This window comes from Sphaerodactylus townsendi, linkage group LG08 (assembly GCF_021028975.2).
Source record: "Sphaerodactylus townsendi isolate TG3544 linkage group LG08, MPM_Stown_v2.3, whole genome shotgun sequence".
Taxonomy (NCBI): domain Eukaryota; kingdom Metazoa; phylum Chordata; class Lepidosauria; order Squamata; family Sphaerodactylidae; genus Sphaerodactylus; species Sphaerodactylus townsendi.
In genome coordinates this window covers 16,008,461-16,152,639 of record NC_059432.1, presented here as the reverse complement: position 1 = coordinate 16,152,639, position 144,179 = coordinate 16,008,461, and the positions used below count along the sequence as shown (strand labels likewise).

Genomic DNA, 144,179 nt, shown 5'->3' with positions numbered 1-144,179 from the left:
TATAAATCTGCTTATTCCTCAATATATGGTCACCGATTTGATATGAACTCCTCTATTCAGCCAAGCTTTTCAAATGGTGACCCGTTTGATCTTAATAAGGATACTGCCCCTGTCTGTGATTGCTATCTGTCCTTATTACATCAAAAACAATAGTTTGAATTCCAAAAGACTATATAAACAAAACAGAAACTGGCAGCTTCAAAGCCCTGGCACAGAATTTATTTCAGGCTACTTACGACAACAGACTGTTTTTAAAAGCACCTATTATTTTGCGTCAGACGCGGTCATGCTTCTCCACAGTCGTTATGAAAAAGAAAAGCTTTTCATCCCCTCCTTAATTACCGCAAAGACGTTGGAGGCAATATTTCCTCTGATCTTCTAATTTAAACCTCATCCATGGAAATGAGCAACAATGGGCTGGAGGAAATTATATTTAACAATTGAAATCAACAAGTTAAGTGACTGAGACGGGATGCCAGCTTCTCCTCGGTCCGCTAGCGACCGTCAAAGGGACTCGATCAATCGTGAGGTCATTAAAGGACAAGAGCAAACACAATGGATATTGATGTCCAAGAAAACAACTCTAATTGGCTGCACTGCCATTGTAACGGAACAGCGGGTCAAGTGGGAAGTGGCCCATCGCCTGCCCTCTTGGACACAGAGGTCAGCTGATACATGAGCCTACAGGCCCGATTAACTACTCGCTTGCCCGGTAGGTTTCAAAAGATTAGCAATTCATAATTGATCCCAGTGGGACCAATGGGCTCTCTGAACCCCAAACAGACATTTCAGAGTTTCATTATGGTGTCCGGTTGTCACCTATGCATTGACAGAACGTTGGGCATGCAGCATTGAACAAGATTTCAGTACAAGGCAAAGAGACTGAAGATAGAAAGAGCAAAAGGCCCCTTCTTAAATACGTTCAAGTTATATAAAGGAAATGGCCAGAATCCGAAGTCCAACTTTAGGTGCCTCCTAAAGGTCTGGACACACGCACACCGAAAATTCCCTTTTACTTGCGAATGACAGACTTCTGTGCCATACTGCAAGTGAGCTTTGAAGTTTCAAAAGAAGTTTGCTACATGGTGTGGGGACTTTCTGTTCCACAAACACTTTCCAGGACTCCCTTGGGCATACAGAAATAGTCACATAGTTCTTGGGTCCCTGCCAGTCTATCTGAAGAACTATTTTTTCCATACCTTTTAATACCAGTTATCTTTTTATAGCAATGCTACATCTTCATGTCAACTACATCTTCTTTTTTCCTTTTTCTTTTTTCAGAAAATTGATTTGTGACGTCCAGACCTGCTATACAGATCTGTTTACAGAAATAGTCACTTCATATCTCCTGTAATGTTTCAAGAGAAAAGAATCTTAAATGTTTAATTAGACATGATCCCCTATTATCACTCTACAGATGAGCACCAATCCCAATACTACGCTGTTAAATGCACCTATCTCCAATCTGTGAGAAGTTCAGAGACAGCACAGTGGAGTTAACTTTCCGTGAGATGAGAGAGCACCGGACAATCATTTGCCTTGTTTACAAATTCAAGCAGAGCTTTGGGAAACTAACAGAGTCATACAGCAGGTAGTAAGACCATTCATACACCCTCAGCATCGCTCACTGCATCAAGAAATTACAAAGGCCTTCCAGGTTATAGTACATTACAGCTGACCAGCAATAAAAATATAGTTTGGCTGTTAGTACCAATTTCTGTTTCCCAAGTCCAAATTATTCATGTACAATAGTTTCCACAAGCAGGGTCTAGGCCTGCTCACATGATCCCACCTACTCCTGAGGAGAATTTTCTACTGCAAACAGAGAAGGTAACTCCCAAATAGGATGCATTTATTTACATTCCAATTTTCTTCCCACAGTAGGACTTGTGGATCATGTTTAATGAATATATTAAGGTTTTAGCTTCTGTACCTTTTGCTCGCTAAGGAATTCGTAAGTGCTAAGTGAGATAGTCATGTCTGCAGACATGTGGGGTAAAAGACTGCAAAACTTGCAAGAAGACCTGTTCCTATGTTAAGTTCCAGTACAACTGGAGCGTGTGAGCTAAGGAATTTAGGGTAAGGCAACATGTCACCAGATTCGGAATAGCCCGATTCTTGTTTGTCAAAAACGTATAAAAGACTTGCTTTTGGCAGAGTTCCGCAGAAAAGTGCCTACTGGGCCCGAATCCTGTTTCTCTCACCAGCAAACAAAGCCTTATTTCTGGAACTTGTTATGGTTCACAATTTTTGCTTAACAGGCTCTATGACATTGTTCTCCCCTCCTCCGTTTTCTCATAACAACAAACCTGTAAGGTAGGTCAGGCTGAGAGTTTGTGATGGGCCCAAGCTCATCCAGCAAGCTTCCATGGTCTAAGTGGGGGGTTGAGCCAGGATCCCAGTCCGCCACTGTACCCACTACACCTCACTGGCTTTCAAATAATAGAAATCTCACTCTGCTTTTTTTGCCCAGCATTCTCACTTACGGACATTAAAGTGGAAAGAAACAGACAAAAAAGAAGCAAAGGGCTCAGGTAGAAAATGTTATCAGAAAGAGCGGGGAAGACTACATTTGCTCACTGAAGCAGCAAACATGGGGAAATACCCCTCCCCATGCTGTTCTGGCATGGGAAAATGACAGGGGGGGAGGGGGGAGAATTCTGATGGCATTCCAAATGGAAGGGTGGCTATAGGGGAACCTGGACTCAGCTCTTTAAAAACCCCACACATCTACTTTTGTCCTTGAAGGGTTTGAGCAGGCTTGATGAGGAATTGCCAAAAAGCTGTCCTGGATGAAAATACATAAACACAGTGGACTGGAGAAAGACTCACTACATACAAAGGCAGTTTGCCAAATGTCTTTGGACCAACAAGGCCTCGATATCAGGTCTTGAGCTGGTGACTGACTGGCCTGGGGCCTGAAACATAGAAATATAAAGCATAAGAACAAGGACTCATTTAGAATACTTGTTTAAATTTCATTCAGATTGTAAGGTGCTGCTTGCGTCAAAGACAAGATTTTATTGTATAAGAATAATAGTTTATACTCTGTTTGGATTGAAATTGAGACTGTACGGCTCGGCTTGTGTCTAGAATAAGTTTTGTTGACTTGGCTCAGTAATTGTTCAGAACTTTTGCACTGCCAGCCATTGGGTGCAATGTGGTGGTTTCTAGGACCCTCCGGTGGTGGCTGGAGATCTCCTGGGATTACAACTGATCACCAGGCACCAGAGATCAGTTCCCCTGCAGAAAAGTGGAACGCATAGCAGAAGCAGCAGTGGCATAACGGTTAAGAGCAGGTGTACTCTAATCTGGAGGAAACAGGTTTGATTCCCCGCTCTGCCGCCAGAGCTGTGGAGGCTTATCTGGGGAATTCAGATTAACCTGTGCACTCCAACATACACCAGCTGGGTGACCATGGGCTAGTCACAGTTCTTCTCTCAGCACCACCTACCTCACAGGGTGTTTGTTGTGAGGGGAGAAGGGAAACCCCTTTGCATCTCCTACAGGAGAGAAAGGGGATATAAATCTAATTTCATCATCTTCATCTTCATTATATCCCTCCCTTCCCCAATCTGCAAAATCTCCAGGAATTTCCCAACCTAGAGCTGCCAATGCTACACACAAACGGCATCTCGCATGTTTCAAGAGTGTGTATTGATACACAAAATAGGCAACTTCCCTTAGTTTACCATTTTCATTTTGAGACACCCAAAGCAGGAGCTGAAACCTGTAGATGGAAGTTCTAATCGTTCATTTTAACAGATCTAAAATAGTCACCTCCAAATTCTCAACACAGAGTAAAAATAAGGAGAGAGGGGGATCAGAACCCATCACCTGTAAACCAAGCAGTGAGCTGGGCAAAAATATAAACCTTTTTGAGGAATAAGCACATTTCTTAGGGAAGTTGGGAGGGTGATGCCGTCCCTTAAGGAGGCCCTAACTATGCTGCAAAACATTTCACAATCCTTCTCACAACAACAGAAATACATACAAAACGGTAGGACATACAACAAATCAAGGCTTTTTCAAATAACAGCAATTGAGAGTTAATTTTAGATGCTTGAAATGGTTGTCATTACAGCCACAAAGAGGCCTATTTATCGATCCCACTTTCAACTGGAATGGAAAAAGAATACCAAAAAAAAAAAAAGGAAATGCATCTCAAATCATTTCATTACAAAAAAAAAAAAAAGAACAGACCTAGAACAGTTTGTCTACTTTGGCCAAATTGATGACGCAGAAAACGGGGGCAAAACAAAATGTAAACTAGAGTCGGGGATCCATTTGTTCTGAAAATCTCTCTCTTGAACATCTCTTTCCCTCGGCCGCCGTTACAGGCTGAGAAAAGATGGAGGCTGTGAAACACAATTTACTGGTTAATTTATCAGGTCATGTTCGCATTAAGGCAAAAAGGTCCGTCAGCGGAGCTGCCATCTGACATGGGATTCTTAATACCCTGCAGCTCATAGCTAAATTGTGTCTCTGGTGCAGTTCGTAATGTCAAAGAATAGAGGTCTGAACGGAGATAAAAAGATTTCTTTGTGGTGGACTTTCCAATTTAGGGAAGCTTCGCTGTCTTTTTGTTAGGTGCTTCACTGACTGCAGAAATAAAGTTAAAAGGACAGCCTGCCAGAATCGTTTACACTGGGCAAGGCTTTCCAGCCTGTTGAGGCTGTGTGAGGACTTCCAAAAACCTAGTGGGTGTCGCCACAAAATAGTGGCCACTGAGGAGCAGCCAATCACAAAATATTAGAAGGTGCCAAGCCCCGCTGTTTCTAAATGACATTCAAATTGCAGATCCAACAAGGGGTTCACACCAGAGGTGGGATCCAGCAGGTTCTCACAGGTTCCCGAGAGTGGGTTACTAATTATTTGTGTGTGCCGAGAGGAGGTTACTAATGGGTGATTTTGCCACGTGATTTTTGCCTTAGTTACGCCCCTCCTCTCAGCAGTAGCGCGCAGAACTTGAAGCAGTCTAGCAGGAGGTGCACAGGCGTGCGTGGCAGCCTGCGCCTGCGTGCATTTGTTTCCCACCCAAGGACCGGTGCAGTGGCTGTGTCCTTGCCACAGCCCCGCCCAGGAATGCCACGCCACGCCCCCGGAATGCCCCACCCAGCCCCATTAGCGCTACGCCACAGTTTAAATCCCACCACCATGGGAACCTGTTACTAAATTTTTTGGATCCCACCACTGGTTCACACCATGCCATGTCAGCCTATCCCCATCCTGCCTACCAGTCTTCAGAGAACTCGACATACACAAGTCCAAACTATGGCTTGGATCCACAGCAGATGGAAGGATTTCCACAGGTGACCGCAGCAGGAGGGGAGAAGGCAAGACAGTCATGCACCTGTGGCTGCCAAACGACCTGGAGGAAAATGCCCTCTGCTCTTTAAAAGAGATGTAATGATATTTTTCCCAGGCTATATTATTTACTTCCACACCAGCTTCCCATTCCAGCACATTAAGTCTCTATTAAAGGAACAGAATACTTTCCTCCAGCACAGCTGGTAACCCTACAAGCTTGATGGGTGCAAATCCTTCTGTATGCAGAAATACCATGGCAGATCCAAGCCACTGTCACCTGTATATCACTCCGCAAAGCTGCTGCATGCATGCTTGGGGTTATGCACATTGCTCAGTAAGTGTATGAGATCTTGTGCAAGCATGGGAGCCAGTGCAGTGTACTGGCTCAAGGGTCAGGGTCTGGCAGACCTGGGTTCAAATCCATACTCTGGCATGGTAGCTTGGGACAGTCACACACCCTCAGATTAATTTGGCTCACAGAGCAGTTCTGAATATGAGAAAAGGGGAGAATGTTGTAAGCTACTTTAGGGTTGCCATTCCCCCAGGTAGCAGCTGGAGAGCACAAACTATTACAATTGTATCTCCAAGCAACAGAGATCAGCTCACCTGAAAAAATGGCTACTCTGGAGAACAGGTCCCATAGCATCATATACCTTGCGGAAGTCCTTCCTTTCCCGAAACCCTACCTTCCTCAGGTTCCATCCCCCAAACCTCCAGGTAACCTCCAGGTATTTCCTAACCCAGAGCTAGACCCCGAAGCTGCTTTGAATCCCCAACTGGGACAAAGGCACATGAATTGATTAAAAATGATATGCCATGCTCTGAAATGAGCAGGAAGCATGCACCATAGAAGTGGGGCAGGCTGGGGCAAACCCAAAACCTAGGCTGTGCATTCCAAATATCAGCTTAGGACTATTTTTCACACTTCAGAGAAAGATTGCTAAAAGGGGGGGGGGGAGAGAGAGAGAACAACCCAATGATGAATTAATGGCAGGGAAGAGGATAATGCTTCCGATATGGAGTAGTCTAAGGATTGAATGTGACCGGGAAATAAATAGCAATAGACTAGCTCACATTTTCCCTGGCCACACTCCACATGACAATACATCTTGCTTGAAAGAGAAATTGCATCTAGTCATTTTCCCCCAAAGAAGGACGGGTCACTGAAGGTGATTCAAGGTCAGTGTCAATTTATCTACATAACTGTCTGGCACCGGAATGACACATTTTATCTGCCTGCTCTCTTAATTATGGGGCATGATGGATCGGCCTATTTCCCCTTGTACTTTGGCTTTTTATTTTCTCTGTGTAGCAAGAAGTAGATTCAGATGTGGGGTGTGTTGTTTTTTTCCTTTTAAAAGCCAAGCCCACACACAGCAGTGGTGTTTACAGAAACTGAAAAGCAGGGACAGAAGGCTTTTATTGCCTACAGAGAAAAAATTTAGGAGGGGGGGTGGGAATTTCTTTGTGAAAGAAAACAAAGTCCAAGCAGACAGTTTTCAGTTTGTTTCTGGAAATAGGTTTGTGTTATCCGAACAGAAAACAAAATGGAAGAAATAGATCGTTCGCTCTCTGTCTCTCTCTGAGGGTTTGAGGGTTCTAAGCAGAGAAGCAGAAATGTTTTCATTTCCCATCGGAGGCTCCAAGGAAGCACTGCAGAGCCCTAGAGGGCTGTTGGATTGGACTAGAGGAAGAGAGGGCCTCCGGGCTGACATTTTTCCACATGAGTGGCAGGCTCTTATCTGGTGAACCAGATTTCTTTCCCCGCTCTTCCACATGAAGCTTGCTGGGTGACCTCAGGCCAGTCACAGTTCTCTCAGAAATCCCTCAGGCCCACCTACCTCACAAAGCGTCTGTTGCGGATAGAGAGAGGGAAAGAAGTTTGTAGGCCCCTTTGAGTCTCTTTACAGGAAAGAAAGGGGAGGGGGTAAAAACCCAAACTCCTCTTCTTCTCTTCACGTGAAAGTCCTAGACATTTCGGGGTGGAACCTGGGGGCAGCAGTGTACAATGCCACAGAGACCCTCCCCCCCCCAAAAAAGAAGCCACTTTCTTAAGGTGACCAGATTGTCACCTTTGTAAACCGGGACCCGGCCAGCCGGCCATGCGCTGTGACAGGGCGGGAAACGGGTGTGCCCCAGAAGGCAGTGCGCTCCTGCGGCCGCGTGCAAAAATCAGGATGGTTCAAAAAACCTGTGGGACGCGGGACAAATTGTTTTAAGGCGGGACTGTCCCGCCAAAAGCGGGACGTCTGGTCACCATACACTTTCTCCACGGGACTGTTATCTGAAGATCAGCTGTAATTCCAGGAGATCTCCAAGATCCACCCAGGCAATGGCAACCCTAAATGGGCCTTTCAGGAGAATTGACAGTAGTGGAGACCAGTGACACTTTTGAGCACTAGCTGGATGACAAAGAGGCTTAAAATATGAGTTTAAGCATAGTTTGTATAATGCAAATAGAAAGACAGCTCCCCCATAGGCCAGCTGTCTGTTAAACAAGCATCGACTGATGGGAATTTTCTGTTCTCTTTCCTTATGGTTCATCCTCTTTAACTCACCCAAAACCACTTAGTTAGCCTGAACAGACCTTCTTACAACTGCAGATAACTCCAGGCGTCCTGTGACTGCTCAGGAATCGAGACTCTGCGCCCACCTTGTCTATAGGTCCCCTCCGCTATGCTCCACGAGCTGTGTTCCCACTGTGAAGCTTCACCAGGAACTAAACTCTGTCCATCTTGAAAGAAGCAGCCACAGCTCAGCTCCTCGAGTGACAAGCAGTCACTCAAACTTTGACAGAAAGTTTCTTCAGTAAAAAACTATCAAGCAGACAAAAACACTTTAATTTTACTGAAGAAAGGCAGAATTTGAGAAACCTCAAAAAAGATACATGTCCTCTGAAAAAGGAGAACATCTGGCCAACCTAGACTTGAAGCTGAAGGTTTCTCCTTGAAGACATTTCCAGCAAAGCAGTAAAATGGCCATTGGTGACCACAGAATTTCCATTGAATGCTAGAGTGGGTTTTCTTTTGATACAGCCCAAAATTGTACTTGCCTTTTTAGCTACGGCATCACGCTGTTGATTCATGTTCAGTGTATGGTCTTTTTGCATATACTAGTGCCAAGACAAGTCTCCCCCATCCTATAATTATGCGTTTGATTTTTCCTACCTAAATGCAGAACTTTACATTTTTCTCCACTGAAATTCATTTTATTAGTGTTAGCCCAATTTTCCAGCCTGTAAAGTTAATCCTGTATCCTGACTCTAAACATTTCAGTATCCTCCACTCAAGAGGGATACAAACTCCATTAAAAAAAAAAAGTAAACTGAAAAACTGAGCTGAGATCCCAGATTCTGATACATTCCCAGATTCATTTTAATAATTCCAGGGAGACCTCGATTAAAAAAAAAACCATGTGCAAAGAATTCTCACCCAAAAAAAGCCAGCAAATTATTTGCAAATGATCTGCATAAACAATGGAAACTCAGGAGCGAGAACCCCGGATTTATTTATAAAACTGTGCTATCAAATCAAATTCATATGTATCCATTGGTCAGCATTACTTAAGCTACAAATGTGTACTGACAAAATGTGTGCTGACAAAATGAATAACTAATTTCATGGACTTGCAGACCCTGCTGCATACTTCTTAGGTTTCATATGAATTGAATATATTTTCCCCTTTTAAGTGCTGGAGTGTGCCAAATAGTCTACTTCCCTTGTTCCTCTAGAGGGCACTAGTAAACATCTATGATCTCCCACATTTTAAGCAGTCTATTATAGCTACCCAGCACAATACTAATTTCTGCTAAAAGGAAGAAAAGTATTGACATCTAGTAGAGGTTCATCTTATTATTCCCATTGAATGCAGGAACAGAACTTTTAGTTTCCAACAATCAGACTGGAATAAAGCATCGCTACAGATTCAACAACAGAGATTGGAGTACACGGGCCACTCCCCACTCACCATAAGCAGCCGCTGGGTCACCTCTTTAAAAGACACGAGGAGGATGGACGTTCCCCACGTCACCAGCGCCCACTGCGCAGCTGCCCTTAATTTGCCGCTCTCCCACCTCCTTGTCGCCCGGCAAATTAGGTCCTCTGAAAAGAGCAACATTTTCAAAAACCCCGCAGGTGCCGCAGGGGGGTGGGGAACTTCGGCTGTTTACGCGCGGCTGATTCGCTCTGACACGCAGCTTCCGGCCAATCAGGAAACAGGAACCGCCATTTTGTTTAGGGAGGGTATTCCCGTCAGAAAGTGCTCGGAAATTGAGACGTGTGCACAACAAGACGTGCCAACATTGCTCTTTTTTGCTCTTTTTTGCTCGAGCTCCACTGTTTTGCAGCTTGGCAAAGTGCTGCTGAGCACAGGGTTGTCCGGGCCCGGTGTAAAGCCCGAAACCGGATATTTACTTTCATTTTTCTGCTCCAAGCAATTGGTGCAATCAGGTAGTGATCGCCAGCATGTGCAGACGTCTTAAAACAATGTATTCAGCTTATCCAAACGAACTTTTCGGGTCAGCCAATCAAAATGGAGCCCCGCCTTCGGCTGGCTGCAACTCCCACATGTAAATGATGCACACGCGTGCCAGCCAATCAGAACGCTCGATTGCCTCTTTGACTCTTGATGTGGAACCCCGCGCTATTTCCTGAATGGAAAATGAGTGGGGAACAAATGTCTCCGTTGTCAAAAGCCACGGAGGCTTTTCTACGAGGGGTCGCTGCGGGGTTGCACTCAGACGAGGTAAGTGGGGAGTGGCCCCACAATTCAAATCAAAATGTGAAACTCTGCCTACTTGAACCTCCTGACCTTGCGTGTCTGCCAAGCACAAAAGCGTCTTAGCTTGTCTGCTCATTTTCCAGGCAGCTTTCTCCCTGGGCTTGCTTTTTCAGCCCCAGCTCTATGACTCCAACATCCTTTTCCATCACACATTATTCTATCCGACCCTACTATCAGTGCTGTCCTCTTATAACCACGTGCAAAGATTGCCCTGAAATCTTTTCTCCCTTGGATCCTCTGCCTCCTTGTTCCTATTCTTGCTCAGCTTCCCTTTTCACTGTAGCAGCCCTTCCCCTATTCCTCAGCACACTGTTAGGATTATTCCTTGCCTCAGGGACATACCCATGTCCCTGGGTGCACGCAGCTTCGTCATGTGTGGGGGCGCAGGGCGCTGGCCGGGTCCCCCCACGTGATGAACGGGGTGTACCCGGGGACATGGGATACCGGGGCTAGGAATAATCCTGCCGCTGCAGTGCCCATCTGAGCCACACACACCCAAACTGCGCCCTCGAGCCCCGGCCTCCCTGCTGGCTGCCATAAGTGGGGTACAGGGGGGCAGGAGGAGCCAGGCCAGGGGGCAGGCAGGTCATGCCCCAGGAACCATTTAGGCCTGGTACGCCTCTGCCTAGCCTACATGATCCTTCACTTCCACCACAGAAACATCATTTCATAATTTAAAAACCTTTGTGGTAAATTAGAATGTTTGTGTACATTCCACAGCATCACAACTGTAAGCAGGGCAGTGAAAACAGACAGACTTAACTCGACTTCTTTTTTTTTAAGATTTGATGAAAATTTTCTTACTGTGCACTCCAGCCACAGAACACACGTGCCTCTTTTACCAATTCCACCTGAAGTCCAACTAACATTTTTATGTCTTATTTGGAGTTTCCACAAAACAGCCCTGAAAACCCTGTCTTCAAAAACAGTATTTTTCAAATGCTCATTGAAGCTGGAAGATGTTGTTGACATTCAGGGAAACAACACTGCAGCAGAGACACTGCAACAGACTTTTGAAATATTCTTCAGAATGAACACAGTGAGAGACATCTCAATCAAAAACATCACCTTTACTATTTCCATTTGACCTGTGGACTATACCACAAACATGCATAAGGCTAGAAGGAGCTAGAAAAGATTTTTGAGCGCAAGGATGTGTCACTGGTGACCGAGATCAAGATAATTCATGCCATAGCATTTCCCATTACTATGTATGGGTGTGAAAGTTGGACAAAGAAGAAAGCAAACAGTAAGAAAGTAGATTCCTTTGAGATGTAGTGCTGGAGAAAAGTTTCATGAATACCATGAACTGCCAAAAAAGAAAAGTTCCAGATCAAGTCAAGCCCAAACTCTTCCTGGAAGCTAAAATGACTAAACTAAGGCTATCATACTTTGGTCACGTAATGAGAACAGAAGAGTGAGTGGAAAAGACCATGCTAGAAAAAGTTGAAGCAACAAAAAAAGAAGAAGACCAACATGAGATGCATTCACTGAACACAATTTCCCACTTCGCTTTCTGTTCCTGCAAAACTCTTGCTACCAGCAACCAAAAGCTATTAGTACACATTTAAACAAGCATCTTCTCACTGTCCCATATCAAATGGTTCAATAACAAAATATTGGTGTTGAAACAAATTCTATCAAGTATCACACACTGAAACAGCTGATGGTCAAATCAAACATCTTAAGATGTTCTTTACTGCCATTCAATCTAAGCATGCTCGAAATCAAAATGTGCAGAGAAGAACTTTGAAAATCTGGAGGGTGGGTACAGTTGTATTATAAACTTGCACCTATTGTCTTTTCCCCACATTATCACTGCCCCCACCCCAAAGTAACTTGTCTGCGTAATTTAAAAATTCAGAATTAAAGATGGAGCCCTTTAGATAGTAATGTATTTACAGCCCAATCAAAAACTCGAAGTAACCAGGGACGGTGCCGCTGCTGCATCACCCCGCTGCCTCCAGAGTGTTTTCTGGTGACGTGGGGAGGCAGGAAAAATAAAAACAGCAACAAAAACCCTGCTTCTGGAAAGCCCTTCGTAGGGCTAAATGGCGTTTGGGTGGCATAACTCTGAGTCCTGAGCTTCAGCATACCCGGCTGCAAAGTTTGGGTGGAAGATGACTAACATCGGCTCCAATCCAGGGAACACTCCAGCCCACCACCCCAAAACAGCATCCAATTGGATGTCAGCTCTGATTTCCACGTTTCACCACTGCGGAGTTGAGCAGCAACTGGCCACCAGCACCTTTGCCTCCTCTACTGGAGGGTGAGCCCCTCGCGCTGGCAAACAAAGTGGCACAGCCCTGCACCACTAGTCAATTTGCCCCACCCATAGGATTGTGTTCTTTGTTATTTATTTATTTGAAACAGTTATTAATTGGCTTCTTTCTTAAGGAGCTGGTCCAGGTGGCTCACAAACGTCGACAGAAGAACATATATTAAAAACATACAACCAAACTTTAAAATCACTACTCAGGGCAGCTACTAACCCTAACCAAACGCAGTCCTAAATAACTGCTCTCTCCAACAGCCTGCTAAAGATCAAAAGGGAGGGGGCCAGGAATACCTCTCAGCGGAGGTTGTTCCATAATTGTGGGGCTGCCCTCTCTCGTATACCTGCCAAAAAACCTTCTTTGATTGACGGGACAGCCAGGAGGGCCTCTCCCTGTTGTCAAGCGCACAAGCCAAGGTCAGGTCAGGAGGCAGCAAGCAGAAGCTGGAGCACAAGTCAGGATGGGGGGGGGGGGGGCAGCAAGCAAGCAGGGGCTGGAACATATTGAAAGTCATACAGGCATGTAGGAGAGACATTGCTACCACACAGCAGCTCATCTCTTGGCCCCCTTTAAGCCAGATGCTCATCTGGCAACCAGAGATGCTGTACACCTGACTCATGCATCAGCCCAGCTCCTGCAGACACTCTCCATCATAGCTGAGGCCTGGCCGATGCTGAGCAGCCAAATCAGCATCTTCTCTCAAGTCACTGCACAGCTTTCTCCAGCATTGCTCACAGGGCTCAGGAGAAGGGAGGGGAGGGAGGGGAGGGGAGGGGAGGGGAGGGGACGCCAGTCTGGGGTCTTCTGCATCTGGTTTGGAGCTGGGAGGCTTGGTGGCTGGAACTTGGCTGAGGGTCTTCTGTGCTTGTACCTGGCTGAAGTCGTGAGTCTGGTCCTGCATGAACAGTCTCATCTTCCTCTGGTGCCTCTGCTGATGGCTGAGGAAAGGGTGTGATGCCAGTACCTAATTCCTCATCTGAAGAGTTTCTGAAGAGCCTTGGGAGTTAACCTGTGATCTGGATTTCCTGGATTTCAACCCTGAAGTCTAGCTCCAATGATGATACTGCCTCAAGCATGTACTGTTCCTACTCATGACTGGGAGCAACACTTCCCAAGCACAATATTTCCCAACTGTGGCATCCCTCGCTAAAGAAATTAAATATTGCTTGGCCCAAAACCATTCTATGAGAGTCCAGATTATATAACCAGAGTGTACATCCATTAATAGCAATGTAATCCATTAATTGACACCACAGCCAATTACATATGGTGAAGTTCCCATGAATTCAAAGGGAACTGGCTACAGAGTCTTTGTTTCGTCAGCATTATTACCTACCACCAGTGGTGGGATTCAAATAATTAACATCCGGTTCCAGTGGTTCAAATCGGCTGAATCCCACCACTGCCTACCCCCACCATCTATCCACCTGCCTACCTTCCTATCTACCATCTATCTATCCATCTACCTACTTCCACCCACCCTCCATTTACCTACCTATCTTCACCCACCATCTATCCATCTATCTATCCCCATCCAACATCCATCTATCTACCTACCTCCACCCACCTTCTAACTACCTCCACCCACCAGGCAGAAGGCGAGGGCAGAAGATGGTGAGAGGAGCCATCCCCGAGGCCAGTTGGCCCAGCAGGGGAGCAAGGGGGAAGGTAGGGCCAACGTGAACACAACAATCACACATCCCATACTTTGTGGTGCCACAGTGGTGCAAAAACCTGCTTGAAAACATGGATCCTCATGGATCCTCATGATTTTTCCACCTGGTCACCCTCAAATCACCTGAACATCATAGCTCATACCTCTACATGTCTGAACACAACAATCCTGCATCCCATGTTCTGTGGCACCACAGTGGCACAAAAACCTGCTTGGAAAACATGGATCCTCATAATTTTTGAACTAAGTCACCCCAAAATCACAGCACAACACTGCTATTTCCCAGCCCCTAGCAATGCAGAAACAAACACCAGCCATGTGGAAATTTACTCTGCATATGCTCAGTGGTGCTTGTTCCTTGCTTTCTCAGCCCTTCCTTGCCTGTTAATCATGCTTCCCTGGGAGCAGATGATGGGCGAATGAGAAGAAGTCTCATTTGCTTGCAGGCTCTGAGGATGCTGGGGGACAGTTTGGAGGGAAAATGTTTTGGGAGGGATAGAGAGGGATGAAGGGAGGGGCAAATTATGAAATAGTGATTTGCATAGATGCTCTGAGGATGCTGGGAAACTGTGTGGAATAAAATTGAGACTCACCATAACTTGAAAGGTTTGCTGATTATGGAGACATAAATGCTAAGTTGAGTTCTGTTTACACTAACAAAGTCCTGACAATGCTGAGTCTGTCAGTGAAGCCACCTTAATAGGCAGGGCTTTCCCAGCCCGGCCACCGGATGGATGCCCCAGCAAGATCTGCTGGCCCAGGAAGATTCGGGGATGTCCCTATGGGCCCTACAGATGGGGAGGAGCAAATCGGCCGCAGCCCAGCGAGCTTGGCTGAGGCAGTGGGACGAAATGAAATACGTCCATACAAGAAATCTTGCCACAGTGGACATTCACCTCCCCCACATGTTAAACACCTTGTGAAAACTGGCCCACAAGGCTTTGCATGAACTAGGAATCAATAGTTCATGTACCACATCTGTTGTCCCTCAAAGACCTTCCATGAAGGTTTGGAACCACTGTAAGCCTGTTGTTCCCTTTCATGTGATCATAAAACACCACAACAATATGAAGTGATTTGGCTACAGGCCATCACTACTTCAATGCCTGCTATGTGTGTAGGTTGCAAGAAAAGCCAAATGTGTGTCCCTTTCCTTTCTACAAAGTACCTCCTTGTGACCTTAAACCCTCTTCCTTTCATACCTCCTTCCACTCAGTGAAATAGCCTGCAGGCACTTTCTTCAGCTCAAGCGCTGACCACCAGGGAACCCACTAAACTCCGACATGGAAGGAGAGGATATAAGTGTACCAATAAATAATAATAATCTGAGTAATAGCATCTTTTGGCGGTGGGGGCAGGAGGTGCTCCTAAGTCTTGAGGGAGAGATGGGTCTAAATCAGCACCTTTTTGCCTGCTTTACAAAACATACTAACAACAACAAAGAAATCCCTCTGGCTTGTCATATAGTGCTGTGTTAGTGTACAATTTTTATTACCCCCCCCAAAGATGGCATTGAGCTCATTGTCAAAAAAAGTTACATATATTGTACAGTGCCTTCCTGAAAAAAATACCTTGCATCCTAGGGATGTTTAATTCGCCTACTTTGGGAATATTTGGAGAGGAAACCCATACGTAGATGGCATAGCAGGCGGGGTAACTCAGCTGTATTAAAAGAGCCATCCCCCTTCTCCCCCAGTAGTAAAGAAGCTTGTTCAATACTCTTCAGGGGTCTGCGGACCCAAAGACAGCTCCATTTTTTTGATCTCTTTTCTTCCCTGCACACTAATAAGGTGGCTACTCTGCATGACCACTTGCATAGTCTCCCCTCCCGCTAGGATGCTGTCTTCACAAAGCTCGAGAACCAGGCCCAGAAATGCATGCCGCATGCGCTCAATTCTCACTGAAGCACACGGAACCATGAAGCCGGAACATCTTGGCAAAGGGCTCTCCTCGGATCCATCAAAGTAGACTGCCGGCCACCTCCTGTTGACTTGCTACACGGTGCCTAACAGGATTAATTTGAAAGCTATGGATGTGCGCTGCCATTTCTTCTTTGGCAAGAGGCACGGGGAGACTCGCAAGCCGGCCAGTTCTGCTTCACGCATCTCCAGTAATTAGTCTCTGTTCCAGGTCCCACCCCCAGACAGACAGGTTGCCTAGCACCTATGAGGCTTAGCTGCACCCTATGGCAGCCCAGCTCTTTTATTAGAATGTGCATCTCACAGACTCCTGGAGAACGAAGGAGAATTAAAGTGCCAATGGCGATTGCAGAACTGCACCCTCTTGCGCGCTTCTTCTCTGAAACCACTTGTCTTCAACAGCTTCCCCCTCAGCGATGGTTAATTCTGTCTTGAGGAACAATCTGTCTTGAGTAACAAATTGCTCCCCTTCTGGACTTTTCTGTTCAGACAATGTGGAATGTTTGTGACTGCGCCACAAAACTATGATTCCCGGGGACGGATTTGGCCCAAATCTGACAGTCTAGTTGCTGGGGTTACCAGCTCTGAGTAAAGAAAGACCTGGAGATTTTGGGGGTGGGGGTTGAGGGGAATTTGGAGAAGAGAGGGACTTCAGTGGGGTATAGCACCATGAAGTCCACCTTCCAAAGGGGTTAGCGTAGTTTCTCCAGACAAACTGATCTCTGTTCCCCAGATCTTTGGGCATTTCCCCACTCACCAGGATCCCCCCTATGCCGCGCGCTGTTCTCAGCGTGCGGCAGCCCTGGTGCGCGTCAGGGCATCCCCATGAAGTCATCAAAAGGCGCAGTTTTCTCCAGCGCCAGGGATGCCGCACGCTGAGGGGCACGACAGTGGCAGCATCGGGGCGGATGCGCTGTCGCCGCCCCCATTGTGGGGAGTGCCAGGGGACCCTGAGCTACTTGAGGAGAGTAGCGCGGGGCTTAAGGTAAGTGGGGAAAGGTCCTCTGTTTCCCAGAGATCAGTTGTAATCCTAGGAGATCTCCAGCTACCACCTGGAAGTTGGCAGTTTATACTGGTTCTCTGTTTTATAGGGATTCAACACAGTATGACTTGCTTCTGTTGCTCTGGTATCTAATTTGAGTCCAAAATCCTCTTCAGATGACCCCAGTTTTCTGTCAAGAATCTGCTGCCTGGGGTCAGAGTGCATGGCAGGTGCGCTGGCAAAAACTGGCACTGCCTCCGATAAGGAAAGGAGAAGGGCTCCCTCACACCCTGGTCCCTCTTTCTCCAGCCCAAGGGCATAGCCTATCTCCTCTTGGGGGCAAGCTGACCTTGGACTCTCCCAATGCCTTCTCTTGAGGTGCAGGCCCACAGTGAATGAAGGGAATCTGAGCCTTCCTGTCATCTGCCCCACTGATCTGCTGGCCTGCACAGGCCCTAGGAAGCCCTAACCACTGCCAGCCTCCTCCTCTGGCCAGCCTACTGGCTGAGCCCTTCCTCTCTTGAGGCTGCTGACGGCACATTTCTGGACAGGGCCTCACTCTTTTTTCCTTTCTCCACAGCACCTAATCAGGCGGCCTGACTCAGCAGTGCCCAGACAGGGCTGCCCACTGCCCAATTCTGCCCAGTCTGAAGGTACCTCAGAGCAGGTACATGTGGGGGTGGAGCCGCCACTCCTGGACTGTTTCCATATACGTTTATTTGGGCTGCCTTCCTCAGTTAAGAAGGGCAATATTCCCCTCAAGATAGCAAAAAGAATTTGGGTTGTTCTAGGTTTCTCATTTCATTTTGGGAAACAGGTGAAAGGCAATGGAATTTCATCGAAGTTCTGCAAAAATTGAGCACCCCTTATAAACATAACCAGGGTTGTGTTGTTGTTTTTTGTGACAATACTCAATGGTACCTTTTTTCAGGGTTAGGGTTAGTCTTCTCAAGTCTTCAGGGGAATTGGTGAAATCAGAACAACCTGATATATGCACACTGGCACCACCTTGTCTGCAAAAAGAAGAAAAGAAAAGACATAACCGAGAATCCTCCACCACACGAATCCTCCACCACACAGAACAGCCATCTTGGTGCAAAAGAAGAAGAGTTTGGATTTATACCCCACCTTTCTCTACTTTTAAAGAATCTCAAAACTACTTACAAATTCCTTTGCCTTCCTCTCCACACAAAAGACACCTTGTGAGAAGGGTGGGGCTGACAGAGTTCAGAGAGAACTGTGACTAGCCCAAGGCGTCAGGTGTAGGAATGGGGAAATAAATCCAGTTTGACAGATAAGCGTTCACCGCTCATGTGGAGGAGTGGGGAATCAAACCCGGTTCTCCAGATTACAGTCCACTGCACTTAACAAGACACCACACTAGCTCTCAAGAGTTCCTTGAAGGTTTAGATAAATAGTTTGATCAGGGGTCTGCAACCTGCAGCTCTCCAGATGTTCATGGACTACCAATTGGCCATGCTGGCAGGGGCTGATGGGACTTGTAGTCCATGAACATCTGGAGAGCCGCAGGTTGCAGACCCCTGGATTAGATATACATATAAACCACTGTACTAAAGTAGCAAGGCAGCAGAGCAAGGAAGCTGGAATATTTTCTAAATGGGAGTTCCATTGTGCCTTTTCTATTAGTGGAACAACTGCATCCCTATAATTCTTCCCATTAAGAGCACTGTGGCCACAAAAGAGCAATAGCAGTCCTTCACCCAAAGTACGATGCTGAGAAGCATCAGGAAGAGCAGCATTCAAAATCAGCTGAAACCTAAACCCTGCACATAGAGATGCCATAGTTTGAGCTCTGGCACAGAGAGGACTGACATGACGAGGAGCACTGATTGGCTATAAGAGCAACCCACTTAGATAAGACCAAAAGTCCATCTAGACAAGCATCCTGTGTCCAAGAGTGGACAGCCGGATTACTGGAGAAATTCACAAGTAGCACCCTGATGCAACCTCTTGTCTGTCCTCAACATCTGATATGAATACCCACCCTACCTCTGAGCTTGGAAACTCCATTCAGCTGTCCACATAACCCCTCCCCCCTCAAAAAAAAGTCCCCTCTTGCAATAAGAGAGAAACAAGTGTTTTAGGAGCTGGTTGGGAGATTGTTGATTCCCAACATAGGTTTGAAACACAACTAACCATGTAGCCTAACACAGAAGTGCTATCATGAAGCACTTTCAGGATTCCTTCCCATACATGAACTATCTCTTAATATTCCCACCCAGTCTGACATCAGGGTGATAAACATGACCATCCTAAGTAGAGCTGCAATCTTGTAAATCCACTGGTCAGTGGGTTTAGACGGGTGCAACTCTTCTTAGGTTTTAACTCTTAAGTGTGGGGAAAGGAAGGACAGATTTCCCCATCACATTCATCTTTTCCCTGCATGCTGATGAGCACGAGATTCTGACCCATATTCTTGCCAATGAGTACCAATCTAACACAATAGTCACTTTTGTCTTACGTAAATAAGCATAAACAATCTGAGACGAGTCTGAAAACCCAAACCAAGCTGAACACAATGGCTGTATAGGACAAGTAATCCCATTTAACAAATGATGACCCAGCAATTTCAGAATCTCCATATTCCTCTCAATGAGGGAAGGCAATATGACATAGCCCAATCTTAAAAGCTACAGAAGGTCAGTACTTGGAAGAGAGACCACCAAAGAAGACTCTGCAGAGAAAGACAGTGGCAAACCATCTCTGCTTCTCATTTGCTGTCATAAGCCAGCCCCTGGGTACTTACCAGGACACAGAGGACTCTGAGGCAGAACCTGACAACACAGTGCAGCCAGAGGCGGCTGTTCCTGAGGAAGACCAGGCAGCAGAGCCAACTCCCAGCCCTTCCCTGTTTGATAACATACAGGTGGAGGAGCCTGCAGATCCTCCTAAGGAACCCAGTAATGAGCCAGCTGTGCATAGGAGGCAGAAGTAGAGGCAGTTGCTGCAGAAGCAAAGGAGAAGTGCTGGTCTGGCAGCAAGATATGGGAGATAGAAGTCTCTGCATCTGATGATGATTAGTTCCTTGCAGAATCCCAGCCCCTTGAACAAGACTCTCTATATAAGCCTTGCTGTGAGCTTGCATCTGCCTGGGTGCAACAAGTGTGCTTCTTGCTGCCTCTGTGTGCCTGGTCTACTGCTGATTCCCAGCCTGTTTATCTCCTGTGCCGTGACCTGTTGAACTGTCCCGTGACTACGCTCACGCCTGCCGCCTCCTTTGACCCATTGGACTGTCTTCTGTCTATGCTCTTGTCTGCCACCTGTTCTGTCCTGCGAGACTGGACCTGACTATGCCTTCACACGCCCTGCCTGCCTGCAACACACTTGCCTTGAAAGCCACTTGCTGGGGTCACTGTAAGTCACCTGCAGCTTGACAGCAGTTGTTTATTATTATTATTATTATTATTATTATTATTAATTATTATATTTATAAACCGCCCTCCCCCGAAGGGCTCAGGGCGGCGAACAAACAAATAGATAGAGCACAAATAAAATCAAAATTTTTAAATAGTTATTAAGTATGGCTCTATAAGTTAAAATCGACCCCCATTAAAATGCAGCATCTATCAAAATTACCGATGGCGTCCTACTCGTAGTCCCCTAAGAAAAGAGGGGGGGAGGAAAGAAGAGGGAGGGGGAACGGCAGGGTCCACAGATTTTAGAAAGTGGGGGGGGAGGCATCAGCGGCCGGGCTCCCCAAAGGCCCGGTGGAACAGCTCCGTCTTGCAGGCCCTGCGAAATTCATTAAGATTACAAACACATACATATTCCTCTCAATGGAATATATAAGAATTTCAACTTCCTTTACTTGTTGACTGTTCACTATTGTTTGGATGGCACAATGACTGGATGATAATCTTCCAGTCTCTCACTGAGGGGCTTTGGTGCAACGGCTCAGCATCAGCTTTGCATCCGAAAGGTCCCAGGTTCAATCCCCAACATCTCTAATTTAAAATATGAAGCTGCAGGTAACTTGAAAGGCCTCTACCAATCTGAGTGACAATACCAACCTTGATAGTCAGAAATAGCTTCATGTACTTATTGACATCTTGTCAGTTTGAGTCCTGTCTAGACCAGCCCATCAACATATCTGAAATCTTAAGTGACAAAACTGCTTTTAACTTCAGTCCTTGTTCAGATAGACCAGTAAAGACCAGACTTCATGGCCAACTTCCATTCCAGCTCCTTCTCCCACAAAAAGGACTCCCAAATGGGACTACACTGATTGGTTCCCAAACAATGGTCAATAACAGCTGGTCCCAAGCTCAAAATGAGAGTCATTTAGAGTCCTATCCCTCAATTCCACATTAACAGGAGCAGAGCCAAACTCTCTTAGCTTTCATTTCCCCTCTGGTTGTCTTCTTTACTTCCGTGGCCACTACCTGGCTACTCTAGTGCAACTCTGTGACCCTAACCTATCCTCCCTCTTCACAGTTTCTCCACTCACCCAACTGTTGCTTTCCTCAGAAGATGAAACCCTTCCAGACTAAGAACACAGCAGCCTCATGGGAGCTGGCTGCCACTTCAAGGGGTACGCGGCTCCATTGTACCCCAGAAACATTTCTTTCTTTCCAGTTTCTCCCCCCTCACCCATCAACTGCCACACTTTTCCACTCCAACATTCCAGTTCCACGGCAACTGTTGCCTGGAGCTATTTACGCTCTCCAGACCTCTCCCTGGACACCCATATGCACATTCAACAGTATCTCAACTGCTCTTTTCCTTCACCCAGGTGAACCTTCTTGGATGCTTCATACACAAAAAGGGCCTTACGCATGTACTCTCCATCTGCAAAAGGTTAGCAACACCAAGGGGATGTGTGTGTGAAAGATAAATAGATAGGCATGATGTTCTGAGAACTATAATTTCAATTTCAAGCTGTAAAACCCTTGGGACTGCTTGGAAACATATCACCAATGTGTTGTGGGGGAGGGTTCAGCTGGACTTCCAGTGGACAGAGAAAGAGAGCTTTAATGCTTCTTAAACTTTGTATGACCAGTGTGCCACAAAAACAGGGCCTCCAAGTGAATCAATACATGTTTTTGGGCATATCACAGGTGCAAAGCATCAAGGGCTTTGTAGTATTAAGGCTTCATAAACAGTCTCAACTGTCTGTCAAAGCAGGTTACTTCTTAAATCATAGGATTCAGCAGTGTTATGGTCTGGCAAGAAAGGACTACAATAACACAAGGTTGTGACTGTGCAAAAATATTAAAATATGAGAATGCATGTATCGCAAGACAGGGAAATGCTTGTCAATGTAAACATTTGAACACTAAAATCCTTTCCGATCTAGGATGCACAAGTGCCAGAATTATCCACATCATGGTGGATTTTGGTGTAGGTAGAGAAATTTTCAGAACTGGATTCTGAGATGAAGTTGAATCGCAATGTTCCACTAAATGGAGTTATTTTGGAAGCAAGTCAAAGGGGACACAATATAAGCATTTAGACATAAAAAATAGTCTTCCAGCTAAACTCTGTGATAAGTGCATGAAATTCAGGAAAAAACAGAGTTAATGTTTTTCTCGCTGCCATTGTGCCGAAGTATTACAACAAAATGGAGCACAATATTGCAACAGCTTGTAATCCTTAGAAAACAACTCTTCAAAAGCTCTCTCCTGAAAAGCGACGAAGTGTCACAACGCTTCAGCGGCAGAGATGGCACTGAAAGGCAGTTCTGTAAAAAATCCTTGGCACGCACATGGATATTAATATTGTCCCAAGGTCCTGCTGAATTCCTTTGCCTGCTGTGTTTTATTTCAGGCTCTGTGGCTCTCTTTCAGAATTTGTCTGGATCATCTCTGTAGCACACTCCATGACACAAAAGAAACAGCAAGGCTGTCTTGAGGAAGCATTTCGCACCACAACGGAGAACTCAACTGTGCTTTGATGCCTGCCGTAGTGTTGGCACTACCCTTGAGACTGCCTTGTGTCAGAAAATTTGAGGGGGGGGGGGGCGGGGAGAGACTGTTGAAGGTTAAAAGTGCACAAAGGATATTTTTATGCCCATTTACAGATCAGTGGCACATGAATCTTAAGCAGTGGAGCTTAGTCTATTTGTATTTGCAGTCCTTCCGTCTAGAACAGTGGTTCTCAACCTTCCTAATGCCGCGGCCCTTTAATACAGTTCCTCATGTTGTGGTGACCCCCAACCCTAGCATTTATCCATTTTACAGATGGAGAACACTGATGCAGAGAGTCTTAGGCGACCCCTGTGAAAGGGTCGTTTGACCCCCAAAGGGGTCCCGACCCCCAGATTGAGAACCACTGGTCTAGAACTCCTGCAATGCCTTCCTGCAGGAACTAACCGCCCGCCTCCCTAGTTTGCATCCCAATTCAAAATGAAACCTAAACATACTCAGGTCCAGGGCTGTGTAGTGGTTAAGAGTGTCAGACTAGCATCAGTCATACTTTCTCAGCCTAACCTACCTCACAGGGTTGTTGTGAGGATAAAGAAAGGAGGGAAGAATTATACCCTCATTGAAGAAAAAGAGTTTGGATCCCCCCCCGCCCCTTCCTCTCCTGTAAGGAGACTCAAAGGGGCTTACAATCTCCTTTCCCTTCCCCCACAACAAACACCCAGTGAGGTGGGTGGGGCTGAGAGAGCTCAGAAGAACTGTGACTAGCCCAAGGTCACCCAGCTGGTGTGTGTTGGAGTGCAAAGGCTAGTCTGAATTCCCCAGATAAGCCTCCACAGCTCAAGCGATAAGAGCAGGGAATCAAAACCAGCTCTCCAGATTAGAGCACACCTGCTTTTAACCACTACGCCACACTGTAGGGCACAAATGAATTAAATAAAGTTGTCCCTGCTCACATTCACTGCCTGTTACCTCTACCTCCTAATGCTGCCACGCACAAATGAACCCTCTACAGAACAGAGAATGTACTGGGAATGATAGGTCAATGTAAAGCATTCTGATTAAATCAGAGAAGTATATGTCAAGGACACCTTTCCCACACAGCTGGATTGAAGTCACACATTCTCTTGGGCCCAAAATAAGCAATCAACATGCCAAGGTTGGCAAGGAATTGTGGGAGGGGGCTGGCTTGCCCTATCAAGACCTGCAGCGCAGTATGCAAGTCTAGCTGAAGGATGGGATGTTTTTTTTTTTTTGCATTCATGGAGCTCCACGTATCCCCACACACACACACACGCATCACAGAAGATGCTGCGTCGCATCCAGTTCTTGTTTCTTCTAGATCCGTGGTGGCAAACCTTTGGCTGATGGGAATTGTAGTCCATAACATCTGGAGTGCCAAAGGTTCGCCACCACTGTTCTAGATTGTAACTTCTAAAGCAAAAAAAAAACATAGCCGAAACAGAAGTTTAAAACAGCAAATGTATGACCTATGTATGGATCACTTTGCTGCCAAGTGTGGTGCCCACTACCTAAACGGCTTTTTAAAAGCAAGCAATAAATTCATGGAGGAGTGGGCTAGAAACCATTTGAAGTAAATGGAGCCTCCATTTATGGAAGCAGTATATCTCTAATAACAGGTGCCTGGGGAAAACCAGAATCTTCATGTCTTACTTGATGAGCTTCCACAGATATTGATGTCCTGCTGCAAAACCCAGATTGAATGGAGCCTGGGCCTCAGGCTACCAACTTCAAGGTGCAACCTGTAGATCTCCCAGAATTGCAACTGATCTCCAGGCCACAGAGATCAGTTCCCACGGAGACAATGAAAGGTGGATTCTCTGCAAAGGTGGGATTCAGGCAGAGGTGGGATCCAGCAGGTTCTCACCAGTTCCCGAGAGTGGGTTACTAATTATTTGTGTGTGCCGAGAGGGGGTTACTAATTGGGTCTGCTTTTCCGTTAGAAATTCCATTAGGTCCAAAAATCATGAAGTCCTGTTGTTTCCTATGTGGCTGGTTAGCGAAGGTAGAAAACGGGATAATTCTCCCTGTTGGGCTGTTTTAAAAACATGTTTTAGAAATATGGTAAAGTTCCTTGTTTAAGGAAAGTATCCTTTTTTTGATTTCTAGAAACAAAATTAAGTATTTGAAAGTATTAAGTATTTGACAGGCAGTAATGAGTTTAAATTATGGACAGAAAGATACAAGCTGGAAATTAGGAACTTTTTTTTACAGTAAGAGTTTTTTATGGTAACAGAGAAATTATTAATGCCCCGCCCCCAGAATGCCCGATCACTCCCCCGTCGTGCCCTGCCCAGCCCCATTGGCGCTACGCCACTGTTTGAATCCCACCACCATGGGAACCTGTTACTAAAATTTTTGGATCCCACCACTGGATTCAGGCGGTTCGGTTGTTAAAAGCCCCCTCACTTGCTTCCCCTACCCTGGGAGAGGGAACAATGGGACTTTTAGCACCAGCCCAAGATGGTGGGGGAGCTCCAGCTAGGCTTTCCTCCCTGCCCTGGGGTCCCCAGGTGGAGAGGAGACTTCTTGAGCAGGGAAGCACCGGGGGGAGGGGGTGAAGGCGGCCGGGAAGCTCGATGGAGGAGGTGGGGCTCCACCTCCAAATCTCCAGGAATTCCACAACCCATAGTTGGCAACCTATCAGCAACTAAAGTTGCCAGCTGGCCGACTGGCAAAAATTGTGATCTTTTAATAGAGCTTTAATGGTCAGAGATGGGAAATTGAATTTTTTCCTACAATGGAACTAAATAGCATCTGATAAATGTTGCAAATCAAACTGATATCAAAGGGTTCATTTTCCCACCAGCGGGCTTTTGGAGACTTTAAAATCCCCGGCAATTGCTGTAACACTACAGAAGGGGTTCCCAACAGGGTGCCCATGGGCACACTAGCACCCATGGACACTTTTTCTAGCACCCACCAAGTGTTTTTAGAAGTAGGTGGAGCTAGGTAGGGCTTTTGCCCAGCAAGGCTTCTGACTGACTACTGGAGATTTGATTGGCACTGCAGATTTTTTAAACAATGTTACTGGTTCCAGTTAAAAATGCTTTGCTGGTGAGGTGGCAAAAATGCCATCCGCAAGGGTCTGATGGCAGGAAAATTACACCAATGTGGGCGTGACCTCTGAAAATGTGCACCTTTCTGTCCATTTGGTGAGATCATGCCCTTCCCGTGGATGATCCCAACATAGCAGGTTTGGAAAAGATAGTGTTACCGCTGCTGCTCGGGTAACAATAAGTGATTTCAGCTCAGCAACTTAATGAGGCGCAGGAAGCCGACGTTCTTCAAAGCAAAAGGATTTTATTTGCAGGTGATGGTCATAGCTCGGGCAGGAGAAATTGTACCCTTGCAACCCAGTGCAATAACTTTTATTCCCAAACTTCAAAGGGGCAGGTAAAAGGGGAGGTGAGAGGGCAAGTCCCTCACCAAACACCAATAAGAAAACAACAATACCAAAGCAAGATACAGTTACAAGTTCTGAATGGGATTATAAAATCCCGCTGTCAAACGTCTTCTCGCGGGATCTCGCAATGGTGCTAAAGGGAAAGCAGATAACAGTCCATTCAGAAAATCCAGGTGGGCTCGCTACCGCACCCAGCTATCTTTTTTATCAGATAGCTGTTTCCTTCAGTAATACCCTGAGGCTCCCGCCTCACATCGTTGCAACAAAGAAAAGTTTAAACTGTCCCATGGTGGTCCCTGCACGTCTTCCAACGGTTGGGGACCTCTGGGTGCTGGCAACAGATTCGATTTGCAAGTCCAAAGAGGGTCTTTGTCTTTGTTAAGGAGTCGGCTGGGTGTTGGTCTAAGCTGCATTCCAGAGCCAACTTTCTTGTCCCTTAATATCAGCCTCTACAGGCTACTGCTTTTGCTAACAGACACAAATTTCAAAAATAACATTTCTAAGCTTAAACATTAGGGAAACCTTAAGGGATAAACACATATACTTATAGGCAAGATTTTCCTAAGTTAACAATAACAGAACCTTAAACTAACTGGAGAACTTAGTCAAACTAAAATCCTAAACAGCAGGCACATCATAAATTCAATCAAAGAGGGGCTTAATACATCTTAAAAGGGCATAGGCAAGAGGGAAACCATATAGCATTGGCACAATCATACATATACATTCTCTGTGAACCTTATGGAGTCTCCTGAACCACACAAGTCTCCGTGTCCGGGCATGGAGCCAGTGTAGTCAGGTAACCTGGCTCAGGAAAATATTTTGTTTATTTTCCTGTGGCGGTAACAATAGCAAGAGGAGAAAGAGAGAAAAATGCTGCATTTTCTCTCACACAGAGACACATAAGGCACTCATGTTTGGAACTAAGGCAGTGAAAAACCTCGACATGGAAGCAGCTCTGGTCTGATCCAGCAAGACGATTCTTACATCCACTGTAAAGAAAATTCACTAGATTTTTTTAAATGGACCAGATTGCCTGCTATCATGCGCCTTGCGCTTTCTCTTAAATGCCCCTGCAAACAGGACATGCTGGGAGGTGCTGGCGCTTGATCCCGCTGAGCTGTTAATTTTTAATAGACATTTGAAAGTGATCCAAGACAGCAAAAGCCCTTTTCAAAGGGCCCAATGTGCAATCGGGTCCTGGAATGACCTTTCATTAATGCCGGCTTCCTGTAGAGACTTGTGATTTCTGTAGCGTTCTGGTATTCCAACAAACCACAGGAGAAAGAAAACAAAAGACCACAAGTCCCTTCTTCCATTTCTTTGCCTCTCTTAGGGTTTTTCGGCAATTGGGATGCAGAACCTGATAAAGAGTTTTATTTTCGTGTAAAAAAAATACAAGACGGACAATGAATAAAGAATTTCAAAGGCATTTTCAGAACAGAAAGTTGAGGGTGAAGAATGCTCTGAAGGCAAGAGATGGACACAATTCGATCCTTCCTTTCCAAGCTAACCACATCCAGTTCTGAACACTTCCTAGAGCAGTGGTGGAGAACATATGGCACAGGTGCCAGAGGTGGCACTCAGAGCCCTCTCTGTGGGCTTGCTGTTTAATACAGAGTTCGGCTACATGTGGGGCGGCGAAAATCACCCCCCCCAATCAATAATATCTAGGCTGGCCTGGGCCGCTGGGCCCGACGTGTAGGTAACCCTGTTAAGTGCTGTTAAACCCCACTGATTTTCATGGGAAGAACTAAAGCACAATCCTTGACCTGGGAGTAAGCTTGGTTGCTGGCAATGGAGCTTGCTTCTAAACCCTCCTAGGGTCGTGATTCACCAATTCCAAGCGTTGCACGATTGCTTCAAAGCAAAGCCACCGACTACCACCAAGCTTACTCCCGAGTAATGTGCACCTTGGAGCCAAACTAAACTAAAACCTCAGTATTCAGGTTAAATTGCCATGGTGGCACTTTGCGATATATAAGTGGGTTTTGGGTTGCAGTTTGGGCACTCGGTCTTGAAAAGGTTCGCCATCACTGGCCTAGAGGGGGAAGTCAACTGGAACCCACCAGTAAATTCCACTATCCGTATCGGCTTCCAGATGAACTCACTTCCAGCTCAGGATCCAGCATTTCTATCAGACGTTCTTACCACCAGCATGGCCAATTGGCCATGCTGACAGGGGCTGATGGGAATTGTAGTTCCTGAACATCTGGAGAGCCGCAGGTTCCCTACCCCTGACCTAGATGTTCAGAAGCATGTGGGAATCCAGATTCAGCATTATGTCTCTGATGTGTGCAGCAAAGCAGGGTGCAGAGTGGTAAACTGCAGCACTACCATCAGAGCTCTGCTTGTAACCTAAGTTCAAACCGGACGGAAGTTGGTTGCAGACATTCGGCCTGAGGTGGACTCAGCCTTCCATCCTGCCGATGTCGGTAAAATGAGTATCAAGCTTGCTGGAGGTAAAGTTATAGCAACAACTATAGCTTCTGTTCAGGATAGGTCGATACTGAGGAGATTTAGCCCAAAGCCATCGCCTTGGACCATCTTTGTTCTAGGATGCTCCACTTGGGTTGTAGTGCCTACCTAATGCTGTCTCCAGGGCACTAGAACCCAGGTGGAGTGTTCTAGAACAAAGACGGTCCAGGACATGGCAGATGAATTCGCAAATCTCCTGTCATTTTAATCCTGAACAGGGTATAGGGAAGGCAATGGCAAACCACCCCATAAACAAAGTCTGCCTAGTAAACACTATGATGTGACATCACCCCATGGGCCAGTAATGGCCTGGTGCCTGCACAGGAGACTAGCTTTACTTTTTTATCTATTTAGGAAACTTTTACATAATTGACCAGGGGTCTCCAACATGGTGTCCCTGAGTGCCATGGAACCTGCTGACAATTTTCCTGGTGCCCATCAAGTCTTTAAAGAAAGTGGGAGGAGCAATATACCAAAATCACACCATCGGTCCAGTCAGAGGTCTTTCACATCACCCACCACTTGATCCTTTTAACTGGAGACACCAGCTGGAACCTTCTGTATATCAAACAAATGCTCTACCTCTGAGTCATAGCCCCTGAAATGCCAGTCTTTATATGCCCTCCATAGTGAACACTGCCAAAGTTTGTGGCAGGAACAATTAGATACCTTTTGGGCTGCAGCCTGACAGCACTTTCGACACTTTACACAGGATGGCGGGCAAAACCACAAAATGGCTGCCGCAGGAGACAAAGTCACACACACAGAAGACGTCTAAACCATGGGGAGGAGAGGGATAATTTTTTTTAAATACTCTGGGTAAGAGTGACTGAGAATAACACCAACACTGTGCTGGTAGCTTACAATGAACCATTATCTTGATATGCCTGGCCAATTAGATCTTCAGTGGGTGGTCAAAAGCCCTGCCGGACAAATGGCCCACCTGCCTCACCTACTTTTTAAAAACCTTTGGTGGGTGTGCAAGGAAAGGTGTTTGTGGGTACCACGTTGGGGACTCCTGAACTGGCAAGGTTGAAATAGGCTCATGTATCCAGATTTCTGCTCAAAACACAAGAGTTTTCAAGAGAGACAGTCCAGATATTTAGCTGAGAGCTCTCAAAACAAACAAGGAGTGGTCAAGCAGTGTACAGCGTATGAGAGGCAGTGTTGTACAGTAGTTAGTGTGTGAGACTAGGATTTGGGAAACCCGGGTTCACAAAACCTTGGGAAACCACGCTCTGCCACAGAAGCACACTGCATGACCTTGCGCCAGACACGTATTCCCAGCCTAAATTAACTCAGAGGGTTGTTGTAAGGATAAAACAGAGGAAAGGAAAATGATGTAAACTGATTTGGGTCTCAGTTGGGGCAAAGGCAAGAGATGTGAAGTAAATACATAAATACGTAACCACCCTTTTGCTTCAAATTAATCTCCCGACTCATGACTTATTTACTTTTTAAAAGAAATACCATTTTCCAAAGTCATTTAGCATCCCAGGATACTGCAAAATTACTGAAATGGTTTGGCTGGCCTAAAGGCCGTAATAATAAACTGAACTGAACTGATATGGCACTTATTTTTCTGCTCTGGGCTTTCAGTCAAGAAAGTATGCTCAGAACAGTGACTCATGCAGAAGCCCAGAGGGACACTCTTCAGTAGCTAAGCAGTTCTAATTCTTACACTTGTTTAAAAAATAACCATGTGTGTGAATGAAATATGTCTCTCATTTTAGTTCAAAAGCACCTCTTAGAATGGTCACAGACTATTCAGAAATAGAAAAATTAACGGTGTTACTAAAGGACAGTAATACAGAGAAGTTTGTAGAAAACTGGAAACCTTTCACGGGCTACCTATTGAAAAAATATGGTAGAAAATAAATAATTGCAGGATTTGAGATCTAAAAGAAAACAGCAGATTGAAACAGAATATTAGAAATGATAGTGTGTAATTGATAAATTGTTCCATTTTAAATAGATGCATGATCCTAGAATGGAATAGAATTCAACAATAAGGTAGCGGGAAGTCATTATTCGATTATTTTTCTTTTTTGTATTTCTTGTTCTTGTTTTGTATTAATGTGGTGGTATGAAATTGTTTGTGTTTTTTGTTGCTGTTATTGTTCTTTTGTATATTGAGAAATTTTAAAAAATGAGAGGAAAAATCAGCTCCAGCATAGTAAATCAGAGCTTGGGTAGTATAGTGGTTAGTTTTGGACTAAAATCTGGGAGACCCAGGTTCAAATCCCCACTGTGCAATGTTAGTCTGCTGGATGAACTTGGGCCAATCACACACCCTCAGGCTACCCTACCTCACAAGGTTGTTGTGACAACAAAATGGAGCAGAAGAGAACCATTCTGCTTTTCCCCTCAGTGAGGATCTAAAGCAACTAATGGCATTGCTGTATCCTCCTCCATTTTATCCTCATGTGAGGTAGGTTAGGTTGAGAGTATGTGCCTATCCCTAAACCCTGTGAGGTAGGTTAGGCTGTGAGTATGTGCCTATCCCTAAACCACCCAGCGCCCTTCCAGAGCAGAGCTGAGGTAGGTTAGGCTGGGGTAGGTTAGGCTGAGAGTATGTGGCTATCCCTAAACCACCCAGCGCTCTCCCAGAGCAGAGCTGAGGTAGGTTAGGCTGAGAGGTATGTTAGGTAGGTTAGGCTGAGGTAGGTTAGGCTACTGTGAGGTAGGTTAGGCTGAGAGTATGTGCCTATCCCTAAACCACCCAGCGCCCTTCCAGAGCAGAGCTGAGGTAGGTTAGGCTGAGAGGTAGGTTAGGCTACTGTGAGGTAGGTTGGGCTGAGAGTATGTGCCTATCCCTAAACCACTCAGCGCCCTTCCAGAGCAGAGCAGAGCTGAGCCTCCCAGATTCTAGTCTGACACTGTAACTATGAGAGTTGCCAGGTCCCCCTGACCACTGGTGGGATGTGTGTGGGGGGTAAGGGTTACCATATACAGGTTGGGAAACTCTTGGAGATTTTGGGATGGAGCCTGGGGAAGACAGGGACCTCGCTGGGGTACGACGATGCCATAAAGTCCACGCTCCAAAGCATCCATTTTCTTCAGGGGAACTGATCTCTGTCGCCTGGAGGTTGGCAACTCTATCTGCGATCAGCCAACACAGTGCTATGTTTACAGGGCTGGCCCAAGACTTTAGTCCCCCCAACGGAGTTGCCAATAGGATTGTCAGTCATCCCACACACACACCCCTCTGGCCACCAGTGCGGGGTGGGGTAGCCAGATTCAGGTTGGGAAAGTCCTGGACATTTCAGGATGGAGTCTGGGGAAGAGAGGGTATGCCCCCAGAGAAGCTCTTATTTTTTTCTTATTAAGTCTCAGTTGTCCCTTTAGTTACAATGGGCTTAGTTCCTTTTGTATAGTGTTCCAAGGGAGGGAACTTTACTTAGACCGTGTCCCTTTAAGAAGTCCCCCCGGCAGTCTTCCCTTCATTACCCAGTAGTATCCCTGTTCAGTTTAGTTTTCAGTCTCAGGTGCCAGGGAAGCTGGAAGGCTGCAATATCTATTATGTTTAAGATGTATAAGGAGTATAAAAGTCTATAAAAGACTCTATGGTGTATAGTGAGCATTAGCAGTTATAGGGTAGGGATCCCAGAGCCCAGATGTTCAAGAATTATTGGTCTTCATCTTATCAGCCCCCCGTCAGTACATTGCCAATTGGGCATGCTGGCAGGGGCTGATGGGAATTGTAGTTCCTGAACATCTGGAGAGCTGCAGGTTCCCTACCCCTGGGCTAAGGTGTTAACAGAAAATAGAATCCAGATAAAGGACACTGAAGGAACCAAGAGGAAGCCCAGACAAAGTGGACCTTCCTAGGAGGAGTCAGGAAAGGATAAAAGTCTCAAGCTTCAAGTTGTTCCAGTCAAGCAAGTACTTTATGTTAGTTAGACCCTGGGAGGAGTTAGGGTCTCAATTCTTCTATGCAATAAAACCTCTCTTTTTTTGAACTGTTACACCTTGCTTGAGAGTCTCCCACTCTGTTCTGGCTGAGTACAGGGCACCTAAGACTGTTTTACTTGGGGAACAGAACAGAGGGACCTCAGTGGGATACAAATATCACTGCGTTCACCCTCCAAAGGTTCTATTTTGCATAGGGGAGATGATTTATGTCGCCTGGAAATGAGGTGCAATTCTGGTCCCACCTGGAGACCAGCATCCCTATCACTACACTGCATAGCATCCCCAAGGCAGCATGGCGTGGTGGTGAAGAGTGGCGGACTCTAATTTGGAGAAGGGGGTTTGATTCCCCTGTCCTCCACACGAGCGGCAGACTCTTACCGGGTAAGCTGGATTTGTCCCCCCACTCCCACATTCCAGCGTGGTGACCTTGCGGCAATCCCAGTTCTCTCAGAACTCTCTCAGCCCCACCTACTTCACAAGGTGTTTGTTGTGGGGAAAGGGAGGCCACCTTGAGACTCCCTAAGGCTGAGAAAAGCAGAGTACAAAAAAAGACCCCTACATATATTGTGAAAGCGGAGCTGAAATCAAGCTGAAGAGCTCAACTGGTCAGGGTGTATCAAGTTGGGGTTTGGGGCCTGCTGAGTAACTTCCACGCTGCCTACCTGGAAGAAGAGAGCAGGCGTCGCCCACCTGCTCAAATCTCCTCACACGGAGGGAAAGTGTTTCTTTCCTGCTTCCCAAGGCAGCCAGGTGAGAAACGTCGACGTTTGTGCCAACAGAAGCAGCCCCACTCAGCCAGGTGATGCCCAAACGAACCCCAGGCGGTCCTGCAGGCAGTGGCGTTCCTGCCTAGGGACAGGGGGTACCCTTTGTCCCCGGGCGCCCCCATTTGGTCACGTGGGGGGGCACCAACATTTCAGGGTCGTTTGTGTGATTTTTAATTTTTAAAGTGTTTTTTTCGACGTTCCGGGTTTCCGCAGGGGCGCAGCGATAGAAGCGGCACTAAAATTACCAGTAATCATCCAGAGACCATTCTGATGATGCCACCCAAATTTGCGATGATTAAGGCAGAGCTATGGATGCTCATAGTGCTCTCTGTCTCTATCGCTTCACCGAGCTAACAGGAGATAAGGTTGGCCATTTGAGGAACCATAACTCTGGTCCCCCCCCCCCCCCTGAACATATCTTCACCAAATTAAGTTCTATCATAAGAATAGTTGCCATATGCCACTTCCGAGTGTTCTGGTGTCACTAGCTTTTAATATATCCTCTTTCTCCAGGTATCTCAGAAGCCTTGTGTTCAGCATTCTTTGTTTTGTAGTGATTTTGCTCCATTGTAGCCAATGGGGAATTTTCGAGTGTGTAGGCATGTACTTTGAAGATATGAGGCACCAGACTTTCAGGGTGTCTCCAGGAGGGCCTCCGGTAAATAGCATCCAGGTTTGTAGACCTTTGTTTGGGGTTCACACTTGCGGGGCCCCAAAAGGCTTATTTTTTGTTTCCCCGCCCTGTATACATGCCACAGCCTGTGGGCTGAGTTCTCTCAGAACTCTTCTCAACTCCCCCCCCACACCCAGAAGCAAAACTCACCAAGCTTGGGTGCTATTACTCAAGGCCCTTCTTGGAGCCACCTTGAAAGTCTCACTTCTATCTTCGTAAAATGTGCAGCTTTGCCCCAGAAATTCCCCATTAGCTACAATGGAGCAAAGTCACTGCGTAAAACAAAGAATCTTTTAGGCAAATTTCTTGGGGTGCCTGGAAGGGATGTATTTTAAAAGCTAGTGACACCTAAATTTTCAGGGGTATCATCTGATAACTTATTCTTATGATGCCAGCCAAGTTTGGTGAAGTTGATGTTTCATAGACCATTACCAGCTGGTTCCCAAACGGGTAGCCCCTATCTTCAGGTTAGTTCCCATTGAAACACGGGAAGGGGGCATTCCATTTGGGTGTCCATAACTTTGCTGCTCCTGAATCAAACATCGCCAAACTCCGGTGGTATCATCAGGGCAGTTTCTGGATGATGCCCTGAAATCATGGTGCCGCTAGCTTTAAAAATGCGCTCCCTGCAGGCCAAAACACCAAAATACCCCCCCAAAACCCAAACAAACGCGTCTTTGTGCATTCGGTGATTTGTTCATCTTTGAACAGGAAATAATTGGCCTATTTTTGTCCGAATGTGCTTAAATTTGTCCAGATTATACCCAAGTCTGCTATTTGTTTCATCTGGAATCTTTAATCCTCAAAAGTGATGTTGTTTCATAATCCACTTAAATAGCATCACTTTCAATTTTGAAAGACCGGTCCCCAGATTCTCCCTTTAAGATGGATTTAAAAGAAGAATCTGAGCTCCCCAGTTTAAAACACTCATTGAAAGTGATGCTGTTTGTGCGGATTCCACTGGAGGTTTTGGTGAGAGATGATGCTGACATTTGTTTGGTAAACAAGTTTTGCTGGGGGTGATTTGTGAGAGATTTACATGCTTAATAATCTAATTTGCACTGGCTTGAGTTGTTTTTCAGGCTAACAACCTACTTCATAGGGTTGTTGGGATTAGGAAATTAGGAAAACAGTTGGTGGGGAGAGAGCTATGTATGTTTTGATGGGAGTGGGAGGTGTTTTGTGAGCTGGTACAAAATCATTGTTTGGTCATGGTGGGGAGGGTGCCCATTACCGCCATAGGCGGGGCGCCAAACCTGCGGTTTTGTCCCCGGCGCCAGCTATTCCACGTACGCCCCTGCCTGCAGGCGCCACAAGACTCCGCGCGGGCTTCTCACACACGCGAGGGGGCGCAACCGCCTCCTCCCCGGGTCTCGCGCCACCTCCTCACACCTGCGAGCCACGCGCCCGCCCCTTGGCGAAACGGCCCGCCAGTCAGGGCACTGCGGGGCGCTCATTGGTTGAAACGTGCAAAGCGCAGACCTCGCCTTTTTAAAATGGCAGATGAATACTAAAGGTGTTGATATTGAGAAGGAAGACAGAACGAAAACGCAACGGGCGTTTGTGGCCCCCGGAGAACAAACCCCCCCCCCCTTTGCTTTGGAAGAATATATTCATTCTTGTAATACACACAAGAACTTCGCGCTGGTTTCTCACCAACGTGAGGGGACCTCCTCCGGCCCGGGTCTCGCGCCACCGCCTCCCACCTGCGAGCCACGCGCCCGCCCCTTTGCAAAGCGGCCCGCGACTCAATGCACTGCGGGGCGCTCGTTTGGTGAAACGTGCAAAGCGCAGACCTGGCCTTTTCAAAATGGCAGATTAATAATAAAGGTGTTAATATTAAGAAGGGGAAAAAAAGAAAGAAAACGCAACTCGTGTCTGTGGGCCCCGGAGAAGGTCTTGCCGGGTTTCTACGGAGTCAAATCCAAAGGAACAGCCACGGCTGGGCTGTTCCTTTGGATCTGGCTGCATAGAAACCCGGCGAGACCTTCTCCGGGGCCCATAAATTTTATAATTCAATACGTGTGCGCGTGGATGTGTGCGTGTATATACAGATGTGTGTGTATAAGTATGTGTGTATTACAATTATATATATATAAAAGAATCCCCCCTTCCTTTGGAAGAAAATAATGTTCATATATATATGTGTGTGTGTGTGTGTGTGTATTACAATGTGTGTGTGTATTACAATTATATATATATAAAAGAATCCTCCCTTCCTTTGGAAGAAAATAATGTATATATATATACATATATATACATATACATACACACACACATATATATACATATACATATATATACATATATATACATACACACATATATACATATATATACATACACACATATATACATACACACACACACACATATATACATATACATACACACACACATATATATACATATACATACATACACACATATATACACATATACATATATATACATATATATACATACACACATATATACATATATATATATACACATATATATACATACACACATATATACATATATATACATATACACATATATATACATACACACATATATACATATACATATACACATACACATATATATACATATACACACATATATACACATATACATATATACACATATATATACATACACACATATATACATATATATACATATACACATATATACATACACACACACACACACATATATACACACACACACACACACACACACACACATATATACACACATACTTATACACACACGTATATACGCACACACACACATCCACGCACACACGTATTGAATTATATACATATACATATATGTGTGTGTGTGTGTATAAAAACATTATTTTCTTCCAAAGAAAAGGGGGGGATTCTTCCACAACTTCGTCCCAACAGACTCAAGACTGCCCGACCGATCTAATCAGCGTTTCGACGGGCGGATGAGCCCCGCTTTGATTCCCGGGGGGCGCTTCAGGGGCTCACTCCAGAGAGACTCACTAACCCGAAGTGCAGGGACTTGCTTGATAGACTCCTTTTCCCACCCCCCCCCTTGTGGTTTTGGTTTATGTGACTTTCTTTGGGGGGCGGGGGCGGCGGGGGGTTTCCTCTGGGCGGAGAGTGACCACCCCGGGCCCAGCGCCAGCTTCGGAGGCGCGAGGTGGAACGTCTGCGCGTGTCTCTCCCGGGCGCCCCCGCCCCACTTCTTGCCGGTATAAAGAAGCCCACCCCCTCCGGCCGGGCCTCTGTCCCCCAAGGCTTCGCCCTCTGCCCGCCCAGCGCGAGCGGCGATGAAAGCGCCCTGCTGCCCCGCGCCGCAGCCCCTCGCCTCGGCCCTCCGCCGCTCGCTCCTCCCGGGCCCGGCGGCCTCGCAGCCGAAGCAGGCAAGCCCAGCAGGACGCCGCGCGCCCCCTTTGCACTCGCCGGCGGAGGAGGAGCTTCGCGCTGCGCCCGATCCCCGCGCTCGGCCGGGATCGGTCTGCCCGGGCGCGCGCCCACAGGTCCTCCGGGGCGCGCCGGGGAGGAAGGTGGCGGCGGCGGCGGGCGCTTGGCTCCGGCAGCGGCGGCGCTTGGCCGCCAACGCCCGCGAGAGGAGGCGCATGCTGGGGCTCAACGTGGCCTTCGACCGCCTGCGGAGCGTCGTGCCGGCGCGGCGGGGCCAGAGGAAGCTCTCCAAGGCCGAGACCCTGCAGGTGGCCCAGATCTACATCTCCATGCTCAGCCAGCTCCTGCTCCGGCCCGCTGGACAGACCTCCTCGGCTCCGGGATCGCGCAACTTCGCCGCTTCCGAGCCAAACAGGGGCGGCGCAAGAGATCCCCCAGCAGTGGCGCCGGTGGAGTTGGGGGGCTCCTCAGTTTAAAAAATTGGACCCTGGGGTGGGATCCCCCGGCAGTGGCCCCTCAGTGTTGGGGGCCTCTCATTTTGAAAGATTGGACCCTGGGGTGCGATCCCCCGGCAGTGGCGCCTGTGGAATTGGGGGCTCCTCACTTTGCAAAGATTGAAGGGGGGCCGGGGGCAATGTGGGAGAGAAGACTGGATTTCGGGGTGGGGGCAATGGCCTAAAGAAGCTCCGATGGTGGTGGACCAGTAAGAACAGCCTCTTAGCTGATGGAAATCACAAGCATGATCTGGGAATGTTAGAACTGAAGGGTTGCCTGGGATGGACCGTTCATCTCCGTCTAAGAGGGGCAGGTAAAGAGACCCCCCAATGAGATACTGATTGTTAAGCCTGCTCCTGCACGGAGCAAAAATAAGAGGAGTCCTGCGACAACTTAAGAAACTAACATTTTCTTGCAGCGGTGAGTTTCTGCAGACGTATTCTCAGGGAATGTCTTATTTTCGGAGAAACAGGGTATGGGGAGCTGTCCAGCCCAAACTTTGCCTAATTCACAGGGTGGTTGGTGATAAAATTTTACATTTTTCACAATTTTATGTTCATATTTTATATTTACGCCACCCTGAGCCCTTTGGGGGAGGGCGGCTAATAAATCTAATAAATAACTAAATAAATGGAGCAGGAGAGAAACATGTACTCTGCCCTGAGCTCCATGGAGGAAAGGCAGAGTAAACATGTAGTAAATAGGAGAGGACTTATAAAGAGGAATTACTACAGAAGTCTCAACCTTCGTTTTTCTTTTTAAAAACGAGATCAATAGACTCTTGAAAGACTCCACAAAAAGCGACATAGTTTTCTGTCTGTGCCTAACAAAGTACTAATAATTGATGATTTGTAATGATTATGTGTTACTCAATACATTTTTGTTATAGAGAAACTCATAAGATGTGTGAGTGTATATGTGTATATATTAAGGGCATCTGCCTCTTCCTGAAGCTTTCAGGACAGATCTACACATATAAATAATCTTTCTGATATTGAGTGGATTAACAGTAACAGCTTACTCCACGGAGTGAGGCCATGGTACTCAGAGCTAAAACTGGCAGCCCAATCCAGATGGGGGGAGGGATCTGCAGAGGAAATGGCGAAGGGATTCTCCAACACTTTTGCCCCCTCCGCCATGTAAGGGGCAGCCACACTGCACAGGGGGCAAATGCGCCGATAGCTGGCTGACCCTCTACTCCATGGCACTAAAAACCAGAAGTCTGGGGTGACAAGGAGCTGCACTGGTGTCCTGAGAAGATGCCAGCATTGTGTGTGTGTGTGTGTGTGTATGTACATTCGCCAGGGTGTTCTCCGGGGCAGAGCCAATGTTAGTCAGCTTCCACTGGTGTTACAACCTGAGAACTCCAGCCCCCGGGTTGTCAGACTTACACCACACTGGGGTGCTGTGTGGTTTCCGGGCTGTATGGCCGTGTTCTAGCAGCATTCTCTCCTGACGTTTCGCCTGCATCTGTGGCTGGCATCTTCAGAGGATCTGATAGTGATTCCGCACAGCACCCCAGTGATTCCGGCCGTGAAAGCCTTCAACAATACATTACACCACACTTCTGTGTGGCGTAGGCCATTCAAGTCAGTGGGGTGATTCAGGTGGCGGGAGGGATTTCAATTTCCCTCCCTGCTGTGCCACTTGAAAGCCCCTTCAGAGGCGGTGTGGCCTGCCTCTGCCCACTGCAGCAATCAGGATCACGCTTTTAGTTTGTCCTTCAAAGAATCAGAGTCCACTGGAGCAAGGGAAAGATTTATTGTCAAAGGCTTTCACAGTTGGACTCAACTGGTTGTTGTGGGCTTTCTGGGCTCTGTGGCTGTGGTCTGGTAGATCCTGTTCCTAACGTTTTGCCAGGATCTACCAGACCACGGCCACACAGCCCGGAAAGCCCACAACAACTCAGGGAGAGATGATTAAACCAGTTTCACTCTGTCCACCTACAAAGTGGTTGTCCCAACCCATTTACTCTGTACAAGCAAGTTCAATAATGTGTAGGATTGCACCTTCAATAGCCATTTAGCATATTCCCTAACTTTCCTCAGAAGGGAGAAGAAATTATAATCTAGTCAGCATAGCAAAAATTAATACAAAAATAATCAATTTTTTAATGTGAATAAACTCTATTGGTTATGCTTGCATTGACCTGTCAGTAGGTGAGTTAGTGTCATCAGTGAACCAACTTAAAACATTAGTTAACTAACCCACAGAGCTGTAAGCAGCTCTGTTGGTTCTTGTGTCTTGGTATATTAGTGAATGAAGAAACTGGTTTTGCCAACTCCAGGTTGGATCCAGAGGTGCCCCCTACATAGGAAAGTCTCAAGAGCTTTCACTTGAAGATGGGGTGGGTGTGTGGAATTATTAAGTTGTCTTTACAGCACTCCACAGCTCCTCAAAAAGCTTTCACAAGGATCAGCTGATCCCCCAAATTGGCATGTGACGGGATGTCGAGGGTTGGAGGAGAAAAAAGGACCTGTAGAATCTGTGCAGGGATGCTGTCTTCTCAAAGGATCTTGGGCTTCTAGACAATTCTCAAAGGGACCTATACTGCAGTTGGGGTAATACATAAAGATGATCTCGCCTTCATGTTTTGCAATTGCAGAAATCCAGCATTTATTAAGAATGAATGCACAGATATACATATAATCCATGCTCTTATTTCATGCATGTATTCAAACACAAAAATCAGTACCAAGCCCATGAGATCTAAAACTGAAAGGCAAGTCAAAGACTTTAAAAGTATAAGAAAACTCACCCAAGCGGCTTCTTCAGATGAAGCACGGCTTTGCTTTCTTCAAAAGTTTTCCCCCAAAAAAAGGATGACTGGAGGAATGCTTTCAATGAAAATAGACTGTAGGCAAGACTAAACAATTTTTGCAAAACTCTCTGCACTGAGGATACAGTAGCCTTTACGTTGGCAGAGATGCCAAAAACAGAATACTTTCCAAGGCCAGGTTGTTTGCATAGACAATGTGTACTGAAAAAGGAAAGCTGGTTGATTCTGTCTCCTTAATTGATGGATACTATAGATTGGCAAATACAACAAATTGGAGATAAGGTGATGCTTGCTATTCATCGAGAGTACATAACAGGGGCATACGAACTACCATTTTACCATAGAGTAATGGTAGGCTTGCAGCATGAAAATAACCCTTATGGTCCTCTGAGCTAACTATATCTACCTTAATTCACAAATGCTCTTATGTGGTAAGAGGCAATCCTACATTTTCTTTCGTGGAGAATGGAAGGGGGACAATTCCTACAAACACCAATGAACAACTTACAGAGCCTATGATGCTTCCAAAAGTTAATTAAATTAGGTGACAAACTGAAATATCTGCTGAACCATGTGATGATTTTTCCACTGGATTGTTACCGCTTTCAGATGAACAGAATTAGACCTATGGCTTTCAGATAAACAGGAACTACAATTCCCATCAGCCTCTGTCAGCATGGCCAATTGGCCATGCTGGTAGGGGCTGGTGGGAATTGTAGTTCCTGAACATCTGGAGAGCCGCAGGTTCCCTACCCCTGGTATAGACTATAGACCATAACGTTGTGCATGCAAGAAGCATGGCCAAAATGTGTATGAGAAGGTTCTAGTTTGGCCTTCACTGATTAACTACATATTCAGCATACAAATGGTTTTCAGTGGATCTATAAGATGGTCTATTCTTGCACAGAAGAGGACGAAGAGCACTCCCAAGATTCCCGACTGCTTGAAACTGCTCTTTCAAATCAAACATGTCGACAGAGCTCCATTCAACTAAGTATCACAGGAGTGACTCTTTTGAAATATTTGTAGGATTAAGTTACTACCTGGAAAAGATCTGCTACACTGATTGCCCTGATGCTTTGAAGAGATATGTTTGCATGTGGTGTTCTGATTTCAACCTCATTGTACGATCCCAGCCAAACTGTATTATTTTGTCCTATTAGGAATCTTTGCTGTTACATTCAAATGCAGTCTTGTAATCCACTTACTGATTAGATTGAACTTTTTAAAAAAAATCATACTTATAATCTGCCTTGCATTTTATTTTATTGCATGAAAATAATGTGTTGGTTCATGCAAAAGCCACAGCTGCCAAAAAAGGTTCAGCCTGTTTATCCATGCTAGTCTTCTGAGCAGACACATGAAATAACCCTTCCTTAGAATATAGATGCTCTAACATCAAGCTACCCAAAGGAGAAACAGAAACTAAATGAAGTAGCTTGTATCCCATCAGTTTATGATCTGTGTAATAATTAACCTGGGGATATACAATGATTATTACCTTTGTGTGTTTACATTAGTGTGTTTCCAGAAGCCTTTGGCCTGGTCCCTGTGAGACAGACAGGTTAGGCAATTCTTAAGAATTAAAGAACACAGCCTTATAGAGTCTGAGATGGGTTGATCTGTTCCAACTTGCTATGTGAGTTCTTAGGCACTTTCCCAACCTCGATGCCCGAGATCCTTTAAATTGGAATCAGCAGGAATTGTGATCTTCTACAGTGCCTCCGCAGCTGTATGACAGTGTACTCCATTCAGATCAGAGGTGTTGCAGAAACTTATACACTCAGGGTCCAGAGGCATATCGGGGGGGATGGCACTGGGGGGCAACACCTGCTCCAGGTGCCCCCCCCCCCGTGGCCCACTTGAGCTGGGGGGGGAGGGTCAAAGCGCCAGCTGCTGTCATCCCCCTGCAACCTCCATCAGTGGTGGCCTGCTGCCTCATTTTCAGAGGGGTCCCCCGCATGACCAGATAGGTGGCGCCCGGTGACTTGGTGCCCCATGTCCCTTTGGAAGGTGTGCCCGTTAGGATCAGAATACTGCAACAGTCAATCTGTTTTGCCTTCTCCCCCAATCTGGTGCCCATTTGGGCAGCATGAGAGTTCCAGGAATCTTGGGAAGTAGATTTTCTAGACCACCTGTCATTTACACAGAGTTCCTGATATTCTGCGTGGTAGAGAATCCAAGACATGGGGTGGGAGGGACTTATTCCCTCCTCCTGATCCTTACTGAAGCACTAATAGCAAAGGGGATAGAGTTTTATTGTGAAAACCTATGGTACTCCTGCTGATGTCATTAAGAACTCTACAGAGTTTTCTGATGCTCAGGAGGGATTTCAGCTAGTTGCTGATTTTTGGGTGGGGGTGAAATTGTTTTATTTACTAAGCCAAATTGAGGCTCTGTTTCACCCATCCCTGATGCTGACTTTAAAAGCAGAAATGCACCTTGGCTTAAGGTAAAATGGCTTGAATATAGAAGAGGAAACACTGTACCCTAATAAGAAAACCAAAAGTGCATTTCATTCTCCAAAGCCAAATTCCCAAAGCAGATTCATGAAATCCTTCATTATTTATCTTTGAATGAGTTGCTACATTGTGACCCACAGTCCAGATATTAAGTTGTTGCCAGAATCATTCTTTGCCTTCTTGAATTTTGGGGTGGCAGCGGCCTGTATTTTGAAAATAAATGAGTTGGTTTAAAGAAGCTGTTCTCTTTTTTTTGTCCCCTATTAAAATAAGAAAAGGTCCTTCATAACTGCTGAAGGTGGCACTTCCCAGACAGCGTTCCAGTTAAGTGGATTTGCTGGAAGTGCTTATACTTTCCTCCTGAACACTGTGCCACCGTCAGCGTCTTTTCAGTAATAATCAGAGAGTTTTGGAGGGAGAGGGAGAGAAGACTGTGAAAACCTCCTCCAAGTGTAGTTTCGTGGAGAGGAACTGAAATTTTAAAAAATGAAATATTCACAGCCAACAGTTCAGACCTCAAGAGAAAAAGAACTGCTGCTTCTAGATGTTTTGGTAGCAGGTCCTTAGTTTGAATCTTGTTTCTTCTGTGAACTCGTTCAGTGACCTTGGGGTGAATCAGTCTCTCTTAAAACTGGGTTCCATTACAGGGGCATAACATGAAAGCCATCAGCACGCTGAAGCACTGTATAAATCGAGAGCAAGTAAGGTGCAGCGGTCAGAATGCCAGACTAGGATCTGGAAGACTCATCTATCTATCCAATCCCCACTCTGCCATGAATGTTTGCTGGGTAACCTTAGGCCAGTCACATTCTCTCAGCCTAACTTAATCTGCAAGGTTGTTGCAAGGGAAAAGTAGAGGGGAGGAGAGCAACGTAACTGGCCTTGACTTCCCTGGTGAAAGGGTGGGATAAAAATGTGCTAAAAATCCAAGAGCACAATAATTTCCCTCACATAAAGGCACAACACCCAGCTGTCCAGGGAAATCCACAGGGTTCGCCAGATTGAATATATGAGCAACATGAGCGGTGTTATGGGGAATGAGAAGTTTCATCCACCAAGCCCATATCCAAGCTTCCCAACAGTTCACAGTCCAGCTAGATCTTCTGGCTTGGCTCTCAGGATGCTGACTCCCCTCCTGGGAGGAAGGGGTTAAAGTATTTCCTCAGCAAGGGGGACTATTATCCTGGGGATGTAAGGACAAAAGCAGAAAGGTAATGCTGTACTTTTAAAATGTCAGCCATTTTTCAGTCTTTATATTCCGAAATATAAATCTGCTCAAGATGAAGGGCATTTTATATGTGCTTGCATGCATCCTGGATGTGGAAAGTGAACAGAGCTTTAACAAATCATTCATGTGCCAATTCTGCACCCTCCTTGGTACAACTTTTTGTCCTTTTAACTCCCGGTATTTAGAATATGCCTAGAGCAGCTGACACAATCCTTCTCTCATTCTAGCCCCGAGATACAGAAGTGGCAAAACAGTTCTGAGTCACAGGGTGGTTGAGAGGAGATCGCCCTAAAGCAGTGATAGCGAACCTTTTCGAGACTGAGTGCCCAAACTACAACCCAAAACCCACTTATTTATCGCAAAGTGCCAACACGGCAATTTAACCTGAATACTGAGGTTTTAGTTTAGAAAAAAACGGTTGGCTCCAAGGTGTGCGTTACTCGGGAGTAAGCTTGTTGGTAGTTGGTGGCTTTGCTTTGAAACAACCGTGCAACTCTTCCAATGGGTGAATCACGACCCTGTGTTTACTTAGAAGCAAGCCCCATTGCCAGCAACCGAGGTTACTCCCAGGTAAAGGATCGTGATTTAGTTCTTCGCATAAAAATCAGTGGGGTTTAACAGTGCTTAAGTGTTACCGACAATGCTTCCCCAAAACTAGGTCTTAGGTTTAATGCTAATAATCAAGCCCAGCAGCCCAGGCCAGCCTAGATGTGTGTGTGTGTGAGGGGGGGGGGAGGGACAGGACCCTGTTTGCGTGTGCCCACAGAGAGGGCTCTGAGTGCCATCTCTGGCAACCGTGCCATAGGTTCGCCACCACTGCCCTAAAGGAACCACTAAAGGATGAAGTGGCCGATTCCTTTAGCACCTTTTCAGTGTGAAAGTTTAAGTCTACTCTGGTAAGGAAAGTTTCCCCAAGTTAACATGAACATATCCAGTCTCTTTGACAAACCAGTGTTTTTTCTTCAAGCGCAGACCATACAAACTAAGAGGTTTTCTTTTCCTTGTGTTTGTTGCTACCAACATTAAAGATTCTGCCATCAGCAGAACTCCACTGTAGCGATAATGCAACTAGGCCCAGTTTTGTTGCATGCATAATACGAGAGGATAAATCTTACTTAAGTGAAGCCTGCAGTAAAGGCAGCAAGCTATGTCTGAGATGTTTTGCTATCGTATCAGAGTAAGGGCTGCCCAATATTTTGTTTTCAGGGCCGTTTTCCAGAGTCAGCCATTTATATCAGAAGCACCCTTCAACTGCTACCTAGGCAATTTTTCAAATTGTTTTGTCGGTCCTATATCAAAACATTTCAAGCTCAATCTGAATGTTAGGAAGAAAGCAATTTAATGTCTGCATAAACTTAAACAAATCAGCTTAAAAAGGCAAACTTGTACTTGGGCTTTTTGCTCCCTGTAGCAGCTACAATACTAAACGGAAGGTCGGGAAGAGGAATAAACAGTAACAGAACCAGTCAGAAAATACTGCCAGATAAGCACTGTCCCCTGTGTGAGGCTTGCGAGCAATTTTTACTAGCATTGGTTAGGAATTCACAACACTGTACTTAACAGGTTCCTGTTTTGTTGATCTTTCTTCTTCCTTCCTTGCCCAGAGATTCTTTGCTAGTCACAAGCAAACTCCAAAGCAAGGTTTGAATCCTCTCCCAACATCGTCAAAGCCAGGAGAGTGAAGGACTGAGCAAAGAGTCTTTGAACCAATCATCCCATTACTTCAGAAGGGGCAGCAGAATTAGTACGGTGGACAGACCAGGTCCCTCTGTACCTTCTTTTTTCTGTTCCTCTGCTGTCTCCTTTACCCAGAACATTAATCTCAGGGGCTTCCTTCAGGTACCCCCTTCCCTTCCCATCTTTGTGTGTGCTAACACCTGTGAGAGCAAGGTCCTCTCTCAGAATCTCTTATCTTCTCGTCAGATAGCCAGAATGCCCATTTTGCTTTCCCCATTATGTATACATTTATTTTATCAATAGAGAATATCCATTTCTTGTCTAAAGCAACAAGCTTTGTGTAGACAGTTCTAAAGGCAGGTTCCTGCTTTTACTGTGTAAAACCAGCCCTAGATAATCCGGAGAAAAGGCAGGATTGGACACACACCTCCCTTGGTTTCAGACTCACCAGGAAGTCACGGCAGACCCAGAGAGAAGCCAGCGTTTCCCCACTGCCCAGCCTGAAACCGCTGAAGAACGTGAACTCAGGCACAAAAACAATTAAATTGCCATGAACGTTAAGCTCGAGCTTCCATTTTAAATTAAAAGATGCTTACCCTCACATGACCAGTTGAAGCCTGCTTTCAACACTGAGCATTCTTTCTCCTTCTTTCCTTATTGGGCAACGTGGCCAGAACCTGAGAATTGACTTTTACTCACCTTCTGCCAGAGAACATACTGGTCAGCCCGCCAGGATTGCCTTCCCTTTCTAAGCTCAGGAAAAGGGAGCCATTTCATTCTTCATTCAAATGTCAAGCCCTACACCTGAAGCTAGAATCTTTAGGAAAAATATATAATGCAGAATCAAGACTTCTCCAAAGCGTTTAGGATTCAAGCTGTCTATAATGAATCATGGTATACACTGTTCTGTTTCCTCAGGTTTCACTGGCTACGTTGATGGATCGCAACTTGACTGGAAGGTACCAGTACTGCTGTATTAGTTTTTGTGAGAAAAATTGCTATTATATGACCAGCAATGGCATTTCATTTATAGTGTGAAGAAAAAATTCTCTCAAATGCAAGGGCTGGAGGCCCACATTACAAACTCTATGGGGACGGCTCGGCTGAACCAAATGAAGGATCCTTGCCCAAGGTTTAGAAATGCTTATTATGTTGCATGGAACTGAACCATTCCCACATGGAGACCAACATGACTAAACCCTATGCAATTAAACACTTCTGAAGACTGGGGGCTAGGTGGTTCTCATAGGCATGGGGAGGCCATTTTCAGCAGAGTCCCCACAGAGATGCATCGGTGCCCCGGTTTTTATTGCCTTCAGCCTTCTGCAGGAAAGTCATAAAACAGACACCGCTGTGACAGACAGCAATTTACAGCATGATAGCTAGAATAATTTCAAGGTAGTGGTCATACTTATTTGGTCTCCAAGGCGGGTAGTCTCCAACGTCAAAAAAACTATGCTCACCATACATATGTTATGTATCAACGCATGTTATGTATTGAAAGTAGCAATTTTTATTCGAGTTAAAATTATTTACAAAAACTGAAAGACATACTTCATGAAACTGGTACAAACTATTATTCCTGCCGTTGGCTTTTGCTCCAAAGATCACAGCTGAGAAATACTGTATAAAATAAAAATAGGATTGGATTCAGAAAAGTACTCTACTGTTCTAGTTTCCAATTGCGCTTATTTACACGTATTTACAGTGGAAAAAAAGTTACTTTAAAACTTTCAAATTTGAAGGTTGGCCTCAAGTACCCCTTTAATGCAGAATTAGATGAGGGTTTAATAAAGAAACACACTGCAACTTGCTGGCTGGTGTCTTCCCCAGCCCTCTAGAAACAGAACAAAAAATAAGTCTGTACGTTTCAGTGCTTGCTAATTAAAAGCTGTTCAACACAAGAGGGTCATCAATTCGCATTCAGATCATTACCAGTGTAACAGAGAAGCGTGGTTCCTGATTTCCCACCACCCCCCACTCTCATTGCATCTACTTTTAATCATCCTTTACCATTGCACGCACGCACACACACACACAAAAGCCTAACAAATCTATATGAAATCCAACTAAAAATGAAAAACCACTGCTCTAAATTGTTAAGACTAAATGGCAAAAATATATCCAAGTAAATCCTGCATCTCAAAAATAATTTACAAGTACAGCTTTGCTCTTCCCCATGTGGAAGGTCTTCCAAGAGCAAACGTGGCCTCAGCACCTTTTCTAAGTTACACTGGTATACTAACGTTAGGTTGTTGATTTCTTTAAGGTGGTGTCAGAAAGGCAATGGGGGGGGAAAAGCAGGACCAATACAGAATTTTTGTTTCCAATCAGTTACTTCCTTAACAGAATTCCCAACAATCTGCATTATCAAAAATAGGAAGACATAGAAGGCAGCCACTGTAGGTAAAAAAATTTACAGCTGGCACTGATACAAAAGCACAAGTTTGTAATTTTATACATGGAGATAACACAAGATCTAAAAAGCAGGTTAGATTTTCTGTTATTTCTCCCACCTCTCATTATACACAGAAATAATATTTTTTCTTATGGCTTCAAGTTTTACAAATTCAATGAAGTAACATGATGCAACTACCTACATAGGTAACGTGAAAAGTGTCTGCGACGCAAATGTCCTACGAAGTAGTTTTGTGAATATTCAAGACCAGCTTAATTAAAAACTCATGAGCAATTCTGTCAATCAAAAACAATTGAGTGCAAGAGAAGTCACAAATGTTCAACACTTCTTAAAAGAAAAATGGTACTTTGCAGGGATTCTTTTTCGTTTCACTAAATTCTCAACGCAATCCTTTGCTGTGAACGACCCCCACACTGAACAAAATCTTCGCTATATTCAGCTATTTAAGGCTTTGTATTGTATGCATTTACCTGCGTAATAATAAAGAAGAAAGAGAAAGATGTCTACTGGAAACATTCATCCCCATTGGTGTTTTAGCTCCGCATTTCTCCTTATAACATAATAATCCACGTTTCTTCCTTGAAACAGATCAAGACAGCATTTTAAAGTTTTTGCTTACTATACAGTGTAAACTGCCGTGGCATGAACACTGCTCCAGACTGTCCTTTTAACAAGGCAAGTTTCATGGTTACTGCAGTTTTAAAAAAATAGACACAGCCAGCCGCTGGGAGGGGATTTTGTTTTCCCTGCATGCTTCTTTGACCTATGAAGTTATGGTCTATTAGTTTACAGTACGTAAGCCATGACAATTTCAAAAACTGAGAAGCAGTTTCCAACAACCCAATTTTCAATCAAAACAGTATAAAAAATAAACTATCCAAGCCTCAACCTCTTTGGATTCCAACACATTTTAAATATAGACAGTAGTTAAAATCACAAAAAAGTATTTAAAAATCTTTCTTTTTTTTTAATGATTTTGGAATAATCTCTGTAAAAAGCAAGAGCAAATTAAACTCAAATCAGAGCAATGCTGATGCCCAGAGCATCTTTATTAGAACATGTTTGATACCTCAGTAGCTAAAGCTGCCTTTGCACCTGGCTGGCATGAAAAACAGTGGCTCAACGGTAAACAGCAGTTGCACGACCAGCAGCAAGTTCTTCCCCTTTAAGGTTGTCACAAACAAAGCCGGGAAAAATAAGAGGGAGAGCAAACCCTGCCAGATATATTTAAATACTGCACTGCATTATCATGAACATTGTGAAACTCTGATTTACTTTCTTCAGATTTCCCCCCCCTCCCCCCCACTCATTTTTGATAGTTGCAGATTGATGTGGTAGCTGTCTTTCTGAAAATGCTGAGTGTGGTTAAGAGACCAGGTTGCCTTAAAACTCCAAACACAATGAGACTGGTGAATGCGCTTGGGGTGTCGTTAAGAACGTCTCGCAAGACTTCTTCCTTGTCTAAAAGGTAGCTCCAGCATCTGAGTGCCCATTGCTGAACTCGAGTCATCTAGCAGTGTTCCAAGTATTCTATCACCCTAGAGATACACTTCTGGCCCGTTGTTCCAACAGCACACTAAAAACGGGACAAAAGACAGAAAGAGGAAAAGAAGAACGGAAAAATTAGAAAAATACATCTTGAACTATTTTGATAACTTCTAGAGAGAGGCTGCTGGTCACAGTTAAAAGGTTTTTTCCACTAAATGACAACTCCAAACCTAAACAAAGCACTATTTTGTTTGTTGTGGGCTTTCTGGGTTGTGTGGTCGAGGTCCGCTAGATCTTTTTCCTAACGTTTCGCCTGCAACTATGGCTGGCATCTTCAGAGGTATATCACAGATAGAAGTTGCTGTAGCACACTTCTCTCTGTGATACGCCTCTGAAGATGCCAGCCACATTTGCAGGTGAAACATTAGGAACAAGATCTAGCGGACCATGGCCACACAGCCAAGAAAGCCCACAACAACCAGTTGAGTCTGGCCATGAAAGCCTTCGACAGTACAAAGCACTATTTTGTTTCCATGTAAGCAGGTAATCAATTTACAGTTGGGTAACCTATATTTTATAAGATAAACATTCATAAAGCTATCAGTTTAAAAAGCACGTGTACAAACAGTTATTCACCATTTCGATCTTGCAGCACCCCAGCCTTATTCTCAGGTAACATGGCTTGCAGGGGGTTGGCCCCATCTATACTCTGTACCACAGAAAGATAATAGCAGTTGTACATTCCTTTGCCACAGAACAAAGAATGCCAGACCCTCTTTGTTGTAGAATGCTCCGCTTGGGTCCTAGTGCCTACCTGGCCATTTCCCCACCATCTGTTTGATAGTTGTTTGATGAACTATAAAAGCTCTTGTATCAAAGTACCATGTTCAATAATGCCCCAAATAATGGTTTAATTAATTAATTAATTAAATTTGTATCCCGCCCACCCCACCAGGGTTGTTTTTATTATTATTATTATTATTATTATTATTATTATTATTATTATTATTATTATTATTATTATTATTATTATTATTATTATTATTATTATTATTATACTTGTATACCGGTGAACAAGATACACAAATAGAGCACAGAGTAAAATCAATAAATACCGAAATTAATTAAATAATAATTATGGCTCTATGCACATTAAAACCAACCCCCCATTAAAATGCAGCTTCCAAATGCCAAGTACAACCGATGGCAACCTACTATTGAATCCCCTAAAAGAGGGGGGGGGAGGGGGTGGCAGAATCCACCGATGTTATGGGGGGGGGGGCCATCAGCGGGCAGCCTCCCCAAAGGCCCGGTGGAACAGCTCGATCTTGCAGGCCCTGCGGAACTCATTAAGATCCCGCAGGGTTCTTGGGTTCAGTTGGGTTCAGGGCGTAAAAATGCAGTATGTAAAAGTGAATGTTAATTCTCACATTTGTTCGGGACTATATTCCAACATGAAAGCATATTATTTTCTCCACTGCAGCACCTCAACTGTGGACCAGATCATAACAGACTACAAGAGCAATTTTGGCAGTTTGGGCAGGATTATTCCCTTCAACATCAAGCAAGAAGAGAGAAATACTCAGCTCCCTGGCAGCTGCAATGTCGTCCAGGAGGAAAAAGGAGCTGTCATTCTAGAGCCTCTCCATCACCCAGTGGCAGGAATGCTAGCTTCAAATCACCTGAACTGCTTTACGGCAAAATGCTATCAAAGCCAGACAGGGAAATTACTGCAATTTTTTATATATTACTTACAATAAGGTTCATGAAACTGAGGAACTTTTTGAGCATTTCCGTCATGATTGAAAAATCCCCTTCAGGTAAGTACGTCCTCACAGTAGTGACATTGATCTAAGGAAATAAATTATAAATTGGGAAATTTCAAGTTACAATAAAAGCTATTTCATAAAACATTAAAACATGAAACATTTCTTAATATAGGGTATGCTGAACAGGATGCATCTCCCACTACCAATAACTTAAAAAACCTATCTGGAAATTCTGTTATTTGCATAAAACAGTGCTACCTAGCTACCATTCTTGATGTTTTTGTAAACTTAATTTTTTTTAATTCACAGCTCTCATAAGAGTTGAAATCAAAGCCAGGGTCTTAACTGAAACACTGGAAACTTCCCTATCCCCTTCACACCAGTCTTCACCTATAGAAAACAAATCTTGTATGTCTGGCAGCTGTATCACCAGTCACAATTATATATGATTTTAAAAAATAGAAAACAAGAGGCAAGTACCTCCAAAACTGTCAACTAGGAATAACCCTCAGCATTAAGTTTAACCGATCATGCAATAAGCAGAACTAGATTACCCAACAGTATGGATAAGCTCCCCCTACGCACGCACGCACGCACGCACGCACGCACGCACGCACGCACGCACAAGAAATTGCCGCTCCAGTGAAGTCTGAGATAATGTCAACTGCACAGCCGGCATGTGAGAATGGAATGAAACTCCTGCTAGCACAAACTTTTGAACTGTAAAATCTCAAGAAACCAATTCATGATTTCAGGAAGATCTATTCTCAGCAAGTTAGATCCGTTTCATAGTCATGCAACTAATGGCTTACTTACTGGACTCTCCTGGCAAAGGCAGCCCAGAAGCAATGCTGTATACGAGGCCACGATGCAGTCTTCCATGTGCTTCCCAGCATGCTGAAGAGCTGAAAACAAACAGTGTTTTACATAAATCCCTGGACTTCAGACATGCATGTAGCCTAAAGTTCGCGTTTTTTGTTCAATAGTACTTCGCTGACTTGTACCTGTTGTTGAACAAATGCTTATAAAGCACCAATGAAGAGTCCTGGGAGATCTTAAAGACTAAGATGTTTCTGTTATTTGCTTCATTTATAGTCCACTTTAACTTTTCTTACTGTGTTGCATCTTTTAAACCTATTTGTGTTAAAGTACCACCTTTGCAGTTTTGACTGCAACTGACTGACACGGCTACACTTCTAGAATTTCTGGCAAACACGCCACCCACCTCAGAAAAACTTCTGCTTTTGATTTAAACAATTCTGCTTCAGGCTTAGCCAGAACATTTTGGGGGGTGGGACGACAACAGGAGAGAACCCCCACAAATCTTCAAAAGGCAGAGGAATTGCTGGCTACAAGGAAACTAGATGAGATGGTTGTTAATCAGTGGCCCCTTCCGCACGGGCCATAAACGGCGCCCTGGGGACGGCAAAAACGCCGACCCCAGGGAGCCGTTCGCACAGGCGGCGCTGCAAAAATGCAGCAGCGCCGACCTAGCTCCCCTCCCCCAGGGTGGCGTCAGGCCGCCTCAAAAACCTCCCTCTTGGAGGGAGGTTTTTGGAACAACAGCGCATTCCCGGCGGCGTGGTGCAAACGGCACTGCCGGGAATGCGTTGTTTTCCCCGTCCCTCTCCCACTTGCCTCGTCGCTCTACTGGACTGCTGAGACCCTCCCTTGCTGTCCTCCGACGAGGGCAGCATGGGCGGGTCTCAGAAGTCCAGTAGAGCGACGAGGCGAGTGGGAGAGGGATGGAGAAGAGGCGGCTCCGCACGGAGCCGCCTCTCTCATGCCGGGCGCACTGGGGGCTGCTCACACGCTCCTGTGCGAACAGCCCCCACCCCTCCACCGGCAGAATTCCTGCTGGTGCAGGGGCGCCCTGCTGGCCCGTGTGGAAAGGGCCAGTGTTAAGGAGAGCAAAGGCTCACATATGATTTGAGCCAGAAAAAAGGGGACTGCCCCAAAAAAGAATTTTGACCCCCATCCAAATGGCTGCAACACCAACGCTGTATGCCCCATAGTCTCCAAAAGTGCTTTTCAGTGGCATAGGGAGCAGGGAAAAGCTCTAGACCACCCCACTGCTGAAAAGCCTTGTAGCGCTAAATGGATATGTGCCACGCAACCCGCCCTAAACTCCAGGAGGGAGCTGACTAACGTCAACTCCACCCCTGGGAATGCCCTGGCCCACTTACCCCCCATGCTGGCGTTCGAGCAGGATGCCAAAAGCAGCCGTGCCACAGCCTGAACATCCGGGTGTTGCAGCAGTTGCCCTGCTCCCTGGAACCCTTTCAGCACCTTCCCCTGGATGGGGCTGCCCATAATAAATGGCAGTGGTAGAGGAAGATCAAGTTTGTAATTCTGAATAAATGTAACAGAGCATCTTTTTGTGTACTCCATAAAATGACATCATTTTCAGAAGGAAAAGCTGGACACCAGTAAAAGAGGTAAAACTAAGTATGATGATTCTTAACCCAACTGTAGTTTTAGGGCACAGGATAAATGAGGCAAGGAAAAAATGTACTGTAGAAGAGGAATTCAGGCATCTCTCTGCTGTCCTGGCTCTGCCTACCCACTCCTACCTTTATTGAGATCAAGTTCTTCTTCATCTTCTTCCTTCTTATCTTTTTCCTCTGCATTCTCTGGCTTTTCTGTAGAAACCCACTGGATCTCGCCGCTTGTCTCCTGCCACTCCCCACTCTTGTCATGTTGGGCAGTAGGAGCTTCTTTAATCAGCTCATCTGTTTTACTCTCTGCCAACTGGGCAGCCCGTTCACGCTCAAGAAACAACTGAGAGGGGGGAGAAAATTGACTACTGTGAGTCCAGAGGCCAAATGTTGCATACAGTCCTTTATACTTTCAAATGCTGTATTTGGTTAGTATAAAACAAAATTAACAAAAAAGTGCATAGATGCAGTAACACAAAAAACAATCCAATTCCAGTAATGATAGTGATAAACAAAAGAATCTACAAACACACCAAATATAATCATGAAAAACCCAGGACCTTTGTAATTAAAATTCTATAAATTATACATATTATACAAACTATCCTAAACAGAAGACAATCCAACAAAATAGATGAACAAAAACAAAAGGCTTCCCCTCTTGTCTGGCCCAGGCAGAATTAGATTATCTATTCTAGACCCTCACAGTAGATTTCTGAATCTAGGTAGATCTCCTTTCCCTTCTCCTTCCTCCCACCCACATTAATAGGGGGGAGGTGTAAATATACAAACTCCACTTATATTAAATTAAAATTACAATTCCTGGCACTTGGGAACATCCTGTCTGCCCCCTATGGAACTTGCTTTCTATGTGGCTTTCACCATTACCCTGTCATTCCACACTCCACAAAAAGGCACACAGCACCAATGCAATCCAGCTGCTTTCCCTCCCCTGTCCCACTTGAAATAGCATTGCAAGTATCTGCATATATCTCATTTGGTAGCAGATCAATACGCCAGTTTCCAGTTCCCACTGCATGTGGTGTCCAGTGATAAAGGTTATGCAACTACAGCAAAATGAAACCTCAGCAAAATGAAATGCCATGCCACTTAAAAGAATTAATGAGTCAGGCCAGTGTGCACAGGCAATTTTGGTTTAAATCCCAGATCTGAATGAGACTCTCCAAAACAACACAAAATCAGATATGTTTATGGAGGGTAAATCTAGCAATTGCTATTGATCACGACAATGCGAAATAACCTTTTAAAGGCAGCATAATTTCAGGCTCATCAACCATAACAATGACATAAACTTTGTGAGGTTCCCAAAAGGCATCCAACGGCCGCTGGTACAGAATACATGACCAGATGGCCTTTTAATCCTGCCTGGGAGGGATATTCAGTAGCTCAGCTTCTCTTAGAAGCTTTTATCAAATCTGGCATAATCAAATTTAGAGACACTAGTTCCCAATTTTACGCATTTAAAAAATTACTCATTCCTTTTGCTCTAACATTTGTATACAACCAAATTTCATAGAAGTTGTGGATGCCAGGTTGTTCCAGAGGAGGTGAGGGAGGCAAATGCCCCCCCCCCAACAAACAACCCCCCTGCGACTGCTTACTTGAAGGCACTTTTCACATACTTAGTATGCTTTCCTGTATTTTCCCCCTTGTTTCTCTCTCAAAGTATATGGAATAGTTCCCTATGGGACAGGCCTGCAGCACAGATAACTTTGGATTGGGAAAACACTTGATAGGGGCTTTGGATTGGGAAAACACTTGGAAAACAACCTGATAATCAGCTGCCTCTAGTTACCGCCACGTCCTTCTTATGGGAAGGAAGCATCCCATGCCCACAATTTGAGGAAAGGAGCTTTTCCAAGCAAACAAAGCGTGTATTGGTTGTGGTGGGTTTTCCGGGCTGTGTGGCCGTGGTCTGGCAGATCTTGTTCCTAATGTTTTGCCTGTATCTGTGGCTGGCATCTTCAAACCATGTATTCTCTATGGCACCAATTACCAATCCAGCCTACAGCAATGGTTCATCCAAACAAAAGGTGTGGCTTGCACCTTGCCTGGTTACTAGGAGTGCACTAGTGAGAGGGAAAACACACACATGCTAGTTGGGGAGCAGTTAATGGAGAACAGTTAATATTTGTCATAGTGGTCAAATGTTGCAACATGGCTGGTTTCCTTTTCGATGCGTGTCTCTGTGATTTGAGAGAGAAAATTCTACTAACCTGTACTAGAGCTTGAACAGCAGCCATTTGTCTGGATGTGTTTAAGCTATCGTAGTCTTCGCCCAGAGAAAAGGAATCAAACGAGCACGACGTATCCATATTAACGAGATAGTGTCGGTTTCGCGCACTGTACTCGACCAGATTGATCAGGAGACCCAAACCCTGCAAGCCAAACCAAAAAGCACAGAGCACTTTGTCATGACATCAGCATTCATTACCAGAAAAGATGAGCCACTTAAGGGTTTTTGCTAAGAGTGAGAAGTCATAAACTTTCAGGCACTTCTGGCTGCTGACCTTGCAGAAGTCTAGAATCTCACTGGGTTGGCACGCTCCTAGCTTACATCCCTGCTTCATATGTTGGAAACCACAGAGCTTCCAGGCTTCGTTAAAATTAAAAAGAGATTCCAGCCTCTTTCTATCAAGGTCTGATAATACTGGTTCTTCTACTTCAAATTTCATTTTAGGGGAAATTCAGTGGCAGCTGTACGTTAGCCCCAGTGATAGTGAACCTTTTTGAGACCGAGTGCCCAAACTGCAACCCACAACTCACTTATTTATTGCAAAGTGCCAAAATGGCAATTTAACCTGAATACTGAGGTTTTAGTTTTAAAAAAAGTTGGCTCCAAGGTGCACGTTACTCGGGAGTAAGCTTGGTGGTAGTCGGTGGCTTTGCTTTGAAGCAACTGTGCAACACTTTGAATGGGTAAATCACGACCCTAGGAGGGTTTACTCAGAAGCAAGCCCCATTGCCAGTAACCGAGCTTACTCCCAGGTAAAGATCGTGCTTTAGTTCTTCCCATGAAAATCAGTGGGGTTTAACAGTGCTTAACAGTGCTTAATCTACACTGCTTCCCCAAAACTAGGTTTGAAGTTTAATGCTAATAACCTCCCTGAAATAATTACACTATTATCACACTGTAAGGGGGCCTGGTGGTGGGAAGGGAGGAAGTCTTGAGGGGAGAGGAAGTAAAACTTTAAAACTTTCACAAGAACCCAATAACCCCCCCACCACAAAACAGAAGTAAAAAGGTAGTCAAGGAAGGCAATCCTAAACAAGAATGCTGTGCAAGGTGTGTGATAACTTCAGGAAAGCTAAATTGGTGGAGCAGCCATCTGAGCTGCAGTTTTTCCTTCACATGTCATCACAGCACTTGACTTCCCACAAACTGAAACAGGAACAGAAAAACAAAAGCATGGAGAGTATTTTGAAATGGATCTCTCTGACCCACATTGTCTCTGTCAGAATGGCCCTAATTCTGACAAGGGGGGTGGGGAAGGGATGCTCAGGGCAGTAAGGGATGCTCCTCTCCCTTTCCTGCCAGTCAATTCTTTATCCATGTGAAATGCCTTTTGTCTTTTGAACTTTTGCTTTGATCCTGTGGGTACGGGTTTGGCGTCACGAGCCTAGGGACCTTGCAAGTTCTCTCCTCCTCACCCTGGGCTCCCAGGCACTAAAAGCCCCATCACTCTCTCTCCCAGGGGAGGGGGGCCCTTAACAAACAGTTCACTCCAATCGGGGCGAGCGCCTGAATCCCACCACTGCGCCTGCCCTGCTCTTGGCAGACAAACTCCTCCCAATGGAAGTCCCTCACCCGGACTGATGCTTTTTAATCCTACCCCCAAAGTTTTAGTTTGGTCCCAAAAGTTACACACCAAGAAAAGCGTGCCAGCCTCCAGTCTCCCAAGCTTTGTGTGGGAGGGGGTACTTGTGGGGTGGTAGATGGTACTTACAGCAAATCAGGTCAACTCAAGAGGACCTCCCTGAAGCTCAGCCCCAGCCGGCAGAGCGCCTTGAGCATGGCCAGCCTGTGCAGTGTGACTCCCAATGCATTCGCTGGCAACCGCCTCTGGCTGGGTGTGGGGGGTAGGGGAAGGGGGAGAGGATGGCATGCGTGCCCACAGAGACGGCTCTGAGTGCCGCCTTGGGCACCCGTGCCATAGGTTCGCCATCATGGGCCTAGGAGGTGACGTGTGGGTTCAACTCTCCACAACTTCCCATCTAGGCTGGTATTGAATATTCAAATAACACAGTGAAATCAAAACACACTTATGCATTTCTTCACCACTTATCTCACAGATTTTTTTTTAAAAAAAAGCTTCCTTCATCGGTACACTGAAGACTACCATTTAGTCAAAGCAGCGGTTTCCTTGGAATTTTAAAAAAATGGCAGAAGAGCTACTTTAGCTGGAGAAAGGCTCTTTAAAGTTGCAGAAAGCTACAAATTGTGCTGAACTGAATGGCAGGATTCCAGCCGAGAGCTCTGAGTGCATTTCTATCACTAAGTACCACAGAACTTAATGGGCTTTAGCAAGAGATGGATTTAGGGCGGCAATTGGTTTCATTAAATGTGATGTACAGGGGTAATACAAGACAGAATTGTTTAAAATGGCCTTACGTTTCCCATGTGCAGTTATAAAGTATTTTTTCTCTTACCAGAACCCGAATATCGAATCTCTGTTCTTGAGGTAGGAACTTTGGAACCTGAAGCACACAGTTCAGAGCTGTGCTGATAAGACCATCTTGCTCACCTGTCTTAGTGCTACCCCACTCTGCAAAAATATTGAAGATACAAACACTAATTGGAAACGTTAAAAAAAGGAGATTGCTAAAATAGTCACTCTTCAATGACAACTGACACGCAGTGGGCACCATCTCATCAAAGACTGAAAGATGAATCCCCAATTAAACCATCCAAGCCCCACAGAACCACAAGGACAGAGGCCCAAAGCTAACATCCAGATTCTTCCATAAAGTATAACTGAATTGGCCAACATCTCGAATTTAATACTCTTTGACACCAAACAGCATGTTTTTGCCATTTCTTTCTTCCAGTCATATCTAACTCACCACATCAACCCAAAGATCAGGCTGCATTACAGAAAATCTTTCTTTTGGTGTTAATTCAGGTAGCCCCTCCTCACGACATATACCCATCAACTCCGCCGTGAGAAGCAGAAAGACTTATACTTCCCTTCTGACCTCAAAAAATTTAAACCATCAGCTAGTAGCTACTCTTTATCTAAGTCCATTTGAGCATTCAGGAACACATTCCACACTTTAGTGTGCCAGAGAGTAAGTGCACAGAATGTTTTCTGAAAATGTACTGTCTTAAGACAGCTGTACCACTGACTTTGTATGAACAAACAGATCAGCAGGAAGGCAAGAAGGGGCAACTTCCAAATGACAGCTGCTATATCCAACACAAATTAATCTAAAAGGTAACGTCATGTGAAAACCATTTCCCTCCATTACCCTGTCCTTGTCTGTCTTGCAGTTTTGTAAGTGTTTCTGGGGTGATGGGGGGTGTGGGAGGGGGAGCACACAGGCCTGAGTCTCGTAACTTTTGGAGACAGCTGCCTGAAAACTGCTACTGAAAGGCATGGGCGCTGCGATACTGTAAAAATATAAGTAAGTGGATTATTCCCTGAATGACAATTCCCGGCAACTTTACAGTTTTGGACCAACAATAGACAATCATCTTATTGTACTTCTCATTACACAATCACCTAAACTAAGTGACAATACGGGAATGCCTTTCTCTGGCTATCAGAGAGAATAACCCGTCTAGCTGGCTCATCTTTCAGTCCGCAAAGGCAGGAGAGTTACTTACCATTATCATTTGTTAAATTGAGCAAGACGCCAATGATAGCTCTCATACAGTCTTCCACTGCCTTACCCACATGGTTTGTTACATTCTGGTGAGGCAGGGGCTTACTGTCTGGCAAACAGATGCTGTCTTCAGCACGGTTGTATCTCTGGATCAGCTCCTCGCAATGCTGTAGTGCTCTGAAGGTAAAAAAATGTCAAAAACATACAATGTTAACAGTTTCCTTATTACAGTGAGCGAAAGCCCAAGCAGCTAGAAAAGTTCACTCAAATGCTGAACGGCAAGTTAAGCTGGTATTTGTTATCCTGGGTTAACTATGGTGAGAGATATGGCAACGAATAAACATTAGAGCCATTATCAACAGGTACAATCCCCACTGTTTACTTTGAAAGTGCTATCGTGTATACTTTTATTGGAAAAGATCCAAAGCATGCTCTAGACCAGACCTGGGCATTATACAGCCCGCGGGCCACATCCGGCCCGCCGGATGACCCTGACTGGCCCCCCTGCCGTGCTGGGGAGCGAGGCGTCTTTGAAAGCTCCGCAGAAGCTGGTTGCCTTGGCTGCCGGCTTCTCTTGAGGGCTTTCAAAAGATGCCACTGCTGCTCCCTGCTTGGCCTTATTGACCCTCCCTCCCACAATATTTTCTGTTTCTTATGCGGCCCCATGGAAAAAATAATTGCCCACCCCTGCTCTAGACTCAGGCTCTCAATATAGCTGCCTAACCTATGACATAGGAGTACAAAGCAATTAGACTCAGGACTTTTGAGGCTATTAAAAAACTAGATCCATAATCATTATCTTGTGTGCACAATCTATTGTGTGGCTTTTAGTCATAAAACTGAACCCACAGGGCAGTGTGCTCTCCTCTACAAAACAAACAAACAAACATCTATCAGATCATCAAACATTTGTAAATACTGGCTTACATGTGGGAGCCCTGTGAGGGGAAAATCTTACCCTCCAGTGGTCCTCTTTCTGGCGTTATTGCTGCTTTCCCTCCTGCCCTCCCCCTCACAGCCCCCAGAGTTTCTCTTCTTTCCCTGCTTCTTTACTTCTCATCTTATCTTGCTCAGTTTCCCCCCTCACCTGCCACTTCCTTACCCCTTGGCAGTTCTTACCTTTTCACTGGTTCCTCTGCAGCCTTCATCTCCCCCACCTCTTTTGATCAGTTTTTTTTCTTTCTTGTCTCCCTCCACTTGGGCTCTGCTTCGTTCTCATCCTCCCCGACCCCCAGAACTTACCTCAGGTTTTAAAATGAATTGGCGGCAGCCATTTTGAATTGCCTCAGCAGCCACAGATTTGTCTGCAGGTGCCCAGGCATTCCCAAGATGGCTGCTGAATTCTCTTGAGAGAATGTTCCCAACTTTAGGACTACTGTATCTTATCCCTTCCCCTTTTTAAAAAGATTGAAGATTTTTCTGCTAACCAAGGAATTCAGAGAGGTTCTGTATAACTAACTGTTCTCTTTCCAAGATGCAGACTTTGAAAGAATTAGATAACGCTGGCAAGGTATTTAGAGAGTAAGCTAGATGAGATGATAGCCAATATAGGGGAAAGGAGAAACAAAATTTCACATAGTGATGAGGGTGATCAAGAAATCACTGAAGGGTATCCTAAGGCACAAATTCATTTAAGTTGGGTCATGACCGTTGGAGGATACCTGGATTTTCCCTTCCTGGACTGCACTGCACTGCAGGGTACTCTGGCAGCCCCATGTCACCCCATCGGTTTGACTCACACTCTGCACAGGGTGCACCAAGCCCTGGAAGCTGGGGGCTGCAGCTTCCCCCAACTCCTCCAGAACTTTGCACTGACTGTGCACTGGACTCTCTTCAGACAACGTACTATTTTCATTTTTTTTCTCCACTCCACCCTCCCATCTTTTGTATTGTACATGAATTTTTGTACTGTAGCAGAGGGAGGCATGGCAGGGAGGTTACTGTGGTCACCAGTGTGGGGCCTGCCCTTTTCCCCTTGGTAGAAGGAATGAAGAGTGCCCTGCTACTGCGAGAACTGGAGCCTTGCACAGACTTGAAAGCAGGTAGCCAGCAATGTGTCCCAGTTCCTTGCTTTGGCCAGTAAAAAGAGCCAGGACCCCTCGAGAGTAGTGTCTGGCTCCTCACATCAGCACCTCTTGGACATAAGCAGGGATGGCACCTCCTAGTGCAGTGATGGCAAACCTTTTAGAGACCGAGTGCCAGGGGCGGAGGGAGGGGGAACTGCACCTGGGGCACACGTGTGCCCTGCCACACCCCCATCTGGCCCTGGAACGCCCCCACACCCACAGAATGCCCTCGCCACACCCCCACAGGGATGCACGCCTGGTGCATTGCATGCACACCCCCACCCCCGGTCCCCTGGGTGCTACATTTCTGCCGAGTGCCCAAACTGGGGCAATAGTGCGCGTGTCCACAGAGAAGGCTCTGAGTGACCCCTCTGGCACACGAGCCATAGGTTCACCACCACTGGACTAGTGGACAGAGAGACAACTCCCCTAACCCCTCTAGTACTGGTTGGATTTTACAAGAATTGGGTAACCTCTTTGTTCTTTTTTTTGGGGGGGGGGGAGCAGTTGGAAAGGGCTAGGAATCCTCTAGTTGCACTCCAGCCTACTTTTTGGTCCACACCTTCCCATGCACCCCTGCGCGCCCCCCCCCCCCAAAATCATGAGCCTCAGGCTCTGACACTAAACTCTTTTTTCTTTCTTTTTTCACCTGCATGAAAGAAAAAAAATCTGTTGTAATGTGTAATAAACACTTAAAAGAACTTACTTGGCTGAGGAGACTATGAGCTGTGAATCCTTATATGCTATCAAGTAACTTTGATTCTCTGGATTATTAACTGTTACCTAAAGAAAAAAAACCCATACAAAATCAAGAACCCACTTTTTGCTGTGGGAATTATATTCCACAGTAATTAGATACCTCATTTAATAAAATGGATGCAATTTGTATCTCTCAACCCTCTAGCAAAGTCGCAATTTACATTTTTAGTGCATGCCGAGTGAAATTAATTTTTGAGACACCTTCTAGAGAAACAAGTTTTATTGCTCATTCCATGCTGAAGGAAAGGTTAGAAATCTATCTACAGGCTACCGTCTTTAATGAGGTTACCATAAAATGCTAAGCACAGCCACTATCTTTTTCTCTACTACCAGCTTAAATGTAACTATTATGCAAAATTATTGCACTGAGGCATCAACAAAGAAAATGGTAGTAGCAACTCCAGACCACAGAGATGACCCAACAATCACTTTCAGGGTGCAATCTCATGCACATTTATTAGAGTGAGTCCACGGAACACATGAAGAGTTATTTCGAAATTAACTTTCCAAGAATTGTGCTATCAGTTTTAATACTGCGAATATATATGCTACCGTATATACTCGCGTACAAGCCGAGTTTTTCAGCCCAGCTTTAAGGCTGAAAAATGCCCCCTCGGCTTATAAACGAGTCACTGCTTGCCAGCCGACCTCCCTGTGGCGGCACAAGCCGCTTGTTGCTGCCCTCCTCAGAGGGTGAAGGGGAACCCTGGCTGCCTGGGCTTCCTCAAACCGGGGAGGAAGAGGGAGCTCCTTATTTGGGCAGTGACTCCCACTGATGTCATTGCCCAAATAAGGAGCTCCCACCACCTCAGGGCTGGGTTTGAGGAAGCCCAGCCTGTGGGGAGGTGGAGGGAGCTCCTTATTTGGGCAGTGACTCCCCCTGATGTCATTGCCCAAATAAGGAGCTCCCTCCACCTCCTGGTTGCCTGGGCTTCCTCAAACCCAGCCAGGAGGTGGAGGGAGCTCCTTATTTGGACAATGACATCAGGGGGAGTCACTGCCCAAATAAGGAGCTCCCTCTGCCTCCTGGCTTCCCACCTTCGGCTTATACGCAAGTCAATACGTTTTCCCACGTTTTGGTAGTAAAATTAGGTGCCTCGGCTTATACATGTCGGCTTATACACAAGTTTATACAGTATTTTAGCCTGCTCCTTGAAAAGCACAATAAAACCACAGAACTCCCAGATTCGCCGACGGACAAGATTAACAACAGGAGTCCTCTGTTGAACCCAAAAGGGTCACATCCAAGTTTGATCAAAAGACCTGAGCTGAAAGACTGGTAAAGTTCTTTTCCTGCTAAACAAACTCACGTGGATTGTACAAGAGTTACAGGGACTTACAGGAAATGGCTGTAGCTCAAACTTTCCCCCTCACTGACAGCACCGCCCAACAAACCCAGCTTTTTATACTTACGCTTTCTAAAACCCGTAAACATCTTTCTGCTCCCCATAATGAAGCAACCAGTTTCTCTTCATTTTCATCACTGCTTAAGTGATCCACACATTCTTTAACTAAGAAGCAAAGGATATACATGACTGTTAAAATGGCTTTCGAAAACTGCAAGCAACTGAGGTGTTGGGGCATTTATCAGCTTGCTTGAAGGCAAACTGTCACACCAAAACGGCAACAGACATTTGGGGCCTTTATGCATGCAGCGCTTCCCTCAGCACTGTGCACTCTGCAGTGGGTTTTTCCCACGGTTTTCAGTTTGAATGGGAAAAACCTTCTGAGAAGCATCCAGAACCGAGCAGCCTCCCACTTCCTTGTTCTGACTGATTGAGAGGAACTGCTTTTGTGTGGGTGGGTAAACCCAAAGGAAGCCAAACACATGTTTTAGGGAATCTCTACACATTCTTCCTTTTTTATGCCAATAAAGGCTTGTGACTGACACATTCTTCCTTTGCTAAAAAGTTGCCGTTTAATCAATCTTGGAAACCGCAGGGCTAGTCTGACTTGAGACGATGTGAGTTTTGAAGAGTGGGAAATGTGTGTGTAATGGAAATCCCAACCCAAAGAGAACAGACGCTCGCTGCGGTGGAGACCATAGGTGTAAACAGCCTTTAAAAACATACATTTTATATTACATTTCTCAGAACTTTGTCAATATAGCCAAGAAAGGAGGAGTTACACATCAAGGCATTCTGAGTCACCAGTGTACAAAAAACAACCTTACATAGTGACATTGCTAATTCCTATCACTACCTACCAATCATGGCATCTGCAGGAGACACCCCTACGTCTGCTGTGGGCGAAAGCCACAAGTGAACACTGACTCTATAATGATACCTCCACGCCCCTTCTCACCCACAATGCATTAGATGTACTTCCTGAAGCTATAAGGTGCCCACACCATTCAAATCCCCACAGACAGCAGCAGCCTTGACAGAAAAACAGAGATGGAATGGCTGCTTCTTCTAAGTATCTCTCAGAAAGCATCAAGTCCATAAGAGATTCCCTAAAACCCAAATGAGTTCCTTTACACAAATGTAACAAATCTACAATGTACTCTATACAAACATAGGTCTAGGGCCAAAAAATCACTCCATGGGGACTTTCTTCTGTCCCTGCCACCATGGTATCATGGGTCTGTTTATCTGCTTGCCATGTAGGACAAAAATTAGAGAGTACACCACTCCTTCCAGCAGGCTCTTCCAGTCAGAAGGAACACCAAGAGGGCTTAATACACAGAGGAGTTTCAAAAAGACTAAATTACAACTCACAAATAGTACAATTTAGCTATTGAGAGGAAAACCAATCAGTTCTGGGTTTTGTTCTTATCGAAGGCCACTACCGTCGTTGTTTATCTTAAGTACACACTTTTCTTTTCCAAGAGTTGTACCATGAATTTAGATGGCCAAATTACTGCAACCTTTCGAACAGCCAAGGGTGGAAGATGCATAATGGAAAAAACTCAAAACTTCCACATCCCATATAGTATGTGTTGTTTTACACACTGACACATACGCAGGATATACATATGCAAGGTATATGGACATCCTTGTGTGCACATGCTAATTTATGGGAAAGTGCTTCCTACCATGCTTAAAAAACTTGGTGTTGGAAAAAGCCATCAAGTCACAGCTGACTTACAACAACTTTTAAAAGTTTTTAAGGCAAGAGATGTACACAGGTTGTTTACCATTGTCTTCCTCCATGTGAGGTTGCCAGAGTTCTGAAAGAGCTGTGACTGGCCCAAGGTCACCCAGCAGGCTCTATGTGGAGGAATGGGGAATCGATACCAGTTCCCAGATTAGAATCCACAACTGTTAGCCACTATACCATGCTGGCTCTTAAAAAAAAAAAACCCTTTACCTTCGTATCAGTTTATTTTTGAACAACAGAACACATACCTTTATCTACAATATGATCAAGACCGCCAAGAAGTCGCAACTCTTCTTTAAACCAGTCCCCTGCCCGCTTGGATGTGAGAGAGAGCAAAGTCTCCATTGCCAAATGCCCAGTCTAGAACAGCACACATACATAAAATTAATTTGTGCATTGCAGCAATGCCCAACTGATTACAGCATTGGCGCTGTTGCCCGTACCTTAATTACATGAAGTTAACAAGGCTTTAAAGTCATGGACAGCCTCTGTATTTCCCAGACTGTTACCGCAGTTTAAGCAAGTGTTGCCAAAAGATTAACCCGTCTATTTCCCGCCAGTGACGTTAAAAAGTCACTCATTCCTCACAGCAAAAAATGCGCGAAATGTAAGCTTGCACCTTTCTGTGATGTTTTGCTCTTCGATCCTTAGGACCACACAGTGGTAACTGTTGCTGGACCCTACACTTTGCCAACACCTCACTGGTTTTGAGATTTGTTCAGGTTTTGCAGCAAAAGGGGGACAACGAAATGGAGATTTGGGTGTGGCATTGCCCATCTCATACAGAACGACAGCACTGCCAAGCGGGGCGAAAACAAGTATGAAACTACTCATGACAGCATATGCTAGAAGTGTGTATGTGCCTTAACTCCAAAACTCTCTATGCCAATAAAGGCTTGCTGAAAGAAAGAACTCCAAAACTCCAGTGTGAATATAGTGCAAGGCAGACAAATATATAACATGCAATTAAAAGACTGGCATTATGTAATTACATGTTTTGCCTCCAGTGTGCCTCGAGACAGTACATAGAGTACAAAATTCACAAAAAGCATCAGTACTTGATTACAAAATACATGGATTTGATGACATCACTAAAACAAGCTACTCTTTCTGCTTCAGTCACTATGCAGAAAATAGCCCTGTTAAATACTTAAGCATCTAGGTTTTGCCTTTCATGAGCTCACTCTTGTTTTGCTCCTGCTATAAAACTTTTAGAAGATTCAGGGAGCAAAGGTTATAAACAACAGCTGTAGAGAAGACAGCCGGTGTGTTCAGAATGGGGTCTGTTCTCATTATATTTTACATATACTACCTTATGTGTTGTTGGCGTGTTTTTTTTTAAAGCTTCATCTACAGAATAGAAACAACAAGTCCTGTCATTTTTACACACATTTGACATGTTAGGAATATTAGGCGAAAGTCACATGACCCACCGTTATATTTTCCAGATCAAGGTGTTTATTGTGAACAGTTTCACAGAGTCTTCGGATTTTTTCCTTGATCTTGTTCATGTCCTTTTCATTGAACAATTTTGAAGTAGAGTCTTGATCTAGCTCCAAAAGTCGAATCATTAAATCTAAGCTGGCTCTATCTAGGTCCATGTTCAAGCGATCTCTGCTCAAGATATACATTAAAGCTGCAGTACAAAGCGACAGGTTCTTCAACAGAAAGAAAAACAAGACCGTGAATAGTCATCTCTCCCTGAATCAAACCAACAACTTCAATGACATTTTTGTTGATACACCAAACATTCCTCATAAAATTTACACATTTTACTTGTGCATTAATAAAACATTATTCATTACATTATGTACACTGCAAATATAAATGCATGGAGTACAAACAAATTTCTGAAACCAAATAGTAAAAATGGTTGAAAGAGATGGACTAACTAAAAAGGAAATGTTTGCTCTTCCCTAGTTTTTGTCTGCAAGCGGTTGGAGAATTCACTTCATCCAGAAGTTAGTTTTGTCTCCGTAACTAACTTAGAAGTTAGTTTAACTGACATTTACAAGATTTAGTTCCAAGACAAACCTACTGAAGACTGTAGCTACATATTCCAAAACAAATTAGGCTATAGCAAAATTTAAAAAAAATAAAGTAGTATTGCAACATGCGCAAATCATATCGAGAGCTGCTTTTGTATTGTTACAGCCCAATCCAGAGCCCCAGGCAAGTGGAGATGATGCTATTGTTGCACCGCCCCACAGCCTCCAGAGGGCTTTTCAGCAGCACAGGAAAGTGAAAAATACAACGAAACCTCCCTGCTGCTGGAAAGCCCTCCACTGGCCTACATGCACTTATGCCGCCCCTAAGGGTGGCGTATGTCAGAGCCCTGGGCCACGGCATAACTGAGACAGTGCTGGGGAGGATGCTGACTGTGTTGGCTCTACTCCTGGCTATGCCTCTACAATGCCGCCACTACACTAGCAGGGCTGGCAGCGGCACAGATGCCCCGATGCAGAACTCAGCACTACGTCCAAGCATGCATGCCCTTCCACAGGGGTAAGTGTACCGGGGAGGGCAAATCCGCCAGCACAGCCCTGCAGGGGCGGAGGGGGAACTGCGCCCACACGCACGTGCCCAGGGCATCATCCACCCCCTGCCCCGTTGGCGCTACGCCACTGCGGCCCTGCACCACTTCCATGAGTCACTTCAGCCCTCTCCCCAACTGGATTGGCCTGTTAGTAGTTTAAGGCAGGCTCCTCACTAAGTAAACCACTATATGCATTTTAATCCACTCAGTCAACTTCCTTATGCCCTCTGCTCCCACAATCCCACCTTTGGCTTTTCCAGAAAAACATACACCGAGTGATACTTGTAGAAGGATTTTGAGGTGACTGGCTGCCACGTCAGGATAGAAACACTGTACCAACTCTTTGCACAAACTACCCCTGTGCCCAGGGAGTAGAGGAATAATATAATGCAGACATTATCTCCACCTCTGCCCGCTACCCATTGTGGTAGGCTAGGAAGGGTCTCACAAGTGTGGAAAACCACCACAAACAATAGGTACTACAGTCCACCAGGTGACTGCAGATAGCCACCGAGGGGCTTCCAATCAGTCTGGAAAACAAGCACATCTAATTGCAGCCACTGATTTCTTGGTTTAAATTTAAAACACTAAACTAGAAATATGAAACACAAATCAATGCCACATCAGTGAAATCCACTCTCACCACCATTTTGACAAAGCAAACTGAGGCATGTATGTGGCACAAATGGTGTTAGCATCTGTCTGACTAAATCAGGCAAGAACAACATGGGAAGAGCACAGCAGTAATCCCCTTCATAACAGTGCCCTGTAGGAATCAGATGTGCAAGTGAACTCTTCTTAAATGATGGCAAGCAGTCAGGACACCATTCATCAATGTCCAACTAGTTTCATTTAAGATTGTTTTACATTGTTGTATCAGCAAAATGTGACGGGTATGAAAACAATAATCCTCAAGTGAACAGTAGTCTGATCACCAATCTATATATATAAAAAGCTAACAGTGTTTTTGTTGATGACAGTATACCTCAGTAACTGCTGGGCCAATTCCTCTGAAAATTCCCAGCCACTATTGTCAGCCAGGCGAGAGTGTTTTTAGATGTTCACATACCTGAAATTTCACACCTGGCCCAGCGCCTTTTTCCTGGCGCTCCCTGGTGAAGGCCATGCAGCTGTCTGTGTGTAACTGTCACTTTTAGAATGTTTGTGCTGCTTAGAATGTTCACTCAGATGGCCAGATATGAGTGGTGAAAACAGTACATAGGCAGTAACTCGAGTGGAAGTGAAACACATACACACACATACACACGAGGGAGAGGGAAGGGAGGGAGAGGGAGGGGTAGCAGTGAGGGAGGGAAGAGAGTGAGAGGCGACATGCAAGGGACGGGAGGGAGGGGCCAGACACCCTAGATTCCCTGACGACTGATTTTACAGTTAAGAAAACCAGGCACGCATTACTCAAGAGTAGGTACAGCAACTGTGACATACTTTGAATGGCTGCATCGCGCCCCTCAGAGGGTTTCCTCAGAAGCGACACCCATTGCCACCAACCAAACTTACTCCTAGGTAAAGGATCATAACCAGCCAGCCTAGATGTGTGGGATGGGTGCCTTTCCATTCCCCCCACCCCCCCCACCCCCAAGGATTGCGGGCACACACATCAATGACATCGCACAGTATCAGGCTGCAATGTTTGCATGAGCACGTACTGCTGGCCTCTGCAATTGATTTGCTGCTACTGTTCCTTTTCCATTTCACCACAATAAGCCACTGCAACGCGTGGCTGGGCCCCGCTAGTATTGTTATAAGGATAGCGAAACAGATTTAGCCAAGCTAAATCAAGGTTACTTTCAGTCTGTAGATCATAATCCAATAAATCTTTAGAAAAATGTTTTGCTTCAAGACCTTTCTACATAGAATAATTCTGGAAAATGACATTATCTGTCCAAGACATGCATACCTGGTGATGCTGTGAGTCATCCAGGGTTTTGAAGACCATAGCTACCATCCCGTGCGCTCTCAAATGCATTCGGAAACTGGGCATGGCGCACTTGGTCGCCAGGCTGATAACACTGACCAAAGAAGGGGGAAGACAGAATAAGTCGTAGTGAATTTCATGATACTGCCCATCACAGAACAAGGCTGTTTTACTTTATATGTACATAGAAACTGAGCTTTGTAGCCCAGGGTTTATTTTCAAAGTTATTGTTTCACCATCTCAAACTACACAGCTCTCTATAGGGAGGTTACGCACTAGAAGTCTCTTAATAATATTAGCTGTGAGCGGGTTACAAAACAGGATCAGAACAGTTCAGAAATTATACATGCACTAATTAAACAGCCATGATGTAACAGACACCCCTTTAAAAAACATGAATGCTTATTCAAACCAATTTTTGTACATGTTTCTGGGCCATTTTGATCACGAGCGTATTACATTATACAGTTATTTTCCAAAACAGAGGACAATCTGATCTTTTCACCTGCATGACCCACAAAATCTTTATCAATTACAAGGTCATTTTCATTTTACAAGCACATTTTTGATGTCTGATGAACAACTCTGCTCTTATTAGCTAGGCATCTTGAAACTAACCATTTTAGTAGGAGGCTTTATAACCCTGATTAAGAACTCCATTTAACTGGAGGTGAAGGGAACAGAATTAAGAGGTTTCAACCATCATGATTTCTCCCTTTTGCTTATCTGTTTTGATGGCAAAACGTTTCACAGGGCCACTGAAGTTCCTATCCCTTGATCTTTCACAAGGACCCAGCAAAATGGTCAAACTACCTTTAATTTTGGATTATTTCATCACTGTGAGTTATCAAGTAATTTGGGCAATGTTGCATTCATGTAATGATGACAATAGAGAGAGACTAGAAAGGGTATTTAAAAGTACTTATCAATGCTCCTTTGATGAAGGAGAATCCTAGCTTCAAAATGAAATGGCACTGATCATGTGGGGGATGGGAAATTGACAAGTGTCTGCTGAAGAATCTTCCAGTTATTAACCAATGTCAAACATCCCCTTTTTAGGAAAAGTAGTTTCTCAGCATTAAGGTGCGAAGGAACATTAAAAAAGAAAGTGACCTATCCATCCATTTGGTACATGAACAGACACAGTTCTATACTCTCCTTCCAATGGTACAACCTCTCCAGATCCACATGTACGAAGCACTTCTGAACAGTTAAGTGTACTGTGAAATTGCTATTCAGTATTTGAAATATCTTACCTAAGGCAACGCGTGTTTAGGGGCTGACTGCTCTTCAGTCCACTTAACAAGTATTCAATATCATCTGTGAACTCTTGATTTTCTCCAAATTCCACTACATCATTGAAGTGCTTGACATGTTGAACAACAGTGTATAACTGCAAGACATTTGTTTAAAGCTCGGTATTAATTTATTAGCCCACATTTTTAACAAACAGCTTTCTCTTGTAGCATCAAAAATTCATTGACTTTACTTGCGAGCCCAGAGATCTGCTTTTTTAAAGAGATTTTGTCTTTATTCTGACGCTAGTTCTTCTGCTCTCAATTTACATGACTGAACAATGCTTTTGATCAAATACATTTTGTTGAAATGGTACGTATTCCACTTACTTCTTTGTCTTCTTTCCTACATTTCAAGGCAGTGACTATCTCTTGATAGGGTTGAGTAGGTAATGTCACTGTTTTTATCACTTTGGGAGGTGGTGCGGGAGCTTTAAACACCCCATCATCTTTATGAATTGCCTCCTTGGAAGATAGCCTTACCTATTGATAAAAAGTGCTACAATGGATAGATGTTTAAGCATTAAGCACCACATAAAAAAAGAACGTTTCATGCGTATGTTCCACTCAACCTTGAGATGTTCAGAGGCACAGCCTCAGCTCCTCAAAGGTGAAAATTAGATCAGTCATTGCACTTTGTACATCATGATCATTAAACATCAGGTGTTTTAGATTTACTGTTTTTCAAGGGCCCCAAGTGAAATATGCTATAAAATTATCCCAGTCCAGCTTAAGGATGAAAATTGAGGCTAATGGAATCATTATTGAGTTTCAAAAACCATTTGAAAACACCTGCAGCTGTTAGCTACCCTCCACTTATTTCCCAGAAGCTTCATCCATGCCAAGATTGTCATAGAATTGCCCTCCAAAATATTGTTTCCTCAAAAGCCGTTCTACCTTTCTGTTACAGTCAAGAAAAAAATTCTGACGACAATTCTCACATCTAAGCAGAAGATAGCTTTTCTAATACCGTGTTTCCCCGAATATAAGACAGTGTCTTATATTAATTTTTGCTCCCAAAGATGTGCCATGTCTTATTTTCAGGGGATGTCTTATTTTTCCTGTGTTCTGTTCGTCGGGCATGCTTCCAAACAAAAACTTTGCTATGTCTTACTTTCGGGGGATGCCTTATATTTCGCACTTCAGCAAAACCTCTACTATGTCTTATTTTTCGGGGATGTCTTATATTAGGGGAAACAGGGTAGATAACATTTTCAGGAGCGTTTTGTGCTATCTTTGGCTAATTAAATTTTTGAAAACTTTGACATTGGGTGGTGTGGTAACCTTTGTTCAAATGAATCTGTTTCATTACATTAAGAAACCTATACTACAGTTGGCATTTTGCCCCCTTTTGTTTTGACACCCATTTTCAGTATGCAAAGTGCTGTCAAGTCACAGCTGACTTATGGAAACGCCTGATGGGGTTTTCAAGACAAGGGATTGACAAAGGTGGTTTGCCACTGCCTTCTCTTTATAGCAATCCTGCTATTTCTTGGTGGTCTCCAATCCAAATATTAATGAAGGCTGACCATGCTTAGCTTCTGAGATTTCATAAGATCGGGCTAGACTGAACCATCTGGGTCAAGACTACACACATTTTATCCTAAATTCCTCCCAATGGGCCAATACACTCAATAGTGAGATCCAGACTAAATTTTCCACTAACAGACAGGAAATTGGGTGTTGTGGAGTTTCCGGGCTGTATGGCAGTGTTCCAGCAGCATTTTCTCCAGACATTTTGCCTGCATCTGTGGCTGGCATCTTCAGAGAATCCAGAAGATTCTGAAGATGCCAGCCTTTAACACAAAAGAGAAGGCTCAGTAGGTTAGCATGTGTCACACAAGTTGCACATGCATAACAAGAGAGTATTTAGCACTTGGAAAATATATCTGAATATATGATTACCGGATGGATCAAAAGTTTACTAGTCAACAACTATGTGGTATCTTTTAAAGCAAACCCTCTTTGGGCTTCCAGATGGGACAATATAACCAATGCAGGCACTGGACTCTGCAATATATATATATATATATTGCAGAGTCCAGTGCCTGCATTGGTTATATTGTATGTATAGCAACCTTTATACTTAATATCTGAAATAATGCTCCTGGCATTATTTCCTGTAACTTGCAGACACACCTATAACAATTTCTGCTGAGCATGACTTCTCTTTCAATTTAGAATTACACAAAAGGGGAAAGATATACCCTACTCACTGGGACACTTGGATTTTTCACCGCTTGCGGTGCTGGAAGAGCCTCAGATTCTGGCTGGTTCCAATGTCTAGCATTGTATACTGCCTTTGTGGGTGACTGCAAAACAGAAGAGTTGATTATCTGAAAACAGCCATCTCATCATTCATAATCAGCATACCAGCTTCAAAACAGTAACATTTCAAAGCAAAGCAATTTACTTGACACTATCAACTTGTTTTTCCTCAAAATATTTCTTGGGTGTTTTTGATTGTAAAATTATTTTCCAACGTTTTACTGCAGCAACCATGTTTTACTTTGTAGAAGTAAAAAAAAGCAGTGCTGTTCTCTTTGTCCATTGAAATGCTTTAGTCGCAATAGATTGCATCCATACGTGTGTGTGTGGATGTGAGAGAGAGGGGGGGGGCTCATTCCGCACATGCAGAATAATGCACTTTCAAACTGCTTTCACTGCTCTTTGAAGCTGTGCAGAATAGCAAAATCACTTGCAAACAGTTGTGAAAGTGGTTTGAAAACGCATTATTTTGCCTGTGCGGAAGGGGCTAGAGCGCGAGAGAGAAAGATGCATGAGAGAGTGTGTGTGTGAGAGAGAGAGAGAAAGAGAAAGAGAGACAGACAGACACACACAGAGACACAGAGAGGGGGGGGGGTTTTCTGGTAGTTTCCTTTTGAGGGTCCCCTGAGTCCTGGAGTAGCATTTCACGCGCTTCACTAGGCTGCATTCAGAGTGGATAAAAATTGGCAAAAACTGCCCCCTCTCCTCCTCTGGCAAGAATGAGTTACGCTGGCAGAAGGACGACTACATTTGCTGCTTGATTCTTTAACACAATAAAACCTCTTATTCTTTGTCTGCTTAATTTTGAAGAACTCCTCATCATAAACAATAAATACATGACTCTAAGTGGAACATCAGCTTTAAAAACTTAATTTGCTTTTAGAGTTTGCATGTTAACATGCTCTGACACAATTATTATTTTTAAAACACATCTTGTTAATATTGCATTCTATGAAAGGTTTAAAAAGCTACTGTGTCACTTCATTGATTGGGAGACCAAAGATGACAGCTAGGCTTTTTAGGCAGCCATTATCTGTGACTGCGACCAGCTCCCTCCTCTTTTGGGAGAAGGAAAAAGTCTTCTTTCATTGGTGCTAAAGGAAGGAAACAGCCTCTCCTGAAGCTTGGAAGATACTCCTTCCATTTCTTATCTTCCCCAAACCCTACTTCAAATGAAAGCTTCCAAGAAACTGTGCTGCTCAGGAGAGGCCCAGGTAATCAATGACCACTGGTGAGCAGTTCTGTGGATGTCCACTACTAATAAAGCTTGGAAAAGTCATCTTGACGGGCAGATGTCACTAACAAACCTTAAAAAATACCTTTAAATACAACGGCAAAACACACCACACGAGATATAAACTAAAGCAGTTTTAACACATGTTGACAATGAAGCAACACACTTTCTAAAGCACTTTTTAAAAATTCTTCCATTGTAAAAAGTGATCAAATTATTCATTAGGGTAAATCTGTTGCCACAATTCCTCACAAATTTGGTCCTTCTCCTTCAATAGGTATTGATTGTTGTTCTGTGCTGGCTGGTTACTGTTTGAAATGGGAGCTGGGTGGTTTGCACCATATTCCATAGCAACGTATGCAGGGTAAATCTCAGTTAAGGGAATCTGCTTTTTACAATCCCATTGCTTCCGCATTAGGGGTTCTTGCCTGATGCAAATCATTACCTTATTCATGCTGACAGTAAGTCAAATGACTTGTTTCCTAATGATATTCAGTTTGGATCTAACTGTTGTTGATTTGGGGGGACAGGGAATTTCACCCACTATAATCTTTCATGCCCACATTCCTTCATGAAACGATCCAATATAGCAGAATGTCCTTTCCCTTCTCCTAAACCTGCCTCTTAACAAAGCTCTGATAAAACAACAGGAGACCCATTTCAGTGTCAGAACTTACCCTCTTTGGTCCACTAAATATCTTTCGGGTATTTTCCTTAGATTTATCACCTTGTGGATTTGTGGATTTCTTATTGCTATCAGGAACAGTAGATGACTCTTCTGTAAATTCCAACAACTCTACAAGAGCATCGACAAGATATAGGGTTACTGTAATGTTTCAAGTGTGCTTCAAGAGGCAGACTTCACAGTTATAGAAGGTGAAACATTTCACACACACACACTGAGGATTAGATTCAGACTGTTAGGAAAACCTAATGAACAGTACCTTGAAGCATGAGCATCACTGCACAAAAGTATATCTATTGAACCTGAAGGATGAGAATCCCCTTCCCCCACACAGAATCGCAACAGGCTTCACGTTACCTACACTTTGAGAATGGGAACATGGTCCCATCCACCCCCTACCTGTAATTACAATGCTAGTTGTTTATGCAAAGGTTTCCTGGGAATATCAAGAAAAATAGGGAATTTACAAATCATAATCTTTTTGTAACCAAAGCACTATTGAAAAATAGTACCATTAATCTGAAAGGCAGCTCATTTGAGGCTCCAGGGTTTAAGCCTGCCACAAATCATCATGCTGTAAAAGGAACAACTGCATATTCTGAATTGAATAAAATAGCATATAAAACTGAAAATCCAATAGTAATAATGTCAGTTGACTGATGAGACTGCATGGTCAGAAATGTCCCATTTAAGCCATGGAATCCACACAGGAGAAGACAGTGGCTCCGTTAAGCAATTTTACTTATTCCCACATGCAAATAGCACAGACTATTACTCAATCATTGCTAAACCTCTGTCTCTTTCCAAGAAGTCTATGTTCAATCTGGCTTTAATGGTGCAAACAAAAATAAATAAGGAGGTTTTGGGTACCTTAAAAATTAACGAAAAAAAATTATTCCAGCACAAGTTTTCATAAACCTGCAGTCCACTTCTTTAAACTCATCTAGAAAAAGCAGGCTCTAGTCCACAACCGATAATGCTAGAATAAGATGTTGTTAATTTTTATTGTGCCATAAAACTCCTGTTTGTTCCTGCTGCAAAGACTCATGGGACCACTCGCCACAAACTGTACAATATGCAAGAATAGCTCTAGGTTACATTTTTCTGAAATATACTTTTCCATGGTGAGAACAGTGGAAGAACCTAGTGCAAGTAGTCATAGACATTTAACAAATAATATTTTTGTCAGTTTCACAAATGGTCTCAAACATGAAAGTTACGGAGGCGATGTTACAAAAAGGCCCACAAATGTTGCGTTTTCTGACTAGCAAAGCAATAATTTCCAGTCAATACTGACCATTTCCACCTCCAAATAATCTGCCAATGCCAGATAACTCAAAAAGAAGAAAGGTTTTATGTCATATCAGGCTTTGGAGATGCAAGAAGAAAAGAGTCTCTCGCACTGCTTCTCACTGCTCCAAAGTTAAGCAACAGGGCTTATGAAACGGCTCTGCACCTCCTTCCTTTGACAGGGAGGAGTTTCCCTGCTCACTCCAAAGTTCTGCGTTATGCAAAACCCCACCTTCCCTCCAAACTCAGGAAGGGAGGGGAAAGCAGTCTCATGTTGCTTTCATCAGTTGTCCTTCACCTCTGAAGGCAGGATTTCTGGAGCCTGCGTAAGAACTAAAACACCCTCGATTATCATAAAAATACATACGAAAAGAGCCCAAAACAAGTTAGTAGATCAAACAATATAAAAACAAGATGGAATCTTCATAAACGGTGTAATTGATTGCATTTATAATAGGGGGGGAAACTGACCTAGGTAAACATACTTCAATATACTGAAACTGCCTGTTCTTATTGCAATGACTAAAATTGAACATAAACACACTGGAAATAATATACAGAGTCTTCAGGCAGTTATCTGCCTCAGTCCTGCTACAGATCAGTGGACGGCTCTTCAAAAATCCAGTATTGTTACCCTGTTTCCCTGAAAATAAGCCCTATCCCGAAAATAAGCCCTAGCATGATTTTTGGAGGATGTCTGAAATATAAGACCTACTCCAAAAATAATCCCTAGTTACAGATTCCTCGGCACAGCTGACCTGGTCATGTGGGGGGTATGTGCAAAATCATGGGGAGGGGGGGAATTAGACATCCCCTGAAAATAAATCCTAATACATCTTTTGGAGCAAAAATTAATATAAGACTTAATATAAGGGGAAGCATGGTAGCATGCCACATGAACACGGGAGGTCTGGCAGTGGGGGGAATGCCGGTTTGAGGAGACAAGTGGGGAGACAGGTTGTTATTCACCATTTGTTCAATCACCAACTATCCAAACAGATAGGAGTAAAAGGGCTCTTCTATGACTCCCCCCCCCCCCAACTGTGATGATGTCAAATGACAGCTCAGGGGGGAAAAAAGGTCTCATTAATTCCTGATCTACTTATAGAACAATGCGTCTAGTTGGCCTCCACGACTCAAACCTGAGCAGAGAAAGCATATAGTGCCATCTTATCCCCATTAACAGCAGATGCATCTGTAAACCTTCACCAAACCCAAATGAAAGGATTTGGGGGAAGGGTAATTATTATCCTTCATGAGTCTCTCCTCTTTGGTAGATGACAAATACAAACAATGAAGCACTGATTGTATGTATCTTGTGATGGACATGTGGGCACGACGACTAGTATATTGTCTGCCTAGCTTACCAGAAAGCGACTTAATTGAACTTCAGCGTCATGCAAAACTCCACCTCCACTCCAAACTCAGGGAGCAGAAAGCAGTAAGTATCTTGTGACGTGGGATTCAATATGTACAATTCAATATGTAAATAAAGCATCTATCTATATAGCATTTACCTATAGCAGCAGTGGCATAGCGGTTAAGAGCAGGTGCATTCTAATCTGGAGGAACCGGGTTTGATTCCCCGCTCTGCCACTTGAGCTGTGGAGGCTTATCTGGGGAATTCAGATTAGCCTGTGCCACACATGCCAGCTGGGTGACCTTGGGCTAGTCACAGCTTTTAGGAGCTCTCTCAGCCCCATCTGCCTCACAGGGTTTTTGCTGTGAGGGGGGAAGGGCAAGGAGATTGTAAGCCCCTTTTGAGTCTCCTACAGGAGCGAAAGGAGGAATATAAATCCAAACTCTTCTTCTTCTATAGCTGTCAGAGCTGTTGTATTGCAAATCAATGTTTGGTGGGCTAAAAGCATGGCCAAACCCCAGTGCTTGTATGTGGTATATTTGCCTTCTTTTTTTAACATTACATTTGAACTGGAAAATGTTCCATTTCCAAGAATGTCCAGTTCACAACACGAGTGCATAACAACACAGTGGTGAAGGAGTTCACATTCCTGTTTGCAATTAAACAGAGAAGGATATGTAAAGTGCATTTATGACTCAGCATTTGGGGAGATTAAAAGCTTGGCTTGTTCAAGAGAACCTGGACTTGCATAGTCATAGGTCTATTTGTATGCAATTTGTATTTTGAATGTGGCTTATATAGGGTTTAGTATTTATTGTAAAGTGCATGTGGATGCACAGATCACTTAAAAATCTTTTTTCTTCACGTTTGTATCTGCTTTGAGGTACTTCGTTATTGGTTTCTGTGTTTCCAGTTCAAATTTCCCCAGGAAATCCACATCACTGTTGAGCTCAAGTGAAAAGTAGCCTCTGGCCTTATGCTACTCCCCCACCCACCCCAGAATTATTTTGGGGCACTTTTATTATCAGTCCAGCGACTGCCTTGTTTCTCCAGGATCAGAACTTCATGACTGCCAAAGAGCAAGTTCACATTATTATGGACAACGAACGTAACAGCAGCTAAACTGGATCTATTTCTCAGCAGGTTTCTGGAATCTATAAAGGCTTGGAAATAAAGCCCTTATCAGCTTAAGCCACAATGATTACATCCTTCCCTTTTCCACAGGGGCAGAATCAGATCAGAATCATGTGCCCCTGGACTAATGGACCCAACGGGTTTCAAGAACACTCCATGAGATTTTTGAGAATGTTACCAGTGATTCTACTGAGGCCAGGTAGGCAAAAGGAATAATTGGCTCAGGGTCATACTCACCCTTGGTCTAACAGAGGTCCAGCTCCTACATTTTCAAAGGAACAGGAGAGAACTGAGAGATGTCTAGAGAGAGGTACCATGTGGTTCAGAGCAACTATCCAGTCCAGCAGCCTATTTCACAAAGTGGCCAGCTAGATCTGTTGACAGGTCAACAAAAAAAGCTCTCCACAGATGCTGTAACTCCTAGAACAGGGGTAGGGAACCTGCGGCTCTCCAGATGTTCAGGAACTACAATTCCCATCAGCCCCTGCCAGCATGGCCAATTGGCCATGCTGACAGGGGCTGATGGGAATTGTAGTTCCTGAACAACTGGAGAGCCGCAGGTTCCCTACCCCTGTCCTAGAACATGCCATAAAGTTCATCTGAAAACCTATAAGGTGGCAATGATAGGCCAAGAAGCCTGAGTTCCAACCTGCTCTCCCTGCTGAGGCAGGAAAAATACTGGCTAGAACTTAGCCGATGGGCTCCGGCAGGAAGTGACATAAAAGGTTTTCCTGCCTCTCGCTGAAGGATGGAGAGACATCCCATCCAAGATGTCCTCCGCCTCCAGGAGAATCGGGTGTTCTATAGAAGTAATGGCATTCAGAAGATTACTTTCATTTTCAGTGAGCATTGGAAGGTGGGAATAAGGTGGTACCATAGTTTTTTGGTCGCACAATTTTTTTAAAATGGTGACTCCTTCACAGTTTAAAATAGGAAGAAAAATCTTATGAGCTGTTTCCTTGGTTCTTAGGAGTCCCCTAGATGGCTGATTTACTGTGCTTCATGGTTTCAGCTTGGGACTCAAATTATATACAACTTAATCGTTTGGCTGGCCAAGATTCATGACATGCTATGGAGAAGAGAGAAAACTCACTTTTAGCAGTGAAGATCGTTAAGCACAGGTTTGATTATCCCCCCCAAATATTCAGCCAATTATTCCCCAAGCAATGGTTAACTATTTAAAAAATAAGTAGATTATAACAAAGAAGAAAGTTATTGCAGACAGCCACTCTGGTCCATTAGGAATAAACAAACATGACAACAGTAATATCTTTATTAGGATCATTTAAAACTATAAAGATCAGGTTCTAAGTTCACCAAGACTTTTATTCCAGGGAGGGGGGGATTGTTGGGCATGATGGAACATCCCAGCCTTAAAGATGTACAGGAAATGATGTTTTCATTTTGTAAAACCCCCAAGCAGGTTCCTGCAGAGACTGCATATTATTTTCTAAATAAATACATGTTAGTATCAATTAGATGACATTGGGCTAGGTGTGTCAAAGGCTTTAGGTTGCGCCAAAGGTCACTGGGCAATGATGCAATCGAGAGACACACTTCAAAATCACAATAACGTATGGAAGCCTAGGGCCTAATTTGACTTATTGCTGTTTTTTTGGACTGGGTTAATAGCATAAGCTATGCTGTGCAGCTTATTGGAATGAAGAGAGCAGAAAAAGGTTATTTGAATTATACTGCAAGGCAGAGGAAACCTAATTCCAAATAGAGTAAACCTATACGGTAAGTTTTGCAAGTTTGAAGAGAGGTCCTAATTCCCGTCACTGGTATTTTGGGATGTGACTAAAAAGAAAGGCAGCTACTTTTACAAATAAAGTACTTCATGGAATGTAATCTAGTAACAAGCTAGTTCTATAATTCAACTAACAGAGCATTAAATGAGGCAATCCTCTCCCCAATGTTATTTAACATCTAGAAGCACTCTCTGGCTACATTGGTCCAGAGTTTCAGACTGGGACATTACCAGTACGCGGATGACATCCAGCTGATTGGTGGCCAGTCAGACACTGCCCCATATAATTTGGCCATGTGCTTGGAGGCTGTGGTCGAATGGGTGCCACTGAGCCAGCTAAAGGTGAATTTGTCAAAGGCAGAGGTCCTGTGGCTGGGTTGGGGTGCCCCCATCCCCCAGTGTTTCCAATGGGAGCAAATAGTAGATGGGGTTATATTTTGAGGGCCAATACCTTTGGACCCCTTGAACCAAACTTCACCAAACCTGGGTGGTATCATCAGGATAATCTTTTGCTGATACCAGCCAGGTTTGGTGATGTTTGGTTTAGGGGGTCCAAAGGTATGGACCCCCAAAGAGGGTGCCCCATCCCCCATTGTTTCCAATGGGAGCTAACCGTAGATGGGGCTACATTTTGTGGGTCCATAACTTTGGACCCCCTGAACCAAACTTCACCAAATCTGGCCGGTATCATCAGGAGGGTCTCCTAAAGATACTCCGACATGTTGGTACTGCTGACATAAACATTCCTCCCCTGACCAAAAATCCAGTTTTGAAGGATTTTAACTCTTGTATTTTAGCTTGGTTGCTGGTTGAGCTAAGGTTTTTGTACTTTTAAAGTTATTGTTGAGCCCATATTGTTTTTGTTGACCCGCTTTTCCACTTAAAGAGCTAGTTTACTGTTTTTCTTTGAAATAAATATTCAAAAACAGTTCACCTACTGATGCCTCAATTGATGTAATTTTGTTGGTATCTATTTTTATTTTTGAAATTTACCAGTAGCTGCTGCATTTCCCACCCTCGACTTACACACGAGTCAATTAGTTTTCCCAGTTTGTGGTAAAATTAGGTGCCTCGACTTATATGTGGGTCGACTTATACACGAGTATATACGGTAATTGAACATAAATGACATGATGGGGGCTACTCATTATGGCTCAACAAAAGGATATAAATAAAATACAGTCATTTGCCTTTTTTTTCCAGGCTATTTTAGAGAACCAAAAGGAGAGGGGTGTTAATTCTGTAATGTCTACAGGGAATCTTCAACTGTTATAGTCAACTCTTTATCTCTTGCCAGTTATTCACCTTCATTTTCTTCTACACTGTGATTAATTCATGTTGCTATAACCTGTTCATCCTGTCTGCTTAGTTTTTCATGCACTTCAGGTGCTTTAATGGAGTCACAATGTGGTCTACCTCCCCCATGATGCTAGCAGAAACTTAGCTTTTGGGGAATGTATAGCCAATAAACGTGCAGCCAGTGACAGCATTTGTTTCCCATGATAGGACTGAAGCGCTCCAATGAAATAAGCTCCCTTCTGTTGCTTTGAATTACTTCATCCCCAGTCATTAATCTTTTAAATACCGTACATATATGTGTATGTGTAAAGGGCTGTCAAGTCACACTGATTTATGGCAATCCCATAGAGTTTTCAAGGCAAGAGACATTCAGAAGTAGTTTGTCACTGTCTGACACTGAGTGGGCTGAGAGTCTGGTCCAAGGTCACCCAGAAGCTTCATGTGGAGGAATGGATAATCAAACCCTGTTCTCCAGATTAGAGTCCGCTGCTCTTAAAAACTGCTCTTAACTACTACACCATATTGGCTCTAGTGCACATACAGGGTTATGTTATTCAAAAGTTAACATTTAATCTAAACCTCATACCGTATAGACTTGAGTATAAGTCGACCCGAATATAAGTCGAGGCACCTAATTTTACCACAAAAAACTGGGAAACTTAATGACTTGAGTATAAGTCTACGGTAAGAAATGCAGCAGCTACTGGTAAGTTTCAAAAATAAAATAGATATCAATAAAATTCATGAAGGTATCTCACTGGTCGTAAGAAAAGTTGACTAAAGAAATCTTCATGATCAGAGGACGAACAGGATGAAGGCAAGAAGGGAGACTGCCTGGCTGCTTCATGACAAAGACTGTGAGTACCCACAAGTCCTCCCTCAAAAATGGCTCACTAGAATTTTAAAAATGTCATTAAGCAAGGCAGTTTTTAAAGGAAGCAGATACTGTTTGCTAGTACCACCTTCTGAACAGTGTATGTTTTTATCCTTGCATGTCCAGAGACATATTTTATTCAAAGGTAAGATTTAGCCATTAGGAAGCTCTACAGTGTCTCTTTGTCTCCTACCACACTTGCTAAATAGCAGAGGGTGTTTGTCCTTAGAACTGTAAGACCCTCTCTTTTAAGCTTTAATTTGTACTGCTTTATAGAGAGGAATTTGCACAAAAACTCAGCTTGATCTGATTTACTAGTAACAAATCTTGACTTGCATTTTGCAGTCTTTAAACGCTACAAGTGCAATGGAATCTCTCTCCAAGAGGATGCCATGCCTGTCAGAACACAAATTTCAAGGGCACAGAGTAATACCTAACACGGCATTCAGAGCCAATGGAGCAACACTAATTGCAAAGACTGTGGCTTTATCAAAGCTGGAGGATTTACAAGCCTAGCTTTACATAAAACACAAAAGGGAATGGCGAATTTAATACTCAAAGTTGGATGCAGGCAAATGCTTCTGCCACAGCTGGTGTGATCTCCTTTCAGTGTGCCACAACTCCGACGGCCATCTTGGAATTACCATATATATTCAAGTATAAGCCAAGGGGGGCTTTTTCAGCATTAAAAATGTGCTGAAAAAGTCGACTTATACTCGAGTATATATGGTACTTTAAAATATATTAAAACCACTGAAATACTTAAGTTGATCGCCTGCAACATTAATTACAAAACAGCAGCACAATTGATTTCAAAAGGTAACAACAAATGCACACATAGCTCATCTTAACAAAGATTTGTGAAAGTTAGAAATATTGTGAGTTTAAGCATAAAGAAGATCAAACAAATAGTAACAAGGGCTACAGGAATCCATCAGAGAACAGGCTATCGCAGGTTTTCCAGGCTGTGTGGATGTGGTTTGGTAGTTTTTGTTACCAATGTTTTGCCTGTATATGCGGCTGGCATCTTCAGAGGCATGTCACTGTAAGGTGTGTTTCTCTCCATAGCACTCAGAAAATACCTGGGCAAACATGCCTTTATATAGTGCCACAGATGGGGATAGAACTCCAAAGAAGCAGTGCCATAACCCAAAATGTTATCTTTAGTAGCTTTTCAATACTGAAGGTGGGAGAACATAAAGCAAGGCCTACGATTTTAGGATGTAGCCTCACAGGATACAAATAAATGTACTTTTTACAATGTGAGTGATTCTTCAGGTTGTTCAAGAGTTTGTTTCCTAAATCCCTTTAACACATGCAGGGAATCCAAAAAAAAAAAATGTGTTTGAATGCAGTTTATTACATGCTATTTTATTTATTTATTGGATTTTTATACCGCCCCATCCCCGAAGGGCTCTGGGCGGTTTACAACATATAAAATACAATATGAAATAAGTAACCATTTAAGGCAGCGATAAAAATTATCAATTCCTATTCTAATTGTAAAAATTCAGCAGGTTAAAATGGCGTCCAGCATTCCAGTAATAAAAATCCCTCCCCCCTCAGAGGGGCAGGCATGGCGAGTCTCGTTAGATGACAGGTGGCCCAGTTGTCAAGGGCCAGAGGAAGAGGGCACTATTAGCGGCTGGTTCCTCCAAAGGCCCGGCGGAACAGCTCCGTCTTACAGGCCCTGCGGAACTCCCCAAGGTCCCGCAGGGCCTGGACAGCTGGAGGAAGAGCGTTCCACCAGGCCGGGGCCAGGGCCGTAAAGGTCCTGGCCCGTGTGGAGGCCAGCCGTATCACTGAAGGGCCAGGGACCACCAGTAGATTGGCCTCCGCCGATTGGAGAGGCCGTGTAGGGACATATGGAGTGATGCGGTCTCTAAGATACGACGGTCCCAGGCCGCGTATGGCCTTAAAGCAAATTGTGGCTACATTCTATAGAGCCGTTATCAACAGGATACTTGTCAGGGTACCCAAAACCAAAGTACATAATCGGAATAACTGGTGTTTACTAACCATTAAAATGAATCATCAACTAATTAAAAAAACAATTAAGTAATTTCCATTCATACTACATTCCGCCCATGCTAAAGCTCGCTGAATGATCAAATCATGAACTGTATGGAAAATAAAGGGTCAGTGCCACCCATCAGATGGAGCTGTTTACGGAATGTGCACCATTAAGCTAACTGTTTTGAGTAACAGCACTAATTCCATTTTCCTTCTGCAACTGATGACAGACATCTTATGCTTCTATTCTAGCGCTAAAAATACAAGAATTTTACATTTTATTAACAAACACTATGAATATGCTGTACAATGCTGCATGGTTAACAAATAAGTTTTAAAGTTCTTATCTGTAATCAGTTTTTAAAGGATGGGGGAGAGGGAGATGAGGAACTTAACAAGAACACCTGGCATATGTCACTCTAAAGAGTACTGGATGCTTACAGCAACTTGGGAATTCAGTCTAAACACAGTAATTGCAAATGTTAGATGGAGATGAGTTTTAAAAGCGATTTCAGGTACTAACACGTTTAAAAATGTAAATAATAGTTTTATCTAACAAGTCAGTTATTATCCGAGGAGAAACATTTAGACTCAAGTGTTGGCTTAAAAATCAAGCTCAATTTGGGAGGGGTTACAAGAGGTGGGTGATTTGAAGAACTTGCCACTAAGCTGTACCTTACTCATGGCCACCCTTCCCTCCATAAAGCAACCCCTTGGGGATCTTCCATCCAAGCATTAACCTTAGCTTAGCTCTCAAGCCTTGACAAACCTGATTCAAACTGCATGAACATTCCCAAATTTCAACTGTTCTTCTCTTTTTCAAAAAGTCATGCCCTTACAAAGCATCTAGTATGATAGGCAACTAGCATGCTTAACTAATTCTGCTATGTTTATGCAAATTATTTTTGAATGTGAAGCACAACCTAGACCAAGCTTTCCATTTGTACATAGTTCCATCAGCTGAGAGATCACACCTAAACATAAATTTGTTCTGAGGGCAGAATGAGGTGACCACTAACGGCCCAGCTGCTGCTTAACAGTAGTCTAGGATCAGCTTCAACCTAACCAAACAAAGGCTCTGGCCAGAAACCCTGCCCTACAAGTGTAAAAGCAAAGGTTGTTGTAGCCATTACATAGGATGACTTTAAAAAGCAACCATGTGGCAAGTGCTCATTTAACTGAACCCTGATGGAATGCAGACCAGAAGAAATTGCATTTCAACCTCTGTTCTGTTTCTTCTGAACCTACTATACCTGTGGATAAAAAATTAAGCTGCACTGAGGAAACAGAAGAGTTTGAAAATAAAAACTGTTTCTTGCATGTTAGCATCTTGGTGCCAATGGAGGTATCTGGCACCGGCTTTAAATTTTACAAAGCATGATACATTTCAATAAAGCTATTTTTACTCTAACACAAACAGTGGTACATTTATAAATTAAGAAACATGTTCTTCCCATTGGTTAGAATGAAATGCCTGATTGGACAGTTGGTTAAACTGGGGAATACTGGCCACAAGTTAGACTTACCTGGATTAGTGCTTGACTGGCTGTCCTGTGAGTAGTTCTCACTGCTATCAGAACTGGACTGAAGTAAGGAAGAAGACGCTGCTGCTCTACTTCGTTTTTTAGCTTTTCTTTCCAACAGCCGGTCTTCGTCGTCATCTTCACTTTCACTTAAGTCATCAAAACCAAAGTATTTAATTTTATAGTTTGAGCTTCCAGAGCTTCTAGAGCCTCCTTCGCCATCCCCTCCTTCGTCATGGTCGTCAAACCCAAAGAATTCCAACTTTACATCTTTTTTGGATTTGGTATTGCTGGGCCGAAATCTGGTCGTGGTCTTGGTGACGGCCATGTCGGCTTTTTTCCTAAGACGCCCCGCTTCTCCCAGATCAGTAGGTGCAGTTGTGGCAAATTCATCAATACGCTCCATCGTATCTTGAATGGTAACGTTGCAAACTGATAAGCACGATGGGTGGAGAACAGTGTAGTCTCTAGTCCGTCCTCTAAAACTGGTCCCACTACTTAAAGCAACTTTTCTTACTGGGTTCAGACCATCAGTATTTGAGTCACTGTTTGCTTTGGCAAGAGGTTGAATGGTGCCATCCAGTAGCTTATCAAAATTTGTTGACCCCTGTGATTTTGTCTTGTTGGATCTACAATATGTCCGACAATTGCTTGGCCTGAGAACCTTCTGCATCAGTTCTTCATTAATTGCCTCCCCTGAACTTTCAACTTCTTCGCTGACTAGATCATCGTCCTTGATTTTTATCTCTGAAATTGGTTCATTATCAAAACCTAACAGATATTCTCCTGTTCGAGTGTCCTCATTCTCATCTTCCCATTCATATAAGCCAGTTATTAATGATCCTTTTGTATGGGACACTTCTGTTGGACAGTCTTTTTTCCCCATGTGAGAGTCCCATGAATCATGAGCATCCTTGATTTCAATGCTGTACCCAGAGATTTCTGCTATTTGCGCATTATTGCCTTCAGCATTTTTATGGATGAAGTGACTGTTCTCATTATCCTCACAGAAATTCTGTGTTTTGTCTAAAAAAAAAAAAAACAATACACTGAAATAAATACAATTCACATTGAAAAGCCCAAACCTGACACCTAACAGGTTCTGCCAGGTTCCTCTGTATTGTAACTGCAAGGCGTTCTTAATGTAACCTTTGAAACATTTTATTCAGTTCTTCATCTATCATTTTAGTGAGTGTGTGTGTGTATGTGCATATATATACACACACACACATATTTATTTATTAATTATTTATATTTATATACCGCCCTCCCTGAAGGGGAGGTTGGTTAGTTAGAGTTATATGCTCTTTTATAAATTTCTATCATTTTAAAGTATGTATTAGTGTTGTTATTTGAATGTCATTAAAGGTTTCAGCTCAGTTCAGCATTTCCTTCTTCGTCTATGAAGTAATAAACATTGAAAAAGTCAGGAAGTGTTCACTGAGACTATAGTCCATTTGTTAAGCCTATGTACAATATCCGTAATAGAGTACAGTACTATAAATGCTGAATAATTGCCAGAAAAGCAAGATATAAATATTTTAAATAAATACTATAGTGACACAATACTGCAAATGCAAAACAACTTCTAATGCTATAAACACACATTTGAATTTCACAAATAAAACGTGACCTCGTAAAAGTAAGCCAATTTATCGAGGTGCTTCAGCAATGTAAAAGTTTTAATGGAATGTCTTCACAGTTTTAATGGAATGGATATGCTTGTTGCAGGGATATCAGCTTCTCAACAAAAAGTCATAGAGCCCCACATTGAGTAATAGTCAGCCTGTTTCCCTACTTGGAAAGAAGCTGGGTACTGCACTGAAGACTTGATGTTGGGAAGCAATAAAGTATACCTTGACATTGTCCCACAATGCAGAGTAGTGGTCAGGAAGAGAACTTTTTGAGAGAACTATGTAAGAGAACTATGTAAAGGAGGCACAGAAACTGAGTAATAAAGATGCCTTTGCTGGCTCCTTGCCTTAGCTCTCTCTTTTATTCCTCGCTACACAGCAAGGAGAGTGCTGCTGCTTCCCCTTTAAAACGCACCACCAGTCACCAGGTTGGAAGGACAAGGCCTTTTCCCACCAACTGGCCCACAAGCCCCAGTACTGTCCTAAAATTCCTCACTATCCCCCTTGATGTTTCCACCGCCCACTTTGGGAATCCCTAAGCTAAATGTTTTTTCCAATAAAAACAAGTATTGATTTCACCCAGTAAAACTACAGTAAAATTACAAATTAGACACTTCAGTGATTACTGCTAACCAGTCCTAGAAAGGCAGAATATGGCAACTCTTTACAGACCAATTTCAATGAATAGAAAAATATTAAGAAACTTTAACAGCTGATATTTCCCTGCCACATGTGATGAAGAATCAAGCTGCTACTGCCCCATGATACCTAAATGCTCATGCTTCATTGCTTGGCAAAGGCAGTTCTGCAACAATTGTATTATTTTTCATGGTTAACTATAGTCCAGTTATATAATAAGTCAGCAGTCTACTATCACAAACCTTCATCATGATGTAAACAAGGGACGATAAGGAAGCAATGGAAATAACATTTGAATTTTTCTTCTGAAAACTGCCTTCAATATTAGAGACTTGTTCCTATGTATGCACAGAAACAGAACAAAGCTCTTCAGCTCTGCAGGGTTTTTTTTCAGATAGTACTTTTCAGTAAATCTGCATTCCTGCAGCTGTGGTCTCACTTTGGCCATGTTAGCCCAGGACAACTTAGGAGAAATCACCCACAACATTCCAAAGCCTCTCCAGAATACACATGCTACTAACTCTAAGTGATGCCAAGTGGCAAACTACCCAGATAAAATACTTTAAAACAAAGAACATGGAAATCAGAAGTATTTACTGACAGCAAATTACTCTGCATCTCATAAGCTAAATTAAGAGGAACAGATTTTTATGCCTTTGATGCAACACTAACATCTACCCCAATTTTTTATCTTATGCAACTAGACTGCACACGACTTTGTCTATGAAAGAAGTATAGAATTAACACTACCTCTATCTGTATTGGTCATCAGAAAAAAAAAGATGTACCTTCTTGCGGTGTGAAGCTGTAGAAGCAGATATCTCACTGCAAGAGTGGACAGGACAGAGCCAAGAAAAATCTCCAGCCATGCCTGCCAGTTTTTACCCACTACCTGCACCATGTGTTGGTGGTTGCTCCTCAGAACAGAGACTCACTTATGCCAGTCACAAAACTGTCTGAGGAGAGGAATCTGCCCATTTATATGTATGGAAGATTAGCATCACCTGCTTCAGTGGCCACCAGCCCAGAATGGATTCAAGGGAGCCACTACTGAAGAGCTTCCCCAACTATCAATGGAGGGCAACTGTCATTAATCATCAGTTGCTGCTTGTATTAGCCATCTCTTCTCCATTGCCTAATAATTGACAGTACTGCCACGCCCTCGTGAAGACAAACTAACTAAACTACTTAAAACACAGCACTTTCACACAAGTGAAATAATGCACTTGCAATGCACTTTGTGACTGGACTTCACTGTGTGAAATGGCAAAAACCACTCACATGATACTCCTCTGGTCTTGAACATTATAAATGAATAAATATAGACTCACATAATACATTATTCAGCAGGTGCAAAAGCACCTTAAGTTTAATAACCTTTGCTTTTAAGACAACAATCAGCACACAGATTCCTTAAGTGTGTGACAACAGTGAAAGCCCAATCACTATACCTCATAGTTGACCCCTTAAAAAAAAGTAAAATTCAGATATGTGGTAATATACTCCAGGGCAAGTGATCTGCGCTGTCATTGTCAAATAAAAGCAGTAGCCAGAAGACAAGGTAGGGAATCCCCCCCCCCCCCCCCCCAAAAAAAAAAAAGCTTAAAAGCTGCTATGTGCAGGGTAAGCCCAACCACAACTTCCTGGCTCTGGCTGCTTTGCACAGCAAAGACAGCAGCTACACATGCAAATTACTCTGCATCTGGGTACAGTAACATCACAGTCCAAACATATTAAAAAATCTAGATAAATCATTAATATTGAATTTATATTTAAAATGAGGACTTCATGTGCCTAACAGATATGCAGCTCTTCACCACTGCTTCAGAAGTTAAATCAATCATAAAGAGGTTAGGCAAAACAAGTCACTAACACCGATAACTGAAGACTATATTAAGAGAGCAACAGACACTAGCTGTGAGGAAAACGTTTATTATACTGTTTAGATAAACAGAATGCAAGCAAACGAGCTATATGCACAGATATCAGACGAGCTATATGCACAGATATAAAACTCGAACAGAACCACACCTAGCTGGCACTTAAAAACGGCATTTTTCTCTAAATTGCATACTAAAAGTTAGCTTACCCGAAGTATTGAGAAAAAAAATTAAGCCCAATAACACGTTAAAGAAACCCCCCCCCTCCCCGGGGAATAAGCTCCTGAGAGTCAAAACTCACTTCATCTGAAATGCCTGTCATGAAAGCTTATCGTCTGGAAAATTTTGTTGGTTTGGACTCAGTTTTTCCCCACTACAACAGACTAATACAATTACCTGCCTTAAACGGAAGAATCTAGAGTATATCAAGATCTTCTCCACCCAAGAATGCTTAAATGGAAACTTCATTACAGCTCCAACAGTCCAGCTCATTACAATACCAGCATCCTAAATCAGACGAGCTAAATCCCAGGATTCCAGTCACACAACTCTTCAAGCACAAGCACAATTAATGAGCAAATTACCCTGGAGACTTTTGTTTTGCTCTTTGACCCCTACCAGCCAAATTGCAGCTTTATCAACCTCCATTGTGGGTGCAACTGCTCTAAACTTCATGAAACCTTTGTATGACTTGCAATCTAGAATCTGCCCAGTATCAGTTCCTTTTAACCTTATCCATGTTGCAATGTATTTATGAGTATGCCTATGGATCTAATGGACCCATCGACAGAATAAAAAGTCTGTACAATGCAATCACGCACAAATGGAGGGGACAAACCCCATGTTTGCAGACAAATCTGACCATTGGGGAGACTGCCATGCCCAACACCCTGATCACCTGGCTGGCAGAAGTGTGGGGCAGAGGAGCTTGGAGCAGAATGCACACAGAATAGGCTTCTCATCCCAAGTTTAGATACCTGATCAGTTGGCCAGCAGGGATGCTTATCACACCGGGAATCACAAGGACCAGTACAGAATGGCATGATCACTCCCTGTGTACTCATGGGTCACTTGCTTGCGTTCATGTATTTTATATGATGGCCAATACCAAATGGAATAGTAGGTCAGCACAAGGAATATCAGCAAGCAATAATCTGTATTAGGATGCCACTGCTGGGGTTGGGAAAGACTTCTTTGGAATACAGAACAAACAGCATCTTCTATTAGAGCTTTGTACTTTAAAACAACTTTAATTACATTATTGCATACAGTGTTTTCCCCCAAACAGGACAGGATTTGCAAAAAAGTTACTTGCAAGGGGTTTTCCGAGACTACATCTGTAGATGTCTATAAAAATATTAAATGCTAGTGTAACTTGCATTTCTTTGCTCCCTACTGATGACAGAACAGAGTTTTGATGCACATTAAGGGAGAGAAATATGAATGTCAAGCACTGTATCTGGGGCATAGAGAACAAGAAAACTGATAACCGTAACTTGACAGCTTTCCAAAGCTCTTACTTTGGCATGGCATTTTACGTGCACCATTTCAGTTAGGAATACCGCAGAGGAACACAGCAGAGAAAATTCTTCACAACAGCTATCATTAAATCCTTATAAATTGGGAAAAGACAAGAAAACAGCTGCATATTTTATTACCAAGGCTCCAATAGTATGAGGTCTCATTTGCATAGTTCAGGGGTCTGCAACCTGCGGCTCTCCAGATGTTCATGAACTACAAATCCCATCAGCCCCTGTCAGCATGGCCAATTGGCAGGGGATGATGGGAATTGTAGTCCATGAACATCTGGAGAGCCGCAGGTTGCAGATCCCTGGCATAGTTCCATTAGGAGGCAAACATTTAAGTACAGAAACTCCACCCCATTGCAACATAGCACTGCATTACCAGGATAGCCAGAAGGCTCTTGAGATAAAACCATCTTCATAAAACACATTCTAGAGCTTCTTCTTAGATCACTTTAAAATGCAGACTGTGAGCAGCAGTTTTGTATAGCTGCAAAAATTTAATCTGATGTTTGGAAAAACCATTTCTTCCACGGACTGCGTAAGTTATTGCCACAGGTAGTAGTACAGTTCTCCACATAATGATAGGCATTAGGGGTGTGTTTTATTCATGACTCACAACTCTGACTATAGATTTATACAAAGTGTAATGATCATATGCAAACTGTACTTTAAAAATTTCATTCAAATCATCAGGACTGACTGTAAAGATACCCTAATTTCCCTGCCTCCACACACACAAAAACCTCAAAAAAATTAGATAGCTGCCTGAAAAGTACTTACACTGCACTTTTTGAAACAAGTCATGCTATTTAAGTGCCCACGGATTTAGACACGTAACTAAGGTAACAATATCCTGGGTCACAACTTGGAAGTGTCAAATTTAGAGTGATCACATGATCTTTGATTGTCCACAGAAGCACATGCCAAGCAAAGAAATACTTGTTATTTTTTTCCAAAGTACTTCAAGAATCCAGTCATTGCTCTGTGGGATTTCATTTAAGCACACCAGAGGTTTCTGAAAAACAAATCATGTTTACCTTCCATTCTTGAGCAGGTGGGTTTTGCTAATGACTAGTGTTACTGCCCTGTGATTTTCACCTGAAGCTGTTATCTTGTTATACCTGTAATCTCTTATCCAACTTTTAGACTTGGTATTTTCAGAAAATAGCAATGTAATAATAAAGACAGGCATTAAGCACAGGTTCATTGCTACAATCTTATATGATCCAGTTGAATATTATGCAGAAAATGCAATGCAGAAAGCACAGTCAGATGCCTTGTTTTTCCATTTCAACAAGACCATGATAAATTATATATATATTATGATGATGAATATTATATTAGAGGTTAGGGTCCCAAATGACCTCTCTCTCTGCACTAGATTGCAAACCAATTTTTCACGCAACAGAAGAGAAAGCAGAAACCTGACTCATTCACATTCCTGCTTTTCCCACACCAAACTAACTTTCAAAATTTCTACTCTCTATAGATGTTTGTACCAAAAAGAATCTAAAATGCATCAAAGAACAAAATCTGAACCATCGGCATCAAAGGAAAGATCTAGGACAGGGGTAGGGAACCTGCGGCTCTCCAGATGTTCAGGAACTACAATTCCCATCAGCCCCTATCAGCATGGCCAATTGGCCATGCTGACAGAGGCTGATGGGAATTGTAGTTCCTGAACATCTGGAGAGCCGCAGGTTCCCTACCCCTGATCTAGGAAAACTGGTCCTTCAGTGTTCCATCACTGGTTTGAAGAGGAGAACCAATTGCTGAAAGAACAGGAAGGGGCAAAATCCTGCCCTCCATTTCATATCAACGCTGCTGCCACAGTCAAATTTGTATCTGAGAACAGCCAAGAAGCTTCAAGATTCATCACGTGGCACCACCATTCTTTACTGTTCAGTGCAGAGGTAACTGGTTACTAGCTTTCAGCATAACAATCAAAAAGGCAGGAACAATCCAACAAACTCTGCCCTGGCCATACAAAACAATTTTCCCATTAAAACTAACCCAACCTTTCCCCACAATTTCACCACAAAGAACTCACTAGGTTGTTTTTTTAATCTGTAACATTAAATGATGAAATTCTAAATTTAGAAGACCAATAACTTTGAAATACACTGAAAAGATGTACTGACCTACCTTGCAGAGTTATTTTAAGGATAACCAGGATGATGAGAAGTACTCTGAACACCCCTTTGTATATAAATAAAATTTTAATTGTACTTGGCATGTAAAGGAAAAGCACATTTTGCAAACCTACATCATACAAGTAAGGCTGCAACAACACATTACAAAACACTTCAGCAGGCCAAATCACCACTGGCAGTGAAGTTTCCCTGAGGGGTTAAAGAGCACCAATTGGGACAATCCAACTGTCACTCTTCAGCCCCCAGAACAACTGCAATTGATAGGCCCATGAGTCATGGGATGCAGGAAAGTCCCATCACCCTCAGCCCCCAGCTCTCCCCATGTGCCAGCTGATAGAGATGATGGAGGTGAAAGCACCCAGGTTTGCAGAACATCACTAGCACCCACACATGGTCCCACTGTGTTGATTTTTTATTCACATTCTGAAACGATCAGAAGTAAATATGCAGAATTCACCAAGGAGCCAGAACTAGATGAAACATGCTCACACTACAGAAATGCAAGTTTGTCAATTCAAGACACTAGGCAAAGTCCAAAGCCTGAACGAGGCACCTAGCCTGAAACAAGGATCTTACTTCACAGACCCTGTACAACAGAAGTCTCATAGGAAGGGGGCGGGGAAGAAACATCAGAACAGGATGAAGATATCTTCCATTCCGGATTTAGCACTGACTGTTTTTTTGAAAAATCTCTGAGTGCAACTAAGAACTATGTTTATCTGGACATGGTTGGGAGTAAAGGGAGTAAAGTTTGACTAGGCAACTAAACCAGGCCTGGCCAAATTTTCTTTGGTTCTAGGAGCCAGCCCAATTGTTTAGGAGCCAGAATAATTTTTAAGCTTTTAGAGGTTTTTATTTTGATGACCACATTTTCTAATAATTGCTATCATACACACTAATTTTAAACTCTTCCCATCGTTTTATTAAAACTATGACATGAACCACAGATGCAGGCGAAACGTCAGGAGAGAATGCTGCTAGAACACGGCCATACAGCCCGGAAACCACACAGCACCCCAGTGATTCTGGCCGTGAAAGCCTTCGACAATACATTATGACAAAGATGTTTTATATAAATAAATACAGACATTCATCACCGCAACGACTTCTATTCCTAGCCTAATTTCTCCCCATCTCTGATAATCCCATTGTTGTTTTAAAAAACTCTATTTAACTGAAAACTGGAGCCAGTATAAAAAGCAACTGGTGAAGAAAAGAACTAGTTTATGTATAAACAAGCAACAACAAAAATACACATGTATATTTTATGCCATAAAGCAAAACTACTGCTCTAAAAAGATAAATGAAAATTACTTGGGGCCAGAATGAAATTTCTAGATGCCATGACAACCCCAGAATTTGTCAAGCCTTCAGCTAAACTAACTTTACAATTACCAGTTTGGAGAACTGCTTTTGGTGGTCATTTTGTAGCAGCAGGGCTGCCAATTTCCCATGAAACCTCTTAAGAGTGCATGTTATTCTGCCAATGCCAATGTGACGGTGGTCCCTGGCCTTAAGGTTATCCAGTTGCTCTTTTTGGCCCTAGCCCTGTGGAACGCTCTGTCTAATGAGACCTGGTCCTGCTGGATTTATCACAGTTCCACAGGGCCTGTAAGATGGAGCTGTCAGTGGTGGCGAACCTATGGCACTCCAGATGTTCATGGACTACAATTCCCACCAGCCCCTGCCAGCATGGCCAATTGTAGTCCATGAACATCTGGAGTGCCATAGGTTCGCCACCACGGCATTAGACCTTTGGTTGAGGGCAGCAACAGTATTCCATCCCGCTGACCCCCTCCCTATTTTATGTGGATACTGAAATCTTGTCAATCAATTTCAGCCTTAATTTTGAAGCTTTGGGCACCAGAGTTTTTGAACTCAGTATTTAACTATTGGAATTTAATTTAAATTAGAACATATCATTGTTGTACACTGTCCTGAGCCTGAAAGGAGAAAAGTGGCTAGAAATCCAACAAATAATTAAATAAAATTGACAAATCACTGAAAGGTTTAACTGACCAACTGGTAAGGGATTTTTTTTCGTTTGATTACTAATTAAAGGTACTCCTGTTTACTATAGAGGCCATTTTAGTCCTGACATCGTAATGTGACTGGAAATTTTAGATAGAGCCTTTCCTTCTAAACTCTAGCTGTTGTCTATTAAAGTTTATGGTGCTAGTAAATAAAAAAGAACACTATTCCATGCCCCCAGACCTCTGCCCAAGCCAACTTCTAGTAGCAGCAACTTCAAAATGCCAGGAACAAAAGCACAAAGTACACTTGCAAGAATGTTTGTGTCATCAGTGTTTGCATGCTCATCCCTCACAGTTCAACACACTCAAAGGCAGTCACCCCAGAAGTCTGACAGTCTGTCAGATTCATCACAGTTAGTTGTATGGACTGCGGAAATCTCTTAACTGGAAAGTTAGCAGGAAATGTAAAATATTTTACGCACTGGATAGGATTTATTTGCAGCATACTTAACGGTTTTAGGTATACAATAAACAATATCAAATCTACATTTTGCTATTTCCTGCTGCAGAAACTTATTAATTCTGTTAATTCTTCATATATTAAAATATTACATGCTACTTTGATTTTAGTAAGGTAGCTATTTCACCTTGCTATTAAAGTGAAGACAAATTTTATCCAGCAACCCCATATGCAAATATAAACAGTTTCTAAGACTTCTCATCCACTTTTTTTTAAAAAACGAGCAATTTGAGCAATACATCAGAAATGTTCCCAAATCTGGGAAGATATATCATGTGGCCAGCTGCAAGGCTGGTGAACAGTGTTATCCCAACATACCTGCATTGTCAAAACTGCTTTTGATGTTACCCTCCTCCATACTTCTGTTAGAGATCTTCTCTGTTAGGCCATGTGTAGCATTATCAAAAAATACACATTTGTTTGACAGAGCATCTTCATTGATTGAGAGACTAATTTTGCTGTTAGATTCAAGTACAGAAGAGATGTCTCCAGACTGAGAAGCTTCAGTGGATTCTGTCTGACAGGAACTTTTAGCTTGTGACACGTTCTTTGAAGATACTGGCAGAGATTCCTCATCGCTGTCAAATCCAAATGGATCTTCGATTGTTTCTTCTTCTACTTTGGGTCTTTTAGGAATTTCAGAAATCTCGGCCTTGATGTTGGGCCTCTTCTGTCCTAGCTTGGCCATAAAGGTAGTTTCCCCCCATTTTGTACTAAGAGTGGTCCGTTTGTTGGAAAAGACTTCATCAAATTTTGAACTGCCATTACCCCCTTTCCTGCTATATGTCTTTCCAAATCTGGATGTCATTTTGACACCTCTTGCATATTCTCTGTAAAAAACAACAACAACAACTCATTAGGATACAATTTTATTACATTAATAACCCAATCTTGAGCTTCTTTTCCAAATTTAGCAATGGCCAAAACAACACCTGAGCTCATTTGGCATTTTTACAGAATATGATCACCTAAACAAGCACAAGTTAAAAATGAAAGTTTAAGATCTATTAAGATTTCTAACCACAATGCCTGTTATTCTGTAATGAGACTGCCCTGATCAAGCATCATAGAAACACCTCTGGCTTACTACCAACAACATCAATTTTATAAGATGTCTGGCTCTAGTTGCATCAAATCTTGAATGGTTCTGCTCATATTTGAACATTCTGTTCTGTCCCATCCATAAACCAAAGCTAAACTGAGGATGGGGGAGGAGGCTTCTAATTCTACCTGCTCCAACACTCAGGGACTGCTCTGTGATACTGCCTGGCATAAGAGGCTGCTGCAACTGTACACAACTGTTGTTATCACTGACAACAGAGCTTTGTTTCCTCTGTAGTCTGAACAACAAGTGCAATCTTGCCCCTGTAATGAAGGTATATCAAGTAGAAGAGCATCACAGGAGACTAGTAAAGGAAGGGCATCAATCCATCACACATTGTACTACTACCTATGAAATAAAAAAGGTATCCTCATCGCTATATTCCAAAAATAGAGGAACAAGACAGCATCCAAACTCCTTTCAGAGAACCAAGCATTCTCCACTGATTACAAAATTCATAACACAAAAGTTAGAAAACAAACAATATTATTCTAGATGAGCTAGAATTTTGCAGAGATCTACAAATCTTTTGCAGAGATCTACAAATACTACCACACTCTAACAATCTTCAGTTAGTAGTTGTCAAAGAGAATGGACTTACCAGTCATTACTAAATCTGCATTTTAAATTATGGGCCCAAAGAAATGGGGACTGTTTGGACAGCCAGCACCAGCCAAAGTCAAGCGCTTTAGCACAGAGCAGGGAGAGCTGTTATTCAATACGATTTAGCAGAGAGGTGAAATTGACAAAAGTTTGCCAGTCTGCCCATCTGAGCACACACCACACGCTGCTGGCAGAAAGAATGTATCACCTTGCTCCTTTTGGATTATGTTATGAAAAGCTTCTTATTTGTTAACAGATCTCCTGAATGGTAACACCCAACCTTAGAGGCTCTCACGTCACATTCATGCGCCTGGTAACTGACCTGAGATTTTATACATGCAGTTTTTAGGAAAATTACCAGCTCTAGACCTCATTAACAGACTAAAAACTCTTGATGACTGTGACCAAGGTGTAGCCTACCATCACAGAGGGCAAATGCAAGAAGCCTCATTGCTAAATATTCAGAACTATCAAAAGACCTTCTAATTACCATAAATCACCATAGGACAAGGGTTACAAAGCTTTCTGAACTAGAACCCACTTTTAACATTACTGCAGTTTTCAGGACCCACTTGCAGAGTTACTCTGTGCTATAACCCACCCAATAATCATGCCCCATTGTTAAGAGCTGGCTCAGCTTGAGGGTCAACACAGTATAGTGGTTTCAGGGTGAGACCAGGATCTGGGAAACCTGGATTTAAATCCCAACTCTGCCATTGGAAGCTTGATGGATGTCCTTGAGTCAGTCTCATACACTTAGCCTAACACTTATGGTCATTGCGATGATAAAATGGAGGGCAAGAATACAATGCATTCAGTCAAACGCTAAAGACATCCCAAAACACTTTTTAAAAGGCTATTGCATTTCTTCAGCCACATGACAGTAGGATGGTAGGTTGTCCTTGCATTTGAGACACTAATCATTTCTTCAAGTTGGTATCAAACAGCATAGAATCAAAACAAGTTGTTCACGATGGTTCACATGCAACACAAATCAAGCCTTATTTTGCCAAGACAACCATAATTTAGAGTATGTCTAACCGCAAAGTAGTGTCTATTATAATAGTTGAAAGTCTAGATGTTACATGTGATGAACTTTTGCTAGATCTTGAAAAGATCAAACTTTTCCCCAGATGGACCTTGTGAACTGCAAATTGATATTCTGCATCCACTACTTTGACCCCAAGTCTGCGCACCTTAATAATAAAGTAGCAGACTTTAGATCCTGTGTGTTTTAACTATTTAAAAAAGCAACTTTGGTATGTTAATGGTTTAAGATTAATTTACAAATATTTGACAATTGCATACAAATATTAGCAAAGTTAACACAGCCATATTTACATTTCCCATAAAGCAAAATATTTTATTAAAACTGCAAAATAAAGTACATCACCAAAGTAACATCTCAATATCTATTCAACTGTATTAGAAAAGCCTGAAGGGAGAGGCAAGTTACCTGCTCTGGACTATTCCCATTGGTATCAATGCAACTTACCATTCCAAAGCATAAGTTATAGAAAACATTACTTGTTAAGTTTACATTCAGTACAGCACACGTTCAATTCCAGAATAGTTTTTTAAAACAAAAAGACATATTATATTTAAATATATTATATTTAAAAATTGCCTCATATGTAATGGTATTTTTAATCTCCCTATTATTAAGAAAAAATTTAAATTCCATTGAGTACTGTCAGTTTGAAGACCTAAAACAAATTACACATTCTGAAAGGAGTACCTTGCCATAGTTTAAGAATAAAAACAACTACATTTTTAATTGTAACAGATTAAGCATTTATTTTCTGTCTTCCAGGTACCTTGGAACATTTCAGTTTTACATTCTAATTTACAGCATGGTCCTTTCACACCAGTAACCACAATCAAAACCAACGCAATTAAAAACGTCTAAGAACAGAGATATTCAAAGTTTATTACCTGAAATGTTAATAGTAATGCTTACATTTTTCCAAGTCAACAAGGGTAGTTCACTTTGCCTGATTAGCTCTTCTGGAAAGAACCATGCCTCAAGTACCTTAATAATGCATTTCATATATTGCTGTTAGATAATGGCCCGGGCTCCTTGCTACATTAAACTTCTGGCACTGATGACAATGCCAAAAGAGAAGAGAGAGAAGCCTGCCATTCAGAATGAAAACAACACTAAAGGGAGACAAGTAGCCATTTCCCTTCTCAATGTTAAGTAGCAAGGGCCAAAGTGTCTGCGAGATCATGGGGACGGGGACCTCAGAAAGAGTGTCATGCTCTATGTCAGGGGTATCCAACTCTGGCCCTCCAGATCTTCATGGACTGTGATCCCCATCAGCCCCTGCCAGTACCTAGAAGATTACAAGGAGTCAAGATAAATCTTAGAGTACTCTAAAGAATACCAAGGGAAGAACAAAGTGCTCTGAGGGTCTGACCAGGCTTAGGGTCGAGAATAGCACTCCCAACTCCCAACCTCCAGGTGGCGGCTGGGGATCACTCACTATTACACCTGATCTCCAGGCAACAGACATCAGTTCTTCTGGATAAAATTGGCCCATGCTGGCAGAGGCTGGTGGGAATCGTAGTTCATGAACATCTGAAGGGCCAAAGTTGAACACCCCTGATCTACGTGCTGGAGCTCCTAAGGATAAAGACTGGAGGAGTTAGGGTCTCAACTCCCACGGGCGGGGGGGGGGGGGACAGTGGCTCAGGCAGAAGTAGGAGCCTTGACAGGAGTCCGCCTGCCTATATTCAAGCAAAGCTTCCCAGAGATGCATCTAGACGAACAATTCGGAGAGAGCCCTCCCCCCAGCGCTGTTCCGTGACACACGGGGGGGGGGGGCAGCGGCGATGAAATGGGGGCCTGTTATCCACCTGACCCTTGCAACTTGGATGGAAACTCGCACCCCAAAGGCTCCTGGGGGGGGGGGCGGGCGATGTTCAAAGAAGAGATAATTCCCCCGGGAGGGGGGGGAGCGGAGCCTCTCAAGTCCGGCAGCTCGATTTCATTTTGGAAGGGAGGGGCAGGCTGGTCGAGCAAGGAGGGAGAAGGCCACGATCCAGTCCCAAACTTTCGGGGGGGGGGGGCGTCAAGCTTTCTCCTCCTCCTCCGTCGTGTCGACTAATGGCGGAGGAAAAAGGCTTCCGACTCCCGACTAAAAGGCCGGGCAGCCCGGAAGTAACACATAGACACAGACACACACCGGGCCCCCCCCCCCCCACATAAACCCAGGCCTCTCGCACCGGCCCCAATCGGGCCCTTCGAACTTCCTCCCCTTTCCCGTGTGGGAAAGAAGAAGTTGTTTAGGGACCTCCCCCTCTCCCTCCGCCGCGGCCCTCACAGGCGAGGCCTTCCTCCTCGGTCTCTCTCAGGACTTACCTCAGCCAGGCCCAGGGAGGGGAGAGGAGAAGGAGGGGGGGCTCCCCGGTCTAGCGCTCACGTCACTCTTCGAATCCCCAACCGTCACCAACGGCCGCTCTGGCTGACGGGGCGACGCCCCCGGCCTCCTCCTCCTCAGTGGGCTCGAAGCGCCGGCGTCGAGGTCAGCAGCCGCGCCGCCTCCTCCTCCTCCTGCGCCGCCGCTTCCGAGGCGCGACTACTGCGGCTGCTCTCGGCACGGGGGCCGGGACCATCTCGCCGCCATTTGCCCCCCGCGCCTTCCGTCACTGCGCCTCGCGCACTCGGGCCGCCCTCCCTCCGTCGCTGCTGCGGCCAATCGCCGGCCGCTTTACTCAGCCCACCAGGCCCGGCGCCGCTGCGCATGCGCCGACTCGGAGCAGGTGGTGGAAGGCGCCTGCGCCTGTTATGGCTGGGGCGGAAGGACGCATGCGCGGATGGAGGCGGCCGGGATCTGTAGGCGGACGTCACCAGGAGGCTCTGAATGAGTCTCTGGAGGGTTGAGGTTGCGCGGCCGTGAGTCAGCGCGCCGGTGGTTCTCCTGCGGGCAACCCCCTGGCGACGGTGGGATTCTTGTGTCACTTTTGTATGCACCTTTTTTTTTAAGAGGGCCCCATGGAGTTTTTTTGCTTATTGAAGTTACATCTATTACATCAGACTGATTTTGAGGATATCATCAAGGCTTTGGATTTTAAAAAATCAAGGGAAAACTTTTTACAGTAGATTTAGTTATAAGTAAGCAACAGCAAATACTCTTTTGCATCTTTGAATCATGCAAGTTAAAATGCTATGTATTTTAAAGACAAGAAAGATGGAATAGTTATACAGTGTATATATATTTCAGTGCTTAGGGTCTCTATAGATCTTAATCCTGCCCTGAATTTAAGCACTGGCAAGGATCATGGAAAAGATGCTTCTTGATCCTAAACATCGTTCCTCTGAAGTACAGGCTCAAAGGGTCTTATTTTCAATGTACTGTATGCTCAAAGGGCTTTCATTTATGACATTTCTAGACCACCCAATTGACAACACAATAATTACACAATGTAAAACAAATAGGCACTATTTAAAACAATCAAATTTCCACACTTTACAAACTTAGTAATGCCATTTTCCACTGCCTGACGAGGAAACTCGAGGTGGTGACACAGTTTACAAATTTACATAAAAATAACATAAATTATCTGTATAGATAAGTTTTGTCCAGATTAAATTATCTGTACAGATAAGTTTTGTCCAGATTGATTAAGTCCACCAGCTCCAGTCAGCACCATCTATAATATAATTCAAGATTCCCAAAATAAAATTATCATAAAGTGGAGTTCAGGGAAGGAGGCCCAAAAGATGGTAAGGAATTTGCTGCCTCAGCCATACGTATGGTTGTAAACATTCAATATATTGTACATATTTCCTTATGAGTAAATCCTATTGGATTCCATAGGACAAAGGCCAAGATTTAGTTCTGCTGAACTGTGCATTAAGTTGAAGGTTACCAGTTGAAACCATATAAAGAAGGCTTTTATGTTTATATTTCTAGGATACATTTCTATCCTACCTTATCTCCGTGGAACCACCCAATAAACAGTGCAGCAACCAAGTTGAGATGTCATCAAATAATAGTTTGAGTAACAGAAGTAAAAACAGATTTAAAAAAATACACAGGTCTCAAATTGAAAAGTATTCAATTTAAAACACAGAATTGGTAAACTCACAGGCAGATCTGCTAAAACAATTCAAATCTCACCCAAGACTCCCTAGACTTGAACAGCCTTATGCGTCGCCTTCCTAAACGTAGCAATTGAAGGCATTTTCCTCACCAACTCTGGCAGGCTGTTCCGAAGGACTGGGCCCACCACAAAAAAGGCACCTGATCTTACTGTAGCAGTGTGGACAGACCTGTGAGAGAGCATCTTAAGGAGAACCATCACTGATCCACAGAAGTATGCAGGAAAATATGGTTCAATATGTATGAGGGTCCTAGGCCACGTACAGCCTCAAAACCATCACCTTGAATTGGGCCTGGAAGCAAATAGGTAGCCAGTTCAGTTTATGCAGTACTGAAGTTATTGTGTTCTGAGTGGCTGTGCCTAGAGAGGACCCTGGTTGTCACATTAAGATTCAAGTCCAGTGGTACCTTAGAGACCAGAAAGATTTTCAGGGAATAAGCTCTCAAGAGTCAAAAAAAGCGTGTGTCGAGGGCTGACTTTCAATAGATCGCAGCGAGGGAGCTGCTCTGCTACGTATGAAACCCCGACCCAGAATCAGGTCGTCTACGAATGATTTAGCACCGGGTTCCCCACGAACGTGCGGTGCGCCACGGAGGCTGATGAGGCGGCCCCTTCGGCCGCTCGCTTCCGCATCCCAGGAATGGACTGACTCTCCTTTTTTAGCACCGGGCCCCTGGGGGCCGAGGGCCCGGCCTATCCCGAAAGAAGCCAAATCAAGCCCGGGAGCTCCCTGCGGCGCTTCTCAGGTATCGATTACGCTTTAGGGGGGATTCTGGAACTTAGAGGCGCTCTCAGTCACCTGAAATCCCCACAGATGAGTGGTAGTTTTTTTTTCGCCCCAGCTCTCAAGAGTCAAAGATACTCATACAACACAGTTATCACTGTATTCCATTTGGAGGTCCCCAATTCATCTTCAGAGGCAATCCCACGTATAGCTCTGGAGCTTAGTCCCATGGTTCAGCATTGTCAGGTCAGCAGGACCACACAAATTCTAAACTATTCACTAGCTTGGGTGCTGTGTGGTTTCCGGGCTGTATGGCCGTGTTCTAGCAGCATTCTCTCCTGACGTTTCGCCTGCATCTGTGGTTGGCATCTTCAGAGGATCTGATGTTGGGAAAGCAAGTGGAGCATATATATCTGTTGGAGTGTCCAGGGTGGGTGGAGAAACATTGTCTGAGTAACAAAGAAGGCAACCAGGTCAATAGTTGAGGGCATCTGAATAGAAGTATGAGTAACAATGAAGACTATAGCATGGGAGTGTCAATGGAGATAGCAAGGTCACTGGTGGGAGCATCTGAGTAGAAGTATCCTGGCCTTTGTTTCTTTTGTCTATGGTTATCCTGTGTTTGTGTGGAGCTGGTTAGACACTGTCTTGACTCTAGTATTTTTCAACACTGGCAGCCAAGTTCTGTTCATAAGTTCTGTTCTTTGTTACTCACAGACAATGTTTCTCCACCCACCCTGGACACTCCAACAGATATATATATACTCCACTTGCTTTCCCAACATCAGATCCTCTGAAGATGCCAGCCACAGATGCAGGCGAAATGTCAGGAGAGAATGCTGCTAGAACACGGCCATACAGTCCGGAAACCACACAGCACCCAAGTGATTCCAGCCGTGAAAGCCTTCGACAATACATATTCACTAGCTACTAGATGTGATAGCTAATGGAACCATGAGAGCCATGTCCCAAATGCTGATGATAAACACCCTACTTGGCTCCTGTTGGATCGTGGAAGCAGAATACAGGATGTTCTGATTCAGCAAGGCCATTCTGATGTTTGGAAGAGTAAAAGAACAAATGGATGATGTTTATGTGATATTTTGGTTGTTATTAGCTGATGCTGTTCATTGAGAAGCATGAGCAACGGGAGTTACTTTAAGCAAACTTTGCTAAAGTCTTTAGAAATTAAAGTAATGAGTTTCATGCCCCTAGAAACACCCTCGCTATTTTCTGTATTTAAGCCTCAGGTATACCCTGAGGTTGAATGGGCTTAGTTGTTTTTGTACAGCATTCTGTGGGAGGGAACCTTAATTAGACCCTGTCCCTTTAAGAAGCCCTCTAGTCTAGAGGCAAGAGCACCACCATATCTTTATCAGCATATAGTCCTTATGTTTTACAGTTTTGTTCTAGTCTCAGGTGTCTGGGGAAGACTGGAGACAGCAATATCTCAAGTGCATAAGGTGTTAAAGATCTATAGTACTCAGAGTAAGCAAGTTTCAACAGAATTGCAAGGAAATAGAGTCCAGATAGAGGACACCTGAAGATCTCAGAAGCGGCACAAGTAGCGCAGACTTTTTTAGAAGCAGTTAAGGAAGAATTGATGTCTGCAAGTTCTTCAAACAATCTCCAGTTGTTTCCGGCATCACAAGTATTCCTTATTAGTTAGACTTCATGGGAGAAGTCAGAGTCCTAAACTTTCAATACTAGTAAACCCTTTTTTGAACTGTTGCTCGTTTGTCTATGCGTCTTACACTCTGTTCTGGCCAAGTACAAGGCACTTGATTTTAGTTTGTTTGGGAAACAGAACAGAGTCTTGTCAGCTCTAATAAAGAACATATTCACAGGCGAGTACTTAACTGAATTGCAGTGAATATTTGTAGAATTTCAGGATTACAGATCTTTTACAATAATGCTAACATTTGGGAAAATAATCAGAATCTAAACTTATGTCTCACTTCAGCTTCAGAAGTTTACAGCAATTTTAGTAAAGAGTGTTACTCAGCATGTCCAGAGTTTCTGCTCCTGCTGGTGAATAACCACAGCTGGAATTCAGAACCAAGCTTTCAGGTCAAACGTCCTGGCCTCAATGCAGATTTGAGCTCCTGACCTGCTCTTCTGCTGCCAACAAAGTCAAATTAGGAAAGGCATCCTTCAGGACTTGTAAGAAATCTGAATTGTACCGTGAGAATCGGTGCCTCCAAATCCGCTAAATATGATTTCTGAAGTACATCAAAGCCAAGGTAAAGCATGCATCAAGTGGGTAGATGGGGCCTGATTTCACAAGGGATGTGTCTAGGGTTTACACCAGTTATGTTCTCCAAAGCCCTGGCCCAATAATGGACTGAAGAGGCGAGAGGTAGGGTGAAACCCACATGTCCTTATGGAGGTGTGTGTGGTTTTGAATGGCTGGCACATGGCTAACTGTAAATAAAGCAAGCTAGTTAATATTTTCTACCCATAAGCATTTCAGCAAACAGATCAGAAAAGTTTACATTTACATTCACAGCGAAAACTGAGAACAGAAACTGAACTGTTTATTCACAGAAAAGCTGAGATGCATATTCATAAAAGAAGAAAACTGTGAGTTTTCAGTTGTCATTTCATCCTCAAAAGACATTGGGGGTAGAGTTACTCCAGAATAAGACCATTGATGTCAGCGGGTACAGGCCAAAGTCGCTACACAGAATTCACTGTTGGTCATGTTTCTTCTTAGAGATGCCAGTCTCTAGGTGGGGACTGGGGGTGACCTCCAAACTACAGAGATCAGTTCCTCCGGAGAAAATGGGTGCTTTGGAGGGGGGGACTTTATGGCATTGTACCCCTCCGAGGTGCCTGTCCTCCTCAGGCTCCATGCCTACATAAGCATAAGCATTTTATTGTCATTGTGCACACACAACAAAATTTACAGCAGCATTCCTCGATGCACACAATTTCAGACTCATATCCCATCCTCACTTTCCCCTTCCTCCACCCATCCCTACACAGCCCCAAACACATCAACACGAAGCCGCGGAGTTCAGCATAGCCACAGCTCTAGAGTAGAAGCTGTCTCTAAGCCTCTTTGTCCTGGTTTTTATAAACTTGTATCGTCTGCCGGATAGTAACAGTTCAAAAAGAGAGTCTTCTGGATGAGACGGGTCTCTCAGAATATTTTGGGCTTTCCTTAGGCTTCGGGAATTATAGAGTTCTTCCAAGGAGGGGAGAGGGCAGCCGATAATCCTCTGTGCAGTAGTGATCACCCTTTGGAGCGCCTTCCTATCTACCACTGTGCAACTGGAGAACCATACACAGATGCAGTAGGTTAAGACACTCTCTATAGCACAGCGGTAAAAGGACACCAGGAGTGTCCAGGCATTTCCCATCCTGGACCTGGCAACTCTACCCCCACATCCCCCACCAGTGGCTTGATGCAAACCAAGTTGATTTTTGTTTGGATTTTAACCCATTCTTGACACCACGGCTTGTGGAAAAGTAAGAACATTGAGAAACAGTCCTGTGTGGAGTGAACTCCGAGACCAGACTCGGACCTTCAAAGCCACTTAAAAGTAGCACCTTTAAAAAGGGATGGAACTGGTGAGACGTAGAGGTTTCCACAATGTAAGTATAGCAAAAGCATGGTCAGAACAGTAGATGAGAAAGCCAGCATGCCTGAGAACAATCCATTGCATTTACATAGTGATTTTGAGTATTCACAATGCTGTGGTTTCCAATCTTAAGTGAGGATTACAACAGTAGTTCCCAACCCCAAGGGTCCTTGGCCCCAGGCTAAGAAGCATTCCTGTAATCCTCACATGGCCAAAACGATTGTCCTCATATTATAGATTGGGGTGTGTGTGTGTGTTTGAGGCTAAAGGAATCACGTGGCTTGCCTTCACTCATCGTGGCTGTAAATTGGTGGCTGGAAAGTGAGCTGCGCTAGGGATTTTGCTGAGCCACTCATAGTTCAGTCCTAGTACAGCTACACCCTGCAAAGTCAATTGAAATCCATGCACTTAGAAGGGTGTGACTGCTTTGGATAGCAGCGCAAGCGACACTAACTCAAAGCATACGCTTTGCAGTACAGCACTGACGGAAGCACGCTGTGGTTTTGAAAAGTCCTGCCTCCCCCAGTGATGTGTTCTTTATTACAGGCAGGAGCGGGATGTAGTGTGCGGTAGAGGCTGCTAGAGTTATAAATGCATTTCTGTGTATTTGCCCCACTTCTGTAGGCCAGGCTGTCCGGTGTCAAGGAAGGGAAGTAAATTCTCTCACCAATGACCCTGAACTGAACAGGAGCATAATCCTAAGGGCCGGACCCTGCAACAAACCCAGACGCCTGTGAATCATATCAGTACGGGATGCCAATTCTGGATTGAGAAATTCCTAGAGCCGTGGGGAAGGTGACTGGGAGAATGGGATTTGACCAGGAGAGGAGGAGAAGGAGGAGGAGGAGGAGGAGGAGAAGGAGAAGAAGAAGAAGAAGATGAAGATGAAGAAGAAGAAGAGTAGTTTTGGATTTATATCCCCCCTTTCTCTCCTGCAGGAGACTCAAAGGGGCTTACAATCTCCTTGCCCTTCCCACCTCACAACAAACACCCTGTGAGGTAGGTGGGGCTGAGAGAGCTCCGAGAAGCTGTGACTAGCCCAAGGTCACCCAGCTGGCGTGTGTGGGAGTGTACAGGCTAATCTGAATTCCCCAGATAAGCCTCCACAGCTCAGGCGGCAGAGCTGGGAATCAAACTAGGTTCTTCCAGATTAGATACATGAGCTCTTAACCTCCTACGCCACTGCTGCTCCTCAGCAGGGCATAATGTCATCCATTCCACGCTCCGAAGTAGCCATTTTCTCCAGGAGAACTGATTGCTGTAGGGTGGACATCAGTTCTAATTCTAGGAGGTCTCCAGGTCCCACCCTGAGGATGGCAACCCTAAATCTAGGGCTCATCCACTTTCCAGTCTTCCAATGATTTTTGAAGTGCATAAAAGCCAAAGGTTTGCATGCATCAACAAGGCGGGTGGAGGCTGATCATTGGAGGAGTTTGCAGGGCAGTCCTATACCCTGGTGTTAATGCCCTTCTGCTGTCTGCCTAACAGGTCATTCCTTGCATAAAAGAATAATTGGATACCAATCTGATAGGAAAAAAATCCCTGCAATATGAGTCAGAGTGGTGCAGAGGTTGGAGTGTTGGACTAGTATGCAGGAGACCCAGGTTCGAATCCTTACTTTATTGGGGAAACGTTCTGGCTGACCGTGGTCCAGTCATGCACCCTCAGCCTGACCTCCCTCACAGGCATGTTGTGAAGATCAAATGGAGGAGAAATGGAGGGTCCCCATTGAGGGGTATAAATACAGTTAATTAAATTATATTTTAAAACAAATGAGAGAACAGCTCAGGTTTCCCAGTCACTCTCCTCTGACCTGAAAGGCTGAATTCTCCAACAAAAGAGCTTCAGAGGGAGATTTTAGCAAACTCCTTTGCTCCCCCACCTTCAACTCCTGAACAAATCCTGGCTACCTACCCATTATAGGTGTTAACTGCCCTAGCAAAACTGGTGAATGGTCTCTGTATTTTTCCTGATTAGATCTGGATTTTACATAATTACATTTCGGCCTCTACTTCCTGCATTTTATGGCTCTGTGACCCTGCTGTTCAGCCTGTCTCTCTCCCTACCCCACCCCCACAGTCTTGCATAAAATCTTTGCATAGTGGAGATCCACTCAGTGCACCTGTCAAAGGGGAGGGGGGGGGGTCTTCCGCTATAATAATGTATTGTTAGTTTGTAAGATGCTCGAGACTCCTGTTCATTATCACCACCAAAATATACTTTGCTTCCCAGCCCCCTGCACCGTCTGCAATAGGCAGCCAAATACAATATGGGGAAAGTTAAGGGCTATATTATGCATTTCATAATACAGCTGAGCTGGTGTTGCCTCTTGGGGTCAGGTTGTTGCATTATATAGCTATGCAGTACACTACATTCTGCATACTAACTTAAGTTATGGAGTTATCAAGCCATATCCGCTTTTAAAAGACGCCATTCATCGCCAGATGATCTGCAAGCTTTGATTTGTGAATGCTGTCTTTGGCTACCTCCCAGCAATCTGATCTGCCAAAAGCCTGGGATTTAAGAGAGGAGTTTTTTTTGGTAGTCAGGTGACACGTCTCACCCAACGGCATTATCTGTAACAGAATAGGTATGCTTCAACACAACAGATATGCCCAGTCTCAGTTCCTGTAACCGCAAAAATCTCTGGACATTTAATATGAAGAATCTTTGTCATTAACCTGTGATATGGTGAAGGTTTCTCCTGAATGAACCTCCGTGCACTGAAATGTTTTAATCTTATCCTGGAAAATAAGACATTTTCCAGAATGTGTTTAAATGCTATTGAACGGTATGCAGTCATCCTCAAAGGAATCTTCAGTAGGGAATTATAACTAGTAAATATTAGAATACTTTTTCCCCATCCAAAGTGATCTGTAACTTGAAATGCACAGAGAAGGAAAGCAGATCTGAAACAAAGAACCACAGCAGGGATTTGTCACAGTGCCCATATATTTCCATTTAAATAAAAATCATCACCAGCAAAAAGTTCAATGTGATGTAGTGGTTAAGAGCGGCAGACTCTAACCAGCTGGAGAACTGGGTTCGATTCTGCGCTTCTCCACATAAAGCCTGCTGGGTGACTCTGAGCCGGTCACAGTTCTCTCAGAACTCTCCCAGCCTATGCAGAGGCAGGCAATAACAAACCCCCTCTGAACATCTCTTGCCTTGAAAAACCTAAAGGGTCACCACCATCAGTCCTCTGTGACTTGAGGTCACCTTCCACTCCCAATGCCATGGGATACAATAAACAAGTAGTTCAATCACTTAATGTTTTATTTGCTAAAACGAATTCACACGTACAGATATTATTTTGTTAGCCAGTATACAGCGCCAGTTTTTAAAGACTGCATAAATGTGGAACTATGGGACCGATTTTCATTAGACCAACACAGGAAACACCTTTACTGGATTGTTTCCCCTTGAGCACATTAGGTTAGACACCAAGGTTCTACTTCATGCCAGCATGGTGTAGTGGTTAAGAGTGGCAGACTCTGTTCTGGAGACCTGGGTTGGATTCCCCACTCCTCCAAATGAGTGGCAGACTCTTTTCTAGTAAACTGGGTTTGTTCCCCCCACTCCTATACTCTGGTTGGGTGACCTTGGGCTAGTCGCAGTTCTTCAGAACTCTCTAAGCCTACCTACCACACAAGGTGTCTGTTGTGGAGAGAGGAAAGGAAAGGAGTCTCCTTATGGGAGAGAAAGGTAGGGTATAAATCCAAACTCCTGTTCTTCTGCATATTTATAGCGATATTCTTACACCTTTTAAAGGCCACTGAAATCTTAGAAGGGTATAACTAGGGTTAGAATTGCAGTGCTGTAAGACAGTGGTTCTCAACCTGGGGGTCGTGACCCTTTCACAGGGGTCGCTTAAGATAAGGTGACCAGATGGTCACCTTTGTGATCCGGGACAGGGGAGGTGGCGTCGTTATTAGCAGCGGTAAGACAGCGCAGGAGCGCATGGCCTTCTGGGGCTTGCTGTTTGCCGCCCTGTCACAGAGCGCCAAAAGGCAAGCCCCAGAAGGCAGTGCGCTCCTGCGGCCGGGTGCATGGGAGGCTGCCGCACTGCCTTGTGCCCCAGAAGGCAGTGCGGCAGCCTCCCCAAAATCGGGACAATTTGAAGAACCCGCGGGACGCGGGACAAATTGTTTAAAGGCGGGACGGTCCCGCCAAAAGCGGGACGTCTGGTCAGCCTAGCCTAAGACCATCAGAAAATTGTCTTTTTATATTTTATATACACCATTTTTATGGTTGGGGTCACCACAACATTAGGAAGGTTGAGATCCACTGCTACAAGAGAAGAGAGTAGACAGCGAAGAACAGCTGTCACTTTTCAAAGATGGTACCTTCTCAGGTTTCTTACAATAAATTATGAAGGCAGCTCAAGATTTTTAAAAAATGCTTTATTTTTAAATTTTCTCCCTGATCAGGGACCCCAAGTGACTTTTCACATCATTCCCCACTCCTCTACTTAATCCTCCCTACAAAAACCTTGCAAAAGGGTTGGTTAGGCTGAGAGATTGTGATGGGTCCAACTCCAAGGTCACCTGGCAGGCTTCCATTACTGAGCGACAATCCCATGTCCTAGACCAGCACTCTAACCACCACACAACACCATCTCCTTTTCACATGTTTTCTCTGGTAGTTACATTAGTCAGTTGTGACTTTTCTATAGACATCTATAGGATAGGATGAAGAAGGCCGCACTGGTTTCTCTACCCATTATACTTTTTCTCAATTACTGTATTTGCAACCAAAATCATGAACTGCGAGCTCTACCTGTTGTAACACAGTAACTTATATATAGTAACCCAGATACTACCCATTATAGTAACACATAGCTTGCTCGAGGCTTGAATACTAGAATGCATCAAGCTTCATGCATGAATGAGAAACAAAACTCAAAGTCTGCTCAGAACGGCATTGCCAGCCAATGCCCCTGATGAGTTGACTTACAGTGAATAAGTGATCCATCGAGCCAGAGTAAACCAGTCCAGCAGAGAACTGCTGTGCTTTCAACCACCTTCTCTTGGCCGTTGGCACTCCCTCTTGTCGTAATTGTGTCAGTTGCAGAATCCTCCTTAGTAAGTAATAACCCCTGGAAATACTGGTTCAACTGGATGCACCATGAGTTTGACAGGGAGTTCCTCTTTGACAGAAGAAATTAACTCAGAGCAGCCTTCCTCTCCCTCCCCATGCAAACAGTGAGCAGATACACTTGGCAAAAAGAGTGTGGCTATCATACTTGCTGTTGGTGCTCCCCCTTTTTAACCATTTCCCCCACAGAATGGCCAGCGCTGATCCTCTTAAAACACTGGAAGCACGTTTGGTGCCAACCTCCTAGTAAGCCCACCGTAGCAATGAAGTGAGGGTCAGTGTAACAACAAAGATAAGTCTGGAAGCTTACAGGTAGCTTTAAAGGACCTTAAGATCCCCAAGGAACCACACAGAAGCAAAGTACCCAGATAGATTGTTGTCTTGTATTCAACGTCAGCTTGATGCGTACAAGCTAATTGTGCCGAAAAATTCCTAGCGCTGAAGGAACACAGTTTCAAGAAATATATACATTGACACCAAACGCAAATGCAAAGTCAACCACTGAGCTTATTGGTGTTTGGACAGCCTCCTGGTTGTTACCAGATTTCATCTGAAGCAAAGTTTGAAGTGAATCATTCAGACAAAAAAAAAAAATCCCCCAACAACTTAAGAATTGCAAGATAACTCAAAAGAGGCTTGATAACATTCACGAGTTTCTCAAGGCAGGGTGGGAGTTGCATATCTTTACTTTGCAATGGCCCTTGACTGGATTCAAGAGATAAGATGCTCTGGAAGGGCCTGCTCAAGGGGAGCTGGATTTGGCCTCCTCCTTAATGCCAGGTCTAGAAGAAATCTAAGCTTTCTGTCTTTTGCATTGCTTTTCATAACTGACTTGCATAACTGACGTAACTGATTTTTGTTTTATGGGGGGAGGGAGGGGGAGGAGGGTTAGTGGATTCTAATAGCTGCATTTTAAAATATTTTTGTAGAACAGCTGGATTTGAATGCAGTAGCACCTTACAAGCCAACAAGATCTGGAGAGGTATGAGCACTCAAGAGTCCAAGCGCCCTTTGTCAGATGCAGGAGAAAGGAAAGGAAGGAGGAGGGGTGTGGGGGGCATCAGATGCAGCAGTGGCGTAGGAGGTTAAGCGCTCGTGTATCTAATCTGGAGGAACCGGGTTTGATTCCCAGCTCTGCCGCCTGAGCTGTGAAGGCTTATCTGGGGAATTCAGATTAGTCTGTGCACTCCCACACACGCCAGCTGGGTGACCTTGGGCTAGTCCAGGGGTAGGGAACCTGCGGCTTGAGAGCCGCATGCGGCTCTTCTGCCCTTGCACTGTGGCTCCATGAGCCGAGCCGCTGGCCCCATCCTTGCCCACCCTGCAGGCAGCAGGGCGGGCGCACCAACTGCCCGCAGCCGGCTGGGCCGCACCGCGGGCTTCCCCTCTCGCCTGCCCCATTGGAGCAGGGCGGGCGCTTTTCCGGCAGTCGGCGAGGCCGAGCCGCTGGCCCCATCCTTGCCCGCCTTGCAGGCAGCAGGGCAGACACATCCATGTGCTTCTCAGAATTAGCAGAGTAAAAGGTAAAATACCCCAATATATACAGTGTTATCTTTATTTTAAATGTCAAAAATCATTTGCGGCTCCAAGTGCTTTCTTTTCCCATGGAAAACGGGTCCAAATGGCTCTTTGAGTGTTAAAGGTTCCCTACCCCTGGGCTAGTCACAGCTTCTCGGAGCTCTCTCAGCCCCACCCACCTCACAGGGTGTTTGTTGTGAGGGGGGAAGGGCAAGGAGATTGTAAGCCCCTTGGAGTCTCCTGCAGGAGAGAAAAGGGGGATATAAATCCAAACTCTTCTTCTTCTTCTTTTTGTAGTTGGTTCGCAACTTTGTGCAAAGTACCATAGGCACACACACAAAAAATCAATAGAGTTATTGCCCTTGTGCTTTTTGGATACATTTTTAACTTGTGGGGAGGGTGTTACTGGTTTGGTGAATCCTGCATGTAGACTGGAGTGTTGCTTATCTGTGGTTGCAGAGGCGGAGCTCTCATGGGGACATGTGGAGCCACGTGTTCCTGGGCGCAAACCAGCTGGTCACGTGGGGGTGAAGAATCACCCCCCACAACCCTCCCCACGGCCCCGCCCCACCAGGAGGAGCAGTCTGGCAGGGCCAGGCTGAGGGGCAGCCTGTGGCAGGGGCCCACTGGCTAAGTGGGCTATTGGGGGCACCCGGAGCACCATTCCCCCCCCCCCCACGTCTCTGAGGGCAGCAGGGGGTCAGTTGCCTACATCTCTGGAGCCAAATGTGGCTCAGTATGGAACCAGATAAGACTCTCTGAATCAGAAAATAAAATCTTTAAGGGGTGGGATGCCAGAATAATCAGTAAGAGAAAGGCACGGTAGGTGGAGCTTTTGATGGGAGAGATTTGGAGATTCTTTACACAAAGGTAAATGAGAGAGGTGAACAATTGCTAGTAATCCCAAGCGTGATGCCAGTGCAGTAAAACAATTCTGCAGGGTGCTCTTTTATTTATTTACTTCATTTATAGCCGTGGTGGCGAACCTTTGGCACTCCAGATGTTATGGACTACAATTCCCATCAATTCCCTACAATTGGCCATGCTGGCAGGGGCTGATGGGAATTGTAGTCCATCTGGAGTGCCACCACTGATTTATAGCCTACCTTTCTCCCCAATGGGAAGCCAAAGTGACTTCCATCATTCTTGCCTCCTCTTTGTCTTCACAACAGCCGTGTAAATTGGTTACACGGAGTGTGTATGACTGGGCCAAGACCATCAGCAACCCTCCATGGCAGAACTTGGCTCTTCCAGAATCGAATCAAGCACTCTGAACACTGTACCGACGGTGCAGACTCCCTTCGGTATAGTGGTCACTTACTCCAAGACCTCACGTGCGCCGGTTCCTGATAAAGGACTCACAACAGCCAGCGTTTGGGCCGTGGAAGCTTCGTGGGTTATTAATCCACATGACATTTCTCAGTAGCATTAAAAAGAATGTTTTCAGTTATGCAAAAAAAAGAGGCTATCTTACACTGGCACTTTGTTGATCTCTGGCTGTGAAATTTGAGGTAGTTTGGCGCTGATTATAAAAGGTTCTGATCATAAAAAGGGGAACGAACCGTTTCCCACGGGGTCTGACCCCAACTCTCTCCAGCTAGAATTTAAACCAGGGATGTCAAACTAATTTGTCAGAAGAGTCAGATGTGGCATAAATGTGACTTGGCTGGGCCCGGGGTGGGTGGGTGGGGGGGGTAGGGAGGGGGAGAATCTCAGCTGGCTCACCATCCCAGCTCACCATTTGGGGTGGCTGCCTCCGCGGGCAAACCTACAACAGGCTCACCAGCCCAGATCAGTATGGGGGTGGCTTGCCAGGTTAAATTGGGAGCAAGGGGTTGGCTGCCTAGACTGGCTAGTCCACAGTGAGCTCACCAGGCAAGGGCTGGACAAGGGCCTCAGCTAGCTCACAGGCCTGATAGGTCCTCTCAAGGGGCTGGATGCAGCCCGTGGGCGGCATGTTTGACACCCCTGGGTTAAATCATTCTCCCCTTTGAGCAAGTGAAATTCTTCCCACCCTTTTCTCTTCCTTAAGGGGAACAGTCACCGAATGGGAGGGGAATACAGTCATACAGCCACTCTTAACCACTGCACAACTCCGGCTGCTGCCCTTGGCGTTACAAGAACTATTCATGTCCTTCATGAAGCAGCAGTGGCGTAGGAGGTTAAGAGCTCGTGTATCTAATCTGGAGGAACCGGGTTTGATTCCCAGCTCTGCCGCCTGAGCTGTGGAGGCTTATCTGGGGAATTCAGATTAGCCTGTGCACTCCCACACACGCCAGCTGGGTGACCTTGGGCTAGTCACAGCTTCTCGGAGCTCTCTCAGCCCCACCTACCTCACAGGGTGTTTGTTGTGAGGGGGGAAGGGCTAGGAGATTGTCAGCCCCTTTGAGTCTCCTGCAGGAGAGAAAGGGGGGATATAAATCCAAACTCCTCCTCCTTCTCCTCCTCCTCCTCCTCCTCTTCTTCTTCTTCTTCTTCTTCTTCCTCCTCCTCCTCTTCCTCTTCCTCTTCCTCTTCTTCCTCCTCCTCTTCTTCTTCTTCCTCTTCCTCTTCCTCTTCCTCTTCCTCTTCCTCTTCTTCTTCTTCTTCTTCTTCTTCATTTCTACCCTTACCCTAACTTAATTTATCCCCATCCTAACCCTTTATCCCCAGTGGGGACTCAAAGAGGCTGATGTGTCATTCTCCTTAATGGGGATTTTGAACCTGACTCTTCCAGACCCTACTGTGGCACTCCAGTAGGATTTCCAGGTAGCCCGTGGTCACTGGCAAGAGGTGAGGGGTAGGGTTGCCAGATCCAGGTTGGGGAATTTCTGGAGATTTGGGGGTGGAGCCTGGGGAGGTCAAGGACCTCTGTGGGGCACAAGGCCATTCAGCCCACCCTCCAAAGTAGCCATTTTTCTCCAGGGAAACTGATCTGGAGTCTGGAGGTGAACTGTAATTCCGGGGGAATCCCCCAGTCCCTCCGGGAGGCTGAAATTCCTACACTCTCTAAACACACTATATTGTTAATATGCTCTGGTATAAATAAATGAAACCCTGCTGTTTTAGACTCCCATCGCTAAAGACAGTGATTTGTTTTGGCAGGGCCCGTGTAGATCAGCACGGTGTTTTTTCATTCACGAATATCTTATTTATTTTTGTCATTTGCTTAATTTGGGGAGCAATTCTAGACAGGCACATTTCATTTTATTCAGCGAGGCTTGCTCCCAGGAAAGCATTGCCCGAATTTCGGTTCCACAGTCCCAAAACTAACCCTGGTCAGGATTACAGAATCCCCTGTTAATTTACAATGCAATGCAAGGATGAAAATTTAAAACCAGACAGATGTCTAAGGAACCAAGGAAGAGAGCATTAAATAATGGCCAAGGCCTTATTAAGACAGTGAAGATAGCTCAGGCAGGCAGCCCAGAGCACCTTGCGAAATAAAGACTCTTTTAAACAGCCATCAAGGACTATTAAGCAAGCGATCAACCAATACAAAAGGAAGGAAGTGGGACGTCCTTTCTTTTTCTGAAGAACCAGGCAGCCTGGGTGTGCCATTACAATTCGGGGGTGGGGCGGGATTCAGATGTCAGGGAACGCTAATTCATCTCTTTCAGCGTGGCTGGAAAGGTGTGAGCTTCCAGTAGATGGATGAATGAATGAATGAACTTCTGTAAGGAGATGGAGGAAAATTAAAAACAACCCCAGCTTTGCCTTAAGGTTGTGTCACCAAAAGGCAGTGAAATACTAACACTACAAAGAATATCAGGAAGTTAATTACACACACACACACACACACACACACACACAAACACACCCCGCTAAATTAATCGAGTTAATTCATCCCTTGCACAAAATAAAACTAAGTTGATTAGTCCCCTAAATAAAAGGAGCAGCAGTGGCGTAGGAGGTTAAGAGCAGGTGCATTCTAATCTGGAGGAACTGGGTTTGATTCCCAGCTCTGCCGCTTGAACTGTGGAGGCTTATCTGGGGAATTCAGATTAGCCTTTGCACTCCCACACACGCCAGCTGGGTGACCTTGGGCTAGTCACAGCTTCTCGGAGCTCTCTCAGCCCCACCTACCTCACAGGGTGTTTGTTGTGAGGGGGGAAGGGCAAGGAGATTGTAAGCCCCTTTGAGTCTCCTACAGGAGAGAAAGGGGGGATATAAATCCAAACTCTTCTTCTTCTTCTTCTTCTTCTTCTTCTTCTTCTTCTTCTTCTTCTTCTTCTTCTTCTTCTTCATTTCGCCTGGTAGGAATGCCCGCTTCCAGGTGGGACTTGAGGATCCCCTGGAATTGCGTCTTTTCTCCAAACTGCAAAGATCATTTTCCCTGTAGAAAATGGAAGCTTTTGGTGGTATTGATTCCAGTGGGGTCCTTCCGAGGCTGCATTCCCAAATCTCCAGGAGTTCCCCAACCTTGAATTGGCAACCCTGTGATGTTATTGCCAAACCAAGCCAAAAAGCTGCAGCTTGTTATGGGGATTCCAGTTGCTCCACCCCTGATTATAAATGTCCTCTGAAATGGTCAAAGGTCAGCTCTCCGTATGGGCGATAAGTGTCCATTTGCAGGCCTCCGTGACCTTTTATATTTCTATATCTCACTAAACACTTCAATTTGAAGAGGAAAGCCAGAAGCTGACAAGCAAAAGGGAAATAACATGACAGCTGTTGACGGACTGGGTCATCTTGACGTCAGAAACAAGCAAGCCATTACCAGAGCAAGGAGCATTCAAACACAGGAAAAAAATGCATGTTGACACTTCTTTTTCAACAAAAGATTCTTCTTCGAGGAGTGCATTTCCTGCCTGCATCTATCCTGTTGAACACAGAGAGGGTTTGTTTTTTTCATAACGCCACATCGAAATGATTTCACTAGGAAGTAGAATAAGAATAAGCTTATTCATACCTATTTGCAACACAGAGTTACTCTGAGAGGCGATGGAAGGGACCAGAACAGAGAGCAAAAGGTGAGCATTGTTTATGGAGTTGTTGTCCTTAAATCTTTAAATATAAGTCTTTAACTGTGTGTGTTTTTGAGGGCTCCTGTGTGTGTTTTGAGGGCCTGAGGGCTTATGTGGGGGTTTTTCTTTGGTTTTAGCCATGGTTTTGCCCCAGGCTTCTGAAAGGCGGGGCTTCTGGTGAGTCACCAGCAGAGGCGTGGCTGGGCCAAACTGCGCCCAGTGCGCATTCTACATTTTCCACCCAGCATGCGCCCCCCCCTTTCCTTTTTCAGAACTTTTTCAGGCTGCAAAAGGCCTGTTCTCAGTAAAAACGGCCCGTTGGGAACGATATTTCCTAGGAGACCTTGTGAGCCCCAAGGTCTCCCGGGAACTGTAGTTCCTTAGGCCGTTTTGGGCTCTCACTGGGGAGAAAAGGGGAGGATGAATGAAGTAAATCAGTCAAACACCCGAAGATACACCACTGTCCCACCGCAGGATGTGGCCTGGGTTGATCTTCGTAAGGGAGGAGCTAAGCCAAGCGCAGATTGAGGAAAGAGTGGGAGACATACAGAGGTCCCTCCTGGAAAGCCACCTGAGCAGGTAGGGCAGAGGAGCCAAATAATTTGGCTGGCAGGGTGAAGGAACAGGTCTGGCCAGACTCTGGAGTAAGGCAAGAGGAATTAACATGTCTGAGCTGTGTACAGGTGCCGTGTTATACAGGAAGTCCGTAGGCAGGAAGAAAACGTTTAGGTACTAACAGGAAAAAGCAAGGATTGTAGAAGGGAGGGGAACAGCCAGAGAGAAGGCCCCTGGAGCTGTTTACACCAGAATACATAAAGCTGTCTGGTGCTGAGTCAGATTGTTGTGTATCAAGGTCAGCGCTTGGTACTCTGACTGACAGCAGTTCTTTACTGTCTCCAGTAGAGGCCTTTCTCATTGGCTAAAACTGTTCCTTTTAACTGCAACGGCCAGGAATAGAACCCGGAACCTTCCACATACAAAGAAGTTGCTCTACCACTGAACGACAGCCACTCCATAATACAGCATGGTCATATCATGGATCTTTGTTCACACCCTTGCCTTGGAAACCTCCTCCTCTCTGGTATAGTAGCATAGGCACCAACAGGGGCGTGGCGGGGGAGTTCCGGGGCGGGGGCGGGCAGCATCGCTGCAGGGGCGCACAGCTGCCCCGGGCGAAGTTCCCCCTCACTCCGCCCCTGCTTTGGTAGCAACACCAAGACCATGGAATCCATTAGAAATTATGTTGCAAAATATGCTGCTTGACAGGAAACAGAGCTCAGACTCCGGTGTTGTGGTGATGATGTGTCTGGACCGCCGCCTGGGAGCTAGATGGACTTTTGCTCTCAGGTCCTGAAATGCCCCTGGCTCTCCAGCATTTATTACATCAAGCATTTATTAAGCATTATCATTTTTAACTTCTTTGGATTGCACAGCTGAGCATGACTTCCCATCCTCGCTGAAAAACTACACGACAGATTCCCCACGCTAAGTTTGCTCCCATGACTTTCTTCTTAGAAATTAAGCTCAGCCCCGACTTCTCTGGAGAAGGTACCTCATGGCAGTTGTCTCTTAACTTTGGTGGTGGAAAGTGCCACCAAGTTGCAGCCAGTGGTGGGATCCAAAAATGTTAGTAACAGGTTCCCATGGTGGTGGGATTCAAACTGTGGCGTAGCGCCAATGGGGCGGGGCGGGGCACGATGGAGGCATGGCCGGGCATTCCGGGGGCGAGGCATTGCTGGGCGGGGCTGTGGCAAGGACGCAGCCACTGCGCCGGTCCTTGGGCGGGAAACGAATGCGCGCAGGCTGCCACGCACGCCGGTGCACCTCCTGCTAGACTGCTTCAAGTTCTGCGCGCTACTGCTGAGGAGGGGCATAACTAAGGCGAAAATCACGTGGCAAAATCACCAATTAGTAACCCCCTCTCGGCACACACAAATAATTAGTAACCTACCTTCGGGAACCTGTGAGAACCTGCTGGATCCCACCTCTGGTTTTGCAGCTAATTTGAATCCAGCCGTGAAAGCCTTCAACAATACATTGAACACAGCCCGGAAAACCCACCATAACCAGCAACCTATATGGTTCATAAGGCAAGAGACGTTCATTGCTTGTCTTTGTCTGGTGACCCTGGACTTCCTTGGTGGTCTCCCATCCAACAATGAACCAAGATCCATCCTTCTAAGCTTCCAAGATCTGACGAGATCAAGCTAGCCTGGGTCATGAGGTCTATGTGTGTGCTGTGACATCTTGGCTCAAAGCAGCTGAAGTCTTCCACAGAACATTTGAAGCATGGCCAAGGGATGTGAGCATGTGACCAATGGCCAAGGGATGTGAGCATTCAACCCCACTGGCTGCACCTCACAAATAACTGCTCACTCCTGGTTTAGAGAGAGAGATTTCCTTCGTGTCTGTTCATTTTAATAGTTCTTAAGAACATAAGAACTAGCCTGCTGGATCAGACCAGAGTCCATCTAGTCCAGCACTCTGCTACTCGCAGTGGCCCACCAGGTGCCTTTGGGAGCTCACGTGCAGGACGTGAAAGCAATGGCCTTCTGAGGCTGCTGCTCCCGACCACCTGGTCTGCTAAGGCATTTGCAATCTCAGATCAAGAGGATCAAGATTGGTAGCCATAGATCGACTTCTCCTCCATAAATCTGTCCAAGCCCTTTTTAAAGCTATCCAGATTAGTGGCCATCACCACCTCCTGTGGCAGCATATTCCGAACACCAATCACACGTTGTATGAAGAAGTGTTTCCTTTTATTAGTCCTTATTCTTCCCCCCAGCATTTTCAATGTATGCCCCCTGGTTCTAGCATTGTGAGAAAGAGAGAAAAATTTCTCTGTGTCAACATTTTCTACCCCATGCATAATTTTATAGACGTCAATCATATCCCCCCTCAGGTGTCTCCTCTCCAAACTAAAGAGTCCCAAATGCTGCAGCCTCTCCTCATAAGGAAGGTGCTCCAATCCTTCAATCATCCTCGTTGCCCTTCTCTGCACTTTTTCTATCTCTTCGATATCCTTTTTGAGAAGTGGCGACCAGAACTGAACACAGTACTCCAAGTGTGGTCGCACCACGGCTTTATATGCATGACAATCATGACAATGATTGCATGACAATTATATGCAGGACAATCATGACAATGACGGCATGACTATCCTTGCAGTTTTATTATCAACTCCTTTCCTAATTATCCCCAGCATAGAGTTTGCCTTTTTCACAGCTGCCATGCATTGAGTTGACATTCCCATGGAACTATCAACTAAGATGCCCAAATCCCTTTCCTGGTTTCCTGGTTCTTCCATAATCTTGAATAACAATGACTTTTGCAATGACTTAGATCAAATTATGCTTGGTCTTTTTTGAGAAACAAAGAGAACCTTAGGGTCAGTGAGCACCAAGATAATGGTAATTAGCTCTCCCCAGCGTTTTAACTGATAAAAACAATTGAAGGTGCCCCCAATTCAGATTTGGGTGGCTGCACAAGGCGGAAGAGAGTTTAATTACCACTCCACCATTTTCCTGACCCTGAAGTGTAGCTGGGCCATACTGTGCCCGGTGTACACTCTGTTTTCCACGGACCCCCACGGTGCCCTGCCCCCCACCCCCACACACTCATCTTACTGAAACAGTGCAGGCTAGAGAAGTGGCCTGTTCCCTTCAGACTGAAAACGGCCTGGTGGGAACTACATTTCCCATGAGACCTTGGGGCTCACAAAGTCTCCTGGGAAGTGTAGTTCTCACCAAGCCATTTTCAGCCTGAAGGGAACAGGCCACTTCTCCAGTCTGCACTGTTTCAGTAAGATGAGTGGGGAGGGGGCACCACGGGGGGGGGGGATGCCGCAGGGGGATGATTTTTCACCCCCCCCAGGCGCACGCCTGGTGCAACGTGCACCCCTCTTCCCCCTGTTAGCTACACCTCTGTCCTGACCTCAAGGTCACTTACTAGCTCTCCAATTGGAAGAAACAAATCAGTTATTTTTAGCCATCCAGTCTTATCTGAGTTACGAAGACCACTGGCGGGGGTTTCAAGGCAAGAGGCAATCAGCAATGGTTTTCTGTTGCCTTCCTCCACAGTTCAAAACAAATTTAATTCCCCCAAATCGTAAGAGGCTCTGTGGACACCCTTGGTTCTGAGGAAGGACCTGCCACACCCAAAGTGGGAAGAGCCAGCCAGCTTTTCCAGTCAATTTCAGCCCATCCCCCTCTTTACTATAACCCATCCCACCTGGCAGTGGTCTGTGCAGGTCTAATGATTCCCAGCACAGACTTTATGTCGGAGGGGAACGCTCCTTCCTTTTTTACCAGCAGAAAAACTGGGTAGATCCAACTGGTGGCGGCCACAGCATTTGTCCACTTTGACCCTCAATGCCACCTGAATTGGTGCTGCAGTTGTTTTTAATGGTTTCATAAAGGTTAACATTCTCTTTGTTCCTTTGAGCAGCAGTGGCATAGGAGGTTAAGAGCTCGTGTATCTAATCTGGAGGAACCAAGTTTGATTCCCAGCTCTGCCGCCTGAGCTGTGGAGGCTTATCTGGGGAATTCAGATTAGCCTGTACACTCCCACACACGCCAGCTGGGTGACCTTGGGCTAGTCACAGCTTCTCGGAGCTCTCTCAGCCCCACCCACCTCACAGGGTGTTTGTTGTGAGGGGGGAAGGGCAAGGAGATTGTCAGCCCCTTTGAGTCTCCTGCAGGAGAGAAAGGGGGGATATAAATCCAAACTCTTCTTCTTCTTCTTTGATACAACCGTCTGGAGGCCAACCATTCAGGATCATCACAGTTCCTTATGGCAAGGTGCGTCCGATCGCTGTCCCTGAGTTATTTCATCGTTTCGGCTCCATCTCCTCCATGATGAAGTTAATGGCTTTTAATAAGCTTGTGAAAGGCAGCCGTGTCAGGATGTTAGCAAAGCAACTGAAGCGCTTCGTTTATTCTTAGAAATAAGGGAGAGCCGCACAACACTAGTGAAACATTTACCCCTTCTGACAACAGTTACTCTTTCTTTCCTGATCAACCTTGGCAGTCACTTTCCATGAAAAGAGAGCAGCAGTGGCATAGTGGTTAAGAGCAGGTGCACTCTAATCTGGAGGAACCGGGTTTGATTCCCTGCTCTGTCGCCTTACCTGGGGAATTCAGATTAGCCTGTGCACTCCCACACACGCCAGCTGGGTGACCTTGGGCTAGTCACAGTTCTTCTGAGATCTCTCAGCCCCACCTACCTCACAGGGTGTTTGTTGTGAGGGGGGAAGGGAAAGGAGTTTGTTAGTCCCTTTGAGTCTCCTTACAGGAGAGAAAGTGGGGTACCAAAGACAATCAACATCTTATATGGGCAACTCTTAATATTGCTGCTGTTCTGCATTGACCCATTAGCAGGAGTAAGAATGAAAGTGTGACAAATGGTAAATCCTGCACAATGAAGTGTTTTCCAACATCTTTTTTTTTCCTTCAGGGAACACTTTGCACATCTGAATAATCTGTCAAAGTATCTCAATCGTTTGCCATTAAACTGCTGCATGCTAAAGAGAAAATTGGGGGCCTGTTTTTGTTTAGCTGGTTTTATTTGGTCGTTTTTCATTCGCCCGTTTTCTGAGGATTCCAGAACAGTATACATGGCTCTCTGTTTATCCTCACAATAGTTTTGTGTGGTGGGTAAGGTTGGGGGAGCGGAGGAAGGGAGAAAAAGGGGGTGGGGCTGTCAAGTTACCCAGTCAGGGTTGCCAATTACAAGTTGGGAAATCCCTGGAGATTTAGAGTGGAGTCTGGATAGGATTTGGAGAGGGGAGAGGGCAGCCATTTTCTCCAGGAGAACTGGTCTCTATAGCATGGAAATCTTCTATATATATAAAAATCTAACAGTGTGTTTGTCCCTGATGGTCTCCCTCAGAAGCTGCTGGACGGATCGCCCCCAAATTTTCACATGATGTCCCTCCCTGTTGCTGGCAGGTACTCGGACCTTCAAACCGCCGAAAGTCCATACCTGAGCCAGGTAAAATGTCTTTTTCCTGGTGCACCAGGCCATGAAGCTGCCTCTGTTTAACTGTCACCCTTAGAGTGTTCGTGCAGCCTGTCTGTCTGTGGCCTGACGGCTTGGGATGAGGGCTTAGGATGTTTGTGCAGATGGGCAGAGATGAGCAGTGAAAACAGTAAATAGGTAATACTAGTAGGTAATACGAGTGGAAGTGAAACACATACACACTTTGCTGTGTGAGACGTCAGGTGGGGTTCCCCCCCTCACATGCAAGTAACTTTCACTCTCTGTGCCTCACCCACTGCTACCACACAACACACATCCAGCTCATCCTCACACACCTCACTCTGCCCTCCCTCACACCCAACCACCACTTACCTACTTCCTCACCCATATTCGCCACAGCTCTCTTTTACTAAAAGCGAGCTGGAGTTTGCCTTTTTCTTCTAAGAAAATCTACGTGGTGGGGGCGAACCTACACTACCTGCTCCGCTTCTTTTGTACAGGGCCCTTTACGAACCCAGGGAGCTGGCCTCAATCTGAGCGCCTCACCACCCTGTCTCTGCTGCCTGACTGGGATAGCCTCCTTGCCCCAGTTCTCCCTTACCCAAGCCAGGACTGTGTGTGTCAACCAGCCTCATGGACAGCAGGACTTGCACTCTGGACAGTTCCGTTGTGGAATGGAAAGGGTTACCTTATACTAAAAAAACAAGACACCACCATATAACAATGTGAATTGAAAAGGGAAAGAGGGATTCCATTTGATCACCCCAAAAGGCTATGCTGGGGATCATTGGACCTGCATGGACATCTGTGTGGGTTGCGGACTGTGATGAGAAGGACAATTGCCACAGCAACGCGTGGCCGGGCCCGCTAGTCAGTTATAATTCCAGAAGACCTTCAGACCCTACCTGGAGATTGGCAACCCTATATACTTCAGTGAGCTTCATGACGAAGTATGGATTTGAATTCATGTCTCCCGAGGCTTATCCAACATGCTAACTAAGTCAACCACTACAGCATACTGGAGCTCTACCAAACTGTTCTAGGGTGAACAATTTAGTTACTACTTTGGTCAGGTTTGTAGGGTCTACTCAGGGTTCTTTGAACACCATACCTAACACTCTGCTACACCTGCACGTGGTTGGGTCAGACTGGTAAAAGTGAGCAAGCTATCCTTCTGAAGGAAACTTGTTTGCCACTGACAGTCTTGTCAATGAAGAATCTCTGACAAACTTCCAAAGGATCCTCAAAGCACAATCTGAAACCTACTGATATTATAAAGGGGTGTGTGTGTGTGATTTTGCCATCAGGTCAAAGCTAATCTATAGTGACCCCATACAAGTTTTAAAGGCAAGATATATTCAGAGGTGGTTTGCCATTGCCAGCCTCTACATGGGCCGAGAGAGTTCTGAGAGAACTGTGACTGGCCCAAGGACACCAGGCCGCAGGCTTCATGTGGAGGAACAGGGAAACAAATCCAGTTCACCAGATACAACGCCACTGCTCTTGTGATGGAGTGGAAAACCAAACCCAGTTCTTTCGATTAGAGTCCACTGCTCTTAACCACTACACCACACTGGCTGAGTGAGATTACCACCAAAGTCATTTTGGAAGGAACAATTTTTTTCCCCATCGATCGTTGCTCTTCCTTATTTGTAGTGCAGGGAAACCATAAGAATCCTTGCTCAATTCTACCTTGAGAAAAGTACCATTCGGCAAGCTGAGCAGCAGAAGAGCCTGCGGAGGGAACAGCTGCTTTGTGACTTGATGCGTTGCCGCCATTTTGAAAACGGCTCTGCAGAAAATGGCAACTGACCTAGTTTGCACATATGATATAAACACTGACTCCTATGCTTCATTTATTACACCCTACTGAGATGACCACCTATTGTACCCTGCTGAGATTAAATGGAACCCTAGATGGGGCTACAAAGTTACAAGGACAGAAATATGGGACTGGGTCCAGTTCTCAATGTTTCCAACTGAGTCTGTGAAGTCATGATAGATACAGAGGTGGGATCCAGCAGGTTCTCACAGGTTCCCGAGAGTAGGTTACTAATTATTTGTGTGTGCCGAGAGGGGGTTACTAATTGGTGATTTTGCCAAGTGATTTTCGCCTTAGTTACGCCCCTCCTCTTAGCAGTAGCACGCAGAACTTGAAGCAGTCTAGCAGGAGGTGCACCGGTGTGCGTGGCAGCCTGCGCCTGCGTGCATTCGTTTCCCGCCCAAGGACCGGCGCAGCGGCTGCGTCCTTGCCACAGCCCCGCCCAGGAATGCCCCACCCCCGGAATGCCCAGGCATGCCCCTGTCGTGCCCCGCCCAGCCCCATTGGTGCTACGCCACTGTTTGAATCCCACCACCATGGGAACCTGTTACTAAAATTTTTGGATCCCACCACTGGATAGATAACTACTACTTCCAGTGCCAGAGACATTACGCTTCTTCACATCAGTTGCTGGGCAGGAGAGTGCTGTTACAGAGTGCGGGAGAGTCATTCAGCTTGTCGGCTTCCTGGAGGCAGCTGGTCAGCCACTGTGTTGGCACTACGACACAGTGTGAATCCCACCACCATGGGAACCTGTTACTAAAATTTTTGGATCCCACCACTGAACATACCCCTTTACTTTATTCCACCTAAGCACATTTTTAATTATTTCTTTCCACCCTAGGAAGGGGGCTACATTTGGAGCCACGCCATTTGGTAGGAGCTAAAACCCTCACTCTTGTCCCTGATATTTGAGTCGGGAAACAGATCACCGGCAAGGAAGGGAACAGTGCTTCCTTGCAACATCTGGGTGCTCGTGCTGTATGAGCATCCCATCTGAACCAATGATGGAAGCATGGCCGCTTTTCATATACAAAGCAGGTCTAGGCGCATTCGTATAAAACAGGAGTGTCACACTCTGGTGCCCCAGATGTTCATGGACTACAATTCCCATCAGCCCCTGCCAGCATGGCCAATTGGAACTAATGGGGATTGTAGTCCGTGAACATCTGGGGCGCCAGAGTTGGACACCCCTGGTATAAAATAACAAATCAGGGAGGCTGAAACATTGTTTCATGTGATCATTGTGTGTGGATCTGCACTGCCACCTAATGGGACATGTGGGGCATGACAGACACACTGGGAAAATGTTGGCGCTGTTCAACTCACATATCTGTCCCTCGGTTCATTAACAAGGAGATTGTAGTAATTCAAGGTGAAAATCATGTTAGACGCCTGAATTACGGTTAAGGCAGAACTGTGAACTTATTATTCAAAAGAGAATTTGGGCTGTTTCCTGAAGTGCATTTTTTATCATCATCTTCAAAGTGAAATTATGAAATCCAGGCGCTGCTCCTTGATAGATGTAAATGCCCAGAACCCACGGCTGCATTAAAAACTGGAGCTAGAAGAAATTAAAACGTAATTGAATTAGAAATTAAGCTACAGTATGTTGGGAACAGCCACTCCGAGAAAGCATGCATGCATTTATTGTTGTTCTTTGGAGTTAGTGAAGGAAGTAATCATTTAATTTCCTTTGTTGTTGTTGTTGCTCTGCTTGGGGATATTCAAAACAACACCAGCATCAGGAAACATATTGTTACACCCAAAGCTAAATCAAAGCTCCTCCTTGGATGCACAATTGCTGAGTTGTTGGAAAATAGATCTGCAACTTCATTTGAAGACAAGTGGATTTATCTCCTGCTTTTCTGCCACAAAACTCAAAGTAGCATGCACAGAGGTTCCATAAGGTCTTCCATACAGGCACTCTCCTTACCTTCAGCAATCTTAGAACAAATATATTTTGAATTCATTCCTCATCTTTCTCCCCTCTTCCCCCCCCCACCTTTTTTTTGCTTTTATAGAAGAGCCATTCAAGTGAAATCTGAAACTCAGTTTGGAAATTATGTAGGTGAATCTTCACAATGAAAAGTGTTGTATTATTATTCGTATGAAAATTTAGGTTTAACATTGAACAAGATGAATGTTTTATTTTTTTATGTTTTATTTTCTATGTCTGTAGCTTAAGGAAAAACAGTTGTGCTCCTAGAGTAAGGAAAGAAAATACTTTGTACAACAATTGTAAGTGCATAGGGGAGGGTTCTCTGGGTTTTTTGTTAATTATATGACAATGAAAGGATTAGACAGAGTTGTATATATTGATACTTGTATTTGTACATTTCAGATTGGCTTGACAAAGGACTGCCGAAATAAAAACCTAATCTAGAGGTTTTATAGCCATGCTTGATGGTCTACTTACCTGTGGAATTGTTTTTGAACTTTTTGAAATTATCATTTGTGATAGAAATATATTATTGAAATGATGCTCACTTAGTGAGTTGGAGTGCGCATTGGTGTAATATTTGTGACAGTCCCTGTTATACACCTGCCTTGATTACTATGGCCCCCAGAGAAGGGGCTGTGGCTTTGGGGAAGGGCATCTGCTTTGCATGCAGAAGATCGTAGGTTTGGGGAAGGGCATCTGCTTTGCATGCAGAAGATCGTAGGTTCAATTCCCAGCATCTCCAGCTTAAAGAAAAAAGGGACCAAGCACCAGGAGATGTGGAAGACCTTGAGTTGAGACCTTGGACAGCTGCTGCCAGAATGGTGTAGTGCAGTGGTGGTGAACCTATGGCACTCCAGATGTTCATGGACTACAATTCCCAATTGGCCATGCTGGCAGGGGCTGATGGGAATTGTAGTCTATGGACATCTGGAGTGCCATAGGTTCACCACCACGGGTTTAGTGGTTAAGAGCAGGTGGACTCTAATCTGGATTCCCCTCTCCTCCACATGAGCGGCGGACTCGTATCTGGTGAACTGGATTTGTTTCCCTGCTCCTCCACGTGAAGCCTGCTGAGTGACCTTGGGCCAGTCACAGTCCTCTTCGAACTCTCTCAGCCTCGTCTACCTCCCAAGGGCCCCGTCCGCACACACAAAATAATGCGTTTTCAAACCACTTTCACAACTGTTTGCTAGTGGATTTTGCTATTCTGCACAGCTTCAAAGAGCACTGAAAGCAGTTTGAAAGTGCATTATTCTGCATGTGTGGAATGAGCCAAGGTGTCTGTTGTGGGGAGGAGAAGGGAAGAAGTTTTAACCCATTTTGAGACTTCTTGCAGTTAAGAAAGGCAGGGTATGCATTCAAACAACCAAACTATCAAAAATACACACAAATGCACAAAAGAAAATCCTTTAAAGGGGGCTCCTGATTTCATCTGCATGAAATATAAACACACTTAAAAATTTACTGCTTGCTCCCTAAATACAGTTATAAAGGGAATTCTTCGTTATTCTTACTGATAAAGTTTACACCTTTCTCTGTTATATCTATTTACTTGTTCTTGTGCTCTTCAAAACCACAAACCATCGGTTCCTTTTTGTTATTGTTTTGCACAAAAAAGTCTATTGGGGTTTCATGAGATACCCTTTGTTTTTTGTTTTTAAAAAAGTGATCCTAAAGCAGCAGGATGCTTTTGAGTTCTTCAGAAAATTCATTATGGAAATTATGGAAAAACTGGCTGTTTTCAAAAACTGACTGGTATCCTAAACAGAAAGTTACCATTGTATGGGCCAAATTGGATGTGCCAGCATTACTATCCTCTTCTTAACGCAATTCAAACAATGCTGGGAAGGCCTGATCCTGATTGGGCCCACACCACTGGGGCTAAGGTGCTCTTGTCCTCTGCATGCACACGCGCACGCACGCGCGCACACACAATTCCCATCAGCCCTGCCACTTGGCCATGCTGGCAGGGGCTGATGGGAATTGTAGTCCATGAAAATCTGGAGGGCCATAGTTTGAAGACCCCTGCACTAAACCAAACCCCATGTATCCTGTTGGAGACTGACAAGAAAGGCAAACTTCTGTACCTGATTTAGCTTCATAGAACTCACACTGGCAGAGTTTGTATAGACAGAAAATGATGACTTCTGAATTTTTTGTAAGCCCTTTCTGTTCCTGGGAGGTGGAAGGAAGCCAGAACTGGCTATTTAATTTTGGGCAAGGAAGACGTGGGCATCAGGAAACTCATGGCTGTGAGCCACAGTTCCTATTGAGGATCACAACTCTAATCATTTGGATCACATACTCAATCATTTGGCTACTTGAAAATTTGCCGAAGAGTTGTGTTTTGCTACGCAGTCATATTCCCATCGCCGGCATGCCCTCCAGGGCATTCTGCCGTGCACTCGCATGCTAAAAATATTCATACCCTTCTGCCAATGCTTCTTGCAAGGCAACTGGTTAAAAAATCAATAGCAACTGGAATTAGCAGTAAAGCCAATTACGGCACCTTAATGCAATTGAGCGCGAGAAGGCAGTGGGTGCGGGAATTAGTATTTTGCTTAATTTGCCATAATAGGAAATCCCAGACTTCTCCAGTGGCCCTGTCAGTTAATATTAACTACAGACTTCTGAAAACACTCTAATAAGAGAATGGAAATTGAATCCCACGGAGACAAGGGCAGCGTCTGACAAGGAATGCAAATATCCCTGTGCTGGGGAAGGAGGCCTTTTCTGCTTGTCTTTTGGTTGATATCTGCCCCTGTCCCATGAGCTTGCTGAAATACTCCAGTACATTACGTGCAGCAGGTTGTTTTCAGCAGCAGTGGCGTAGGAGGTTAAGAGCTCGTGTATCTAATCTGGAGGAACCGGGTTTGATTCCCCGCTCTGCCGCCTGAGCTGTGGAGGCTTCTCTGGGGAATTCAGGTTGGCCTGTACACTCCCACACACGCCAGCTGGGTGACCATGGGCTAGTCACAGCTTCTCGGAGCTCTCTCAGCCCCACTCACCTCACAGGGTGTTTGTTGTGAGGGGGGAAGGGCAAGGAGATTGTCAGCCCCTTTGAGTCTCCTGCAGGAGAGAAAGGGGGGGTATAAATCCAAACTCCTCCTCCTCCTCCTCCTCCTCCTCCTCCTCCTCCTCCTCTTCTTCCTCTTCTTCCTCTTCTTCTTCTTCTTTTTCTTCTTCTTCTCCTTCTCCTTCTCCTTCTTCTGGGAGCCAAAGGATGCAGATTTCCCTGAAAACCTAATTACCAGCGAGACAGGGACCATCAGCCATCTCCTAGCCTGTGCTAATCCAGTTTGCCAGTGGTGTACCACTAATGGGGGCATGCTGCTGAGCCCGGCTTCCTGGCCTCCCTGCAGGCTGGCTCCTGCTGTCCCCATGCCCTGGGAATGGCAGGAGATGGGCTGCAGGGAGGCCGGGGCGGGACTCGGTGGCAGGAAGCCCAGGAGCCAGCCTGCCGCTGTGCCAGTCTGAGCCCCACCCCCAAGCCCCACCCTTCCTGCTGGCTTCCCGGCTCCTGTAAGTGGAGTTGGCGGGGGGGCACGGTGAGCCGGACATGGGGAGGGCGAATTGGGGAGGTGGTCATGCCCCCAGCACAGTTTAGCCCCGGTACAGCGCTGCAGCTTGCAACTCAGTTACTGTATATACTTGCATATAAGTTGACTTTTTCAGGATATCTTTGTGCTGAAAAAGCCCCCCTCGACTTATACGCGAGTGAGGTGTATTTAAGAAAATATTTTAGGGTTTTTACTTTGTCGGCCACCAGGGGGCACAGTTTTTAGGATAGCAGCACCAAAATTTCAGGGATTTTTCAAGAGACTCTCCTGATGATACCACCCAAGTTTGGTAAAGTTTGTTTCAAGGGGTCCAAAGTTATGGACCCCCAAAGGGGGTGCCCCATCCACCATTGTTTCCAATGGGAGTTAATAGTAGATGGGGCTACATTTTGAGGGTCCATAACTTTGGACCCCTTGAACCAAATTTCATTAAACCTTGGTGGTATCATCAGGGTAATCTCTTGCTGATACCGGCCAGGTTTGGTGATGTTTGGTTCAAGGTGTCCAAAGTTATGGATCCCCAGAGTGGGTGCTCCCATCCCCCATTGTTTCCAATGGAAGCTAATAGTAGATAACTTTGGACCCCCTGAACCAAACTTCACCAAACCTGGGTGCTATCATCAGGAGGGCCTCCTAAAGAAATGTTAGTACTGCTAATATAAACATTCCTCCCCTGACCAAAAATCCAGTTTTGAAGGATTTTAACTCTTGTGTTTTAGCTTGGTTGCTGATTGAGCTAAGGTTTTTGTACTTTTAAAGTTATTGTTGAGACCATATTGTTCTTGTTGACCCTCTTTTCCACTTACAGAGCTAGTTTACTGTTTTTCTTTGAAATAAATATTCAAAAACGATTAACCTACTGATGCCTCAATTAATGTAATTTTATTGGTATCTATTTTTATTTTTGAAATTTACCAGTAGCTGCTACATTTCCCACCCTCAACTTATACGCGAGTCAATAAGTTTTCCCAGTTTTTTGTGGTAAAATTAGGTGCCTCGACTTATATGCGGGTCGACTTATACACGAGTATATACGGTAATTCAATCTTAAACTACGGAGAACCATCAAGACTCAGCCTGGTCCTTTGTTAACTCAGCCTAAACTGGTCCAACCCTGACCTGGATAGCCCAGGCTAATCCAATCTCATCAGATCTCAGAAACTAAGCAGCACCAGCCTGGACTGTTAGAGTGGGGAAACCAAGCCTTCTTTAGGGGTAATCCCCCAGCAATCACTAAATGCAAGAATACTCCACCTTCTTAGAAACAAATAGCAGAGTTTGCGAATTAATCCAGTGTGGAGACATTTTTGTACAACACACGTACTCAAGATAAAGAAAGCTGTGTTTAATTGCTATTTACAAAGCCACTGAAAACAACATCTTGGCTAAAGCTTAGGAGGCTTCAACAACTTTACCTCAATATAACAGAACAGTAAAAATGAGAGAAAGGCAAAAAGAGGCCGTGGAAGTAAACCTCATGAATAACTATAAAGAAGAGTGAAGGGGGGGGGGTGATTCTGGAGGAAAGAAAGAACCAGAACGATGCATCAAACCCCCTCCCTTCTAAAACCACAGACGTTTGTCTCATTCAAATAAGGTTCTAGAGACTTTCCAGCACTGGCTGTTATTTGAATGGGAGACCTCCAAAGGTCATGAAATGGAGGCAGGCACTGGCAAACTACTTCCGAATGTATCTTGCCCTGAAAACCCTGTGGAGTCACCGGGCCTTTCCTCACTTACCTTCTACTGCGCACTACTCGGGCCAAGTAGCGCGGGGTCCTGCGGCACTCCCCACTATGGGGCGGCGACAACACAGCCGCCCCGACGCTGCCACTCTCGCACCCCCTCAGCGCCCGTCATTCCTGGCGCTCCTCAAAATGGCACCTTTTGATGACCCTGCGCAGAGTGTGGGGTTGCGGGGAAGCCCGGGCGCGCGCCAGAAATGACACGCGCAGTGAGTAGCGCACAGCGAAGGTGGTAGAAGGAAAAGTGGGGAAAGGCTCACTGTTAAGTCAGTTGTGATTAATTCCAACACTTAGCCATATCAACTGCAGCTGGAATGCAGCACACAAGGAATTAAGTAAGGACTGCTTGTGATTGGCTGGCTGCTAGAAGGAGAGTTCTTGAATCAGCCTGTAGAGATTTGGAGGAAAGCTCTGTTGAGAGTGAGCAAGTGAACAGATGTGTGGAATGAGCTCTGTTCTCTGGTGGTTTAAAGATTACTCTGATTGAGGGACAGGATAGTCAAATTTTAAACAGCTGGTTTGTGTCCCTGGTATAAACATAACAGTCACACTAAAGACAAACACAAGTTGCTAGTTAGTATTCTCCGAAGGGAATCCACAATCAGATACTAAGCAAGAAAACTTATGCGAGTTCTGGGATTTTAGAAAGAAAAGCGAGGAAATTCACTTTCTGAGGCATAGAAGTAAATCCTGCTCTGGAAAGCAATGTGTGGGCAAGACATACCTAGATAAGGGACTGTCTTACAATTTTTGTGAGGAGAAGCTGTTTTGGGATATTTACCTGAGAGTAAACTGAAGGTCTTTCTGACTAAGAACATTTGTTTCATACCTACTTAAGTGCATATGTCTGTATATAACACCCTGATTGTAACAACTGAAAGGAACTAAGTTAGAGAACAGAACTAAATTATAACTACAAAAGAAGTGAGGCCCCTTCTGCACATGCAGAATAATGCACTTTCAATCCACTTTCAATGCATTTTGCAGCTGGGTTTTACTGTGCAGAATAGCAAAATCCACTTGCAAACAATTGTAAAAGTGGATTGAAAGTGCATTATTCTGCATGTGTGGAAGGGGCCCAGCAACAGCTTTTCATTATTAACATCAACACTTTCCCGCTTTATGTTTCCTGATATTTAGTACTTTGCCCGAACAATTGTTTGTTCTTGTGTATAAAATCTTCAGTTTTCATCTTCTTAAAGTTACAAAACCTCTGGTTACTACATTTTGTTTCTGACAGTAGGGAAAGGGTTTATTTTGTGTTTCCTGTCCATAGGTCACTGCCTGACGGAGAGGTGCCAGAGGTGGGAAAACACAAAGTAGAACATCTAAGGAAAAATCACCACATTCACACTACCTCTTATTATAACAGCAGACAAAGGGGACTGCTCAGTAATAGAAGAAAACAGCAGTTGAAACTTTGAACGGAAAATCACAGCAGGGCACAGGTGGGCAGTTTCTGTCACCAAGCTGGTATTCTGGGCAGGTGTGATATGGCGTAATTAGGTTAGAACAGGGGTAGGGAACCTGCGGCTCTCCAGATGTTCAGGAACTACAATTCCCATCAGCCCCTGCCAGCATGGCCAATTGGCCATGCTGACAGAGGCTGATGGGAATTGTAGTTCCTGAACATCTGGAGAGCCGCAGGTTCCCTACCCCTGGGTTAGAACCAGGCTGACATTTCTCACATCTTTCTCTAACCAGGTCTCTATTTGGAGTTCTATTTGGAGTTCTTTCTACCTTCTGTTCCCTCAAAAATTCAAATCTTCCAATAAGATCCAGAGTTTCTGAATACAACACAATCTCACCTGCCAGTGTTGGGGTGTTGCGTGGTTTCTGGGCTATATGGCCGTGTTCTAGCAGCATTTTTTCCTAAGGAGATCACGGCCATGCAGCCCGGAAACCACACAACACCCCAGTGATTCCGGCCGTGAAAACCTTCGATAATGCACAGTCAGTGTTCCTTTCTCAATATGATTAAGCTGCATAAAAGCCGTCTCTCAGCCCCTAAAACCTTGTAGCTGCTTTCTGGATCCCATCTGTTACCCCAGCCCATGGGTTTGTCCACTTCCTTCCTCTTGCTTGAAATCACTGAGTTCTTCTCTCCTTTGAACTCTGAACGTTCATCTGCAAACCCATTTTTCAACACCTGCTCCTGAACTTGACTTGCACCCATCTTTCTTTTTCAGGCTCAGGCTCATATATTATCTTTCTCTCCTGTCATTCCCCAAAGAATCACTAAAATGCCAAACTTCTAGTCAGTCCCTGTTTTCCTGGAATGTGTTATTTGTCTATGCTTTTTATTTAGGGTAAGTTTTCCCTTCCTAAGTATTGTAACAAATTCCCCCATAACATCTGTATTTCTTTTTGAAACTTCAGTTCTGGTCTTGGTCATCCTTTTCCTACTTAACACACTACTCACAGTCAACTCCCTAGGTGAAAGATCTTAATTTTCCATTTCCTGTGTGAACTCACAAGCTAATTGCTTGTATCAGTCTGAACATACATTCACGTGTTTATGGAGTGTGTGGTAACACCTCTGTTCCAAACGTGCCTCTGGCCAAATCTGTGTTTATAAGGAGGTTCTACTAGTTCAATGGGGCCTGGCCTCCAAAATCAAAAAGGACAGGTTGTGGCAACTTTGGCAGAGGATACAATAGCTGATATGCCAGTGGTGGCGAACCTTTGGCACTCCAGATGTTATGGACTACAATTCCCATCAGCCCCCTGCCAGCATGGCCAATTGACCATGCTGGCAGGGGCTGATGGGAATTGTAGTCCATAACATCTGGAGTGCCAAAGGTTCGCCACCACGGTGATATGCAGAAGCGTACCAGGGGTAAATGGCGCCTGGAGACAAATTGTCTCCAGGATGCTCCCGGGCTCTGCCCCCCACCCTGGCTCTGCCCACTACTGCCCTAGACCCCGCCCATGTCACCATGGACATGGGCAAGGTCTAGGGTGCCCACCTCCTTCCCCAGACTCCCCCTGCTGGCTGGGCTCCCAGCCAGCAGCCTGTAGTCTCTGCCCTCCAGGCAGGCCAGAAGAGACTGCAGTCCTGGCCTCGGAGACCTTCTTTTATAAGCACTGAGGCTGGGGGTGGGGCTTGGGGAGCAGGAAGGCGTGGGACTTCCTGCTCCCCAAGCCCCACCCTGGCCTCAGTGCTTATAAAAGAAGGTCTCCAAGATCAGGACTGCAGTCTCTTCTGGCCTGCCCGGAGGGAGCCCAGCTGCCAGGGGGGGAAGGAAGGGAGGGGGGAGTCCAGGGCGGGGTTGAGGGCGCTTGGAGGCAGCTGGAAGTCCTGCTGTCTCATTGTTTTTTTGCGTGGCTCGGACGGGGTCGAGGCACACGAAAACGATGAGACAGCAGGACTTCCTGGTCACGTGGGGGGGGCGATTTTGCGCCCCCACGTGACCAGAAGAGTGGCACCCAGGGGCAAGGGGTACCCCTTGTCCCTAGGCAGATACGCCACTGCTGATATGATGTATTACCTTTCTCCAGGGCTTGGTGGAGGATTTAGGGGAGAAGCTGTACACAGGCCCCAGGAGAATTATTTTCTGATGAACAGGGGCCTTGCTGGACAGGATTATAAACACACCTCTTAGAGTAGTCTATACCAAAAAAGTATTGCTCATAGACAAACTACTCCCAGATTCCTTGGTTCTGTATCCTGTGACCTGGAAAACATCCCAGTAGGCTTGAAGTGATGATCCACAGCAGCTTCAAATGTCAGTCAAAATCACATCCATTTCAATAGAGTACGGGGCTCAGTGTTCCTAAGAATAATTCTTGAAATTGGCCTTGATACAGGGGGGTAGGGAACACAAACCCTTGAATGTTCAGGAACTTTAATTCCCATCAGCCTCTGTCAGCATGGCCAATTGGCCATGCTGGTAGGGGCTGATGGGAATTGTAGTTCCTGAACATCTGGAGAGCCGCAGGTTCCCTACCCCTGCGCTAGAGCATCCTGGTATGTTATTTGTGATAAATATTTTGGGGTCTGTAAACTGCTTAGTAACGCAGCATTACCTGCTAATTCACAATACTTTGAAAGGTATGGGCATTCGTATGGAACACCTGGAACAAATCTAGGGCATCTCTCTTTTCACTGAATTAAAATGCAGACAGCTTCCCCCTCCCCCAATCAATTGGGCATGCCTCAGACTGGCACACTGGCAACTGCATTATTCTGTAGCAATTGCAGGACTTCTACCTGTGTCCTATTCCGGGACTGGAGAGAGAAGGTATTTTCCCTCAAGCAGTGGTGGGATCCCAAAATTTTAGTAACAGGTTCCCTCGCCAGCCCCCTCTCAGCAAAGGGGGCAGAGGCATACCTAGGCAAACCTGAGCCCTGGGCAAAACCTGTTGGATGCGCCCCCATGGGCAGCCACCCCACCACGACCCCAAATTTTTTTGCACCAGGTCATTTCTAAATCATCATCACTTTATAGAAAATGCCCCAACTCACAAATCTGAACACAGCAATGGTGAAACACACAGGTTCTTTGACAGAGACTGGTGAGATAAAAGGTACAAAAGGCTGAGAATCAATGAATTGCAGTACCTGAAAGGGATTAACCCAGTTCAGGGAGTTACATTATTAGTCACAATTGCTATATGGAACCTTTCACGCTCAAAGGCAGTATGCCTCTCGGGAGGCGAGGGCGTGGAGATGGAAAAGCGGACCCAATTAGTAACCCCCTCGGCACACACAAATAATTAGTAACCCATTCTCGGGAACTGGTGAGAACCTGCTGGATCCCACCTCTGCCCTCAAGTACTGTGTTACTATGTGCTTCTCCATATTTGCACTTCTCTGTATTTATCTTTAAAGCCCATTTGGGGCAGGCCATTTTCAATATTTTGGCCTTGATCCAAATCTAGTAGAATACAACGCAAAATGTAAAGCGTATGATAGAGGCGATGCAGATATTATTTGTTATGATATTGACATGTTGTTTTTCTTTCATTGTGACAGATAGCCTATCCGTATACATATATGGCACAAAACAGCCCCAGAACCATTTCAGTTTGGAAAAATAATGGCTGAAGCCCCCTCTCATTGTGATTTTGATTTGAATTGGGCCCATGCATGCCTAGAAAATAATTTTCATCTGAGTGACAGGAGCCATCCAGGGTGGGCAGGTATACTGGGGACATGAGAATTGGTAAGGCATCAATTGAGAAGGAACCACATAATAAACTGACGTTTCAAAGCTAATGCACGGAAGTAAAATAATTAGAGAACGGCCACGTGCATTCCTAGGAAACTCATTAATTGAAACCTCTTCTCAACTTCTAATTTACACTGTAGCACATTTGCACTGGAATCGATCGAAAGTGGAGGAATTATCCCATGATGGGGAAGTGCATTTTAATGCACCTTAGAGGAAGAAAGTTAACAGGAAAGAAAGCTAGTGAGATAAAAGTCAATGGAAAGAGAAGGATTAATCTATTTTGTGACTCATGGGCTATCAAGCTATGACATAGTAGGAAAATTCAAACTTGTCAAGTGAGTCATAATTTGATGTATGAAATCATTTTAAAACACCTTCCAAAGATCGGGGTGTTTGGCAGTTACATTCAAACCCTCAGTTTGCCCCAATACAATATACAATATGGTTTTGTGGTTTATCCTTCATTCCCTTACCACCAACAGCCTTTTTGAGATCACATATTTTTCTACAGTAGAGGAAGAAGAAGAAGAGTTTGGATTTATATCCCCCCTTTCTCTCCTGCAGGAGACTCAAAGGGGCTTACAATCTCCTTGCCCTTCCCCCCTCACAACAAACACCCTGTGAGGTAGGTGGGGCTGAGAGAGCTCAGAAGAGCTGTGACTAGCCCAAGGTCACCCAGCTGGCATGTGTGGGAGTGTACAGGCTAATCTGAATTCCCCAGATAAGCCTCCACAGCTCAGGCAGCAGAGCTGGGAATCAAACCCGGTTCCTCCAGATTAGATACATGAGCTCTTAACCTCCTACGCCACTGCTGCTCCTGTTAATGAGTATAAAGTTATTTTGGGTTTAATCCCAGGCATTCCCAGTTATGTGCAAATCAGGTAGAAGAAGCTAGTAAAGTCCCCTGACTGAGCCCAGAGGGTGGGGGCCAACCAGAGTAGAGCATAAGGATGCCTTCAGTTTCATCCTGAACACAACCTACAAAGTCACTGGTAAACAGCCAAGCACCGTTTGGAAAAGGAAGGAGGGATTTAGGGCAACCAGCCCAGTGGTTCCCGAAGAAAAATGCAACCTGAGCTAAATGGTGTCAAGTACAAGGTCTGAGTATTCTGGTTTTAAATCCTACATTTATTAAAAGGGCCATTTATGCACAGGGTGGAACATTAGAGATGGTGGTGCAGCATTATGGGCAAAAAAAAAGACGTCTGGTCTGGGTTGGCAATTGCTGGAGATTTGGGTGTGAAGCCTAGGGAAAGATGGGTTTGGGAAGAAGAGGGATCTTAGCCAGAGGTGGGATCCAGCAGGTTCTCACAGGTTCCCGAGAGTAGGTTACTAATTATTTGTGTGTGCAGAGAGGGGGTTACTAATTGGTGATTTTGCCACATGATTTTTGCCTGAGTTACGCCCCTCCTCTCAGCAGTAGCACGCAGAACTTGAAGCAGTCTAGCAGGAGGTGCACTGGAGTGCGTGGCAGCCTGCGCCTGCGTGCATTCGTTTCCCGCCCAAGGACCGGCGCAGTGGCTGCGTCCTTGCTACAGCCCTCGCCCAGCAATGCCACGCCCCCCGAATGCCTGGTCTAATACTGCCATGCCCCACCCAGCCCCATTGGCGCTATGCCACAGTTTGAATCCCACCACCATGGGAACCTGTTACTAAATTTTTTGGATCCCACCACTGATCTTAGTAGAGTGCTATTCTATTTTATTTGCGTTTATTACCTGCCCTTTACCACAGTCTCAAGATGGGTTACAATAAAACATGCAACATTAAAGTCATGACAGTAAAAGCACAATAAAACCCCATTCTGAAAACTTAATAAACCCAATTTTTAAAAAGCACAATAAAACCCCATTCTTTAAAAAACATTCTAAAAACCCAGACACAATCTAAAATCTCCCATATCTACACCTACTCACAAAAAGGAGGTGGGTGGATTGCAGACATCCCCAGGGGCCGTCTCAGCAGGGGAGGGTCAGCCAAACACCCAGGTGAAGAGGACAGTCTTCACAGGCACCAGAACTCCAAGAGAAAAGGTGCCTGGCGAACCTCGGGAGGGAGGGCGTTCCATAATGGAGACGCCACTGTAGAGAATGCCCTCTGGGCCGCCTCCCTTACCTCTGATGGGGGTGGGACGCCCAGGTGGACCAGCACATGGAAATGAGCCCAGTAGCAAATTGGAAGCCAGTGCAGACTCCTCAGAATAGGGGTGTTGTGAAGCACCGGTCAGCAGATAAGCCACTGTATTCTGCATCGGTTCAAGTTTCCAGACTGTCCTCAAAGACAGCCCCACATACTACAATAAGCTAGTGTGACCAGATTTTCAAGTTTGAAATGCGGCCGTGGCACGGCCAGCCAGAGCCGCTACTGCCTTTAGAGGCTCCTCAGAGCAGGGCTGAGAGAAGGCAGTGCGGCAGCTTGGGAGGCTGCTGCACTGCCTTCTGGGGCACTCCTCCCTGTGGCCGCGTGGAAACCAAGGAGCGCCCAAAAAGGCAGTGCGCTCCTGTGGCCAGCGGTATCGGAGGGATTGCGCCAGACCTGCCTTCTGGGGCACTCCACTGTTTCCCGCCCTGTCACAGGGCAGGAAAAGGGGAGCGCCCCAGAAGGCAGTGTGGCACCCTTCCAAAAAGCGGGAGAATTAAGCAACCCTGCAGGACGTGGGACAAATTGCTCAAAAGCGGGACTGTCCCGCCAAAAGCGGGACGTCTGGTCACCATACAATAACCCAATCTGGTGACAATGCCATAGAGTCCACCTTCCAAAGCAGCCATTTTCTCCAGGAGAACAGAACTCTGCCACGATCAGCATGACAGCATCAGTAACTGTTAAAGAGTTGACAAATCTTGTTTGGGAAATTCCAGGAGATTGGGGGTAGAGTATGGGGAGGGTGCAGCCTGGGGGAAAGAGGGAGCTCAGTGGGAATATGGTACCATAAAATCCATTCTCCGTGGCTGCCATTTCCTCCAGGAGAGCTGATCACTGAAGATCGTTCTGTAATTCTGGGATAAGTTCAAAGTCGGCAAGTGAGTGCTGAAATGTCCACACTGCGCCTAAAAGCAAAAAGGAGCAACGCTGTCTGAAAAGTTCAGCTCAGAATAATATGGAAGCTAAATGTGTGCCTCCCCAAATTTCCAAAGAGACAGGGCCAAGAACAAATGCAGCCTTTCACCCTTCCTACTGAGGAATATATTGAAACAAATTATAGATATTACGTGCAAGGTGAAGTTAATTCTTCCTTGGCAAATAATTGCAAGGGACACTAACTGCGGAAGTGACCGTTCCCTCTGGTGAGGATCAGCACACTCTATTATTCCAGGAGGCAATTCAGACCTCCGCCCTTGCCACAAAAGGGTGCCAGTTAATGAAAAGCTTTAAAATTGCATTGGGGGGGGGGGGGAGAAGGAAAAAGATTACACATCCAGCGATCCTGACACAGCTATTCCTAGTGGTTGCAGGAGCTTCTAACTCAGTCTGGCACCCAGAGCAATACCCCACTCTGGCTCTCTATGCATGAAAAAAATATTTAGTGTGCCACTTTTAAGGGTGTAGTTTTTTTAAAATAATCTTTATTCAATTTTAATTTTAAAAACAAACAATAAATAACAGTTTCTACTAATCGTCATCTCTATACAAATAACATACCCACATATAATTCTTCAATCTTAATATACATACTTCTATAACCAAATTCATGACTTCACCTTGTTGTTATTCATATTTACCTTATAATTCATTAACTTATATTCAT

General features: G+C 44.7%; 2 protein-coding genes across 3 annotated transcripts; one reads left to right on the top strand and one right to left on the bottom strand.

Moving 5' to 3' along the window:
- The first annotated feature begins 37,310 nt into the window (after positions 1-37,310).
- Positions 37,311-38,058, top strand: LOC125437406 (transcription factor ATOH1-like). Its single transcript, XM_048504878.1, has one exon. The coding sequence runs from the start codon at positions 37,376-37,378 to the stop codon at positions 37,943-37,945; it is 570 nt and encodes a 189-aa protein (XP_048360835.1). The 5' UTR covers positions 37,311-37,375; the 3' UTR covers positions 37,946-38,058.
- A 9,545-nt stretch (positions 38,059-47,603) lies between these two features.
- On the bottom strand, positions 47,604-102,936 carry WAPL (WAPL cohesin release factor). Of its 2 annotated transcripts, none has more exons than XM_048505377.1 (19): positions 102,590-102,936; positions 97,839-98,350; positions 87,199-88,221; positions 75,945-76,063; positions 73,982-74,077; positions 72,096-72,248; positions 71,727-71,863; positions 70,453-70,564; positions 67,432-67,656; positions 66,247-66,358; positions 64,310-64,407; positions 62,844-62,920; positions 60,073-60,248; positions 58,896-59,011; positions 56,462-56,623; positions 54,360-54,567; positions 52,603-52,691; positions 51,773-51,868; positions 47,604-50,105 (listed from the first exon to the last, which is right to left on the bottom strand). In XM_048505377.1, the coding sequence occupies exons 2-19, from the start codon at positions 98,326-98,328 to the stop codon at positions 50,040-50,042; spliced, it is 3,555 nt and encodes a 1,184-aa protein (XP_048361334.1). In that variant the 5' UTR covers positions 98,329-98,350; positions 102,590-102,936; the 3' UTR covers positions 47,604-50,039. The 2 variants fall into 2 exon arrangements, with proteins under 2 accessions (XP_048361334.1, XP_048361335.1); XM_048505378.1 differs by lacking the exon at positions 102,590-102,936 and adding an exon at positions 101,186-101,700.
- Between the last annotated feature and the right edge of the window lie 41,243 nt (positions 102,937-144,179).

Bases quoted from the DNA above. Each gene is read 5' to 3' on its own strand.
- LOC125437406 (XM_048504878.1), top strand. From the start codon at position 37,376: ATGAAAGCGCCCTGCTGCCCCGCGCCGCAGCCCCTCGCCTCGGCCCTC.
- WAPL (XM_048505377.1), bottom strand. From the start codon at position 98,328: ATGACATCCAGATTTGGAAAGACATATAGCAGGAAAGGGGGTAATGGC. The intron at 67,657-70,452 runs GTATGCATGTCT...TTTCTGTTGAAG, and splicing joins ATGACTCACAGCATCACCAG to AACCTGTCGCTTTGTACTGC. The intron at 50,106-51,772 runs GTAAGTAATATA...TCCCGTTTTTAG, and splicing joins TCAGTTTCATGAACCTTATT to TGTGCTGTTGGAACAACGGG.